At 38.5% G+C, this 139,711-nt stretch overlaps 1 protein-coding gene and 1 pseudogene across 4 annotated transcripts; both read left to right on the forward strand.

The window, feature by feature from the left end:
- Nucleotides 1-7,652: 7,652 nt before the first annotated feature.
- LOC148119367 (protein S-Myc-like) lies at nt 7,653-9,134 on the forward strand (annotated as a pseudogene).
- An 18,055-nt stretch (nt 9,135-27,189) lies between these two features.
- Nucleotides 27,190-88,657, forward strand: Ptbp2 (polypyrimidine tract binding protein 2). 4 transcript variants are annotated; one of them, XM_085677777.2, is made up of 14 exons: nt 27,190-27,362; nt 29,026-29,056; nt 46,439-46,514; nt 53,496-53,668; nt 54,592-54,735; nt 60,275-60,439; nt 60,527-60,637; nt 68,415-68,610; nt 81,890-82,041; nt 83,475-83,508; nt 83,925-84,017; nt 86,541-86,757; nt 86,864-86,941; nt 87,091-88,657. In XM_085677777.2, the coding sequence occupies exons 1-14, from the start codon at nt 27,355-27,357 to the stop codon at nt 87,221-87,223; spliced, it is 1,611 nt and encodes a 536-aa protein (XP_085533903.1). In that variant the 5' UTR covers nt 27,190-27,354; the 3' UTR covers nt 87,224-88,657. The 4 variants fall into 4 exon arrangements, with proteins under 4 accessions (XP_085533903.1, XP_085533904.1, XP_085533905.1 ...); XM_085677778.2 differs by having other exon boundaries at nt 87,094-88,657; XM_085677779.2 differs by having other exon boundaries at nt 27,193-27,362; nt 81,905-82,041.
- Nucleotides 88,658-139,711: the final 51,054 nt, after the last annotated feature.

The raw sequence follows: 139,711 nt of genomic DNA on the forward strand, positions 1-139,711 counted from the left end.
TCCCGAAGCATCCTTCCCAACACTTCTGGGATAATTGGCTATTGTGATATATTCACTAAGCATTAACATGTTGAGATTTGCTAAGAGGATTGGAATTCTTTATTATTTGAAAACACTTGTAGTCACTGAAGCATCGCTGGTCACTTTGAAGAATGCTTGATAATCGCACATGTAATTCCACGGTGACAAAAAACACTCTCTGTGAATATGTTTATATGATAATATTTTGAAATGGCTGAGATATTTAATTTCCAGCTCCATTAAATCAGTTTTGTACCATTCTCTATATACCTGAGACGGTTGCTAAGGAACTATTCAATGTAAATATCAAGTAATTCAGATTTGGGCTTCAAAGGGCAAAATGATAAATCTGAGAGATCAGAGAGAGAGATAATGGTGCTTTGTTTTCTTTTTCTCTTTTCTCCACTTGCAAATGCACAGAGATATTCTGAAGTCTCCTTTGTTCCTGTGTTAGGGGCCCCTACACCTTGCCTGTCACTACACTCATCCCTATTAGGATGCTATCAGGCCTCGGGGAGAATGTCCATGGTCGCCTAAGTACCGCATGAAGTCTGTCTTGTGCTTTTTTTTTCATGTTTCTTTCTATTTTGTCATTTAAATTGAAGCTTGACAACAAGCTTAGGCCTATTGTGGATTCTCAAATATCTATTTTAAAATGAATAGATGCCTGACTAGACCAATGGAGTCCATTATTTCTTCCTTTCCTAGCTTTGCCTCCCTTTCTCTTACAGAAGTAACAACTGGGTGTGCAGGTAACCTCGTTCTGGGAAGACCATACAAGTCCTTTGTCTAGGTTCCACTCTACCAGCAATTAGCTTGAGTAGCAATGTGGTTCAAGTCTGACCAGGTCAAAATCAATACTTGGTTTTTCTTGGAGTTTGTGGGAAAGGAGAGAATCTTCTTATAGAGTGGCTGAATTAAGAGACTATACCTCAGAACCGAACAGAGCCAAACAGAAAGGAAAAGAGCTGGCAGCTAAATGGAATGTCTTGGGTTCCCAGATAGATTTAGGATCTCTGAAGTCATGTCTTTCTGACCTTTCCTATGTGCTATCAATTCTGCGAGCCAATGTATAGCCTTTCTATTAGCACAATAGTGGAAATCTGCTGTCATGTACAAATTAGATCTTGCTTGTGATAACAGCGAGCTTTAAAGTAGATGGTACATTTTGAAAATCCGTAGTAATTATGAGTAAAACACGTCAATGTAAAGATAACTGTAATTGTTAAGGCATTGTTGTTGTTAACTTTCGTGAGCACTGTTGTTCTACACAGCAAATACTGCAGGGTTTTATTCTGTGGGTTGACTACATGTGAGCAACAGCCTCTCACTGTTCTGCTCCTTGGAACCTCCCAACTGTTCCCATTCTTTTGTGGAAGCACATAATATACCTTAGTTCTCATGATTTGCTGGACGATGAATGCAGTACCTTAGCAGATGCCATCCATCCTACGAAAGAAATAGTACTTTTCCTCAATGGTCTTAACCACATTCCTGAGATCACAAAGAACAAAGTGAGGGAAAGAGTACTCCCCCTGAGAAGTGTGGTGATGGGGGCATGCTAGTAATTAGTCCCCTGTTACATTTTTTTCTAGTTACCTATGATTGTTCAATACTAGACAATGCTTAGGATGCACACATACTGACAAGTAATAATATTCACCTTAAATTAAATTTAAATACTGACATATGACTAATAGGTAAGATACTAAATAGCATAGCTCTGAACTGAAAATCTCTATGCGGTTCCTTCCTAGCCGAATGATTATAGTTAAGTGCATGAAACTTTGGTCTCAGGTCTCTTGCCTTTAAGACAAAGTACTTAAGAATCTTCCTTCCCTTAAAACCATTTCAAGCTGTCCGGTAGTTTTTGCTAAAAGTTTAGTAAATTTTGTAGGAAGTTTGATATTTTGTAAGGCTGTACAGATGGTATGAAAGTTTCTATATTCCTTTTTAAAGTAACATTTATAGTAATTTTTTTCTGACTTCTGAGTAGAGAGCACACTATATGTTGAATACACCTTCCCTAGATTACTATGTTGATCTTAACTCCCAACATGATAGTAGTTGAAACTTTGGCCTGTGGTAGGTTAGGAAGCCATGAACATGAAGCCTTCGTAAATCACATTTTTACCTTTAGAGGCTTTGTGAGAGACTTTCCTGGGCGCGCACGACACACACACACACACACACACACACACACACACAGTGAGAGACAGAGACAGAGAGACAGAGCTGGGGGAGACAGAGGGAGAGAGTCCATTTACTTCAGAAAGAGAATCCATGACAAGCCAGGTTACAGCCTGGTGAAACAATGAGTTTTTATGGGGTTACCATCAGGAATATGCATGAGGATATACATGAGCATGGGTGGCTTAACATCAGTTGTAAAACTGAAAAGCCTACCTCAGCAAGGGTTAGGACTCAAGAAAGCTACAACCTGGAGCACCCTACACAGCTTGTAGACAGCTCCATGGGTCTCAGCATTTCCTCTCTGCTGGTTAACTGGCCAGAGTCCTCCCAATCAGTTGTTTACTTCCGTTGACTCTCAGGAAGAGCTTAGAGAATTTTCCCAGTCTCTCCTTCCCCAAACATGCGATGTTTTGCTTCCTGCCTTCATTTCTGGAGTCTCCCTCACCCTCCTAGCTGGAACTTTCCAGTACAGAACAAGTAGCTCTTCCAAAGAAATGTCAAGGTTCCTTTACCCTGCACCTGTGTGAAGACATGGTTAGAGGGCACCATCCCAAGAATCTGAAAGCAGGTTCTCACACACTGACTGTAGCAATGCCTTCGTCTTCCAAGTAGACTACTGCTGTTTCTCAGAACCTGAACCTGTGGTGTTTCAATACATAAACCTCAACAGGTTAACACGGAACACGGAAGAGAGGTGATTATGTAGGAAAGAAGAAAAACATGTAGGGAAGAGAAACACATTTATAACTAGGATGGCCATAGAATTTGGACAAATGGACAAAATCATGACACCTTTGACATAGAGGACACTAAGGATAATTCCAGCGGGATGGCATCTGGGAGTTAGAACTGTCCCGAAGAAACTAGAGTGTGTAGTCACTCTATGAATAACTCATCAAGGCATTTGAAAGTAAACCACCAGCACGCAAGAAGGTCAACATGACTTGGTTTGTAGACGGGTGCCGTCAGATGTCACAGCACAAGGATAGGTTTTGTAGCATGCAAGGAAATAGATGAGATTGCTTTCAGCCAGTTCTTCAAAAAAAATGCCTTTCCCCCAGCCAGACCTTTGAAAGACACTGAATAACAATGCACTCAAGATTAGGTACTACGCAAACGCATCTCTCAAAAATTGCAGGTTAAAGACAGACCTGTGCATTTTGCCAGTCAAAGGAAAGGTCAGAACAGCGTCTCGTATTATTAAAATTAGCAGTGGCATATGGGAATGTTTACTCTCACTTTAATTCTAGAAAAATGGAAAAAGTTCTTATTTCTGTGAACAATAATTTGCTTACACATGAAAAGGTGATTGAACTGCGACTTATTACTGATGATGCTTTACAGTTTCATTTCGCTTGGAAAATAAGATAGATTTTGTAAAAGATGGCATTATTATTTTTAGGTCTAGAGATAGGCTCAGTGGTAGAGCACCTGCTGAGCACATGCAAGGCTCTGTCATTGAATCCTACATCACAAAATAACCAAATAAATAAAATACTATCATTTTGCTGCCAATTCAACAGCTACATGCCCTTCTTCTACTTCCATTGTATTTAAGCAGTGTTTCTAAGTGGACGTCATGGGGTTGGTTCTGCTTTTTCCTCCAGCATCAGGATATGCTTGTCTCCATCCTTCCAGTGCTAGGAACATAGGCGTACACAACAATGTACAACTTTTACAAGGGTGCTAAATATTCAAAGTCCAGTCCTCAATGCTCTCAGAACTCGAGCTCTTATCCACTGGGTTGCCTCCCTATTATAATTTTTAATAGATTACTTTTTAACACTTCTACATTCCACTATGCCCACCTAGCAACTTTTACAAGTCAGGTAAATTTAAAATTCTAAACTCTGGAAGCTCCGTGTTATTTAAAAAAGCAAACCCAACTGTATATTTGATCTTATGTAATAAAATGGTAAAAGAAAATTATCTTCTTTTCACAGAGGTTGGTTTCCAATCCAGGGCTTCATCCACTCTAGGCAAAAGCTCTCCCACTGAAGTCATTCACCGGGCCTGTAATAATGCTTTCTGTTTTCTATTCCTGATATCAGGCTTGTTAATGCTTCAGGATCTTTATACTGTTTTTTTCATTAAAAGTTTTGAGCATATTATAATATCTAAAGTATCTGCTAAGCTCCGTCGTCTCAGGCTTGGGTTATAGCTCAGCTGGGGGAGTGCTTGCCTGACATGCACAGAATTGTGGGTTCAACTGCACGCACCTGGTTGTGATAGTGTAGGTCTCTAATTTCAGCACTAAGAGCATGGGGGAAGGAAGATCAGAAGTTTAAGGTCATTCCTGGCTCCATAGTGAGTTTGAGGCCAGTTTGTACTATGAGATCCTGTTTCAAAAATAAACCAAAACCGTCACCTCAATAATTGATGCATAGAATTCTATTGATTGATAGCTCTCTGATATGAGACTCTTTTTTTTTGCTTGTTTGGATGGCTTTCAGTTTTATATTGAATTCTGGACGTGGCAGTTTTTACATTGTGTACGTTTGTATTCTTTCTCCCTCTCTCCTTCTCTTCTTTCCTCCTGTCCTCTTTTGTCGGTGCTGAGGGGTTAATCAAGAACTTCAACCATGCTAAGAGTTGCTCTACCACGGAGCCACTCCCCCTGCTCTCGTGTTTTTTGGTGGATGTTGACATTTGTTTGGCAGACATTTTAGGTGCTTTTGGATGGGACTGAAACTTTCAAGATTCTTTTTATAGCTTGGATATGGATGATCATGAAGAATCTTAACACCAATTCAGGCTTGTAACTCATCTGTGGCCTTTCATGGATCTCTCCTGAATACCCAGGGGGTACAGACTCCAGTTTGCAGGGCTTCTAGTCTCTCTCAGCCTTGTGTGGCACTGGGGTGTCTCAGCTGACACCTCCTCAGTCACTTTTACTGCTCTGATTTCCCCCTCTTTATTGAAAATACATTATTTTCTTGTATAATGTATCTTGACTACAGTTTCCCCTCTCTCTATTTCTTTCCCATCTCCCATCCCAACCGAATCCACTCCCTTTCGGTCTCTCATTAGAAAAGAACAGGCTTCTAAGAGACAACAACACAGTCACAAAATAAAACACAGTAAGATAAAAGAAAACCACCACATCGAAGTTGGACAAGGCACACCAAACAGAAGGAAAAGAGCCCAAGGGAAGACACAAGAATCAAAGACCCACTTGTTAGGCCCTCAAGAGTCCCATACTAAGCTGGAAGTTATAATACATGCGCAGAGGGCCTGGGGCAGAGCTGTGTAGGCCTTGTGCATGTTGCTTCCGTCTCTGTTCTTTTGAGTCTCTTGAGTTCTTACGAGCTTTGCTCAGTTGATTCACAGGGCCTTGTTCTCTTGGTATGCTTCATCCCCTCTGGCTTTTATTCTCTTTCTGCCTTCTCTTCCGAGGGGTTCCCTGAGCTCTGAGGGGAGAGATTTGATGGAGACCTCGCATTTATAGCTGTGTGTTCCAAAGTCTCTCTCTATATAATGCCTGGTTGTGGGTCTCTGTATTCGTTCCCATCTACTGGTCTTGTAAAGTTTCCCTGGGTACAGGTGCAGCTCACTTGGCCCCAGCAGAATCGGAGATCACTGCTTCTGATAGCTGGAGCTTTCTTATGTTCCTTTAGCTTCCAGTCCTCAGCACTTCATACCTGAGGCGCCTTAGCTTTGCCCAGATCTGAACGCCGTGATATTGTCTCTGCTTTGCCTGACTGTCACCTCACAACAGTCCCATAGCCACCTTAAGGTACAAGGGTTCCCAGGTCTTGCCTCAATGTTTCCCTTTTCTCGCTTCTGCACCACTTGTCCAATATGTGAAAACACTGTTCTTTGCATTTTACGAAGTTCCCCCACTGCTTCCGATTTTAAATTTTAAGGTGTGTTAAAGAATCAGCCATTATTCTCTAATGGGAAAAAAATCCAACTTTTTTTTTAAAGAAGAAAAACTTCTTTGTGATATTCTTATAGAAGAAGGAAACAGCGTCTATCAGAGCGTCTCAGGGAAGTGCAGCATCATTTGAGAGCATTATTTCTTGGAGTTGATGCTAAAGGCTCCCAACACCACGTGTCACTGAAATGATACCGTAAGAGATAGGTGGGCTAGAACATGAAAGGAGACCTATCACTCAGAGACACTGGCTCAGTGCCTTCTTATTGTGGTCAATTTGTTTTATTTAGCAATGAATTTTCTATTTTCCATTCCAGCCACTGAAGCTGGGTTAGGGGGTTAGCTGAGAACCCAGATATTCTCACAGGAAAATGTGTTCAGTTTGGGAGTCACAGATTGAAGACAGTCATCTTGGGTGGGGAGAAAGGGAAAGAGAACGGCTCCCTGCGGCCATCATCACTATGGCTCATGAACCTTGTCCCCATTCCAATTAGGCCAAATGCCCAGACTGTGGTGAACCTTATTGCTACCAGAGATTCACGCAAGATCTTGGTCATTATTTCTTACCCAGCTGGTGCAATGTAATTAATATTTTTAAACTTTTAGTACTGTAAATACTCACATGCTATGTTATGTACTTACATTAAATGTTATGAAATATTTCATAAAGCACATGCTTACAGTGAGATAAACTTTGTAAATATGAAATTCATAATTTGCATTTTAGGTTTTTTTTTGAGTTGGCTGTTCCTATAAATACTTTGTTACCAAATAAACAACAAGCAAAACAAACATAGGTTGGGGCAAGGGAGATAACAATCTTCTTTCCAATGGAAAGAATCTCATTTAAATCAAATTTAAAGATAAGATATACAGAAGACATGATGAATTGTTATGTTAAATATACTTTAAACATATGTTGGTTAAATATACTTCAGCACTATAGTACAGGTAAAGAGATTGGTTTATCAAGGTGGATGCAATAAAGTTTCCACCCTTGAGATACTACAAAGTGTGTAGCAATGAAGGACCTGAAACACAGATTTAGGGAGGTAATTAGAACATTGTCGATGAGAATGGATCATGGAGAGCCAAGGGATACTACTCCAGCCCAAAGAGAAAGGCCCTTGTGTAGAAGTGACATATTGACTCCAGTGAAGCAGGCAGATATTAGTTAGGTGAAGGGTAGTGTAACACGATGTGGCATAGTTGAGCATGGGAAAGCTGGAAGATGTTAGATAAGGGCACTGAAGCAAGAGATGGTGTGGAGGACGCTAGTATCCGTGCTTTATTTGTACCGTAAAGTGGGAGGCTGGAGTACCTGGGAATGAGGCTTACCACTATGATGGTTTCGTCCCCGTGCTAACAAGATTAGACTTCATCTACAGTGGAGGAGAGCCATCAAAGGATTCTAAAAGACATAGTCCTATAAAGAGATCTAGACTTTACATAGAGTGGAGTGTGGAGCTAATTTAGATAATGATAACTTTAACTATCCCAAAGTTACTCTAGCAAATGAATAAAGAGGTGAGGATGCCTGCCCCCCAACAGGGGACAGAGTATGACGGAAATGAGAACCCAGCACAGAGGGTACATCATCACGGAACCGAAAGCTGTGCTCTTCACCCTCAAGACGAGAGCTAAAGGTTTGGGTGCATTAGTCAGCATGAGGTCTGCTAGCTGAGAAAGGTTTAACCTCATGATTGCATTTTCAATCCGAAGAGTCTGCATGAGAGCAGATGCATGACTAAGATGTAAGCAGGTTTAGGGGGGCGGTCTCAGTGCAGATCAAAGGGTTGGTAGGAGAAACGATTCTGATCAGTGTTATTATCGAGTTGAAGGTTTGGAAATAGCAGGTTCTGGTGGAGCAGCCCTCGGCTGGGACACTTTCCACTAGTGGCACACACATGGCTGAGCGTAGGAAGGAAGACTACCAGTGGGAATCTGGTTGGGGTTTGTGCTGATGGAGGTGGGAGCACGAGGTTTCAGAGTTTCCCTGGGCAGCAGTCAAAGCTTCTTGAGGTTATCAAAATCAACATTTTCCTCATAACAAAAAATAAAAAGCAAAAAAACTCTATTTTAATAGAAGCATGTCTGTAATATTCCCATAACGGAAGGGAATGTTACCTATGAGAAGTCCTCACGAAAGAAACAAGGTACAGTATTATTTGAAAGAATTATTTCTTGGAGTGGATTCTAAAAGCTCCCCAAACTATGTCTCACTAAAATGATTTGCAAGAGAAAGGTGAGAAATTCCATTTTGTTCAACAGGGAGAGGAGAGGGCGTACAAATCAGAAAGAGGGAAAGAAAGACGGCAGAAGTCAAACACTGCTCCAGAGACCTCTTCATTGTCATCCTTAAGTGTGTGAGGACAGGGTGTGGGGGAGAGGCTTCAGTGGATAACAGGGCTTGAAGTGCAAGCAAGACCTGAGTTCCGATCCTTTGTACTCACATAAAAACACAGTGCGTGGCTTGGCACAACCAGCACTAGAGGAAAGATGCATAGATAAGAGGACCAGCGGGCGCTCACTGTCCAGCGAGCTACTTCTCAAGCGCTACGTGTACGTCCTCATTCATGAGCAGCACAACCCTGCTGAGCCACCGTAGCCCTACGTGCACAGCAAGGACTCCCCACATCACAAGAAGCTCCAGAGTGAGGCTTCACTAGGGCCCCTCAAGTGCGTTTTCCGACTGAAGCCTACAAGACTGGGTCCCCGCATCTCAGACCTGGAGGACATCGAGCGTCGCGACCACAACATGATGGAGCGCCAACACCACGAGAGTACACGCTCCAGTTTCCTGATTCTCAGGGACCTTGTGCCTGAGCTGGTGCACAGTGAGAAGGTGGTCATCCTGAAAAGGGTCATGGAGTACATTCGCATGCTGCAGGCTAAGTACAAGCTCCTGATGGAACGGGAGAGACAGCAGTTGCTGAGGAATATCAAACACTCCGAGATGTACTAAAGGCTTCTTAAATGGACAGTCACCGCTACTTTGCACATGTTGACTTGAAAAAAAAAACTATTGTGTTGACATTATGAATGTTGGTATACCTTCATATTGGTCCCTTGTGGAGTCTGGAGCTGGATAGGGGCAAGTCATGGAGTTCTAGTGGGGCCTTGGAAGTCTAGGAGCAGGATGCTAAGTGACTTCTTTTTTTCCTCCAACCGCAATGATGACCATGAAGATTCAGGACAGTTGAGAACCTTGGAAGGTGATTGAAGTCATGTTTACTCCAAGTTCCCAGAGTCACTTCTCCTTTTTACAGGAGTAATTACACCCCAATAGATGCCACAGAAAGGGAATCCTCATTTGATGTCCCTGGAGGAACATTTCTGTAATTGCTGTAGACTCGCCCACCAAGAGATCAGTAATACACTGGAAGTTTACAACTTAGTATTGTAGTAACACCTCAATGTTTGAGGAGCATGTTTTGTGTACAGATATGTCAATCTCTGCTATGTATACTGTCTGTGGTGTACTTTAGTATGATGTTGACACATAACTAAATTTGATATTTATGTTTACATATGAAAATGAAGAGTGAAAGTTTTTGGTGTGACTTTATCACTTTTTTTAATTGAGAAACTTTTAAAAGAAATTATATATATATATACATATATATGTATATTCTTTTTTCTCCAAGTCTATGTCTTTCTGTTAGTGTATTTGTTCATGTGTGATGTGTACAAATGAGTGAGTGCAAAGTTGTGTGCTCAATTTCTACAAAACATGTGGCCTTTGAAATACCTCATGCTATTATGAAATAAATAGCAATGAAATGATTTTTGAAAGGGAAAAAAAAGACCACCAGGATTCCAGCCAGCCAGCCTTGCTGAAAAATCAGCAAGCTCCAGGATCAATGTCCTATCCACAAAGGAAAAGAGAAAGAGTGACAGATTAGAACACCTAAGATCCTCCTTCTCTGGTCTCTTTGGGTGTGTATGCGAGTACAGGCACCTGCACGTGTGTGTGTGCACGCACACACACACACACACACACACACACACGACAGCCCCACAAATACCTAGAGAATATTGCTTTATTTGTGTAAATAGACAAGGAACTGAACTGAACTTGCACATCAGGACCAACTGTAAGGATGCAGGAGACAGACTCACGAACTGTAGCCAGCATTGATCAGATAGAAAAGAGCCCTTAGGCCCAGGCAGGGATGCTTCACATAAAGTGTACCTCAAAATTAGGGTGATGCCCTGCCCCCTGCAGCTTCGGGTTGACACAATTCAAAGATTCCGCTCTGTGTCTCCTGACCTCCTTACATAGGCCTTATACCCCCAAGGATGCTTACTTGATAGACACCATTTCGAGTCATCTTTCTCAAGGGCATCCGCTACCTTTTCTAAGAGCCGCTGAAGAGAAAGTGACTGGATCCCTGACCTTTTATTGCTTCTAAGTAAACAACTTGAAGCACAGCACAGTACTGTCATTTTCATATAACACGGCCATGACATTTCCAAACAGCAGAGCACTGTGAGAACGTATGAGCACTTTCTGAGAGAGGCTGTACGAGCAGAACAATTCATGCATCCTGAGCCACTATAAACTGTTGGCACTGGACTAGCCGAGAAAGCCACACTCATAACGACCCTTTGCTCACAGATCCAGGCATTGGCCCTCACAGGCATATGCTGGCTGTCAGGTCGATGTTGGTGGCCCAGGACATTGTCTGGAGAAGGCTCATCAAGTCTGTCACTATCATAACTAGACTGGACTAACCTGGGATGAAGCTAAATGTGTGCTCAGGATGTCACAAAGCAGGGTCATCATATTTTTCTTTTTTAAAGAAACAGTTCTAAACTCTGACTGAAGGAAAAATGTGTTGGGCATGGTTTAGAGTTTGGGGGATCTGGGAACCTATCAGAGGTTACAGAGAGAAGCTGTGCTTTTGTGAACAATTATAACTTCAAGACTTATCACTTGTATCTTTGGATGGATTATCAGCACACGTGGTAGCATTGGGTGATGAAGGAGTGGATTAACTAAGCAGGTTAAGGAAACTACAATGTGATTCAAATTTCTGCTACTCTGAAAAGTACCCAAAATAAACAAATTAGGTGGAAGAAATGCTTACTTTGATGCATGATTGCTTGGTTTGGTAGCTTTGGGGAAATGGAAAGACAAAACATGTAAGAGACATGTGGTGATACAGACATGTTTAGCTCGTGATAGCTAGAGAGGAGAGAAGGAAGAAAGGACCCCATTCTTCCTAGCCCGTGAAGGGCACGCCCAATGACTTAACGACCTTGCATGAGGCCCTACTTCAACCACCTCCCAAGCGCTGCACCCAGGAGACCAAGCTTCCAACCTCTCAGAGATACTCTGGATCCAAACTCCAGCCATCATTGAAAAGGAAAAAGAAAAATGCCCTAGTGCATTTGATAAAAATAAAAGGCAGAAAGTAGTTCATAATTTCAGCTTCATCAGTTAAGTCTTAAGTAACTTAAACTCTTACAGCTAACAAACAACATATTAGTGAATACAAATCCTTAGGGGAATGATTTAATGGATAGAAAATAATTATTCATAAATTAATCATAATTAGTAAATCAATTGTATTTAAATTTCCTACTTGTGAAGTACTTGAAGTTGTTGAAAGTACTTAGAAACAGTTTCTGTCCTGTACTGTTCTGAACACCCTGTTTAGAAATAAATTGTACTAACTGTAAGCAATGTGGCAAAAATTAAATTTTACTCAAGTCTAGTTCTGCCTCAGAAATCTTGAATTATTATAAAATCTGAATGTTGTGGAATTTTAAAGGTAATTTGATTTTAACTTTTTTTTAAAAAAAAAAATGGGCATCATGGTTTGAGTGTTGAAATATGTTTTAGCTCCTCTCTTCTAGTTGTGAGAAAATATCCTAACCTAAGCAACTTAAGAGGAAAGGGTTTATTTTGACTCGCAGTTCCTAAGGCTATGCTGAGCATGGATGGGAAGGCATAGCAGCAGGTAGAGAAAGCTTGGAGGCCGGAGCAGGAAGCTGGCTAGCCACACCACACCCACACTCAAAGAAGAGTCAGTAGGTGGAACTCAGCTATAAAGCTTCAAAGCCTGGGGGCAGTGGCCCCCTTCTTCCAGTGAGGCTCCACTTCCTGAGGGCAACACCACTTTCCATTCTAACTCCATGAGGTCTACAGAAGTTAACTCAAGAAAACAGCCGCAACACAACTTGAGATAGCCAGCAATCTCAAGTGATTAAAAGTCTCTGTAAAGACAATCTGCAGGATGGATGGATGCACTACTGAATTCTAGCAAACTTTTAAGGAAAAATCAAATTTTGAAGGAGTAATACCAATACTTCCTCAGAAAGTATTTGTTGTTCTTCTAACAAATAGAGAGGGATGGAACCTTTACAAACTCGTTCTGCAAAGCTAGCAATAGTCAGCTAACAAAGCTGACGTAGACACAACAAAAAAGCAAACAACGTGCCAATTCCCCTAGTGAACACAAATGAGAATGTTCTCAACAAAATTCTTGCAACTGAAGTCAAGAACACAGAAGATCATGCAACATGACCTTGTGGGTGTAATCCCAAGGACGCAAGTTTGCTTCGGCATACACAAATCGATAAACGTGATACATCATGTAAATAGGATGAAGGACAGAAATTATGTAGTCACTTCGATAGACTCAGAAGGGCATTTGACAGAGCTCAACATCCCATCATGACACATACACTAAAGAAATTAGGGTTAGAAAGAACAAACCTCAACAGAATAATGGCTAAATACAACAACCGTGTAATAGACAGCACTATACTAAACGCAGGAAAACTGAGAGCATTTCTTTCAAATTTAGAATAATATTTGGATGCCTCCTGGTGCGGGAGAATTATCGGTATTCTGTCAACCATGTATTTTAATAAAACGCTGATTGGCCAGGCAGGAAGTATAGGCAGGTCAACCAGACAGGAAGTAGAGGCGGGGCAATGAGAAAAGGATAAGGCTAGGGAGGAGGAAGCCTCCTCTGCCACTTCTGCCCAGATCACCGAAGAGGCAGCATGTAACTTGCCCAGCTGAGAAAAAAGGTACGGAGCCGTATGGCTAACATAGGTTAGAATAATGGGTTAAGATAAGTCATAAGAACTAATAAGTAGCCTGACCTAATAGGCCAATCAGCTTTATAACTTAAAGAGATCTCTGTGTGATTGATTTTCTCTTTGGGATTTGCCGGCTGTGGGGTACTGGGCGGGTCGGAAAACCCAACAAGCCGGCCCCTCATGTTGCAGCCTCCTCTCTTCACTCCTAGTTGGCAGAATGCCCAATGTCTTATCTCTAAGAAAAGATAAATAAATTAAAGGAATACAAATAAGGACAGGAAAATATCCCTGTGGTAGATGACATAATTCTATACCTGAAAGGTCCTAATAGCTCCACTATAAAACTCTAAATTCTTATAATGTCTACAAAACCAATGTATAAAAATCAATAACTCTGCTACATATCAATATTGAACTCGGTAAGAAAGCAGAAAAAAGCACTCCATTAACAGTAGCTTTTAAAAACTACCTTAGAATAAGCCTAACGTGCAGGGTGAAAGAACTCTATAAAGACAATTTGAAGACACTGAAAAAATAAATTGTAGAAGATACTAGAAAAACCACAAGGTCTCCCAAGCTCAGGGGTTGGACAGATTAATACCATGGAAATGGCTATGTTATTGAAAGATGTGCACAAATTAAATGCAACCCCTCATACACACATTCCAATTAATTCTTCACAGAATTAGGAAAAAGCGATAAAAATTTGTGTGCAAACACACAGGACTCCAAATATCCAAAACAGGGCTAAGCAAAAAGAGCAATACTAGGGCTATCATAATATCGGACTATACTCCAGAGTTGTAGTGACAAGGACAGCATACTTTTGGAACAAACACAGAAGACCAATGGAATAGAAGAGAGGAAATAAACCCACACAGCTACAGCCATCTATTTTGTGACCAAGGTGTCAAGAACACACATTGGAAACAAGTCAGCCTGTTTGACAAAGTAGTTTTGGGGAAATTGGATATACACACAGATGCACGTTTCTCAATGTGCACAAAAATCAATTCAAAGTGATTCAAAGACATTAATATCAGAACAGCAATGTTGAAATTGCCAGAGGAAAAAAATTGCTAGGTAAAAAAAAATCTTTAAGTTATAGGCGTCGGCACAAACTTCCTTTCAAGGGTAGAAATAACCCCAGTAGCAGTAAGTATTATTACATTAAACCAGATACTTAGCACAGGGAGCAAACAAAAATATCACCAGAGGGAAGAGGTTCGTGTATTGTTGTTATGACAACACAGCCTGCCAGAGGCTACTTAGTGGAGAAAGGGTTTGTTTCAGCTCACTATTCTGTGTTACTGTCTGCCAGAGTAGGGGCTCGTATGAGCACAGCATGGAGGAGCTGATCACATCACACCCAGGATCACAAAGGGAGAAGAAGGAATGCATATATGCGCAGGGATATTTCATTTGTCATCTAACAAATAAAGCTTGTCTGAAGATCAGAATGTAGAGCTAAACCATTAGTTAGCCATAGAGGCCAGGCAGTGGTAGCACACACCTTTAATCCCAGCACTCAGGAGACAGAGGCAGACAGATCTCTGTGAGTTCAAGGCCAGGAGATTGGTCCAGTCTAAAAGAGAAACAGAGCCAGTCGGTGATTACTGATAGCTTTAGTTCTAGGATTAAAGTACTTGGGAATCACAAGCCTTTAATCCCAGCACTAGGGAGGTGGAGACAGGAGTGATATGGCTGGGTGGAGAGAGGAATATGAGGAAGGAAGATACAGGAGCTCAGATTATTTAGTCTGGGGTTTCAGTCTGAGGATTCATGGAGACAGGGTCTTGCCCCCTTTGGGTCTGAGGATTCGGAAGAGGTAAAAAGTCTCTCTAGCGGCTGGATCCTTCATTTCCCTGATCTTTCACCCTGATATCTGACTCTGGATATTTTTTTTTTGTTATTAAGACCAATAAGAATTTGCCATACATGCATGTTTGTGCTGGGTTCCCTTTTTTCTTTTTTGTTCGGAACAAGTCCCTACCAGATGGAATGGAGCCACAGTTGTCTGTAAGTTCAGATCCAGGGAAGTAAATGTCCTCTTCTGGTCTCCATGGGCTCCTGCATGTATGTACAAATACTTATGCAAAAAAAAAATTTCCATGTCTGTACAAATACAGACACAGACGCAGACAGAGACACAGACATGCAGAAAGAAAAGTAAATAGATATTAAATCTTTTTTTAGAGACAGCTAGAAAGGGGATGATGGGGAGAAGAAAAACTCTTCTGTGGGCGAGAGTGGGGATAAAGTCCATGTGACTGAATGAGCTCAGAAGAGGGGCTGTGGGGCGGGGGAGAGGGATTAGCAGAAAGCAGTTAGGGAGGTCAGAGAGAAGGGAGTAGGGAGGTAAACTAGTGACGCGAAGGAAGCACACGTGAAGATGCCACGATAAAACCCATTACTTTGTACACTAATTGAGAAGTCCAGTTGTTTTTCTGACTGGGCCTCCTCGCTATGAAGCCCTGACTCTCTTGGAACTTGGAATGTCAATCATGCTCCCAGAGCCCCACCCAAGCGCTTAGGTTAAAGACTTGCAGTACCACAGCTGATTTAAGAAAGTCTCTGATCCCTAACACCTGTTTTTATCACTACTAGTAGTACCTAAACCTGAAAAGACAAAAGGGCCAGGGAACGGGGAGGACCAACCACAATGAACAAATGTCACCCCTCAGAGTGAGTAGGATGTAATAACTGCCTTAGGAAAAATGAGAGTGCACGGCACAATGATGATATCCCCAAATATGTAATTGTAGAACTTTGCTTTCTGTACATGGTGATGATGGGCAAGCCAATGATACATTTTGAGAGATGTTATGTAACTTACTTTACAATTTATAGTCTCTAATTCCAATTAGTGCAGAGAAAGGACTGTTGTTTTACTATTTTTACATAAATGATGGAAGATTTTGTGGATTCAGTCAGTTAAATACAAATAAGGAGAGGTGAAAATCAAAATAAAATGTTTATGGTTTAAGACTCTTAGACTGTACCCAGCAGAAGTAATTAGTTAGCTTTAAAAAAAAAATAGAAGACCAGAAGGAGGTGAAAAGGGAGCGAGAAAAATGCTGGGTGTGGAGGATGAGAAAGTGAGTCAGGAAAGGAAGAAGAAAGCAAAAGACTCCAGGTACCAGTATCAGATGGGCCTTGGAAAGTCCCAGAATTCAGGTGTGACAATCCAGGACATAAGTATCCTCTGTCCCTCAAGTCCCTTCTACCATGTTCTCACCTCTCCACACTGGCTTCATGCTTTTGCTCCTTCTGAAGCAGTATCTGCCTCTCAGCATACATTAGAAAATGGCTGTTCACTACTCCTGTGTTAGGATGCTTACAGCCAGAGCACTGGAGTCTTTCTCTCTGAATCTGTAGGCTGTAATTTATGACTAGACAAGCTGCCTGTTCATGATCGAATCAGCTATGGCCAAGAGGATTCTGCTCAGAGAGTGCAAGTACTGGAAGTCCCTTTGTGCGAAGAGGGTTTAGGAACAAGGAAGGGCACGGCGAAGAGAGAGGTTTTGTTTACGGAGCACCTACAGAGTTCACATTGAAATGCTTCGTAACACATTCTAGAGTAAAAATCACTAGGTCCAACCAAGGGTTTGCCCAGTGCAGGGGTGCCTTCTGCCCTCAATGGCAGACACACTCAGCTCCTTTCTTGTGCACCGTGCTAGCTGAATTGACTAAAGAGGGAGACAGTTCATTCCAGTGTGAGGCAGCTTCATTGTTAGAAGTCAGTTTTTATGCTGAGCTGAAATTTGCCTTTCTATAACTTTAATCCACTCCGCTCTGTCGAACAAAAGCTACAATATGCCTAATCCCCCCTTTTGTATCTGGCAACCCGGTATTTGTCTGAAGATAAGTGTTGTGTTCTTCTCTGGTTTTCCCCAGGGTAAACATCACTAACTCCTTCAAACCTTCTCTGGATGTCATGGATGGCTTATTCTTCATTATTTTAATAGGTAGGTGACTTTCAAATGTCTACAAACATATTCTGATGTAAACACATAAAGCGTAAAAGAATTACGTTGGCTCCCACCAGATTCAGTGTTCAGAAGATATGTGAGGCATTATTCCTTCATGCCTCTCTCAAGGTGTAGGAAAACATCTACTATTCATCAGGTGTCTTACATTCCAGGGGAGGGAAGCAGAAATCAAGCAATGGATATTTATAAAAAAAATACTATATAGCATGCTCTAATATTAACATGCACTTTAAGAAGTCAATACTACAAGGGCAGTGTATTTTCAGGTGATTATTAGGTAGCTAATCAGATATTAGCAGGTTAAAAGGTCCATCGACATTAGCAGCTGATAAAACCAGAAACGGAAAGTGCAGGACTTTGATTACTAGTCAAAGAAGAGATCCTGAATAACATCTCTGGCCTTTCTGAGGAACATGGCAAGTTCTAAATTGCCTCCAAAGAATATAAAATTGCTATCTAGCTGGATGCTTTCCGATAATGAACAACAACAAAAAAAACCCATACCATTTGTCCCTCCCCTTAAGAGTTAATTCACAAGGTCCTGTCAATCACCTGGGCAGGAAAACAGTTTCAGAAAAGCGCTATGTGCTGGAGACTTAAGGAAAACGTTTAAAGCCTACCCTAAAAATGTAGGTTGATGCAATGGTCTCTTGGGCCATTGCCCACTCTCATGCCCCACTTTACTAAAAATAACCTCTATCTTTTACTCTATGCTCTGTGTCTCATCTGAATTCTTTTGATAGAAACGTAAAGAGGACAAGGGAGTTGAACAAAGGCCAGCATGGGATCCTGATAGCATGATTAGGGTAACCCTCTGAGATGACGGAGAGGGAGAGTGAATAAGAACTGAGAAATGAAGGCATTATTTGTTAGGGAGACAAGAAATACTGAAGAAGAACAGAACAGCTTATACTAAAACCCTAAAAGGAGATGGGATCTTGCATGCCAACCACATCAGGGACTGTAGAGGAGGCTGAAGCTCTGGTCAGGAATGAACAAACAAGAGAGTTGTGAGGAATGAGGTCAGAGAGAGGACAGCGGAGCAGGGCTTACTGGCTTCTAAACCTCAGTTAGGATATTAGTTTCTACCCACAGGAGAGAAAGTTTCACCTCAGAGGAGTCAAAGCAGAGAACTGCGATGGCCATGCATCCTAAAATGATCTCCTCAGTTGTTAGGAAGAACAGGTGGCTAAGCACAGCACTGTTTTCCTTCTCTCTGCAGGCTTTACATTTAGGTAAGTTTCCGGTGTGCACTGTGTGCTTTCTGGTGTCCATCAGAGCTCTGAGTTCCCAATGAATGCATTTGCCCCCCCCCCCATCAAGCATCAATTTCAGGGTCATTGATTTACCTCTGAAGCGATCTCTGCTTCAGCTTACTTTGACTTTGGGTCTTACCAGAGCTATCATGGTAGCTGGGAAACTTTACCTTGATTAGCTTATCCCAGAGCTGGAAAAGAAGGGCAAATGCACCCAAATTGTTGGCTACTCCTTAAGGGAAGGAGAGAATGAAAGTAAATCTGCCCATCACAATACTTTCCATAGTCACCTTGGAAATAGAATAGAGAGAATAAATAGTATTCGCTTTCTTAATGCTTATTCTAATTCAAGACAGTCAGCAACATCTGAGTAGACGCCAATGGGACTATGGTGCCCTTAGTTGAGTACATTAATTTCATTAATAAGATCTAACACTTTAATTGCTTCAGGTCAGTGTCTCATGGTTTCTTTATGGGAATTGTTATAAAGGCACGAATCTCCTGATATGTCGAGCACTAAGCATAGCAGTTATTTTATTTTTAATGAAATGTATTTGTGTGTGTGTGTGTATGTGTGTGTGTGTGTACATCTGGGAATGTGCATAGTATGGCACATGTGTAATTTCAGAGGACAACTATTGCACCAGTAGGATCATCTTGTCATGCAGGTCAGCACCGTCTCATTTTGAGTCTAGTGCTGGGTGGAACCATGGATGTCTTTTTCCTCCAGAAGCCAGAATCATACAAAATAACATAGGCTACTGCCATTACTCTTGATTTTCTGTTGTAGGGAGCCTGCTTGTTCGTCCTGGGTGCCTGTATAGCTCAGCCCCAAAATAATCACACAGAAACTGTATTAATTAAATCATTGCTTGGCCCTTTAGCTCTAGATTCTTATTGGCTAATTCTTATATTAATTTAACCCATTTCTGTTTATCTGTGTATTGCCACGTGTCAGTGGCTTACCAGGTAAAATTCCCAGCATCTGTCTCTGGCGGATCCACGGTGTCTCTCTGACTCTGCCCTTCTTTCTCCCAGCATTCAGTCCATTCCTTCTTGCCTACCTAAGTTTTGCCCTATCAACAGGCCAAGGCAGTTTCTTTATTAACCAGTGAAAGCACCACATAGACAGAAGGACCTCCTACTAAGTGATAAAACCCTATTGCTGAAGACATCCTTTACTTTGGATGCAAGACTTAAAAAAAAGCAAGCTCAACTAACCATGAAAAGTTTCCTGCTGGATAGCTTACATAGTGATGAAAGCTTTCTTTGTAAAGTTATAAAAGAATTGAATCTGTAAGCCTTACTCTTTCCTGGTATGACCTAAAAATCTGTATACTCACAAATCACTATGCTTAACTCCATTTATGTGCGTGTTTGCACACAGACACATATATTACAATATGGATTTCAGATTTCATTTGATGGCTTATAGTATTCCAAAGTGAGGTGGTGTTGTTTCCTTTGTAGCTCATTTTCCCGTGTCTCTTTCACTTTTCTGTGCGCTCTTTATTTTCTGTCTCCCCCTTAGTTTGAGTCTTTATGTGGTATCATTCTGAAAAATGCTGATCCAATCACAGGTATTGTATGCTCTTCTAGGAATAATGTTTATCATGTGCACAATATAGGAAAGACAGCCAGCTCTGCTCAACGTTCCTTCAGTAAACATGCAGACAAGCAATACTGCTGCTGAATGCAAAAACGGCAGCACTGCCTTAAAATCGTACTTTGCTCCCTATGGCCGAATCCCCTTTCCTTTATTTCTTTCTTTTTAAATAATTTATTTATTTTATAAGCATTGGTGTTTTGCCTGCGTGTATGTCTGTGTGAGGATGTCAGGTCCCCTGGAACTGGAGTTACAGACAGTCGTGAGCTGCCATGTGGGTGCTAGGTATTGCACCCATGTCTACTGGAAGAACAGTCAGGGTTCTTAACCACTGAGCCATCTCTCCAGTCCCCAGCCCAACCCCGTATGTTTCTCTTTTTCTGTATAAAACTTAGTTTCTATCAAAGTAAAACATTCACATAACTTTTTAAAACAAATAGTTCTGCATAATACATCAGGAGATAAACTGAACCCAAACTGCACCTTAATGACCCAGGTAAGAGTGACCATTTTCAAGTTTCCCACATTCCCTTGACCTAGTGACCTCCTATTCCTCAGCTCTGGTGTGCATGCTTGTCTGCCATTTCTCAGCTGTGGATTGTATACAAACTATCTGTCGATTTTCTGCTTCGGAAGATGTGGTGTGGGAGAATTATCTGTATTCTGTCGATCATATTTTAATAAAACGCTGATTGGCCAGGCAGGCAGTATAGGCGGGAAAGACAGACAGGAAGTAGGGGTGGAGCAAAGAGACTGAGAGTATTCGGGAAGCAGAAGCTCCCTCCGCCACTCCTGCGCAGACCACTGAAGAGGCAGCATGTAACTTGCCCCACTGAAAAAGGTACCAAGCCATATGGCTAACATAGATGAGAATAATGGGTTAATATAAGCTATAAGAGTTAACAAGAAACCTGAGCTAATGGGCCAATCAGCTTTATAACTTATAGAGATCTCTGTGTGATTGATTTTCTCTGGGACTTGCCGGTTGTGGGGTACTGGGCGGGAACAGATACCCCAACAAGCCGGCCCTCATGTTACAAAGATGAAATATTTTAACCCTAACACATTGGAGTATACATGCACACACATGTTTACACACACATGCATACGTGCGCACACCTACACTTCTCTACTATTGTCTGCAAAATTACTTTACAATCTTAATTTTGAGTGTACTATGATATTTCATTGCTTTTTAGTTATTCTGGAATTTTATGGCTTTAAAATCTGGAAAGATGGCTCATCCGGTAGAGGCACTTGCCCCTCAGCCTAATAACCTGAGTGGATCCCCGAACCTACATGGTGAATGTAGAGAACCTGACTCTTAGAAGCTGCCCCTCTATGTTCACACACATGCTGTGTACTTGCTCCCATGCTTGCACACATGCAACACAGGATAAATGCACCCATGTTAAACTTTTTTAAAAAATTCCATATATTTTTGCTTCTTTTCCTATGTCAAGAACCACAAGTCTCTTTTTAATGGATCTATATATTTAGCACCTCTGTACTCCATGTTTTTCCTGGAGACTTTCCTGCAGCGTTTGCTCTCTGTTCCTTCCACAGGAACATAGGGGCAGATTATAGTTAGGGCCCGGGACTTTTCTCGCCCACATCTGATGTCCTCTCGGATCACATATGGGATGTCAGCTTTTCTGGAAGCTGCATTTCCTTCTTTCCTGAGCACTGAAAGACCCATCACAGCAAAAGAGTTTGGGTATGTGGAAGAGCTGTGTGGTTGTTAGTTCTGGTTTGTTTTACCTTTAAGGCATTGAGAAGGAGTATAATAATTAATTATATTAAATTAATATAAATATTAATTATTAAATTAATAATATTAAATTATTAAATTAATAATAATTTAAAATAAAATAATTAAAGAATTTTTAAATTATTTTATTTTAATCTATGTGAATGTGTGTGGGTATGGGCACATGAGTGCAGGTGCCCCTGGAGGCCAGAGGTGTCAGCTTCCCAGAAGCTGGAGCTACAGGCATTATGAGCCATTGTACACGGCGCTGGGGCCCAAACTCAGGTGGTCATGTCAGGTGCTCCAAAGGAGTGGTACAGGCTGAGCTTTCCTGTCGGGCCATCTTTCCAGCCCTGAAGCAATTTCATTCTGTCTTCACATGTTGATGACAGCACAGAAGACACTCTTTTCCCCCCTGGATTCAGTTTTGTTTGTCTGTTCTGAGGGATTAAGACAAAGCAATCTAATGCAGTATTCCCAGGACTTTGTTAAGTAACGCCAAGGCTATTGGTTCTCATTTCTGTGTAAACTTTAAATATCCCATTCAAGTGCTTTGCTCATTTTTCTGTTTGATTGTTGGTTTGATTTGTTTACCTTTAGACTGCATTTTTATTTCTTTTCTGTGTGTGTGGTATGTATGTATTATGTATGTATGTATGTATGTGGATGTATACATGCCATGACCATCTGACAACTTGTAGGAATCGGTTCTCTCCTTCTTCCGTATGGTCCTGCCAGATATGTGGGCTCTTAGACTTGGTGGCAGACTCCCTTTTCCTGCTGAGACATCTCTTCTTGGCTTTTGACAATTACTTAATTACAACAGCAAATTCTAATCTTCCCCAAAGGTCTCCAGTACCATGTAGGGTAATTTAGTAGCATCTTTCACAATTAAGAAAAAAAACAACAACCCTTTAGCTTTTAGTTTTTATTTATGGTAGTCACCTAGTAGATGTATTCAGGTATGAAAAGTGACTAAGGAACAATGGAATTAATTGTATTAATTATTGCATTAAGATTGTTGACAAAAATTAATATAAAGGCCACCTAAGGCCTCACTGATGACTAGTTAAATAAAGCATGATTTACTTGCGGAATACATAGCCATGTGGAAAGAGCAAGATTCTTCTAAACTCCATAATGTATTTTTATCTCTTAGATCTCAAGGACACATATCTTTAATTTACAAAATAATACCAGATACATAATGATTATCACCTTTGTGTAAAAGAACAAATATTTTTGTCCTAGTTTAGGTTCCAATTGCAGTGATAAAATAACTGACAGAAGCGACTTGAAGGGAGGAAGGGCCATCTTCCTCTTACAATTCAGGTGACACTTTGAGTCACTGTTCCATTGCTGTGAAGAGACACCACAACCAACTTATAAAAGGCAGCATTTAATTGTTGGCTGGCTTACAGTTTCAAGAGGGCGAGCCCATAGCTATCGTGACGGGGAGGGTGAAGGCAGGCAGGCAGTGCACTGGAGTAATAGCTGATCCACAAACAGGAGGCAGAGAGTAAGGCTGGACCCCAAAGCCCACTTCCAGGGACACACCTCCTCCCACAAGTCCACACTTCCTCCCACAAGTCCACACCTCCTCCCACAAGTCCACGCTTCCTAATCCCTCCCCATAGGTCTACCAGATGGGGAACAGGTACTCAGATATGCGACCCTAGAGGGGCATTCTCATTCAGACCACTGCAGTCCATCAGTGGTGGGAAGTCAAGGCAACAGAAATTTGAAGCCACTAATTACATCCACAGTCGGAGCAGAGAGCGAATGGGATCTCGCATGTTAATTACATCTATCTTACACCCCCATCCCCGGTGCGGAGTAACCTAGTACCTGCCTTCTGTTTTTAATTGTTTTCCATTTCCGGGGAGTTTGCATACATTTTTATAGCTTTTGAATTTCCTTTCCTCTACTTTGAATTTATACTAGCTATTTAAAAATAAAGCATTATCTAATCAGCATTATTATTCTTTCTCTTGTGAAAAGTTAAATGATTCTCTTCTGTACTCTAAGCAGACCATAGTGGGGCTAAGAATAAAATCCTCATCTTGTGAACACGGTCCCATTTCCTATTTTTACTGCATCAATAGTAGACCTCATTTTGGCTTAGCCTGTGCTGAAATTTAGATTTAATCATTGTTCACATAAGAGAAAAATCTCTGTAAAAGGTCAAAACACTTACCATTCAGATGGGAAAGAACAAATCACTATACTGAAAGAAGATATGGGTATGAAAATACCACTGTCCAGACACTTCATCTTTTTATAGCCTTATTCTGCTAGGGGTCCATAAAATGAATAGAATCTTGTCAGAAATTACAAAGGTTGGCTACCTTCTACTGTTGAGATTCATAATCCAGGCCATAGTTTACCCATAAAATCCAACAGATTGAGATTTTGGTGGGACTTTACAAATTCACCTGTGACATTTCCCTTGGTTTATCCATCTGCACACAAGTTTCATTAGTGACACGTTTAACCTCTGTGAAGTGTCTATACAGATATACCTATATGGACATGGGCTGATGCGAAAATTCTAAAAGCCAAACATATGGCCTGCTTCTTGCCCAGAGATAGACCGGTAAGGACATTAAGAACAACAATCAGGGTGACAGTAGCATCTCTTGCAGCTAGTCAGACCATTGGGGCTTCACAGCCACTGAGGACGAAGGCATCACCTTTACTCTCATTTCCTCAAAAGACTACGTCATCCCTGGGTTATAATGAACATGTCTAATGTCACATAGCTAATAAATCGAACATTTCAAATGTGAAGCCAGGTTTTCATGGGTATGTTCCTGCGGTATATATATAGCACATAGTGAATATAATCTTATCCCACCACCAGGAGCCTATAATTGCTGATGGCACCAAACTCCACATCTGTTATTTCTTTCTGTACATCCATCTTCTTTATACAACTTATGATAAGTTAGCTTCACACTGCTAATATATTAGACACAACCAGAGATTAACAATAACTAATAAAAACAGAGGGATGTAAGAATATACTAATGAAAGCCAAGGGAATGTGGTTTTCTGAGTGCGTCTTCGAATATCTTGTTGCATTTCCACCTCTAAGGAAGCATTTCACAACTTCTTGGCATATGTGAACTGCCAGGATGACTAACCTTGTGTTTTCGGACCACTGTTGAGTAAAATAAGAAGCTCTTGCACACACAAACCCTGAGCTACTAGGACAGTTAAAATGACGAGAGATACCTGTCCAGTGACTAACCTGAAGATAGCATACACAGCCCTGATACACTGGACATGGAGATGATTCAGGTCCCGATTGGAAAGAGAGGAGATTTCATTATGCTTTACTCGAATGGTGCATAATTTACAACTTCTACATTATTTCTTCCTAGAATTTGCACCAAATATTTCCAACCATGGTTTACCACTGAACAAATGGCTGGAACTGAAACCTTAGGCAGATGTCCAAGGGAGCCTACTGCTGTGTGCTGACTGCATTACTATCATCTCCAACTTACAATATAGTTAATATATTTAAAAAACACTCTTATTTCCTTTTCCCTTTCTATTTTTGTTGATTTGTTTATTTGTTTGTTTTTTGGTTTGTCGAGACAGGGTTCCTCTGTTTAACAGTCCTAGCTGTCCTGGAACTCGCTTTGTAGACTAGGCCGACCTCAAACTCACTGAGATCCCCCTGCCTCTGCCTCCCAAGTGCTGGGATCAAAGGCTCACACCATCATGGCTTGTCTACACTTTCATTTCTTTACTACGCTTTAAAGTCTAGTACTTGATGTATCATAACTTGTGAACTCCCTCAAATATTTTCTACAAAGTACTGATTTAAATAAGCCAGCATATTGATTATGTTGAATGTTTGCTCTTCTATACTTTATTAGGAAGAAAACCAAAGAATGTATTTCAACAAATACTTGACACTTGACAGAGAAATTCTGTCCCTCATGACACAGTTTGTCTTCCCCAGGATAAAGCAAGAACCAATTAATCAATATTGATTGAACCAGTGTGAGATATATAGAGAATGAATGCTGTATTCCTCCCCCCTTTGAGAGTATACAAATTTAATTGTTGAGTGAAACTGCGTGAACAAAACCACAAAACATGAAAAACTATTATTAATGTAAATTATGATGCATCCTTTATGTATCATAAGTCAATAGCGTAGTCAAAAGAAAGACATTATAGAAAATTTTAAAAAACAATTGACAGTCCCTGAGGCAAATCAAGAATATTTGACCATGTGGTAGCTTTGAAAAGTTCTTATAGCAACGGAGTGTGTGTGTGTGTGTGTGTGTGTGTGTGTGTGTGTGTAGTTTTGGCTTTTGAAATAGGCTCTAAGTTGTCTCATCCTCTGGAGTAGATGGGGCCTGGTTCTGATGTACTATTTTTAAAAAGTCTATCCACAACCTACCCTTTAGTGAAGTGAAATTCCAGCTGGTAAGGGTATGGGGATTTCCTGAAGGAGACATGGGCAGATCTAGAGGGGACATTGAGAACAATTGGAGGAGCAAGGTTGGTTGAGTGTTGAAAAGTAGGAAGTGACCAGTGAACGAAAGAGGGTGCTGGCATTAGTGTCACCCAGGGAGCATTCTCCCAAACCAAAACCTTGTTGATGCTATGCTACAGATACATTAAAGAAAAACGGAAAACGTGCACTATACTATTAAATTTAAGGCCTTGAGTACTACGGGAAAAAGAGCGACTTTGTCTAGGTCATTTTAACATTTTCACCCTCTCTGACCAATGCTAACTTAAGTGTCTTCACCCCCATTCTCATTTTTTCCATATCCCCAAGAGTGCTGGAATAACGTACAAACACTGACCATTCCCATTTAGGGAACTGGGAGATACATACGGTTTTTTGTTTTATTTATTGATTTTGAACAGATACACGGTAATTACTAACCGAAATGAGGATCACGTTTTCATCCACTTGGCTGGGTTGACTCCAGGTTTGGAAGCAACCGCCAATCTGATGAGCTCTCCCTGTTGAGAAGTTTTGTTTTTACTAAGCAGTGGGTCTTGTTCAGTGGGGTAAGACTTTGGAGGACGGAGAGTGTCTACACACCGTAGAGGAAGCTAATTGTTAAGTATTTTCCCTGGGGCTGAGAGGGTGGAGAGGGTCACCACACTGGGGCTGGCATTGACCTGTGTGGGTGGAATGAACCGAGCTCGGGTTTGGAAGGAACTTGGACGCCTGGGAGCCATCCTGCAGCCCGGGCCAGCCTGAGGCATAAGGGTGCATGCAGGCTGGAGGCTGTCCTACTCACACCGCCCACAGAAGGGAACCCAGGACGCCCAGCCAGCCACTGCAGCAGGTACGTCGCAGAGGGCGGGAGCAGGCGCGCGGGCAGGCGGAGGCAGCCAACGGCGGAGGCGCCCACTCCCCCCGGTCCCTGTGCCCCGCCGCTCGTCTCCCGCCGCCGGGCGCCCGAGCGCTCGGCTCTTTCCGCCGCCGCGCGCTGCCCCGTGCGCTCTGGCACCTTCGGCAATTTCCGTCGGGCCCTGGCCGCCATTTTCTCGCCGCTTGTGTGGCTCGCTGGCTGCGTGGCTCGGTTCTTGGGAGCGAAGCTTTGTCCGGTTCGGCAATGGACGGGTAGGTACCGGGGCCCGTGAGGAGATGCGGGAGGGAGAGGAGGGTGTCCGGGCCGCGGCTGGGATCCCGGTCGGGTCGGGGAGCGGGGCTCGGGCGGCCCCTCCCAGGCCGCGCCGCCGTTACCCAACCCCCGCCCCATCACACACACCCCTCCCCGGGCTTCCCTCAGCGGTTCGGGCGGCGAGCGCGAACCGCAGCCGGGCCCGGGAGGCCGGGGAGGCCTCGGGGCTCCTGCGGGGACGCGGTGGGGGCCGGGCGGCGGGGGATGGGGCGGGAAGCCCGGTGCGGCCCTGCCCCCTCGGGAGCCATGTCGACGCCGCGGGGAGACCCGAACCCTGGGGTGGCGGCGGCCGCGGCGGCGGTGACGGCGGCCGCGCGGGCGCGACTTGGGAACGCCGAGGAGGCCTGTGCGGAAGCCCGTAGCCAGAGGCCCGCCATCCCCGGCCTCGCCCGAACCACCGCGGCGGGAGAGCCGAATGGGGAGCTGCGGGGAAAGGGAGGGCGCGTGGCGGCGGGAGGGAGGAGGGCACATGTCACACTCCTTTGTTTTCATCCGAGTCTGGGAGCGGGGGCGGGAGGCCATCGAGATGCCTTTACAACAACAAAAAAATTTGAAGGCTCGGCCCACAGGGCCCAGAAATTAAACCATAAACAAAACAAAACCCTGTGAAGTGTTTGAGGTAGCATCAATCACATGGGCAAAGGCCACCGAGCCGTGGCAGAGACAAGAACAAATATTCCACACAGGTTTGTTTTTTTTTTCCTTTTCTTTTTCTTTTAAAGCTACTTTGGTTAGTTTCTGGGGGAAAAAACTTAAACGAAAACCCAATCAAATATGGAAGAGTCGTGATGCATCTTTGCGAGCCTGGGCGTGAAGATAGGATGCAAAGTGAGAAAAGAGCTGTGAGAAAAGATGAGGACCAGAGTCGCGCCCCTGTTAACACCACATCTCTAAGGACTCAGTTCAACTCATTGTTAAGAGAAGGGGGCATAGGTTTGGATAAAAATATGACACTACTCACGGCTCATTTAGGGGAATGGGGTTTAAAAGAGACTCAGGTAACATGAACATTTATTAAAATGAGTGTCAGGAATTGAAGACTCTAAAATCAAATCTGAGTTTATTAAGTTGGTTACCAATCTAGCGTTTTCTGATCTTTTTTTTTTTTTAGAGAGATAATGAAAAGTAACAACAGACAGTGGAAATCGTCCACAGATTACCTTAATGGGATATAATTTTCCACATGAAATGTAGATTCAGACATGGTCTGAATTCCCTCCAAACAATTGGTGGCAAAACTTGAGCAGAAATTCGTGTTTTCCAAGTCCCAGCTTCTATCCAGATTACCAAAGAACTTGAGTTATGCTGCTTACGTCCGTATTCAAGCACTGTAGGAATGGTGCAGTGTTCTGGATTTTTATCTTGCTGCTGAAGGTTCTGCAAAATTAGCCTAAACTGACTGAAACAGCTCATGTTTCAAGGTGTTTCTGAAAACTCCAGGTCGATAATACCTTTAAAAAAATATCCCTGAACATCTCTGTATTTGTTCTCTAACTTTATTGCCAGTGTCTGGAGGATTTATGAAAGACCTTGAAAGTTTTAAAGTTAAGCAGTGGTCGTGAGAAGAATAAGAGGTTGACACTGTTCTTTTTTCCTTTACAGAATTGTCACTGAGGTTGCTGTTGGTGTGAAGGTAGGAGATGGTGTTTGGAAGTGAAGTGGAAACTAGACATGTTGAATATGCTATCATTACAAAGAATTGAGAATTTCAGTTACCTTTGACAACAAAACCCAGTTAAAATCGTTTCCTTTAATTTGTAAAGTCAGTTTATCGACAACTATGCAGTTGGATAGTGTAAATGACTGTAGGCTTTCATAATAAGTTTTTTTTTGAACTCTTTAAGTAGTGTTAACTTTGTTAGTGTAAAATAGTGTGACTCTGAGTAAAGTGAAATGTGCATGTTAGGAATGAATCCCATTGGAAATTGGTTGCCCTGACACCAAAAAGGAAGAGTTGCCCAAGTACTTTGAGCTGTCCTGTCTGTAGGAGGTTTTTATTCGCTTCTTGGATAGGACAAATGCTCAACCCTTACAGTTGACTCCATGCTTGCTTACCATCTAGCGCTTCCTGGAAGACATATATTCTGCCCGGTTAGGGCATATTCCTTGTCTTTTAGCTTTGGCCCAAGCCTGGAATAAGGACATTTCTCCTCCCCCTCAACCATAATTATCAGCATAAATATAAAACCCCTCATATATAAGTACCTGTAGGAAAATGTTAATATTCCTGGTTTACTGAGGTTGACCCTCAATATTTTTCTTGGATCTTAAAAAATTGAGTTTGTGATGGCTTAATTTTCATAACAGACTAGTAGATGTTGCTGTGTTTTCTGTTTGATTATTTCTTGAGTTCACATTGTATAGAACATTTAGTTTTATTGTCAGTCATTTTCCAAGTGGAGATAGTTAAGAGCTTTGCAGTCAGTAATAGCTCAAGAGTACAAAATGTGTTGATGTAGTTTTTATCCAAATAGATGACTTCTGTGAATTTCATAAAAGAATAAATGATACAAGGTATTTTGTAAAAGTGACTATAAGTTTGTGGTGTTATTAGCAGTTAAGTTTACACACAAAACCTCAATAGTCAGGAAAAAAGGGAGGAGATTTAGTCTAGACTGCCTAAACATATCCTTATGTTGGCTTTACCAGTTTTTAGTATTCATGTTTAAGGAGAAACTATTAGAAACTTCAATAAAAATACTTTCCATTTTAAAAGGTTGTTTTATATAGAAGTTTGCAAAGTTAAAATTAATTTTATATACTTTCCTAGAACATTGGTTAAATAAATATTTCGGTATATGATCTAATTGCCTGTATTTAAAGTATGCAATGTTTTGCTTATTACCCACCACTACAATCGAGATAGAAATTCCTGTTACTCCTAGAAATGCCATCCTGCCCCTTTGTAGTCAGTCCTCTCTACTCTCCCACAGAAGCCAGGGATCTGCTGGCATTACAGAGTCATTTGCATTTTTAGAATTTTAAACAAATGGGGCCCAAAGGGGAAGTCTTCTGGCCTATTACACGCAACAGAAAATTTTAAGTTATTTACACATGTGTATTGATTGTTCCCTCCCCCACTCCTTCCTTAGTATTATTATACTATCTGGTAATTAAAAACTTTGGTGGGCATTTGTGTTTGGGGGTATTAAAAGGTTGCTGTGAACATTTCTGCACATTTTTGTGTAGACATACGCTTTTATTTCTCTTGGGGCCCATTGTTAAGAATGGCTGAATCATATGTTTGGCATATGCTTAACTAATTGAGAAACTGCAGTCTCTTTTCCACAGTGGTTGTACCATCTTGCCATCAACAGGGTATGAAGATTTCAGTTCCTCCAGAGACTTCTCAGTGCTTTTTAGTGTTTAGTGGGTGTGAAGTGATAATTTAATTGTGGTTTTAATTTGTACTTCTGTGTGGAATCTTCTGTGAGCATTTTCAGTGTGCCTTTTGCCAGCTGTTGTTGATTCCTCCTCTTCCTCCTCTTGGTTTTTTTGAGACAAGGTTTTACTATGTGCACCAGGCTGGCCTCCCAGCTAGACTAGAGATATGCCTGATTCTGCTTCTTTGCCTCCTGAGTGCTGAGATTAAAAGGGTTGCATTACTGTGACTGGTATATTGTAGTCAGGGTTCTAGTCTAGAAGAATAGAACTGATAGAATGAATCAGTCTCTTTCTTTCTCATCCGTGTGTGTGTGTGTGTGTGTGTGTGTGTGTGTGTGTGTGTGCGTGCACAGACTCACACACATGGAATTTATTAGGATAGTTTATAGCTTGTTGTCTTAGTGTTTCTATTGCTGTGAAGAGACACCATGACCATGGCAACTCTTACAAAAGAAAGCATTTAATTGGGGCTGGCTTACAGGTTAAGATGTGTAGTTCATTATCATCATGTGGAATAGTGTGGCCTGCAGGCAGTCATGGTGCTAGAGAAGGAGCTGAGAGTTCTACATCTGGATTGGCAGGCATCAGAAAGAGAGGGAGAGAGACACACACACACTGGGCCTGGCTTGAGTGCCTGAAACCTTAAAGCCTGCCCCCAGTGGCACAGTCCTCCAACAGGGCCACTCCCTCCCCAACAGGACCTCACCCCTAATCCTTTCAAATAATGCCATTCATTATCAGCCTGTGGGAACTATTTTCATTCAGACCACCACAGCTGTGGTTCAGCTAATCTAACAGTGGCAGTCTCCCAGTGGAAAATCCAAGAAACCAATGGTTGTTAGTTCACCAGGCTGGCTTTCCCAGCTGGTCTTGTGTAAATGTGTGAATCCTGAAGAAGCAGGCTCTAATATCAGTGAAGGAATGCCTCCAGATATATAAACTTGCCATTGAGATTGAGGGCAAGTAGACAAAAAGCAAAAGCTGCTTTCCTCCATGTCTTTCTGATAGGCTACCACCAGAAGGTGTGGGTCTTTAAGGTGGATCTTTCACCTCTAATGAATTAACCAAGAAAAATCCCTTAGAGTGTGGCCAGCAGCTTGGGTGTGTTGGTTAATTTCAGGTGTAGTCAAGTTGACAACTAATAGCTATCACACCTGGCTTGTATCTGTTGAAGTCTTTTGTTCATATTTTACTTTTGGATTTTGAGAGGCTTCATTCTGGACATGTTCTTTATTAATAGCCTGTACATTTATTTTCATCTTGTTGCAGTCTTTGCACAATGCATTGAAAAGTAGTAGCTATGGTGAACTCCATTATAGTTCACCAACTCTTTCATTTACGAATGGTGCTGCTTGTCCTATCTAAGCCTTTTCTAACCTAAAGGAAAATGACTTCTTTGTTTTCTAAGAGTTTTCATTTTAGTTTACTACTTAAATCTTGTCTGTGTTTGGGATGAAATTATTTTTTTTAAGTGCCTTTCCATATTAGAATAAAAACAAAACGAAACCCTAGAAGGAAGTAGGGGAAAAGATGGTGAAGAAAGTATAGACTATACCATGAGAATCAGGAAGAAGGGAGAAAAAAGTCAAGAGCCCCACAAATCAGAAGTTAAAACTTTTTTAGAAGGATACAAAGCATGGATTGAAAATTTCAATTTATATGTGGACATCAGTTTTTCTAGCACATTTGCTAAAAATAATGTTTTCTTTATTAATTAACCTTGTTGCTTTGTCAGAAACAAGTGCCTTACAAAAAGTTGCCTGTATGCTGGCACACGCATTTAATCCCAGTACTTGGGAGGCGGAGGCAGGTGGATCTCACTGAGTCCAAGGCCTACTTGGTCTGTAAAATGAGTTCCAGGACAGCCAGGACTGTTACACAAAGAAACCCTGTCTTGAAAAACAAAACAACAACAACAAAATATTTGCCTATATATGGTTTTATTTTTATTTTTTTAAATATTTTTTATGGTTTATTTAACTTTATTTTATGTGCATTGGTGTGAAGGTGTCAGACCCCCTGCAACTGGATCTTCAGATAGTTGTGAGCTGCCATGTGGGTGCTGGGAATTGAATTGAACCTGGGTCCTCTGGAAGAGCAGTCAGTACTCTTAACCACTGAGCCATCTCTCCAGCCCCTGGTTTTATTTTTATACTCTTTCCTGTTGACCGTTTTTTACCTATCTAGTTGCCAACAGCACTGTTGTAATTACTAGTTACATACATACTGACTCTTAAAATCATGTTGCCTTGGTTCGCCAACTTTCTTTTTCAAGAAAGTCTTGAAAAGTCTTGTCCCTAACTCATAGAATACATACTAGAATTTTACTCTATTTGACTTGAATGTACTAAGTAATTTGAGGAAAACTGACAGTTTAATACTGAATTTTCCTGTTGTGACAAAATACAGTTTATTTCTTCATTCACAGAGGCCTTTTAATTTTTTTGCATTGTTCTTTATTATTTCACTGTAAAGTTTTATACATTATTAATTTTGGGGGGAGATTGGATTCATCCCTAAGTATTCACAGCTTCTGTTGTTATAAATCATTAGTTCTCAATCTGTGGGCCATGACCCCAGGGGTCACCTAAGATTATTGGAAACAGAGATATTTATATTATGATTCATGACAGCAAAATCAGGAAGTAGTAGTGAAAATTGTTTTAGTAATTTAATCCACCTTGTAAATCTGATGTGTTTGTTTTAGATTCTAACAGAATTTTTACGTTTACCTTTGATGTCCAGTTGTACTTAGACAGTTTTACCTTTTGGCTGGTTGGGGCTCCATTTTTTCTTTTCTTGCCTATGACAGCCTGTAAGTATTAAGTTGGTAAGAGTTGTCAGTTTTACCGTGTTCTTCCCAAATTATGAATTGTAAGCTGTACAGAACAAATAGTGGAAGGAAGTCATTGCAAAGCGAAGCTCGGTAGGTCTTGGGTTTGTTTTCTCTATGAAGAAGTTTTAAGCTGCAAATTTAATAGAGTAGGGCTGTTTAGGCTACCTATTTCTTCTTGGGTAACTGTTATAGTTTGATCTTCGTAGACTTGGTGAATTGTTTGTTGTACTCTGTCACACTTTATATTGTTTCTTTCTTTTTGAGGTAAGGTCTCACTGTTATTTTGGTGGGCCTAAAGTGCTATGTAGGCCAGACCTGTCTTAAGGTCACAGAGCTGCCACCTAATGAGGCTGGATTAAAGTTATTGTCCACTGTGCCCCAGTCCCTTCGTATTTTGATAGTTTAGTACAGTGGTTCTCAACCTGTGAGTTAGGGCCTCTTTGGTGGGTTTTCACAGAGGTCACCTAAGACCTTTGGAAAACACAGATATTTACATTATGATTCATAAGTAGCAAAATTACAGTTATGAAGTAGCCACGAAATAATTTTATGGTTGGGGGTCACTACAACATGATGAAGTGTATTAAAGTATTGCATTAATAGGAAGGTTGAGAACCACTGGTTTAGAACCTGTAATCACTTGAACTCTCTGCTCTCTAATATTGGTTATTCATGTTTTGTTCTACTTTGTTTTGATTGTCGATTATTAATGCTCTCAAAGTGTTCAACTTCATGAAGTTTTTGTCACGTTTTTGTCCTTTTCATTGATTATTTTTTTCCCTTCTGCCTTTGTCTCATATTAACTTATACTTTCCCTTCCTTTTTATTGAAACAGGTTCTGTGTAGAACCCTGGGTGTCTCAGAATTCACTATGTAGACCAGGCTGGCCTAGAACTCACAGTCATGCCCCCCCACTTTTGTTCATCAAATCCTGGGATTAAAGGCATGTGCTTTTTCTGCTAGGTGGTTTTATTTGCTTCTCCATTTCTGCGACTGAATTCCATGACTGAAAAAAGCATCTTGGGGATGTTTACAAGTTTTAGTCTCTGCCAGGGCAGGAGCTCAAGACAGGAACTGAAGCAGAGACCATACAGAAGTACTGCTTACTGTCTGGTTTTCCATTGCTTGCTCTGTCAGCTTTCTGTTACATTCTGGGACCACCTTTTTAGATGTGCCGCGACCCATAGTGGCTGGGTGGGCCCTTCAATGTCAGTCATCAAAGAAAAAGCCCCATAGGTTTGCTTGTAGGCCAGTTAGATAGAGCAGTTCTTCAGTTAAAGCTCCCCCTCCTTGGTGTCTCTGGTTTGTGTCAAATTGACAAAACCTTAGCACACGTGAACCTTTTTGAAACATGGTTTTGCTGCTATATATCTCTCTTAGTGATGCTTTTATGGCGTCCTCTTAAGTTTTCATTGTTGCTTTTCATTGAATTGTCTTAAGTGTTTCATTTGTTTGTAGCTATAATACAGCAACTTTGGATGCAGACTTGTATGGCCAGATTCATAGAAGTTGTTTTTTTTAGTGAGTTAACTAAAAACCAGGATGTAATTATAACTGGAGTGCTAGTGCTGATAAAGTGTTGTTAAAAGTAGCTTGTTTTTAATAAAATTGGATTTTTCTCTAAAAGTATTATAAATTATATATTCCTAACTCAAAAGTTTAGGTTCTACTATGAGTATTGAATTTCTCATGATTGGATTGATTTAACGAGTTATTAAGTAATGTTAAGCATATCTTTTTTGATAATAGTTGAATATAGTTGATTTTTAATAAGGTATGTGTTTCAAAAAGTTGTTTGCTTATTTTTAGATTTTGATTATTATTTTAATGTAATACTATAGTGTGTACTTTGCTAGAATTATTTTTCTTAAAATTTCAATTTGTTGCATAATCTCTATTAAATGACAGCTCTGTTGAGTATAGGCTTTTAAAATAGTTTGATTGTTCTTCCGTTATTAAGTGTGCATATTAAGTCGTAGATAACTCGGTTAATACTTAATGATTGTGGAAGTGTCTTGAGCTTTACTATGTTTATAATCCATGAACAATTTAGCATTAAAAAGATAAATACTAATTTTATTTCACTACATTCCTATTTGTTGGAGACCCAAAAGATTAGTCTTTAGATGGATCACATCTCCTGGGATTGTTTTGAGTAAGTGCCATACTGATAGGATCACAGTATGCTCCCAGGAAATCGTAAGCTGTTCTTTGTAGTAGATGGGTTGAGAGACAGGAAGAACACAGAGCAGTACACATTGAAGCAGTGACAAATCCATGTGTTGATGGACAGAAATTCGGTTTTAGCACTAAGTTTAATAGTTTTAGTGGTGGTTGTCTTTTCTTTTTTTTTATTGTAAAAGTACTTACTGATCAATAGACATTTCTCTCAGTCTAGGAAAATTAAGTGAATCAAACATAAAGGAATATTCTTGGTTATAAGCATACACACATTTGTTAAATGCACCTTATTTTAGTAGAAAAAAAATCATGCTACTTAGTCATCCCCCAACCCCCAAACTCTATGTCAGTCTCTGTGCACTACCACCCAGTTAACCAAAAGTTCAGAGAACAGAATACAGCAATTAAATGCAGGCTCTGTGCAGTTCTGTAAATTCTATAAGTGTGCTTCAGTTCTCTATAGCAGTTGAGATGTAATAATTAAAAAAAGATAGAGAACTTCTGGGTAAAAAGATGTTTTAAGAGGTAATATCAACTCGTTCACTGTGACTTTTGATAATTTGTGATCCTCCTTCTCACTTAATAAACCCTATGAATTAGGATAACACTTAAGAAAAGTTGCAAATTATAACACAGTTTTAACTTTGACAATACAAAGCAGTTACAAACTTTTGGATGTCCCAATAAGTTTTATAGCTGTTGGTTGGTTTTTGAGAGTTCATGTTTTGAAAGGAAAACACTGAAACATTTACTTAGGAAATATCATAAGTATATGGAAGTTGTCACAGTAACTGGAGAAAAGTTGGTTGTGCTGAGTCTCATACTTTAGCTATGGGTTGAAACTTAAAGGAGGAACTGCTTGTTCAGAACTTTAAGAATGTTGTTAAAATTTTGCCACACAAATAGACCCTATTTTGTCTGTATTAAATTGATCTTGAATTCTTTTGTAGTTTTCTTTAAAAATAAATAAAAAGTGAAGAATGATATATTGATTACATTGACACTGTTCTTTTCATACAATAAAATTTACAGTAACTTTTAATATCATGGGTAGTTTTCCTTTGATGTTAAGGACAAAAAATAAGCCAACATGTTGATTAATGTCTCTTAGGGCTCTTTTTATCAATAAATCTCTTTTCCTAACACCTTCTTCTTATAACTTATTGTTAGAGAATCTGAGTCATCTGGACAATTTCTACTCTTCATTATTCTGCTGATTATATACCTTGTTTTGTCTGTTCCTCATATTTTCTGTATTAATTGTGAATATATAAATTAGATGAGACTTGATCAAATACAGGTTTAATTTTTAGCAAGAATATCTTGTATATATGATCCCTATCATTTCTATCATTAACACTTATCAATAGGGTGAGGTGTTATATACTCATTACAGAATGCTCCTATCATTCACTTTTAGTCATGAATATGTAATTTTATTGGTATAGTGAAAATAATACATTTTTCCTCTTCATTTATAAAATGTTGACTGAGGTTTCTGTCCCATCTAGTCCTGCAGCCATTAAGTCCCAAAGAATCACACAGAGGTCTACATTAATTGTAAACTTATTGGCCTATTAGTTCAGGCTTCTTATTAACACTTATAACTTATATTAGCCCCATAATTCTTATCTGTGCTAGCCACGTGGCTTGGTACCTTTTTCATTGAGGCAGTCACATCTTTCTTGCTCTGTGGCTTCTTCCTATGTGACAAGGTGACAGTTATAGTCTGAAACTTCCCTCTTCCCAGAATTCTCATTGCCCCACCTCTACTTCCTGTCTGGCTACTGTTCCATCAGTGTTTATTTAAAATATAAGTGACAGGGTACAGACCATTGTCTCACAGCAGTAAAAATTCCGTTATGAACTTTGCCCATGAATTTTTAGCCACACACCATTTTAAAACTGGAAGTAGGCTGAATTTAATTCTTGGATAATCTCATGGTTGTATGAAATGCATCATAGTTCTCATTCCCATTTTTTTCTCATTCCCTCTCCACTTCCCTCTTCTGCTGTAACCCTCCTTTTATTTTTGGTGTGTGTGTGTGTGTGTGTGTGTGTGTGTAACCCACTGGTTTACCTGGGATTTCTTGAATGAGCCTGGGTGGGAGGTTATTTACTGGAATATGGACAATTTTTCAGTGACTATACCACTGTAGAAACTGAGTCCTTTCCCAGCAACCATTAACTGCTAATACTCCCTTGGGGAGGGAGGGATTGGGTCTAATAAGCTTCTCCCCCGTTCCAGTTTTTCTGATGATTGACCTCCAGTATAGTTAGTGTGAGTTCCGTCTTTTTAGTTGTTATTACCATTATGAAATTAAGCATTTTAATGTTAATCTTCTAGTCCCTTGTGGCGACTATTTTAAAAATGCTATTGTGAATAGGGCGTTGGTGGTGTGTGCCTTTAATCCCAACACTCGGGAGGCAGAGGCAGGTGGATCTCTGTGAGTTTGAGGCCAGCCTGGTCTACAAGAGCTAGCCAGGACAGCTAGGGACTGTTAACACAGAGAAACCCTGTCTCGAAAAATCAAAAAAAAAAAAAAAGAAAAGAAAAGAAATGCTATTGCACCTTGAGCAGGTGGAGCTTCAAATACCAGTAACTTTGGTAATCTGTTTTAAAATTTACCATGCTTTTTAAAAAGTCTCTGTTCCATGATGTGGAAAATGTTCTTTAGAAACTGCAATAATGGGACAAGGGGATATTTGCTCTAAGATTGTTACTTCTTCAGTGGACAGTTAGCATTTTTTGATAGAAATATATTACGAGCTCTTTTATTTTCTCGTTTGTATTTAAAGTTATATAGTTTTTGCTTATTTGATTTTTTTTAGATTTATTTATGTGTGTCAGTGTTTTACTCACATGTATTTTTGTGTATCTTGTGCACGCATCCTCAAACTGGAATTATGGACAGTTGTGAACTGACCCTTGTGCTGGAAATCAAACCCCAGACCTCTACCAAAAAATGTGCTCTTAAACATTGTGCCATTACTCCAGCCCCCTGATTTATGGTTGTATCTCTTGTCCCTGAAAAACTTCGTTTGCTAATACTAACCTTGGTATACCACACATAGCACTTTAAAAAAAATAGCTTTTTAAAACTTTTTTAAAGCAATATTAATATTTACTAACATTTAATATAATTTATTATTTTTGTAGTCATGTTTTGTCTCTAGGAAGCAAAAAGGCATAGTATAATCATTGAATTTTAAAGTTTATGGAAATTACTCTTTTTGTTCTACCACTAAATTAATGGTAGATTTGTTTTTATTTGTAAAAATTTTTAACTAAATTTTCTTTGAAACAAGCTATAAAGAAATGACCTATGCAGCAACCTACATTCAGAGAAGTTTAGCTAGCCTACTGTGTTGTATTCCTTCTTAAATTTAATTTATTTTCATTAATTGATGGTTTTATTCAACTCATCCATTATACTTGAGGTTATATATTCATTTTCCTTCCCACAGTATGTAGAAAGTAGCACAGTGTGCATAATGTTTATATCTTGACATTTTACTAAATGATATATAGTAAATATATATGTATATAGATAGATATCCTTAGAGGACATGTCTGTAATAATGAAACATTCTCATTGCCTTCTGTGTAGTCTTTCACTGTTTTTACTCTTGTTAGTATAAAAAAATTGCTGTTATTTCTTTAGAGTAGCTCCTAGATATGAATTGTTTGGTCAATGTGTAATACAAACACAGTTTTACTAGATATTCTTAAATGTTTTTGTGTGGGGGTTTGTTGGCTATCTAGAAATATGAATGCCAGTGTCTCTTAGCAAGAACAGATCTTATAGTCTGTGCCTGTAGCTTCAAGTGGGTGGTGGGGGAGGCAGTAGGATCCCAAGGGCTTGCTGGTTAGCCCTTGTGGAATATAGGAGAGCCTCAGGTCCCAGTCTCAGTATTGCTAGTCTCGTGGGTGAGAAAGTATTCAAATACAGAATTAATTTGGATTTGTTTTACCGTGAGGAAGATTAAACAGATTTTCAGCTTGTGATTTCTACTTCCTATGCCAAAAACTTTCAAGTTTCTAAGTTTGTGTTTGAAGTTTAGATTTCCTTTATGATTCATTTAAAATCTATTTCAAAATTTTATCTGGTTAAACCAATTGAACTTGACTGCATTTTTCTTTTTCACTATGCTTTTCATTAAAAATATCTTACTGTGTTTGGCTAAACAGGGATGTATTTTAGAATTCATATTACAGTGGATTTCATGAACATTTAAATCAGTATTAGGATGATGTTGAAGGAATGAAACAGATTTTCAGTCTACTGTATGAAGTTTTCCTTTGGCCAGAAAGAGTATGTTCTCATGTTTTCTTCCTTTGCATATTCCTGTTTTTAAATATTGTGTATTTAAAATATTGTCTTTCGAAAACAAATCTTAGACCTGGATTGATGAAGTTAAGGACACTTGCTTCTCTTCAGAGTACTCAAGTCTACTTCCCAAGACTCTTGTCAGGCTATAACTCCAGTTCCAGGGATGTGTCCTGCTAGTATTACTTTAGGATGACTATCGTTATCCTAAAAGAGGGAACCTTAATTGAGATAAATGCCTCTATAAGATCCAGTTGTAGGACATTTTTTTAGTGACTGATGGGAAAGGACTTACCGATGGGGGAGGACTCAGCCCATGGCAGTGGTTCCAAACCTTAGCTGATTGTCTTGGGCTCTATAAGGAAGCAGGCAGAGCAAGCCATGATGAGTAAGCCAGTAAGCATCACCCCTCCATGGCCATCCATCACCTTCTGCCTGCAGGTTCCTCCTCCCCTGTTTGAGGAACTAAGACAAGATTCAGCATCTTTTTCTATAATCTGTGGGCACCTTTGTACTTATGTGCCATAAATGCATATAGACACATACCCATAAAATAGTATAAATGAATTTATAAATAAGTCTTACTTGATGAGTAGGAGAAATGACCAGAGGCAAATTTTATGTAGTGTCAAGTTGTATCTATTACTTATGAAATAATTTTGTGACAGCTTTAAAAATACTTATTTATGGGGGGGTCACATGTATCAGGTTGTGCATGTGGAGGTCAGTGGACAGCTTCTGGGAATTTCTTACCTTCCACTTTGTGTCTCTCTTGTTTCTATTTTATTTCAGCCTAGCTGACTTAGGAGTTTGAGGATCACTCCAGTCTAGAGCTTCCATCTTGCTGTAGCAGCACTGGGATTGCAGATTAGGGGTTCCACACATCCACCTTTAATTATGGGTTCTAGGGATCTGAACTCTGGTCATCAGACTTGCACTATTAGCCAGTTTACCTGTGATCCCTATACCTGGCCTTGTATGATATGATACCTTAATCTACAGTATTGATTGTAGTTTGTTCTGATTCTTTTTCTTATCATTTGATTATTTCACGGAAGTGGCTTGTTGGGGTTATTAAAATGTATTGTTCTTACTGTTTTCTTCCTGGAACCTTTAATATAATTTGTGAAAATATAATTAGACCCTTATCTGCCACTTAAAAAATATGAATGTTACCATATAATATATACATATGCCTGTATCAACTTTTACTTCCCTCTGTATCTTAACATAGGTGTGCTCTGAAGATTTTTTTTACTCTTTCCAATATGATTTTTGTCATGTAAATGCAAAAGATTAACATATGGTCTCCCATGTTCATTGACTTATGTTCTGCCTGCAGGTATCCTTGGATTGAAAATACTGCTTCCCAATTGTTTATGTAAAGACTTTCTTAATGTAAACAATGCATTATCTCTGCTGTTTACATTGCCTTATGTATTTTTATCTATATTACATATTTTAAGTAATTTAGAGACTTAATGTATATGTGGAGATGTGTACAGGTTGTCAGCAGTTAATGCCACATCATACACAGGCTATGAGCATTCACCTAAGGATCGAAAAGCTAATTCTCCTAGATACTTAAGAACTTAGGAACACAAGTGCGCAAATGTAATGCATTTTATGAAAATAGTGTGTCCATATGTTTTCTATAATTTGTCTTTTTTCGTGGGGGAGGGGAGCAGGGTCTAGCATTGCAGTCTAGGCTGGCTTAGAAGTCCCTATGTAGCCCAGGTTGGCCTTCAACCTGTGGCTGTCCTTCTGCAACAGCCCCTGGCTGCTGAGATTACCAGTGTGAGCCATTACACCTGACTGTGGCTGTGACTTCTGTTTTCATTCAGTGATGATTTCAGTAATTAGCTAAATTATATGTGCAGTTGCATAATACTGTGGAGAGCTCTTCTGTGAAAATGTTCAAATTATCTCATTTGGTAGATATTTGGGATAAGGATTATGAAGTTGAACAGTGCTAGTATATGTATGACCGTTTTTTGAAAAGTGTGCACTGAGACTTGAGTATGTTAACTTTGCCCAGTGGTAGTAGACTATTTCCCAGCATTTCATTCCGATTTATGTCTCAGATTAACATAGAAGGGTTACATGTCAAGTTCTTACTGGTACTTTATGTAGTCTTAGTTTCTGCTAGTCTGGTGTTTGTTACTGTTTTCTCCTCATTAATGGAATGTACATTGTTTTTGGTTTTTATTTTTAATGTGGAGCTTCACATTAACTTTTCACTTTTAGTGTCAAATATATTTCATACACTTACCTTCTACCAAGAACAAAAAATTCATGACAGAATTAGAACTAGAAAAACAATTGTTTTATATTTATCTTCTTTCATAACTCATGTTCATTGCCTGCTTTCAGTCCTCCCTCATTCCCTTATGTTTAGCCTTTTTTCTCTATAGCATGTTACTTTCACCACATGTACATTTGTTTACACATAAGCATGTATTAACTACATTTCACATATGAGAGAGAACATGCAGGTTTTTTTCCTTACTGAGATTGTGTGATCCTGCTTAATACTGTGCATTTCAAGTCCATTTTTTCTACAGATTTTTTTTTAGTTTTTTTCTTTATAACTTAGTATTCTATTTTACTTGTAAATATTTGTTTTTGTTATCCATTCATCTGTTGATAAGTAGCTAGCTTAATCCCTATTCTTTGTTATAGTGAACAAAGCAGCAGTAAACAGGGGTGCAGATTCTCTGGGTATATATAATGAGAAGTGAAAGAGTTGGGTCATTTGGTAGTTCTTTGTTAACTGTTTGAGAAATCTCCAAACTGTTTCTAAACAATAGCTGTATTAGTTTGCATCCCTACCAAAAGTAAAAAGAGAGATTTGGTGATGGTGGTCAATTTTACCGGTGTGAGGTGGTATTCAAAGTAGTTTTAATTTGTGTTTCTTTGGTTGCTAGGGATATTGAATACTTTTAAAGATGGTTATTGGACATATTTATTAATTTTTAATGCAGTTTATTCTTTGTTATGTGTTGATTGGTTGTTTTTATTTCCTTGGTATATAATTTCTGCACTTTGTAAATTCTAGATATAGACACTTTCTGATGTATAGTTGGTAAAGATTTTCTCCTGTTTTGTGGGCTTCTAATTCTGTACGCAAAATACAATCAAGTCTTCAAATTTCTCTCCATTTTGGTATGCCTGTCAGAAGCCCCTAGTTGTGTGCCATTGCTTGAAATGTGTAGTTCCCACAGTTATCTTCTTGGGTTCACTTAATTTACTGAAGACAGCTTTATTTAAAGCTTTATTAATGGTAAGGTGAAGAGGTGTTCAAGGTGAGGGAGAAGGGCTGTAGAAATTTTAGGTTTTTTGTGTCTGGGAATTTCTACATGCTAAACTTAGAAACCGGACTAGTCCTTTGAGTGTTTTCTGGAGACTTCATTACATAGTCATGTTCGATCAGACCATTGACTGTTGGTGATCAACTTAACCTTTATCTCCTCCTCTCTTGATCCTTGGTCTTCCTCCAGTGACCAGCTGCTATCCTGAGCCTGCCTAGAGCCCTCCAGCTGTCAGTAATCTCATTAGTATTATTTTTGTAAGGACTTTTCAGAGTTTTCTGCTAGAAAATGAAAATGAAGACCATAAATGTGTATAATGTGCATATACATGTATTTGCAATTTTATATGGACTTTAAGCATTTTTAATTACTTTAATAGTTTTTCCAGTGGGGATTTTGTTACTACATAGTTCTAGTCTTATTTCCTTTCAGATTTAATTTCTTTTTAGGGATTCCTGAAATAAAAATAATTTTTTAAATAAGTTTCTGATGGGATAAGAAAATGATTTCAACAAGCCAGATTTCTTCCATCTTGCATTTATGATCCCTATGCTTTTTGTTCTTGGCTAATTGGTCTGATACTGTGTAACTACTAATTTTTCTTTTTTCTTGCTATTATTCCTGTAGGTTTATCTGTATTGTTAATAGTTCTTCAAATGTAACTTTTGATTGTGATAGTTCTGTTTAGTGTGTCATTGTTTTGTGTATTTTTATGGGTAGTGTGATGTGCTTTTCCAGCATTTAATGAGAGGTTAACACTCATACCTGTTCATCTTTTTCTGTCGAAGGATGAGTAACATCATTTTCTGAAAGTCTAGTTTTTCTCCGGAACTTGATATTTTTTAATTTTTGCAGGTCATGATTTCTTAGACTGGCATCTTTAGACTAGAAGGTGCTTGGCTAGAGGTCAGTCTTCCACCTAGCAGGGCCCATGTACATCCCAACTTCCGCAGCTTCTGCTTGTTACAATTGGCAGCCCTCAGAACTCTCTGCAGGAAGCAGTAGATGGTAGTTACTTTCAATTGTGATAAGCAGAAGACAGTTTAATAACAGAAGAAAAACCCATTCATACCTTTCAAACTAATGACAAATGAGTTGCATTTTTTTAAAAATCATATTCATTCCTCTGACAAAAACTTTAATTCGATGAGATATTTTTTTGAAATGATCATTTGTACTATATTAGATGTCTTAGTTTTTCTAATCATACTTATTTACCAAGAGACATTCAAACTCATTTTGATATGTAAATTTTTAAGTGGAGTGTAAAACACGTTGACATTTTAGATGAATGAACAGTTTTGGAGATTACAGATTACATATTAGGATAGGTTTTGATTCTGAATTTAAATATTAAGTTTGATTTGTTTTTAGCAGCCACTCCAATGAAACAGCCATCACTTATCATTACGTGATTTTTTTATAGCATCAAAGTTAAATGACTAGGTTGAGTAAGAGTTCTTGTAAAATTCCATTAGTTAATGTAATTTTAACATCAATATTGTAGAAAAGTTTCCACCATATGAAAATTTTTAAAAACTCAACAATTTTTCCATACGTTGTGAAGGTTTGTGGTAGGGAAGAGAGAAGCCTTATGTATGCAGTGAGTCAGTTAGAGGCTTTGCGTTAACTCAGAACAGGGATTTGCTACCCATCACTTTGTAGTTAGTTACCATCTGGTAGAGTGGAAAGAAAGGATACAGTGATAATACACATCTGAAAGGATGTTGTGTTTACTTTTGGAAACTAGTGTATTTATTTGTAAGGATGGCGGTGAATGCTTCAACATCACGCTCTGACCCTTCTGAAGGGTTGTGTGGCTTCTTTGGCTAAGTAAAGCACTAAGACTTGCCCCTTTTATTTCCTCCCTCCTTTTACTTTTAGAATCAGATATGGAATGATTTAGATAAGTGCTGATTTTATTCACGGTAGGAAACCCTCATCCTGTAGTTGGAAGCCAACTTTGTGTATATAACAATTTGATTTGTCTTTTTATATTTTGTAATATAAAATTATTTTATACTTCATCATCTTTATTTTTGTGTTCAATTTATTCTGATAAGTTCTTTAAGTCAGTCACTATTATTTAGTTATTTTAAATATTAATGTTCATCTAGTAAATAGACAAAACAGTTGATTAATTTTCAACGTTAGTCTAGTAAAGTATATTTTTATAAAATTCAGGTATTTTCAAATACCTAAAACATTAATGAGTAATTTGAACATATAAGTAATTTGACATACCTTTCCCTAAAGAATTTAAAGATGAGTCAATTTCTCTCTTATATTTTGTGCAGTGAACTTTCTCATTCTTTAGATGTTGCTTTTGTTTTCAGTGTTCTCATTGATATTTATATCTGGGGTTTTTTTGGGATTATGGTAACTAATAGCTCCCCATTTTGAATTTTGAATTTCCTAAAGACCTGATTTATCTGAATGAGTAAAACTGGTAGAATGAAAGATTCAAATAATGCTTTTGAGAAAGGCTATCTCCTTTGTCCTATTTCCTTTTTGGCAAGCAGTTGAGTAGCCTTTTAAAGAATTGATTATAAAACTTTAACATTTCCTTTCTTGAACTTTGGGTAAAAAGAAGAAAATGAACACTTTCTCTTGGTGCAGGCGGAAAAGAAAAATAAAAAAGAATGAAATTATCCTTTGTTTTAGGGCATCAGTTTGAATCTGTGGGTCACAATCTTGACAGGGGCCACATATCAGATATCTTGTATATTAGGTATTTATATTATGATCCATAATAGTAGCAATATTAGTTAAGAAGTAGCAGTGAAATAATTTTATGGTTGAAGATCACCACATTGTGAGTGCTGTAAAGGATTGCAGCATTAGGAAGGTTGAGAACCATTGTCTTAGGGATTTGTCATGTGTAGTAGTTGAATAATTAGAAATAAAAGATAAGCTTTTGCATTGTTTTTTAAGTACAGTGTCTTATGGTAATTTGTTTTTCTTTTTTATAGAGAGGATCTGACGAGCTACTCTCAGGCAGTGTTCTCAGTAGTCCCAACTCTAATATGAGCGGCATGGTAGTTACAGGTAAGTGTTGCTGTCTTAGCAGCCCTCATTTACTGTTTGCCAGGTCAGAACTTCGGTCAGAACAGCTTTTGTTTTGAAACCTGAAATTGATGATTTTGTGAGCAAGCAGAGTTTAAATCTAATTCAATTTATTTATTATTGTGATGCTAGGGACTGAAGCAAGCACTTGTAGACAGACTTCTCTGTCCCGTCAGCCACTCCCCAAATAACCACGGCCAATAGCTTAGACTTGTGTTTAACTAGCTCTTCTAACTTAAATGAACCCATTTCTATTAACCTGTGTGCTGCCCCAGGACTCCTTTACCTTATATCCTTACTTCCCATCCTGCTCACTTTGCTGCTCATGGTGGCTTCTCAGATTCCTCCTCCTCCTTCCCAGCATTTTCTTAGTCTGATTCTCCCACCTAACCTTATCCTGTCTAGCTGTTGAGCAGTCAGCTCTTTAGTAACCAATGAGAATAATATATCTTTATAGTGCACAGCAAGTGCTTACACCTGCCAGGGAAATGCTCAGCGACTGGTCCTACCCAGTCTTGAAACTTTCCCCTTATCTTACTGTTGTTAACTATGGTAAATTTTTTATTTATATATAAGATTCTATATACTTGTTTACAGTTTGACCTTAAACACACTGTAATGATCAAATCTGGTGGTAGACAATATTTTCAAAAGCCATAATTTCCTTTTCTTCCATTTCTCCTTCCTTCCTGTCTTTTTTTTTTTTTTTTCCTTTTCTGTGACAGTTTTTCATTGTTGTCCAGGTTGACCTTCACCTCCTGGGCTCAAGTGGGCAAGTAGTCCCTCTTTGTTGGTCTCTGATTTAGTTGGGACTATAGGCACCTCATGCTAACTCAGTTTTAATAATTGTCTTTTTAATTAAAAAAAAGAGCCCATTCTCACGGGCCTCATATTCTGCCTTTTATTTTCTGTGTATATTTCTTTATTTATACTCAAAACCCTGTTGCCTGTACTGTAAATAAAAAACCAAAATTGACCAACACAATTATTTTCTATGTAGTTTCATCTTTTCTTTGCTCTAATAATATTTTAATGAATTTCCATTTTGTTGTCTACTTATAAATCTAAGGGAATTCATTTAATCTGCACAGAGCTCTTCTTGGGTAAATCTGAAATAATATTTTAATATCTTTTTCATTATTGTTATTGTTGATGGAGACTGTTTCCCGGCCGTCTAGACTCGAAATAATCACACGAAAACTGTTAATTACCATACTGTTTGGCCTATTAGCTTATGCGTATTTCTAGCTGGCTCTTATATCTTAAATTAACCCTTTTCTATTAATCTGTGCATCACCATGAGCTCGTGGCCTACTGGCAAAACGCAAGCATCCTTCTCCTTTGGCAACTACATGACTTCTCTTTGACTCCTCCTACCTTCTCTTCCTCTGTCTGCTTGGAATTTCCACCTTGCCCTATTCTGCGCTGCAGTATGCCCAAAGCAGCTTCTTTAACCAGTGGTATTCACAGCATCCAGAGGGGACTCCCACATCATATTATTAGATTAATTTATTTTAAAACTCTACATTTTCTACCTGTTTTCCTGAAGCCAGTTTTCTTTTTTCTATAAACAAAAATTATATTTCAGTTAATTGTTTTGATACACTTTGATATACACATAAACAATCCTAATGTTTCAATTTGCTAAAAATAGTAAGATTATATTTGCTAACTGCAATATGCTGATGTAAAGGTGAATTTCTAGTATATATTATTTTTCTGCATAGCAATTATGAAACTATCGTTGTGCCATGATTCTGATAATGAACATGCAAGTTCACATATCTGCAGTTCTGCCTTGTCAAGTTTTTTTATTTATAATAAATAGTAATTGGTACTAGGAATATTTTAAAAATTAATATCTACAACTATACACGAGTAACTGTAGTAGCCTTGATCCCTTTTCCAGTCATCTTCCAAATCAAAGTTTATTGTTGGAGTTGATGAACAAAAAGTATAAGGTTAACTGAATGGAAACCCCTGCAGTGAGCCTCCTCCTCCTTCTGCTTCTCTGCAGAGAAGCTTCCCTGAACAAGAAACTCATTGGCATTATAAACATGTGGGACTTGGGGGCCTGAATCCTGAAGAGAAGGAAATTGTACAAATTTAGGCAGACAGAATTGGTGTAGGTGTCATAAGCAGAATTTTGATACTAGCTAGGTTGCATTTTTATTATAGGCTTTATTATGTAGATGAGATTATGACAACAGCCCAAAAGTGAAAACAAATGGGATTACTTTGACAAAGTTCTTAATATTTTACATAAAGTGATATTATGTTGACTTTAACATAAAAATATTCTGAAATTGAGCTTATATGCTAAAATCTTAGTGATATCTGTAAGAAAAGATAAAAATGTAGCTAGTACATAATGGTGAAAAGCTGGAAGATTGACTGATTTTGATAGTGACTAAACAAGGTATGCATCTCTGATGGGTTGACCCCTAAAGTATGCGCTAAACTCTGACATAATTCTGCAGTACGTAGCATACTGTTTTGGGTTAAAGATAATTGGGTTTGTCAGTTGACCATAGTAGAGAGAATTCAAAAGTAAGTCCACAGATTTATGAACAACAGGTTTATGGGAGGTACAAAGTCTTGTGAGGAGAAAAGAGATTTAAAGGAATACTATGTAGCTTTTTATCTTCCTTTTGTATTGTAAGTGATTTTTGGATTTATGTCTTCTGATATAGGTGGAAATGAACTCTGTGTTGTAAATGTAAGTCTGAAAGTTACAAAAATTTTAGAAGAAAACAGAAATTTTGTAGGTAATGACTCAAACAGTCGTTGAAAAACAAAAGAAATATGTTTGCCCTTCAGAGACAAAGGCAAGCCGTGTGTAGCCAAATATTTTTTTTTTTAAAGAGTATAGCTATAAAAGCTAATATTAAAAGCTGGGAGGTGGTAGAACATGCCTCCTGGCACTTAGGAGGCAGAGGGAGGTGGCTCTCAGTGAGTTTGAAGCCATGCTGGTCTACAAAGGGAGTTCCAGGACAGCCAGGACTGTTTTGTAGAGAAACCCTGTCTCTGAAAACCAAAAGAACAAAAATCAAAACAAAAAACCAATATCAAGATTGTGTATAAACTTATAAATATGCAAACTCCTGTTTAACAATAAGATTATAGATTATGAACAACCCAGTTTTAGAAATTGATCAAAATACTTGAACAGATACTAGGCAAAAATGATTATCACATGAAGTATTGGAAAGAGTGTGAGAGTTTTGATAGTTATACTATTGTAAAATTCTATAACTACTTTAGAAAATAATTTCACAGTTTCTCTTTCAAATATATTTAATTTACTCATAAAGTCCATATATATTATATGTTGATGATATCTATCCACCATTCCCTCCCTCCTGTTTGTTGCCTGTTATCCTGTCCTCTTCTCAGCTTAGTGATTCCTTTTGTTGTTACTAACAACTCCTTTAGTTAGTGCTGTCCATATTGGCTTGACTGTGTGGCCATCCTCTGGGGCACTGGTAATTTGCCAGCATACATGTCTCCAAAAGAGACTTTCATTAGCCATTCATCATCAGCATGAGCAGTTTGTGGCTCCTCCACATGCCATGTTGGAATTTTGCTTGGCTTAATCTTACGTCGGTAACCATATCTGCTGTGAATTAATGTGTCCAACAGCCTTGGTCATATCCAGATATCTGTATTTCACAACTTTCACCCTTTTTCATCATCTCTTATCTTTCTGTCCATGTTTCTATACATACTGAGCCTTGGATAGGGGAAGGTTAATAAGATGATTTATCCACAAGAAGACATTAATGTGCTTATTACTTTGATAAGCTGTGAGTCTGCTACCATTGCAAAAAGAAGCTTCTCTGACTAGACTTGAGATCTGTATCTGTGCATATGAACAGATATTTAGAAGGTAGTTTGACAACATGAGTGTTTAGCCAAGTAATAGTGACTTTTCCCCAGGACCTATGGTCTCCCCAGTTACAGACTTTTGAACAGGTTGTGTAACAGACATAGAATTCCTACAGTAGAGCAGGCTTCAGAGAAGCAGAAAGAGAGTGGTTATTGCTATAGCTGTTGAGTTACTATTGCATCAGTGGGCAGCCACATCTTTCTAAACAGGCTGGTATTGCAGCATGTGGGTCTGTTGCCCAATGAGACCATTGATCTTTTCTCCGCCAGCAGCCTGCATAGTTCCTTCTAGCACTTTGTAAGTAGGGAAACAATTTTGGTCAATCAACATTGGTTTCTCTATTTGGCAGGATCTGATCTTAAAGCAGTTCACTTAATATAGGATTCTGCTGTTTTCTCTCCTAGAAATTGTTTTACTTATAATAAGTCAAGTTCACATTCACTGAATCATATTCACTAATCTAGAATATACCCTAGTATATATACCATATGTGTTTCCATGATAATTCTAAATCCAGTCAGATAGAAGCTTAACCATAACACTGTAAATAAAAGACTACAGTGGCTCTGTCACTTTGGTTTAACCCATATTTGTGAAACTATATTGTGTAACTACAGAACTATATATATGATGTTCATCATGATACAGTATGTTCTCGATCATAAAATAGCAGTAAATTTCAAGTGATTGAAAGAGATCCAGTAAGGGAAGGTTAATAGTCCTCAGTTTGGCTCAAGGAGAGTGGATCTCCTGGGTGAAGACTGGGGGTAGGTAGTGATGGGAACATGAGGGATCAGGTGGAGGGTTGAATAGAGAAGGAGAGTACTGAAAGAGACGACTAGAAATTTCGGGGTCAGGGAGAAACCTGGTGCAAAATGAAACTTCCAAAAATCTCAAAGGATGACCCCAGCTAAGTCTCCTAACAGTAGTGGATACGTATCCAGAACTGACCATCTCCTGCTATCAGATTGCTGACTGATCTGTTGTCAGTCATCTCTGAAGACCACCCCAGTTGTCTTGAGAGAGTCTTCATCCAGTAACTGGTGGAGACAGATGCAGAGACCCACAGCTAAACATTAGGCTGAGCTCAGGGAATCCTGCTGAAGAGGGCCAGAGGTGTCAAGGACATCACAAGAAAATCCACAGAAATAACTAACCTGGCTCATAGAAACTCACAGAGTCTGAACCAACAACCAGGGAGCCTGCCTGGGACCAACATAGGCCCTCTACATATAGTGACAGTTGTGTAGCTTGATCTTCTTGGGGAACTCCTAATGATGGGAAGAGGGGCTCTCCCTAATGCTTTGGCTTTTGAAATATATTCTTCATACTGGGTGCCTTGCCCAGCCTAAAAACAAGGGGAGGTGTTTAGTCTTACTCCAACTTGATACTGTCATGCTTTGTTGATACTCATGGAAGGCCTACCCCTTTCTGAACAGAAACAGAGGAGAGGAGTGGATTGGGGTGGGAGGCAGAGGGAAGGCGAGAATGGGAGAAGAGGAGTAAGGGGAAACTATAGTCGGGATATAAAATAAATTAATTAAATAAAAGAGAAATAATCCTCAGTCAATGGTAGTCCCTAAAGGCTGGTCCAGAAAAGTAAAAGACTTAAAGATGAAGAAGGTGCATGCTTATTTCATTTTTTATCATTGTTTTTAGCCAGAGTGCTCTGTATTAATGTGAAGGTAATTTGTAGTGAATTATAGGAGATCTTAAGAATATTTTGAACAAACAACAATATAAGGTAGGCAGTTGTGAGGAAGATAATTACAAAAGAAGCCAAAGCAACATGATTCTTTCACAGGGTCCAGTATGAGATTGCTCTCTTTACTCATTAAGATGTTGATTTAGATTAAAATAGGAAACAGGATTTGATTTAAGAGAAGAGTAGAAATAGTTTTAAAGTTTCATTTGTTTGAATTTTAAAGTAGAAACTGTCTTTAAAGTGCTTCAGAACTGAATACTGTATGATAAATGGTATGCTTAGAGGCTTCTGGGCTCCTAGGAGTCTCAGCAGGCATTGGCTGCCAACCTTAGTAACCTCCATGTGATTCCTGGGGCCCACATGGTGCAGAGCACTGACTCAGGCTGGTTGTCCTCTGACTTCATGTGTACACTGTGGTATCATAAAGTATTTAAATTTTATTTTAAAAAGTATCTGTGAATATATTAGCATGTATAAGAATTTTTCCTGTCAATTGAAGTCTTTGAAATACACTTGAATATGTAGTAAATTACAACCAACTGATTAGATATAGAGATGCCTTACACACAGTTCCATATGAAATATTATCTAATCTATAGGCATCTGCAATCACAGAGAGTTTTTCTTTTTTGGTGAAACTTTGTAATGAATGCAGATTTGTTTATTGAAATAGATACTGCCAGTCTACTTTAATGATTCAAAAGTACGTACTTTTACTTCATTATGTTGTTGTTTCATTCTGTTTTATTATTTGTTCTTAGTAAGCTCTTACTGTGCCCAATGTAAATTAAACCTTGCCATATGCTTGTAACATAGGAAAACCATCTGTAGAGCTTTTCCTAGCTGTTTATAGATATAGAGTGGGGCTTTGCAATGCATCTCTTTGGGTTAAGGGAGTTCATTGTTATCTGTTAGTCTGTAAAACAAATTAAATGGTGATATACTTATGTACTTTAGCCATTGGACAGTTTTTGTATGAAATTGAATCTTATCTGGACAATAGTGGCGTGTGCCTTTAATCCCAGCACTCTGGAGGCGGGGCAGGGGCATCTCTGTAAGTTCAAGGCCATTCTGGTCTATAAGAAATAGTTCCAGGACAAGCTGAAAAGCTGCAGAGAAACCCTGTCTCGAAAAACAAACAAACAAACAAAAAATTGAATTTTAATATTTTTGCTGATTATTCTCTCTACATAGACTGTGCACATGGCTAAAATTCTTCCATTCTTTTAAAAGCCTAATTTTAATTTTTCAAAAATTCATATTTACTCACCTGTGTTCTAAGATTATTTTTGGCTTTTCATAAAAATAAGGAAAATTCGTGTACTTTTGTTTTACTAAAATATAAAGAGTGTTTTTGAATATCTTTCAGCCAACGGTAATGATAGTAAGAAGTTTAAAGGAGAAGATAAAATGGATGGGGCGCCCTCTCGTGTACTTCATATTCGAAAGTTACCTGGTGAAGTGACTGAGACGGAAGTCATTGCTTTAGGTTTACCTTTTGGTAAGGTTACTAACATCCTGATGCTGAAAGGAAAAAACCAGGTACAGTTCTTCAAACATTGCTGACATGCTAAACCTCACACAGAATGAGAATTGTCTGTTACCTCATTAAAAAGAAGTCTTGTTTTTCTTTTCTAAATAGCAGAAACAAGGGACACTGGTAGCATCTCTTGTTTATTGGTAGCTTTAGTAGAAATCAGTCTTGAATGTTAGATACTCGTTCAGTACATGTAAGAGTAGCAGTAAGATCCAGATATATTAAACATGAAATTTTGTTTAAAAATATTTAATGATTCTATTTAGAAGAATTTATAAAACTTAACATTCTCTAAAATATAGCTAATGTTAAAATTATGGTGACCATTTTAAATTTTTCCCTTTATATTTTTTAAATTAGACCTCTAGGGTAGTAATAGTAAAATTCTGGTACTAGAAAATGTTTAATTTTTTTTCTAGTTTTTGTTTGAAACAGATTTATGGTGTAGAGCATATCATGTAAGTCATAGATGGAACACAGACGTAGTTCTCAAAGGGTATTGCTTGAATTAGCTCTATTTGTATGTTTAAAATTAAAATATTTCCAAGATGTGTTATTTTCAAATTATTTATATGTGTGTGGGTATATATGCATGTGAGTGGAGGTACCTACAGAAGCCAAAGGTGTCACGTCCCTAGAATTGTAGCTTAAGGCACTTGTGAGGCACTATATACATGGATGTTGGGATGTAAACTTGGGTCCAAAAAGATAAGTTCTAAACAGCCACCTCTTTCAGCCTTTCAATAAGATACTAAATTCTCTTCATTAAAATACTGAAATGTAAATTGAGGGTTATAGTCTAGGCAATGTTTAATTAGCAAACTGGATTACACAGATACTTGAGTTTGGGTTAAAATTTGTGATTGTTATTTAAAAATTTAATTCATAGTTTTTTGGTTTTGTGCTTTTTTTTAAAACTCATTTTCAGGCATTTTTGGAACTGGCAACAGAGGAAGCAGCTATTACCATGGTTAATTACTATTCTGCTGTGACACCTCATCTTCGTAACCAACCAATTTACATCCAGTACTCCAATCACAAAGAACTAAAGACAGATAATACATTAAACCAAGTGAGTGTATTTAGGTACATAAATAATAGAGCTGATAGCATCTTACGAATCTCATAATAGTATATATGAATAGAAAATAAATTGCTTCTGTATGCATTTTCTTGTCTTTAGAATATTTTATTTTATATGTGTACATATTAAGTATTTATAAAAATATGTGACTTTCTGATACTCATTTTATAGTCTAAATTAATATTAGATTAGTTTTACTATTTAAACACTTTGTTAGAAATTTCTATTTCTTGTTACATTTTAAAGTTTTTAATATGGAAACTAGAACTGAGGGTTGGTTGAACATGTTTGAGGTCTGGGTTTATTTAGTTCCTAGTACCAAACAGCAAAACAAATAAACACTGACAAGCATCTGTAGTCACAGCTGGAGCTAGAAGTTAGATGCAGGAGGGGAGCCGGAGAGGTTGGAGAGACCCTTGATGAGATTGAACTTGTTACTATAAATTGTACTACTCTGTTGCTTAAGCTTAAGTTAGGACATGCAGTGTCTGCGATGTCTGTGATTGATTCTTAGTATTCTTCCATTATCAAAGTTTTTTGCTTTTATTTTTTACCCTAAAGATATATTTTCTTGAAAAAAACTAAGAGTTAAAATTGTATGAATTTGTCTTTTAAAAATATAGTACAGAAGATATTTTAAATTAATGTTAAAATAGATAAGAATATTATTAGACCCAAACATGTTGAATTGCTGTAATAGTCTAAGAACTTTCATTTTCTTTAATATAGTGCTTTTAAAGTTTACTATATGTATTTGCTTCAGTAAGATAGGGATGTATCTGGCTATTTGTTACATCAAAAACTTAGTTTCTTGTAGATTTTCTTCACTTTGTGAAAAGGGACTTGAAATTATTTTTAATAGCTTAGGAAAAATAAGCTATAAAACTTTTTCTTAAGGGATAGGGTTAACATGCCATATGCTTTTATTGTTTTAATTTGTACTAAAGATTTCATTCACTTTCAGTTGAAAAAGTTAGAAAGTATGCCAAAAGAAGTATCTGTTCTGTACCTCTTATTCAGATTATTTTGCTTTTATTCAATATCTGTTGGCAAATCATGAATGTACGTATTTAAGGAGTACAGTGTGATATTTTTATATTTGTCCTTTGTGTGGTAATCAGATTAGCTTCTCTACCACCTGAATTACATAATTTCTTAATGATGAGAATGTTTAAAATATTTTGAAATGTACAAGTAGCTGTAATTTTCATGATTTGTCATAGACCACTCAGCCCTATCCTGTTCAAAGAGCATCCATCCTTCAAGGATCCCTTTTGCCCTGGAAGCCAGTCTTCTTGCTACTTTTGTAGCAAGTTCTCGATGTGAGGTCATGTACAGCATTTTATTACACTTAGTAAACTGTCTCCTTAAAAAGAAGCTTATCCCAGTTTTATTTATTGTTTTAATTTTTAGATTTTTGAATACATTATCATTCATTCTGTGTAGTGCTATGGATAAATTAAATCCAGTGTCTTGAACGTGGTAGTTGAATACTCTCACTGGACTGTGCCTTCCATCATCAGTTTTAGAAAATTGGAAAGAAAGAAATATAAAAGAAAGGGAACAAAAATAGGGAATCCCTAGATAGATAATTTAAATAGTAGTGGTTACTTAAAGCTCCAAATAGAGGGGACTTTAGCATAATGAACTTCAAAGTGATTAGGAAATCACTTAGTCTAGTCTGTTTGATTACACACAGAAGGAATGTTCAAATTAAGTCAAATTTTTAATTTTCAAAAGCCCTTTAGTGTTTTTGTTTGTTTTTACATTGTAGTTGAGCACAGAGAATACTTTTCAGTTCTAAGTACAGTTTTGCAGAGTTTGAGTGGTATCTCCTTCAGTTTTACCTTTTAGTTTAGTTTATCTTGTTCTTATTTTCCTTTTTTGCTCTTTATTTTTATTCAAGTTAGAATGCACAGTTAGAATTTTCTGAGACTACATGTTTTTCTCCAGACTAAAGTAATGAGGAATTGGATGTCATGATAGAGCTGCTCTGCTCCACCATCCCCGTAACAGAGCCCTTTATTTTTAACTAGCAAACATGCCTTTTAGGACCTTTGATTCTTTTAAGGGATATTTTGTTGTTTTTAGTCTTGAGGTGATGAGTCAGAAGCAAGAATTGTGTTGCTTATTCATCTTCTAGACTTTTCCATTAATCTGTGTTTGTGCTCCCTATCTTGTCATCCTGCCAGTTGTTGCTCTGCTACCTTTTTTGCTGTTTTTGTTCCCAGTTCAATTCCCAGCTTGCTGTGTGTTCACTGTCCTCAGTCTGTCTGTTTCCATTCATTTTCTTTGTTCTGGAAATTTGATAAAAATCATTCTCAGCCTATTAGTATTTGGTGCATTGCATTGCACCATTGGTGCACTCATAGGCATTTTGGTATTTCATAATAGAAGAGAGGCAAGTAAATATGTGTTACCATAAAATACTCTAAAAATATCTTTCAGAATGTATCTGGAAATTTTTTCAACAGTTATACCAGAAACCACCTTAATTTATTTTTATTTTTAATTTTTTAATTTTTCGATTTCTTTTATATTTGAGCTTTAGCCTCTCCCCATCCTCCCAGTCTTTTTCCACCATTTCCCTTCACCTCTCCCCCATTCCCCAGTCCCCTCCTCTTCAGTCTACATCCAGGAGGGCTAGTTTCCCATGAGTATCAATAAAAACATGGCTTATGAAGTTGCAGTAATACTAAGCACCTCCCCGTGTATTAAGACTGGACTAGGTGACCCAATATGAGAAATAGGATCCCAAAAGCCAATAAAAGAGTTGGGGGCAGCCCCTGTTCTAGCTGTCAGGAGTCTCACAAGAAGACCAACTACACAACTGTAACACATGTGCAGAGTGTAGGTCAGTCCCAGACTTCCGAGTTGTCCGTTCAGTTCTGTGAGCTCAGGTTAGTTGATTATGTGACCCTTCATGTGGTCCTTTGTCTCCTCTGATTCCTACAGTCCTTTCTTCTCCTCCACAGGATTCTGAACTCTGCTGCCTATTGTTTGGCTGTGGTTCTGTGCATCTGCCTCCATCAATTGCTAGATGGAGCCTTTTTGATGACAGTTGGGCCAGGCTCCAATCTGGTCACAGGAGATGGCCAACTCAGGCTACTTATCTGCTATTGCAAGGAGTCTAAGCTGGAGTCATCCACTTAGTCTCCTGGGAGATTCCCGTGCCAGGCTTCTACCTGACCCGGAAATGTCCCCTAGCAGTCGTCCCCCCACCCCCCAGCACTCTCCCTCTCCACTCATTCCCCTCCATCCTGATCACTCATGTTCTCATCCCCTCTCGCCCTCAGTCCACTCATGAAATCTCTTCTTTTTCCCTTCCCAGCGAGATCTGGGTTGCCCTCCTTCCCCCCCTCACCACCACCCCTTTCTTGTTCCTAATCTCTCTGGCTTTGTGAATTGTAGCATAGTTAGCCTTTATTTTACAGCTGATATCCACTCACTGATATGAGTGATTACATACCATGTTTGTCTCTATCGGTCTGGGTTACCTCTCTCAGGATAATTTTTTCTAGTTCTGTCCATTTGCTGTTTTTCTGGTATCCTTGAGTAATACTCCATCATCTAAATATACCACATTTTCTTTAACCATTTCTAGATTGAGGAAGATCTAGATTGTTTTCAGGTTCTGGCTATTAGAAATAAAGCTGCTGTGAACATACTTGAGCAGTTGTCATTGTAGTATGAATGAGCATCTTTTGGGTATATGCCCAAGAGTGATAGAGCCAGGTCTTGAGGTAAGTTGATTCCCAGTTTTCTGAGAATCAGACTTCCTGACTCCCAAAGTGACTGTACCAGTTTGCCCTTCAACCAGCAGTGGAGAGATGTTCCCTTACTCCACATCCTCTCTAGCATGAGCTGTATCTTGTGTTTTTGATCTTAGCCATTCTGACAGGCGGTTTCTCAGATTCATGTTGATTTGCATTTCTTTGGCTAAGGATGTTGTGCATCTCCTCAAGTGTTTCTTGACCATTTGAGATTCTTCGGTTGAGAATTCTGTTTAGATTAATATCCCATTTTATAGTCAGATTATTTGGTTTATTGATACCTAGTTTCTTGAGTTTATTATGTATTTTGGAAATCAGTCCTCTATCGGATGTGGGGTTGGTGAAGATTTTTTTCCCATTCTGTAGCCTGCCATTTTGTCCTATTGACAGTATCCTTTGCCTTACAGAAACTCCATTTTCATGAAGTCCCATTTATTAATTGTCAATCTTAGTGCCTTTGCTCTTGGTGTTCTGTTCAGAAAGCTGCCTCCTGTGCCAGTGTGTTGGGGATTATTTCCTACTTTTCTACTTTTCTATTGGTTTCAGTGTAACTTGATTTATGTTGAGGTCTTTGATCCACTTGGACTTGAATTTTGTATGGGATGATGAATATGGTTCGATTTGAATGCTTCAGAATGCTGATATCCAGTTAGATCAGCACCATCTGTTGAAGATGTTTTCTTTTTTTCCATTGTACAGTTTTGGCTTTCTTGTTGAAAATCAGGTGTCCATTAGGTGTGTGGATTTATGTCAGGGTCTTTGATTCGATTCCATTGATTTGCCTGTCTCTTTTTATGCCAATACCATGTGGTTTTTATTACTATAAGAACTATAATAACTGTGGGTGGCAATACCTCCTGAAGTTCTTTTATTGCACAGGATTATTTTCACTATCCTGGATTTTTATTTTTTTCTACGAAGTTGAGTGTTGTTCTTCCAAGGTCTGTAAGAATTGTGGTGAGATATTGATGGGGATTGGATTGAATTTGTTATTGATTACTGCATGTAGGCATCTGAATTTGGGATGAATTTAAAACTAGGTGTTAATTCCTGTATTTGTGTTTGTTAGATGGGTGATTTGTTCCTTGACATCTCTTTTCTCTCTGGTCTTCTGGCATAAATGACCAAGGGTTTGGTAGCTAGCGTGTCTTCAGGTTCAGTAGGATGTCCTCTGTTTTTTGGGGTCCTATATGTCCTTTCTGGCCTGGCCTCTTGTCAGGCCAAAGCCCTCTTTCAGAATTGTAGATCAGGATAATGGAGGCCAGGGGAGGGTGGTTCAGACTGAGGTTCCTAGATCTGGCCTAACCTCTGGGAGACCACATTAATTTCTGCTCAGAAAATTTTAGTGTTAGTATGAAAAATACTTGTTTTTAATCCAGTGTCCAGTTGCTAAGATTATATTAGAAATAATGTTAAAGGTAATTTTAGTGAAAGATCACTTATAGTCCCTTCCTGCAGTATACCTGTTTCATAGAGTGAATAATTTGAAGTTAAGTTTTGTAAATTCAGTGAGTTTCTTTTTGAATGGTTTCTGGGTGTAAATATCTGTCCGGGTACGTTTTTTATTTGTTTTTGTTTTAAATAAATGGCATTGCCTATCTGTGTTAGCGTTGGTACCAAAGTACTTAGGTAACTGTTTTGAAACAAATACAGTAGAATATTTGAACTATAAAGACACAGTAGTATAATATGCAACAAAATGTAAGTGTAAATAATGGCTGAGCTACTAAGCTTTTTGTCTTGTCAAATTCCAGCGTGCTCAAGCAGTTCTTCAAGCTGTGACAGCTGTCCAGACAGCGAACACACCTCTCAGTGGCACCACAGTCAGTGAGAGTGCAGTGACTCCAGCCCAGAGTCCAGTACTTAGAATAATTATTGACAATATGTACTACCCTGTAACACTTGATGTCCTTCACCAAGTAAGTGTAATATAATTTGCATACTTGTTTATAACTTGAAGAAATAATATAGTAGGTAATAATGCCTTTATTTAAATGTTTTCACAGATATTTTCTAAGTTTGGTGCTGTATTGAAGATAATCACATTTACAAAAAATAACCAGTTTCAGGCTTTGCTCCAGTATGGTGATCCAGTAAATGCTCAACAAGCAAAACTAGTAAGTTTGAACCTCTTGGGATAGTGATGTGTTTTTCATTGACTTCTGGTATTAATTTAATGTAGAGTTTATTTTTAGAAATCATTTGTAACATAGGCTTGTGTTATATATTTGTTCATTTGGTACAAAACTTTCTGATCGTGATAAGATGGTGGGATTGCGTTGTATATGCAAACAGTTTTATGTAGCTTTTGATAGGTGTTTGAGAGTAACTTCAAGGTAATTTGGTTCAGATACTTCAATATAGATGTAGTGCAGATATTCTGATCAGCTCTAGTTACATTGTTTCTTAAGCCGTTTTTAAAGAATTCTTAAGAGTTTATTTTTGGATTTTTAGTCTGTGTTATAGTATATCATTTTTTGTTTTTAGATATGGAAGGTGAGACTATAGAGAAATAAAATTACCTCTTGTCGTGATGCCATTGGAAACTCAGATTCTTTCTGTGTAATTTATTCAATGATGTTTTTACTGTTTTACTTCTTTTGTCATGCCATCTCATTTAATTATTAAACCCTTAAAATTCATATTAATGTGAATGTTTTGAAACTATTAAGTCAGCTCTTTATCTTAGTCTCAGCCTAATTTTTTTTTACTTTTTATTCTTTTATTTTTGTACTAATCATGTTCCTTACTACCTCATTGATTCCTTCAGATCAAAATTATCGGTGTGAAAGTTGGACCAATTTTTTATTGTTTTCATTTGCTTTCACTTACAGTGTCATATTTGGCTAGTAAAAAATGCTTCAGATGGCAAAAGGCTATAGTAATAATGGCATAATTGTAATATAGCACTTTTCACTTTCTTAATATAAAACAGTATTAAGATTTAAAGAGCTTTATTATTTCTGAACTTTTCAAGGATTTCAGTCTAAACTGCTTGTTCTCAAGTTATATAATCTTATTTTACTATGCTTTTCTTTTCAGATACCGGTTAACTATTAAAATTCTTTCTTGCCCAAAATAATTATTCTTCACATGCCTTGCCTCCCAACTATGGACAGTTTTTATATTTATCGAGTTGCCAAAATTAATGTGGTATGAAATTATACTATTGGAAATGACTAGACCCTGTGAGTTTATAGCATTTTCCACAATGTCAGACATATTTGTAACTCGTATACATTTTCTTGATGTGTATTATATATTTGTTTGTTTGTGTCCGTGTATCTCTTATCTGCCTAATCCAGAGGAAAATATTGACAGAATCAGTAAACCAGAGTGATTTGAATTTATGCTACATTTATTACAGAGAAAACAGCTATTCTGTGTATCTTGTCTGAAACAATCTATAGTTAATGTTGGGAAAGAACCAGAATTGTTATATATATTCTTTTGTACAGATAAGCATCCAACCATACACATTTGTGATTATTTATATATACTCACTAACATTCTTTATGATAGAAGCCTAAAAATGTGATAATTTTAAGAGTAGTACACTTGGGAGACAGGGTTTCTCTGTGTAGCCCTAGCTATCATGGAACTCACTCTGTAGAGCAGACTCACCTCGAACTCACAGAGATCCACTTGCCTGTGCCTCCCAAGTGCTGGGATTAAAGATGTGCACCACCGCCACACATCTCAGTAATACACTTTCTTAAGTACACATTATGGCGGCTCAGCCTATTAGAGAAGCAAAGGGGTGTTTACTTTCCACATTTAACTTGCCCTGTTTTTTTTTGCCATATAAATGACATGGGAATCCCTTTGATGATTATTACATACAATAATATTATCTAGTACTTAAAATGCTTTCCGTTTTGTTAGTGTGGTCAGAAAGTAGTTATTCTTGGAGCAATCTTTGTACAATCTTTTAGTTGGTAGCACTATTTTACACAGTGTCAGATTACACTTTGTTGTGTCTCTCCTTTTAATTTGTCTGATTTTTAGAACATCAGATGGAAACTCTAGTAGTTTCTAGCAAAATCTGATACTTAACCTGACTTTCTGATAAAAGGCATATCTCATTACCTGTTTAAAATCAGTAAAAAACAGACTCAGACTTCATTCTTTGCTGCCTTGGACTGTGTTAGTAATAATTGTCTCATCTACTTTGATTTTTGTCTTCCAATTTCAACTGCTTATCTCCAGGATCTCAAATATGCCCAGTTCTAGTGAATTTGCTTCAGATCTTGCTGATTCTACTGCCCTACATGTTTCTCATTCCCCATCCTTTCTTCATTTTCATTTATAATCAGACTTCTTAAAAAAGCTGTTTGCTGCTCATCTTTTATATTCTCATTTCTCTGTCTACTGTAATTTGGTTTTATTCATGTTTACTAAAACTCCCCTTCAACTGTTAGCCGTGATCATTACAGTAGTTCAGTTTAATTAGTAGTTTCCAGTCCTTATCTTGCTTAATCTATAGATAATATTTGACACTGAGAATCCCACATCTATCTGTCTGTCTGTCTGTCTGTCTGTCTGTCTGTCTGTCTGTCTATCTATCTATCTATCTATCTATCTATCTATCTATCTTATCTATATATCTATCTATCTAATCTTTCAAGACAGGGTTTCGCTGTAGTTTTAGAGTCTGTTCTGAAACTAGCTCATGTAAACCAGGCTGGCCTCAGTCTGCCTGCCTCTGCTTTCCAAGTGCTGGGATTAAAGGCATGTGCCACCACTGCCCGGCTTGAGAATCCCACTTTTTTATTTCTTGTTTTGTTTTGTTTTTTGTTTTTGCCTTGTTTTTTTTTTTTCCCTTCTTGTCTCTCACAATTTTTACCTAGATTTCTCCTTCCTCTGCAGTGGTTCTTTCCCCCTCTCCACACCCTGCTTCTATTGGGTAGACTTCTATTCACACAGCGTAGTTAGAATAGTGCTTACGCTAACTTGTGTAGCTCAGAACTTTACTAAAAGACCCAGACTAGGATTCTAGCCAATCATTGTACACTTTCAAATATAGAATGTTCACTGCAACTTCTGGTTTCTTGTTTTCCCTTTCTCAGCACAAGATGCCAACATTGTTCTCATTAACAAGCCAGAAAACATGGAGTTATTATTCTTTCTTGCCATCCTATTTCCAGATACTCATTATGATTCCTGAATTCCTGTTTGGTGTGTTCCTCAACTCTGTTTTCATCCTAGTTTAAACAGGTGTTGCTCAAAATGCTTTCTTCTGTTTTTTTTTTTTTAAACTTATGCCAGTGTGCAAAATCACATATTTGTAGCTGTAGTTTACTTAGTGCTTATGCTGGTAGAATTTTTTGTGTGTTTAAAATCAAGTAAAGCTGTGTATTTTCTGTCTTGTTTTAATAATGCATATAACCTTCATTATAGCATTCATACCTATATAGAAAATATTTTAATCAAACTCATTTATTATTACCTTTTCTTGTTCCCCTGCCATTTCTGTTGATCTCTTTCCTCTTCCATACTAGTTCCTTTTCTATTTCATGTCAGCTGCTTATGTGCATGTCTGTGTGTATACTTATGCACCATGTATGAGTGTCATAAGGATTACTTACAGGAGTGTGTGTCAAGGATTATTTACAGAAACAGGGGTCTTAGTTTTGTTTCTGTTGTGAACAGACACTGTGACCAGGGCAACTTAAAGAAGACTTTATTGAAGACTTAGAGTTCCAGAGGATTAGAATAGAGTCTGTGACTATCATCATGGCAGGGAGCATGTAACAAAGAATGGTCCTGAGGGAGTAGCTGAAGTTTGCATTTGATTCATAAACACAAAGCAGAGACATTTAACTGGGAATGGCATGTGCTTTGAAAGAAACCCCACTCCCAGTGACATGCCTCTGACAAGATCACACCCCTAAAACTTTACACTTTCCAACAACTAGAAACCAAGTATTCAAACATGAGCCTGTGAGGCCATTCTCACTCAAATCACCACCGGGAACAGCTTAACCTTGCCTACACTACTGAAGAAAATGCCTGTTCTTAGTAATCATAAATGCCTGCAGATTCTCACTGCCTTCTCTTTTCTCTCTGATAGAATACTGGCAGGTGCAGTCTTAAACACATCTTGTGCAAACAATTGCAGTTGCTGAGGGCTCAATAATGCAAGTCCATGTCATGCCCAGAAGACAGTTTTTATAAAACTCCACCCCTTCAGCTATCTCTTATATCCTGTGTCTTGGAGGGAATGATATAGTTTTGTTATTTAGTGCTGAGCACTTAATGTGTGCAGTAACTGCTGCTTACTGCCGAAATAAGCTTCTCTAAGCCACAGGTAACAATAATACTTATGTGGTCATTAAAAATATACTTAAAAGGCAGTTACAGAATATCAAAATTTTTGTCACAAACTCATTTTATGCACTATGACCTGAGCTTCTGATCCTTCACCAAAAGTATGAGTAGCATTGGTCTAAGTCATCAAGACATCATCCTTTTGCAAATCTCTGCTTTAGCATCTGTGGTATTCTTTTGAAATCCACCAGTTCAAGATCTTTTTGTTCCCAGTATTTTTCCACAGACTACATACATGATGACATCAATTTAGTCTGATTACTTACATTCCTAATGTTCTTCAGTGACTACATTTTTGTCCTTAGAATAAAGTCTGTAGTCATTAGCATGACTTAGGGAATTGTTTCTCAAGTCTCATTTCCTTCTTTTTCATCCATGTTAAATGTCTTTAAATGCTGTGTAGTTGTACATTCTCTGATCTTGGAGACTTAGTTGCCATTTCATTTGCTAATACGGCTTTTCTCTTCATCTCTTACACAATTCAGCTGGGTTTTGTTTGTTTGTTTTAACCAAATTCCAGCGTAGAAATTTCGTTATGTAGAACTCTTTCCATATTGTACTTTCAATTATGTTCTCTTTCAATTATTTCTTACAGGGAGAACTGTTTTTTTTTTTCTGTTAGAATGAGTAAATAACTATGTCTACTTTGTTCTTTGCTTCATTTATTGAGCTCTGACATTTAAGGTGATAAACTGAAGCCATAACAATTCTTAAGCATTATCACAAAGTATATGGTCTTCATAATTTTGTAAGAAAACTCATGAAGTATAATGAGAAACAAAGGTATTCTTTCCATTGCCTTCCTAGTAACATTTTTAAAACTGGAATGAATAAAACTAATTGCATTTACATACCCCAGTTCTAAATAGCAAGATATGTGGTAGAATTTAGGTTATTTTTTGCAGCAAAGTTATAACACAATGTGTGAGTACCAACAATTTTTTTGTTTTTATTAGAAACAGTTTCTCATGAATATGTCTTCCTTATAAATACTAGAGTTGGTGCTGCATCTTCTAGAGTCTTTTGCACACTTGTGGGTTACTCGTCAGCTTTTATTAAGACAGCAACAGTAAAGCCAAGATGGTTGTACACTATGATCATGTCCCTCAGTCCTTCTTACAAAGAACTCAGTTTTATGCAGATGTTTTTAAGAGACATAATGAGATCATGCTTTGTGGATGGTTTACTTAAATTTGCTTAATAATACTACCTTTAATTTTTAACTTTCCACCTTCATAAGAATTTATAATGGTTTAGTTTTAAAGAATTGTGCATGATCTAGTGTAGAGTTTTGTTGCAGTTAGTTGATTTGAACTACTTTATTACTGTTAAAAGCCCTATTTTATATTTTTGATGTAACTTTTTTTCTCACTTGCTAACTACTGGACAGGATAGTAATATATTCAGAGAACTTGGAGTTAACTTAGAGCTCCCTAAAGCGTCAGCTAAGTCTTACGCCCAACAGTCTCTCACTATAACAATTATATACATTTAGTGCACATGGGCGTATCTGCAAATTTCACTGTACACTTATTATTGTATACTCTGTTTTAACATTTTAACTTTATTTTGATGCTTGTGTTTGGTCTATAAATTTTAATTTTCTATGGCAAATTTTTTTCAGTTATTTTTGCTTAGTGTCTAAACTTTTATTGAAAGAAGGAGCATTTGAGAAGTTTCCTTGCTACGCATTATCTTGAGCTTTAATTGCCAGTAATCTTTGCTCAAGCCAGATCATTGCATTCCTAATGGTTCCTGCACAGGATGGGTTTGTGTATCACTTCCTCTTTAGCGTTACAAGCACAGCTTGAAATGAAGCTTGGATAAAATTTTTTAGGCATTAATTTTCCTTCTCCCTTTCTTCAGAAACCTTTTGAAAATGTCTGGATTTCTGCTTTGCTCTCCTTTGTTCCACCTGATTATAATTTCAATTTCGTCTGGGTGTTTCTCCAGCTCGTACCAGTCTGTGTGTAACTGTGTATCTTTCATCTGCATGCAGATCTTTTCTAAAAGTTAAAATTGAAAATATCAAAGGGTATTGTAACAATTGCTACATTGACTGTGGATAATTTGGAATTCTACCTTAATATTGCTTTAATTTAAAGTAATGCTTTCAGAAATTTGTTGTAGATTGGGTAATTTATGTCAGTACTGTTAGCATTAACCTAGGGATTGTGATCCAAGCCATCTCTTCTCAGATGTTATTTTATGATAGTAATCAAATAATTAGTATGCTCCCTGATGATATTTAAATGTTTACCTAGGAGTAAAATTTGTCTACTCATCAACTGGTAGACATTTGCAACACTGATACTAACAGTTCCATTCAGACTGCATAGAAATCGCAGATTCTGTCTCCTGGCTCACATTCTCCCTACAGTAATGCCTTTACTTACTGTAAAGAGACACCTATTTTTGGTGCGTTATTTGCCTCCATAGGAGGATGTTGGATTACTTTACCTTAAATTGTTGATGAAGTTAATGCATTTGGTGACTACTTTTACGTGATATAGATTATTTTATGTGATGATTTGCTTGATCCAAATGTCATTTATCATAATGTGTATGAAATGCCTTTAGTTTTCACCATCCCTGTCATCTTCTGATGATGATTTTTTTTTCTGCTCTATAGTAAATACTCCTAACATTTTTGTAGATCAAGGGGAAAGGATTATTGTTCAGAGAGTATGAATATTTTAATGTTGTGAATGAATTCCAAACTGTATTACTTTAAACACCTAACCAACTATAGAAGTTTACTTTTTTGATAGACATTTTCTCTCTTCTAATTAAAATTAACTCATTATTCCCATTTATAGTTTGTTTCTATATTATATCTTGTTAGACTAGAAATGATTGATATACAGTATCAGCAAGTCATAATAATAGTAACATAGTTAATAATTCATGATAAACTTTCACATGTGGCATCCTTAATTTATTCTTAACAATAGCCCTGTAAGGAAACTTAGTGGCCCCTTACATTTTTATTTTCTATATTACTATACTGATACTCAGTGTTAAATAGTGGTTTAAGTCTAGGCCTTTTAACTCTAGACTTGACGCCCTTTTATTCCAGAATTTCTTGGAATGACATTGATCTTTCTAATTTCATCAGGATATTCTGATTCAGGTCAAACAGTTCATCTTAAGTGCTTGTTTTTATTTCATTTCATGAAAGTTTTACAAATCTTGGGGCTGCATTTCTTTGGTATGAGGCAACTTCATACAGTGTGGCATCCGGTAGTAGTTGTATCAACTCATTAGTGTTATCCTTAATAAGATGTGTGTAAACTTATTGTTAAAATGAATAAATGTTATTAGGGATGACTGTATGTGTAACTATTACGTGTTTTTTTTTTTTTTAAGCTCTTAGAAAGTGATGATGAAATGTTGTATTTTAGAGTTAGATAGCATTTCCTATCTAATGAAGGCAGTGAATGGTAAAAACTAACACACTTAGAATGAAAGTAGCCTGGCTTGATGTATGAAATTGTAATCTCTTTCCTGTTTATGCTGATTTTCAAATTTAAAATGGCTGATTCATTTTATTCACTTCCACAGGCCCTAGATGGTCAAAATATTTATAATGCTTGCTGTACCCTAAGGATTGATTTTTCCAAACTTGTGAATTTGAATGTAAAATACAACAATGATAAAAGTAGGGATTATACACGACCCGATCTTCCATCTGGAGATGGCCAGCCTGCATTAGACCCAGCTATTGCTGCAGCATTTGCCAAGGAGACATCCCTTTTAGGTATGATTTTTACTGTCTATACCACCTTTCTTCCATTGTTCGGTGGAAAAGTACCTGTTAAACTCCTGTAAGTATAATTAATTTTACATATTAAACCTTAAAAAATTTTGTTCATATTTTATAAGTTTTTGTTTTGTCTGTTCAGAAGAGTATATGAATTCCATTATAAGAAAAGCTTTAACTTGCTAAGTATAATTAAAAGTATTCATTTATCCCCTTTTTGTCACTTCATTTTGTCCTTATAACTCTCCTAAAACAAAAGGAGAAAAATTGGAATGAAAAAGAATGTTACTTATCAAAATATGTATGCTTCAGATTTGATATTTAAGCCTAAGGCCTTTATGCCTACTTCTTAGGGTTAATCTGATTGCTTTAGCAGTGTGCAGAAACAGCAAAAGTATTAACACAGTTAAAAATGGGAGTGTGGGTCAGTCGGGTATTTAAAAGCATAATGTACCATAAATCTTGAAAATTTGTAATTGAGGATTTTTCCATAAAATGTGTATTGCTCTTCCTTTGGACTTTGTTATTTATATCTTACCTTGCCCTGCAGTGCATTTGTGTTAATTATGTAAAATGCAGTGTAAAATAAGCACCTATTGTTGATTGACTGAGATTGGAGAAAAATTAGTTAGAATAAGCAAACTTATTTATAGTGTCAGAATTTAATAGTTTTCATGAATTTAATTTTTTTGGGGGGATTTTCATTTTGGTATTTGTAGTATTTTCATTTTTATTTATGTGTCTTTTCTCTGTATGTATGTTTGTATACCATGTGTGTGCACTGCCTGTAAAGGGCATCAAATCCTCCGGAACTGGAGTTTGCAGACAGTTGTTAGCTGCCATGTGAATTCCAGATTCCAAACCCTGGTCCTCTGCAAGAGCAACAGGCACTCTTAACCACTGGACAGTCTCCATCCCCAACTAATACTACTTTTAATTCAAGATTATTATCTAAACAAAATTCAAGATTTATGGTTGAGAGAGCATAAATAGCTCTTAAAATTTTAGTTTTTGTTTATGCCCATCATTTTAAAAATCAGACAAACGTTGACAATACAATAAATCTGTAGCTATTACATCTACTTGCAAATAGGTAAAATGGTTGGTATATGTATGTGATATGAGTTTAATGTTTGCTGTTATTTGAAGTCTGTTCTAACGAACACAAAAACTGACCCCCTTATAGTAATATTTGGTATCTCTAGTCCAACCACTACATCTTATTATGACTGAAATAGTACATGTTTTAGGTTACTAGGAGTGTTCTTGACAGAATCTTATTTGCTATGTGGGTCTTGTTGAAGCCTTATGAATTCATAGTTTAATGACCAAGTCAAGATTGAGGCCATAACAAATGATAGCTTTTGCTTTTAATTCTTGTCAGAACTTGTACAAAGAAGAATAAAGATTTGTAATTGAGTGACTTGTGGGTCTTAGGCATTCTCTAAAGTACTTGATAGGTATATTAGTGAAACTGAAATAGCCAAATAAAGTAGGTAGTGGTGTAAAGATTTTACAATCACTGGGAAAGGTAAAAAATCATGTACCATTTCTTAAAAAAAAAATTGAGGGTAAAATACAAAAAAAATCCATTAAAACATTGTTTATATATAACATTATAGGATTCTAAGTAGCTATGTATGTGCTTAGGTCCTGAGTAGAGGCATATTTTCTGTGCAATGTGTAACTTGTATATATTTTTGTGGTGATCTCAAGGCTTTGGTGAAAAACATTTTTTACACACACAAATCTTTCATGAATCTAGATATGACTCAGTTGGTAAAGTGCTTTTTCTGTTGGCATGAGATCCTACGTTTGAATCCCAAAAAGCCTTATAAGAAGCACAATGATGGCCATTTTTAACTAGGTGTAGAGTAGGGGCAGGAGGAAATGGAGAATCCTAATGCTTATTGGCCAGCCTTATTAGTGAGCTCCAGGTTAAATGTGGGGACTTACACTTGCTTTACTAAATTCTGTCATCTTTTACTTGTTTTAATTGTTCTACATCTGTAAGTGGGCTTTTTACTTTAACCATGCTCAAACAGTTTTAAAAGTAGGTGAGTTTAACTTTCAAAACTCCACTAATTCTGTAAGTTGTGGTATTCATAAGAGATAACATTTGTATGTTTTTGTTCTATCTCTCTTCTATTAGTACATTTTGGTATGAAATTAAAACCATTTTTAGCTTTTGAATTTTACTGTAGTTGTCATTTAACCAAGAACTTTTAAATAAAAATGATAATTTTGGTAGTTTATAGTAATGGATATATATCGTCATTGTTACTATGTTTTACTTCTGCAGTACATTAAATCTTTGAAAATGGACATTAAAGTATATTTTTTTATTAAAAGTGTTACCTTAAATTATTTCCTAAGACTATATTCCTAGAACTATTGACAATAATGTTAAAGATATTGATAGTTTGGAATTTTTCTTCCTGGAAGATATGTATTAATTTGAAATAACATAAAGGGTGAAGAAGGCAGTATTTTTTTCCTGTCAGTACAGCTATATTGGTTGAGACAATGCTATTGTATAGTTCAGAGTTGCTGGAAATGTGCTATTTTCCGTGGTTGGCCCTGCAGTTTTGAGTTTTCTCATTTAGCTTTGCCAGTGTTGAGATTATTGGTTTGATCCACTATTTCTGGCCTCATTTCTTGACTTCAAAGCATTTTCATGTACTACAGGAATGTCGATTGTGGTGAATTAGTTTGCAAGTTTTAAATACTTGGTGTTTATAGTTTTCAGGCATCTGGAGTTTTTCAGATGATGTGTTAGGTAGTTCTTCAAAATATTTACTTGAGACTTTTATTTCTTTAAGGGTAGGAGCTGAGTCTACAACTGTTACATTTCAGAAGGACCAGTGAATAAATAGTCTCACTGGTTTTTTGTTTTTTGTTTTTGTTTTAATAAATTTGGTGCCTTTTTCACTTTAGGGACAGGTCTTGATCTTGCTTAACTCCTGTTAGTCTTCGAGGTGCTGAGATTATAGTTGTATGTCTACGTCCAACTCAGTGTTGTATCCTTTCCACTTTGTGGGGACATCCAGTGTTTCTTTAGGGATGCCAGTGCCTTTTGAAATGATCAATCTTCACCTCTTAAGGTATTTAATCAGGTGACTTCAGAATATAACCAAAGTAATAGTGACAAGATTCCTTTCTTAGTCTTTCTGAGAACTTCCAAAACAATTGCTACAGTACTCCGAAATATTCTGTCGAATATTTTGGGGTGTTTACTTTTTACTTTCATTTTTATGTTTAGTTGCCTCAATGAATGTCATTACTTTTTAAAATCAGTATTACAAGTTTCATTTTAAGCAGTAACTACTTCTAAACTTATTGCTTGTACCTGGTTTCCCTACTTCTTTTTCTAGGAATCAGACTGTTTTGGAAAATGAGTTTATTCAGAGAAGGGAGACACGTGCTTTGTAGTTGGAAATGTAACATCTGAATGCATACTTATTAGCTTGCCACTCCATTTATTTACTCATATACTTTTTTCTGAGGTGGAGGTGGTCAAAAAATACTGATTATAAATTAAGACATAATCATTCTTGTCAAGGTAAATGTTAGTGTATTAAGAGGTGAATAGCTTTTAGAAAATTGCTAATTTTTCATGATCATGAAAAATTTTATGTTGCCACTTAAAAATATTAGAGCAACTAATTCATTAAAAGAATAGAACTTTTTGATATATTTCAAGATGAATAAAATAACACCCATTCTTAGAATAACAGCAGAGGCGGAACAGTTGATGATTATGAGATTAAACATTTTTATCTAGGTTAATTTGTATTCCTTGTGTGCTGACACTTTCTAAACTTGTTAGCTCTTGAAATTCCCACTGAAAATCAGTGGGAGTGGGTTCAAGGCATTCATAGAGTTTTTAATATCCCAAAATATTTTAATAAAGCAAGAGTTGAAAATTAACTGCTATTGGAATTTTTATACACTAAATTTTGGGATTTTAGTATTTATGAATGATGTCCTCATAAAAAGGCATGCTTCATAACCATTGCACTGTATTTTAATATTTTTATTTATGTCATAATTTACCTTGGCACAGTTCTGATGATAAAATATTACTTTATTGTTAAACTTGATTTACTGTGTTTCTTCTTTTGTATGCATAACTCTAAAATTCCCAAGTAAGCTTTTTTCAAAACTCTAAAGCTTTTTTCTGTTGCTTTTTAAGGGGTCATTCACATGGTGATGCTTTACAGTTTGCATTTGTATTTCAATCACTGTCTGTCTTAGAGTGAATCCTGCATTTCTGTAATCACATCAGTTATGATAACCATGGGTTTACTTGGGCTTTTTTTTCCTATTGTGTTCTAAAGCAAAGCATTGATACCATGTGTCACATCTCAACTATCACCACAGTATTCCCAGATGTTTTTTCCAAAACATAGTGTATCTCTACCAAATCAAGAATCATCTGGTTAATTTAATAGAAACAAGGGTCTCACTATGTCTATAGTTTGGCCTTGGGAATTTTTGTAGTACAGACTGCCCTCAATCTTAAAATGTTTTTCAGCCTCCTGCATGCTTACATAGCCAGACAGGCAGTGGATTTTTGTTCTTTTTTAAAATTATTTTTTCATTTATTGAAAATAGATTTGTTTTTATTACATAATATATCTTGATTATGGTTTCCCCTCCTTCTACTTATTTCAGCTCCTCTCCCCCAATCTGGATCCACTTCCTTTCTGTCTCTCAGTAGAAAGTACACAGGTTTAAAGAATAATAATAAAATAAAGTAGATGACAAAGCAAACAACCCCAAAAAGAGACATAAATAACAGAAGCACAGAAACTCACTTGTTTACACTCAGGAATCCCATGAAAACACAAAACTGGAAGCTTCAACAGGACTTGTAGTGTTATAAAAGACAAAAATAAAGAAGAGGAAAACAAAAGGCCTTGAAGTGATATTATAAAACAGAGAACCTATAGAGATACTGTTGAGTTCATTTTGGCCATTTGTTGTCCATCTACTGCTGAGCACGAGTCCTACCCTTATGAGCAGTTTGTTTCCATAGTAAGGCTCCCTAGGAGAAAGCTTAATTTTCATTTGCAAGAAGGTATCTATTGGAGATTGCTTCTGGGTTATGGATAGGAACATGTATGGGGCATGTGTCCACTTTGAATTTTAGTTCTAGGACCCCTTCTGGTGCAGACACATGCTGACACTGTGCTTGCTGCCTTTTTCTACATATGCTGATCCTCTTTATTTAGAGGGCCTTGTTTCCTTGGTACCCCCTTTTCTCCTCCAGCTCTTAAATTCTTTGCACCTGTCTTCTACTGAGTTTCCTGACCGCTGAGTGGGGTGGAATTTGATTGAGACATCCCTTTTATGATCAAATGTTCCAAGGTCTCTCACTCTGTATGTAGGTCTCTGTTCACATCTGCCAGGCAGCAGTTTTGTAATGTGACCAAATGTCTAGCCTGCATTAAATTTTATTTTTTAAAAATATTTATTTATGTTTGATATTTTAGGCAGAGTTTTATGTAGCTAAGGCTGAATTGCTCTGCCAGTCCCTGCATTTAAAAAAAAAAAAAAGCCTTTTTTTTTTTAAAGATAGCTTTGTGCAGAGCATGATCCTAAAAAAGATCTTGGTGTTGGTTGTTGCTCTGTCTCCCTAATTCCTTTTCATTATGTGACAGTCCCTTCTCCTGTTTGCCCCAACATCAGTTTCTTTGGCTTGATAAACCTTAAACTTTAAGATGTTGCTAGTTTTTTGTTGCTCTGATTATTTCCTTGTGTATCATAATTTGTTCCTCTATTCTCTGCATTTGGGCTTATCTTGGAAAAAGACCTGTAACATCTGGTTCAATCCATGTTTACTAACTTAGTTATGCTGGAGATTTATTGTGACTTAATGTGTTAATATGAAGCCTTCATTCTCTTCTTCAGCTAATGGGTTTAGTAATGAGTCCTGCCTTAGTGTCTTTCATAAAAGTGAGCGAGCATTTATAAAGATTGCCCTCCCTTCACATATTTTTTTTCCATTAGTTAGTAAAATCTAGATTTTTTTTCCTCTTTAATAAACTAGACCTATACTTTATATAATAAAGTGTGTGCAGAACAATTCTGGTTTTCCTTTCCACTGACTTTCAGGGCTGAAGGTGGTATGGGAGATTAAATCCAAGACCTCAGTCCTTTTTAGAGGTACGCTGCATCTCATCTGCATCCCTAGGCTTCTATAGAGCAATAAATTCCTCACTCTTTGGTAAAGAAAATAGTTGCTAGACAGCTTTTGCTGTAAATAGTTGTATTTTTACAACAATTTATGAATGGATTGATACAAGTATTCTTGCCAAGTTTATGTATTGGTTTTTAATAAATAGCAGAGGAATTTATATCACATCTCTTTTACCATGAATTGTGGGAACAAAAGACCCAGATGTGACTGTAAAATGATAAAAGTTTGTAATGTCATTTACTTATTTGACCCTCTATTTCTCTTGTTTGCGCCTCCTTCCCCGTCCCTACTTTCACGTCTCTTTTTAGAGTCTAAATCCATATATGACAGAACAGAGGGGATGAAATCTTTCATAGAGGATGTTAATCGTTTTGATGAAGTCTTAATTTACTGGCTGCTGTCTCTGTGGTTTGTGGTGCTAAATTGTGAAGGTGTTCTTCAGTTATATAGTTTAATTTCATTATCCATTTTGAATTATTTTTGTATGAGGCTTGGGACAGTTTGTTGTTTTGTGTGTGTGTGTGTGTGTGTGTGTGTGTGTGTGTGTGTTGTTTTTAAACTAGCAGATTCTCCTAGACCAACCAAGACTAAATGTCTGTTGTTGAATTACATTTTTTCTTTTTCAAATAATAATTAGAAATATGGTTTGGATTTAGTTTTGGTTGTATATTTGTGTATGTGTGTATGATCAGTTCATGCTTCCATTTTTTGTCAGTACCAGATTGCTTTGGTTACTTTAGCTCCATATTAAGTATTAATATAAAAAGGTTTCCATCATTTTGTCATTTTCTTTTTCAGGATTACTTTGGATGTGTTAGTGCCTTGCTGTGAATCTTCTCTTTTTTAACAAAGCATTTCCTGAAATTACATTTGCCCACTGGCCTGCTTTTTTGTGATTCTGTGACATACACAGAAAAGTTTAAACAACCTTTATGAGACATTATATGTATTATATTTATTTTATAACAGTCACAGGAGAAAAACTGCAAAAGCAGACAGTAGCAAATGAGCATTGGAGCAGTAAGGAATAGCACTATTCTCATTGTTTCAGATGTATGTACTAGTGCAACCAATTTAAACCTAAACTGATCATCCTTTTTCAATTGTTCCGACTTCTAACAGAAGGTTCTTAACCAATTATTTTGATTAACTGTATCTTATCTTAATGAGATAGTTACAGAATACTTGTAAACTTATCTCTTTTGACATTAAGAGGCTAATAATTCCAATATAAAATTCATATTTCACAGAAAACATCATTCCTAAGATCTTGCTCTGTAAACTCTTGTGGCACTATTTCATTCATATTCTTTCAGTTATTACATATGTCATTCAAAATATTCGCCGCTCATAAAATACAGAAGCTTTATAGTGTATTTGTTTATACCAGGTCCTTGGTGCATAAAACCTTCCCAAAGGAAGAATCACTCAATTCACTGTACTCAAAACCACACTATGTGTATTTGTTTACCTCCAATTGCAACCAGTCTTGTTAATCTCTTTCCACTTGAATACAAAATCTGTGAGATCAGAAACCTTCACAGTAACATGAAGAAAAAAATATGCTTAAAAATCAAGAATCTAATTGAAATGTTTTTTTGCATCTTCTGATTTCTAGTTAGTGAAACTCCCTGTATAATCTTCACCTCAAACCACAGACAGACTTTATACCATGTCATCTTCAACAGCATAGAGAGGTCACGCACATCTTTAGAGACATTTCTCTATTTACTCATTATTATCTGTAGCTGTCCATTTTTAAAACTACAAATTTCTGCTTTTACTCTTAATAGAGTCTAAAATTGGAGCATGAGATGAAGAAATGTGGGAAATTAAGTGCTAAAGTATTACATCTTAATGATGAATACTTACAAAGAATGAAATACGAAGATCTTTATCAGACAATAGGAGATTTAGTGTAGAATTTTGTTTTGAAGCAGGGTCTCACTGTGTTACGCTGGCTGATTTAGAACTTACTATATAGATCAGGCTGGCTTCCAATGCACAAAAACCCATCTACCTCTGTCTTCCAGTGCTGGGATTAAAAGTATGTACTACCATGCCAAGTATAAAGTAGAATTTTGAGTTTTAATGTAAATTTTGGCAAGATTTGTGAGTTTAGAAGCCAGAGATTAATACATAAACTTCATCTTACAATTTTCCAAATATAAGAGAATAAGGTAAATGCTGAAATTAAATTTTGGAAGTATACAACATATTGTGTGTCAAAATAAGACTGAGGCTGGGAAAATAGTGGTAAAATTTCTTCCTTACCAAGTGCAAGGCCGTGGTTTCAATTTCCAGTACTCAAAATGAAAATTGATGGCTGTAATAGTTAGGATTAAAATTAGAAGTGACTCTTAAATGCAGTATGTGCCATAAGATTATTCACAAAAAATAAAAAGTGTATTAGGAAGAAGTAGATGATATAAAAAGACAACATTAAATTAATACCCAGAAGATGTGTGTCAAATGAAGGAGTAATGGCATTACACAAAAAGTAAAGTAAAGCATTACCCAAGGGAGAATATTTGCTGTGGCAGAATTCACTTGGGAGTTGAACTCCAGCATTCCTACATTGAAAATCTGACTTAACTTTAGTGTCTGGCTCAATACATTTGCAATGACCATAATGGTGATAATCCAGAATTAAATACAATGATGCATATGAAGGGTTTTACTCAGTGTTTAGCATGTAGCAAATGTCTGTTACATGTTGGCAGGTATTTTTCAGGTTAAAATGGCAGGTACTTCTTTTTTCAGGCTAAAGTTAATAGAATTGGTTGTATATTGGATCAAGAAATAATGAAGATAATTGAGGCTTAGAAAATACACCTTTTAAATAGGACCATTATGAGACTTATAAGGAATTTTTTTCATGTTCATACTGGAAAGTTAGTTCCCAAACTGACAATAGCTAATGATAGTTTACATATTGTTTCAACAAAGGTTTGTGGTTTAGAGATTTGATCAAAGCCTTTGTGGAAGTATTAAGAGGTGATGAGACTTTTAAGTGGAGTCTGGTAGGAGATTCTTAGGGGATGTACTATAAAAGAATTGTTTTAGTGGTTCTCTTGAGATAAGGTTTCTGGAAAACAGTGGGACCTGCCCCTCCCACATACCTCCCCTTGCCATCTCTTTTCACAGGTACTTCTTGGTACTTAAAGTCGCTCTTACCATATGTGACTGCCAGAAAGCCAAATAAACTTGTTTTTACAGTACCTGGTTTCAAGTAGCTTGTTGCAATAAAGGAAGATATGTTAATGTATTTAGCTTAAAGAGTTTCTAAATCATTAAAATTATAGTTTATCCTTCATGTTTATGACGTGTTTAAGTTTTACAAAGGATCAGTTATCTTGTAAAATAATTCATTTGGCATTTATATAGAAGTTGCAATTTTATTGGTAAAGATAATGCACCGTGAAACATTTTTTAAGTTTTTTTTATAGCCACAAGTACTTAGGTAAAATCTAAAAAATGTCTGTTTTAGTCAAAGATAATTTCTCAGAGAAAATTATTTGGGAAGAAAAACTGAAGTCTGTCCACAGAGGCTTTAATGTTTGATAAGATCTTAAGCTTTGTCTATGGTTTGGAAGTGGAAGTAGTTTTCCTGTTGCCCACCTAGGGGAAGAAACTATAGAAGAGAAAAGCATAGCATGTTATTAAGAAAAAGTAGTGGTTGCCACAAATCTTAAACCACTGGTTCCATACAGCAAGTTGCTTGTGACATAACTGTCCATGTCCTTTGACATAATTTGATTAACCTACTTTGTAGCTTGATAACCAAGGAGTAGTGATAATAAATAGATTATGAATTATCATTTAAATAGATAAAAATAGTAATGGAGTCTTCAAAACTTAAATTTTACATTTTGATAATATTTTTATTGTCTCCTTTCTTGCTAAGAGGGAGGTAAGTTGCTTCTGTTTTGAACCCAAACTTTTCTTTCATGAAAGTTTTCTTTTTATTAATGCATAATATGTATTGAAAACTGTCTCTAGAGTCTATAACAATTAACATTTGCCTTTTAATTCTCAATTATTTTAGGTTCATTTAGATAATTTTTTTAGTTTTATGGCATTTCCTGTCCTAAAGCTTTATCTAAATATTTTACCATTAAGTTTGCTTCCTTATAAAACCTAAAAACCCAAATTTAAAAGTCAAGTATTTTTTAAAACTATTAGGCTTAAGTAGTTAGAGTTTTGAATAAATTTTAATTAGTTTTAAATTTTTGATAATTTTGTTAGATTATTGAATCTCTGTCATGGTAGAAATGTATCTTAAAAGAAGTTTTTTGTTTCTTTCTGCCAAAAGTAAAGTAGGAAGTATATTCAGAAAACTTAAATAGATTGTGTTTATATTTTAAGAATAATTTTTTTGAGAACTCAGCAGGTAAATGAGTAAGAAGTGATTTAGAACTGTCTTAGTAGTAATTCTAACCATATAGCCTGGTATTCCTTTACAGGTGTCACTACAGCATTTTCTTATCTTTGCAATGAGTTGTTTGTCTTTTAAATTCCTTGTATTTTTAATATAAAGTATAATGTTTACAAAGTGTTACTGAAGATTGTGGGCAGTCTCCTAATGCTTGTTGGGGTCCACAAAGTCAAAATTTCTGACATTAATACTAAAAGAAATTTTGCCTTTTTGACTTTGACTTTCTTACTGGTATGTTTAGGGGTTTTGTTTTCTGTATCACCTTTAAGGCTAATAGAGTACATAATTGTTTGTTCTCTTAGTTTTAATTTTATTGTAGCAAATGTCAGTAGATATAATTCAGGTAAATAGGTAAACAAAAGCTTGTTTTTCTCAGTAATTTTTAAGTGTAAAGGGGGATATGAAACCGAAAGGTTTCAAAATTTCTTTAGCTTAGGTATAAAGGTCAGGAGCACTCTAGCATATAAACAGAAATTGCTAAGTTAAGAGGCCAGATGTGCAGAGAAAATACTAGGGGGTTGGGGATTATTGATGCTATTTTATTTTTGTGTTATGGTTGGTTTTTCAGGGAAAATTTTCTGGGTTAATGGCTCTGAGAGCTTTTCCTTGCCTGTTTGAATTGAAAGTAGCCCATAAATGAAGTTGACTTTATGTATTATTGTGGGAAAGAACTTACCAAACAACTGTTTTTGAATTTTGAAATCCTTGTATTAAAATGTGTTGCTTAACATGGAGCACTTGTTTTTCTATTACACTCAGTATATTGCAGTTGGTAGCTTTGTTTTTGTTTGTTTAATTTTGCCACGACTAATTCTGCGTCTCATAAAGACCATGGAATTTAACAGAATTTTAAATTAGCTTTTCTTCCAAGAGGTAGTCAATTAAAGCCACTAAAACAAAGAAATGATTTGACAATATAATTACTACATCTGATATTTCCACTATTATTAAATAATTGTATTGTCAACCTAAGTTGAATGCTTTGTACATTCAGCCAAACTGCCTGAAAATACTGGGTGTTTTCCTAATGTTGTTACTTTTTTTTTCTAATCATGCAAAGGTCAGTTACCACGAGCATATAAGAAAAAACTTACTGAGTACAAGTATCTGTAGTTAATAAGTATATATACATATATACATACCTTGACAAAAAATACAATTTTACTTTGTTAAATGGACATAACCTGTGAGATGTCATGAGAAGTATTATATTTAATAAGTCAGGGACAAGGAGATGGCTTTGTGGGTAAAGTGCCTGCCATGTCAAGCCCAAAGAACAGAACCCTCAGAAAAAACCTGGAGTGGCAGTACTCCTGTAACCCTAGTGCTAGGGTTCAGGGGCTGTGGAAGCTTATCTGCCAGCCAACCTAGCTAGCTGGGTAGTGAGCTTCAGGTTCTGAGAGAAACTACCTTAAACCATGAAGCCAAAGAGCAACACAAAATATTGGGGCCGCACCCAAGTACACTTCCATTATCAAGTACACATACCACATACAAGAATGAATAAAATAGCTTAGTAGCCAACAAAAGGTTGGGCCAGGATTACAGAACACATATGATGGTACTTGGTGGTTTGTTACTGTATTCTTACTTTTCTTTAAGCTGGAACATTCTGAAACAAAATGTAACAAGCAAGGAAAGTGGGCAAAAAGCTGAAAAATACCCCCACCCAGAACAACTTCATAAATGAGAATCTTCATTCTAGTTAGTGATTGAGTACTCACAGGAAAGGAAGAAAAGCTGAATGAAGAATTGGAGGAGGTGACCATGTCAGAGACTTAGGAATTTTGTCTTTAACTCTAGAGACTTTCAGTGGAAGGTTGGAGCAGTCAATGTAAAGCCCACCTCAACCTTGCTAAGAAAGTATAAGTCTCTGGCTCTGAAGGTAGCTGCAGCCTCACAGGAGCACATAAGAACACTGCAAAGAGAGAGTGAATTTACACAGCCACAGCAAAGGGCTCTTTCTAAGCAAGTATGTCATGAGATCTGTGTGTGTAAATTCTGTGTTGTTAGCATTGTACTTAATGAGAAATAGGTGAATAAGAATTTAAGGGTTGAAGTAGTTGGGCTTCATTGTGTGTTTACTTGAGTAAAAATTAAGACAAATTGTCCTTTGATTTTCTTTAATATTTCTATGTGAATTGTTTAATAGGATTTGTCTGCAGTAGCTGAATTTTATAGGAAAACATTTATAGGAACTGAACTATATATTTTTAAGTACAGAATAGTTTCAAAATTAGGTTATAAAAGAGACAACACTTGTGGAAATGGGATGGTGGGTACCCTTGTCTTGAAGGTTTTCTTGTATTTACCTCTTACTGTAAAATCATGGAAGTGAAAATTGACTTCATACTTTGTTAGCTTTTCCATAGGGAAGATACAGAACTATCATGTCTGTAATATGCTAACATTTTACAGGTATGTACCTTAGTTCAAATAGTAAATGACTGTTGAAATCAGTTATTTTTCTATAACTGCTCCACACCAACAAAATATTTTTCTAAACATCTTAAAAATTAACTTACAGGAACCATTTGGACCGGCCAGCCATAAGCCATGCAGCCATCGTGCTTAAATTGGTTTTGTAAACGACTTGTGTGTGTTTCGTAAAATATGCTTTATTTTAAAATTAGGGCTTCCTGTTGCAGCTGTTCCAGGAGCTCTCAGTCCTTTGGCTATTCCCAATGCTGCTGCAGCCGCTGCCGCTGCCGCCGGCCGAGTGGGTATGCCTGGAGTCTCAGCTGGCGGCAATACAGTCCTGTTGGTTAGCAATTTAAATGAAGAGGTTAGTGAAATAATTTTTAATGCTTTTTCATCTCCATTTCATTTGTGAAAGTTTTCATATTTATTTCATTTTGCACTTGCCTTTCCTTTTATGTATATTCATTAGCCAAAATATCTTTTGTATTTCTGCTTCTGAATAAAATTTACATACTTGTTTAGGTAGTACTGTTTTTTTAGACAGTCATATATCTTTATATATGTTTATATATTTTAATATAGCTGCCTATTTTTCCTAAGAAAAATATGGTGAAGTACCGTAGTTTGGCTTTTTATTTTTCTGTTATTCTCAAAGGCAAATATGATCTAATTTTGCAAATGTAACTCGAAAACAATTTTGCCCTTTGCCTTTTCTAATGATTTGCTTGTTCATTTCATGCTTATGTGTCATTGCATTTTTTTTAATCTTATTTTGTGTGAACTACTCTAATACATTTTTCTTTGAAGGTTCTTCCAAAGATCTTGACGAGGCACTCTTCCAGTCTTTCTTAGTAATTTTTTCTTTGCAGTTTTTAGTCATTGTCTTCTACAAATATATTTCAACTTTACCCTGCTCCCTTCTTGTTAAATGAAGTTGCTGTTATTTTCTTCAGTTGTACATTTTATGTCTGGTATATTTTATTTTGATTGCTATGAAAGCTGGTATGAAATGTGGGACCCTCAAATGTATCAGTTTATGGTGTCTAATTTGAGTATTTGTCTCATTTATGATTGGCCTCTGTTAATAATGGATATAACTAATTTTATCGTTTAATACTGTTACTATTCACAGTTCTCTGCATGCTAAAGTGTTTGAATCAGAGTGCCTTTGTTTTAAGACTTTTGCCTGCATTTCATAACCAGCCATGCTTATGCAGTTAAAGTTCAAAGTTTAAAATTCCTATGCATGCATTCCTTCCCTATGTTGAGATGAAATGCTGTAATTTACTCTTTGATATAGATGTACTTTACCCATATTTGTCTTGGATGACTACATTTTGCTCAGTTTTTCTTGTACAGTACATAAACCAACCATTTTCTGACCAAATTCCTGCATTTCCTATGTACTGACCTATATTTTATTTTTTTTTGTTCCCCGATTCCTTATTTTTTTCTTCTGCATTGCTGTTTCCCTTCCCCATTTCATCCTTTTCCCTGTGTGTTCACCTCCCCTTTCCTTGTCTTTTCCCAAATGCCCATTCCCTTCCCTGTCTTATCCTTTATTTTCCTTGTCCTTGTCTTCATTCCCTGTCTCCATTCCCTATGTTCATGCTTCTGTGCTTGAACAAATGTTCCTCGGACCAACTTGCCCCAATTAACCGCCTTGAACCATGATCCATGACCACCTCACCATTCTGCGGGAACCACCCTTCGTTATGGATGATCTGTTCATCTCCGCTCTTCCTCGACTCTTCTCTCTTCTTGTCTTACGCTGCTTGCTCTTCTCTCCTTCTAAAGATGGTTACGCCCCAAAGTCTGTTTACCCTCTTCGGTATGTTATTGTTAGCACTATACTTTTATTATTGATTTGATTTTTTTGTTTCACCTTAATTCTTATTTGTAGCTAGCACTTTGGCTTAAAGTTGAATAGTAAATCTTTTGCTATTTTTCTTTGCTATTTAAAACTCTCCATAGACACAAAGTTTGTTTTAATGCATGCTGATTTATTTTGCATGGTTTTTAATTTAATATCATTCACATAGCTTTGAGGGTTTATCAAAAATTATTCTTTTCAAAATTCACTGTTCAAAATCTTGTCCTTCTTTATTCATTTGTGCAAATGGTGAGATTGAGTGAGTGATCATGTTGATGTCTGAGTGTTTCATTGATTTGTCAGATAATCTTTAGTTGGCTTGCATATAAAATTAATTCCATTTCTGGATTACCTCTTTGTGGCTCCACAAAAAGGTGTTTATGGAGATGTGCAGCGTGTGAAGATTTTATACAATAAGAAAGACAGTGCTCTGATACAGATGGCTGATGGGAACCAGTCACAGCTTGGTAAGAGGAACATTCTGAATTTATTTTAAGATTTCTATTCCTGTTTACAATTAGAAAAGAATTGTTCAAATAGGTCATAAAACCCTGGTTAATGTCCTTGTATTCTAAAATCATTTATAAGAATCGATTCAACTTAGCAATGAAAAGGAAAATTCCTTAGAGATGTTAAGTTTTACAAAATGAAAACTCTTTATCAGTGGTTAATAGTAAAATGTAGTCAGTCAAGTTACATGTATATTGTTGTTTTTTACATGCTTCAATCTAGAATACAGCTGTATACTTAGCATGTAATAATCTGTAATCTGTATTCACATCACCGAACTAATTAAATTAACAATTTAATTCATTAAAATTTAAGTGATACTACCTTATTCTGATTGCATTCACATTTTTTTAAGCTTTGAAATTTACTACTTTTAATGGGATTAATATTTTTTGATGTTATAACTATCTGAAACTGTTAACTTAGCTCAGTTAAAATAGAAAACTGTCTGAGTTTCTGATTTAAAATTATAATACCCATGTTAAATATGCTACTGCTTTCTCCTTGGTTTGTGTGCATATCTCTTTTTGTGGTGACTTATTGACATTATTTTGTTATAACTGAGTCGTTTTTGTGAGGTTTTGGTTGTTCTGGGAATCAAATCCAGAAATGCAGAGATCTTGCATATGCTAGGCAGGCCGTCTGAGCTATAGACCCGTCTCACTGTTGTTTTTGTACAGTAACTTTTTTGGGGGTGGGGGGATTCAGGACAGGGTTTCTCTGAAACAGTCCTGGCTGTCCTGGAATTCATTCTGTAGACCAGTCTGATCTCAAATTGAGAGATCCACCTTCCTTTGCCTTCCAAATGCTGGGATTAAAGGTATATACCAGCACTGCCCGGCTACAGTAACTACTAAGACTTACTTTAAACAGGTGATATTTTAGTCTTTATTGTGCTTAGTTGATATAACACAATGCTCAAAGTATGAATGATTGAGTTCCAGACCATGGAGGGCTGTCTTGTTGAGCTTGGATAGAGCCACCCTTACTTGTACTATTAATGTTTTTACCCATTATGAGCATATTGAATATATCCGCTTCTTTCTTTGCTTCAATAGACTATCTGACCAGAGAAACTTAAGGGAGAAAGGGTTTATTTTGGTTTACAGTTTAAAGGTATTTATTCATCACAGTGAGATACATCAGTAAGAGTTTGAGGCAGCTGGCAACATGGAATTCTTAGCTAGGAAGCAGAGAGTGATGAATGTTAGCTGGAGTTCGACTTGCTTTATATAACCTTGTCTAGTCCAGGATGCAAGCCCATGGCATGTTGCTGTCCATAGTTATTGTGGGTCTTCCCATCTGAGTTCATCTTGATCAATGTTATGACCCTTTAATACACTTCATGGCGTGGGGACTCCCACCATAAAATTCTTTTTGTCGCTACTTTATAACTATAATTTTGCTACTGTTATGATTCATAAAGTAAGCAACTGATACGTATGTTATCTGTTATGTGGCCCCTGTGAAAAGGTCATTTGACTCCTAAAATGGGTCACAACCTACAGGTTGAGAACCCCTGATCTAGATAATCCTTCAGAAGCTTGTCCCCTAGATACGGTCGCTCCTGTCATGTTTACTATCAGTATTAACCATTGTGTTGTTTAGAAAGTGAAGAAACCTACTAAAAACAACCCCACTTCTAATACTAGGCAAGTTCTCTTCTTTGAATGACAACCTGACAGGTACATCAAGAAGCCCTGTGATGTCCTATTTTTCACTACTGTGTAGGCACAATTGTTTTGTCTTTATGTATATCATAATTTGAAGGGAGAAAATAATGATTTTGATAAATTTTAGTGAATTTAAAGGTATAGGATATCCATAAAGGATATTTAGTGCAATCTGAACTTTTACAACTTTTACATACCACCAGTAAATATCTGCAAAGAAGTCAGAAAGTAAATGAGGCGTAGACTTGGAAGTATAACTATGTTAAAAAGTAAGCTTAGACTTTGTTCCTAGGTATTTGTGCTAAGTATTAACAAGATCAGGTTCATAACCGGTGAAAGTCTTTTTCTGCTCGTGTATAGATTGGGTGGGCGGGGTGGATAGAAGATTCAACAGTAAGGCAGATAAAGAATTGAGTTATCCAGACCTTTAAAAAATGCCAGTGGCCAATGAGAAATAGAGGGAACGTAAATTTGATAGGGAACTGAGAGGAATTATTGCAAAACCCTGCTGACCAGGAGAGAGAACTCAGTAGGAAGAGAGCAGCAGAAGGGTGGGAGTGTTAGCAGTGACCTAACCCAGTTTGTCGTTAGTGTTCTCGCAGAAGACCGGTTTGTAGAGCTTCTTTTTCTATGAAAGAAGCTCTTTGCTACAATACCTTGTCTAGTAGAAACTGAAAATGAAGTTTAAGTTTTAGCTACCAGTTCTTATGCAAAATTCATGGTTTATTTTTAAATTGTAAGGAAATACAAATTTTTCAAATTAGAAATATTACTTTCATATTTTAATAGATAGTCTTTATTTTCTAGCCATGAATCATCTTAATGGGCAGAAAATGTATGGAAAAATTATTCGTGTTACTCTCTCTAAACATCAGACTGTGCAACTACCTCGAGAGGGACTTGATGATCAAGGGCTAACAAAAGATTTTGGTAATTCCCCATTGCACCGTTTTAAAAAACCTGGATCCAAAAACTTTCAAAACATTTTTCCTCCTTCTGCCACCCTTCACCTGTCTAATATCCCGTGAGTATTCCAGCTGACTTACTGAGGATATTCATCTTCTTTAGCAAAGCATAATTCTTATTATTGGTTTCTATTAATTTTTGCTCTTTCTGCCTATCTTTTTTAGTCCTTCTGTAGCAGAAGAGGATCTGCGAACTCTGTTTGCTAACACCGGGGGCACTGTGAAAGCATTTAAGTTTTTTCAGTAAGCATGCTTCTTTGTCTTTAAATTTGTGACTTGATAGAAATTAAAATTTTCTTCAAACATTTTTGTATTCTTTGTTTAACCTCAGATGAGTAAAAATCAAATGTTTAAACTCTTATGAAGTATCTAATTTCATAATTTTGTTTCAGAAGAGATCACAAAATGGCTCTTCTTCAGATGGCAACAGTGGAGGAAGCTATTCAGGCTTTGATCGACCTTCATAATTATAACCTTGGTGAAAACCATCATCTGAGAGTGTCTTTCTCCAAGTCAACAATTTAAGGAAGGGAAGCTGAAGATTGTGGGCAAATCACACTGTTTGGTGTCATCACCTATTGACTGTTCAGAAAAGTGGGGACCAGAGTTTGATTTTTTTTTTCATGCTGTTACCATTCCTTGGTTATAAAATGAAATGGCATATGTAAAGGCAGAGTTACTAACTGCTATGTTTCATCTGTTCTATAGGGAAGCCATTTTTCTTGTCTGTTTAAATTTTTAGTTTAAGTTTGCTTTTCTTTTCTTTTTTTCTACTTAGTTGACATACGTGCCTTACAAAGGAAAACTAGTGTTGCTGTTGTGCATTTACTAGGAAAAAAGAATTGGTTGTTTAGGGCACATCGTTATATGGGAATTAAAATATGTTTAGGCAGGGGTGTGTCAAAAGGTTAAGTTTTTGTTTCTCCTGCTTGGAACTTATTTTGAATTATTGGCTTATCACATTTCTTTATATTTACTCTAATAAGATACTTGATACTGAAAGAATAAAGCAGCATTTTTAGTTTCTACTATCTTAGGCTTTATTGCTTTGGAAAACATTGGCCTTTTGTATCTCACAAATCTGGTCTAGATTCAGTTATGAATGTAGGCATTAGTTAAATTAACAAGATGCAGAGTATTAATTTCTTAAGACAGCAAGTGATTTCTGTAAGTTTGAGCCCTATGTGGAAAGCGTTGTGGAACCTTAACCTTTTTGTACACACTCTTGTGGGACGTATCATATAAATGTCAGCACTAAGTAATGTCTTGTTTGTGGCTGAATATTTTTCGTAGATGTTTTTGAAGTTGACATGACTTATGTGCATTTCAATATATATTGCCATCCTTAGTTTGTAATTAAGATTTGGAAAATGGTTGTGGATTTCTGAGCATGTGCAGACTGGTCTAGCTAGTTCAGGAACTGGTGCATGTATTTTTCAAAGACAAAGAAAGTGTACTGCGAAAACTTGCAGGAAGATTAATTTTGTGGCAGTTTTCTAAAACTGACAACCAGGTGGGACCAAAGTTTATGTGCCTTTAGTCTTAATTTACCTTGCATTGTAATATTCAGTTTTAATAAATCTTCAAAATATTTTGTATTTAGGAATAGATCTGACTTTAATAAAAACATGGCTCAGAATCTACAGGTCAAATTTATTTGAACAGTTCGTCAATCTGAATTGTTGATTCTGTTAAATGACCAATACTTTTTGAAATTAATGTACTTAGTTTCAAGATTCATAGATTCTGTTATCTATGTAGACAGAATGGTCATGTATATTTTCTATTAGTTGAGTTTTTACATCCTTAGAAATGTAAAATTCAGTATAGTTTGAAAGCGGCACAATTAAAAATTAATTTTCTAACAAAGTTGGGAGGTTTGATGGTTGTTTAATTTCATTTTGTGTGTACTCTGCTTACCTCTGTAGCATGCTCAATAAACACTTCTGTAGCTCTGTATTCACCTTTCTGTCTTTCTCTGCTGCCTTTTCTCTCTCTCCTTTGTTTTCACTCCACTGTGCTTCTGAATTCATGTTTACTCTCTGCCAGGGTGGGAAAGGAGTAATAATATTACAATCCTATGGCTTTATACCATAAATAAATCTAGATGCTGTGAAAATGCACCAGCTGTTCCTTTTTTTAATGCAAAAGACGGTAACTGCTTTTTCAGGAGGACACATATTAAACATTTCCCACCCTGTTTATAATCTGCTTTAAAGACATAACTTCTATTGTAGCTCGTTAATTCTCTCTATCTCTTCTGTTGTTGTTGTTGTTTTCCTGTAGATTTATGCACTAATAGATCTTTTGGATTTGCCATGCTCTCTTGCTGCAGTTTCATCTTTCATCTTTGTGTCTGCTCAAGATTTCCTACTAATTTTAGACTACCTTCTGAGCTACAACAAAGGGCTCTGGTGTGGCTGGAAAGAAAGGAGTGTGTAACCTGCCTTTAGTTGGGTGGGGGATATGTACATTCAGGTTATTCGGGCAGACGGTATTTAAGTGCCGGCACAGCAGTGCTCACTCTTTCTACCGATGCTGTCAGGTGCTAGTTAAGTTACTTCTTTTGTTACTTTTTATATATAAATATTGATATTGATTCACTTGGGAGTTACACATGTATACCTCAAAGTCACACAATGTCGACATTAAGATGATTTTTTTAAAATGAAGAGCATGTTTAAAAGTACTGCTCTAGTGCAAGAGTTCTCTCAGCCCCAAGAAATAAATAACAGTAAAAAATGATTCTGTTTTAGAGTTAAGAATTTGAGTGTTTCCTGGAAGCCGTGAGTGGCCATTCATGTTTATTCCTAAAGTGGTGTGGCAATACAGTGCCATGGTATGGGAGATCACCCGTGCCTTAATTCTGTTAGTTTACAACCAGTGTTTTCCTCAGTATTACATGATTGTTCCAGGACTTGAAAAGGGGTTTTTATCTCCATTCCAGTTAATGACCTTGAAGGATTTGCTGATCTCTTTATGAGGATGACCCGAGACCAAGTTTTCCCACTCGAGGATGTGGTGGCTAGTTTTTACCCTTTTTTTTAATAGTTCCGCTAACATAGTCTTACTTTAAAAGTATTAAGACACTGAAGTGGGAATTTTGATACTCTGGAATTCTTTAAGTTCAATGCATTAGATTAAAATAGCCCACTTTGACAAGAAAATTTTAAGTAAAAGTACTATCAATTTTATATTATCACTGCCTCAACCTTCCCTTTCCCAGTAGCTAACATTAAAATATTGGTAGAGATAAGTGTTCTGTTAGAAGATTTGCCTTGGGAATTTAGAAACAAATAACTTGACTTTTCAAATACATAGTTGAGAAAAACTTTCTTTTCATATTAGATAAGATTTCATTTGAAAATGTGTTTCAAATCACCTTCTTAAGTAGGGGGTTCATATTGCTTACATTCAGTGTTGGAAACCTAGTTTTGTGTGTGAAAGCAGCTAAAGACCTTTGCCAGGAAGATTGTAACAAATGTCTGTAAATTATTAAAAGTTATACTAACTAACAATATTGAGGATTTAAAGTTAGGTTAGAAAAGTATTAATTAACTTAATTAGTTCATGTAGATCTATTTGGACCACCAGGTAGATAGTCGGGAGAAGAATACTTTTCTTAAGCCTGTAAGTAAAATTGAGTCTGTACATTTGTTGCTTCCTTCCAACATTTGTTGCTTCCTTCCAATGACTTTTGTGAAGTTCAGGTAGGATATGTGCTATGCATTTGGTCAACTTTTAAGTTTATTTTATAAGGTTACATCCTAGCACTCAGGAGGCTGAAACAAAGGATTGCTAGCCTGGGATAAGTGAGACACTGTCTCTAAAACAAACAAAAATATTAAAATGCTAGCATTCCCAGCCTGCCAGGTTTGCCTGAAGTAAACCTAGTTACCAGCAATCCACCTCATCCCAGTGTCTTTCTTACTATTGTAAATAAATGTTTGTTTAATGTTTTAAGATCGTTTAAATGTTATTTATTTAAGAAAAGGGTGTAGCATGCACTTACAGAATACATTTCACTGTCCAAGAAAAAGACTCTTTGGATATAGCTTCAGATTTCCATCTCTACTATCTGATAGTTGAGTAATAAAGTATAGCTATTTCTTGTTCCAGACTACCCATAAAAAGGAGATTGTATATAAACCTTTAAAATTTGCCATGAAATTTGAAGGTAATTCTAACATTACTTAATAAAGATTTTTCAGTGTAAGATGGAAAAAACAGCATATTTTTGTGAGTAACCCAGGAGATTTAACGGGGGCATCAGTCTCCATTTAGAAGATGAGAATATAGAATTGTTTGATGAAATTGAGCACACATAGGATCCTCTTTTAACTGAACACTTGTTTTGAGAAAGTCTGAAAAGAAATGAGAAAAATTATTAAACTGATACTAGTTTGTTAGTTGTCAGTCTTCATTACATAATCATTTCAGAATCTTGAATAACTAACCCTTAAATCTGATTTTATTTCCCTTAAATTATCTTCTTAGTTTGGTTTTATAAGTAATATATATTTTATAGATTATCAATTACTCAAAGTGAAAACAAGTCTGTAAAGATGAAGAGAGAAAACATAATGGATAGAAACCTGTCCACTCAGCCCTGTTGAACCTTGCAGACTGACTTGCCTGCTCTTTTACGTACCTCTTTTCTTAGTACCTACCTCATTTTGCCACTGAAGATAATCATTCCAATGAATTTAATATTTTATTCAGTAATTCCTTTTCAAAGAGTTTGTTCCATATTCTGTCATTGTGTATGAGCCTTTTCTTAGTGAACAAAAGTACTGGAACAGCCAAGCTATTCGGTGTAATCTCTTTGTGCATCACAGTTCATAATTGTGACGATTGCAATATTAAGACACTGATACTTTTCTAAGGAAGTTTTATTCTTTTCAGTGAATAATAGTTTGCTTGACCCTCAAGTGTTTCTGAAGATACATGTATATATCTGAAAATAAATAAGTGGTCATAACTAATGAAGAACTGCTATATTTAAAGTCTACATATAAACTTATCCATCAGCTACACAAAGGTATCTTGCAACCTCATTCCTTTAGGACATTGCTTTTTCTCTTCCTGCTTTGCTTTTTTAGCTTACAGAACATTTTTTTCTTTTTGTCCCCTTTATCTGATATTAGTGTTGTGTACCATTTTTGTTTTTAAATCATGAAAATTAGAATTTTTTATTAAAAGAAATTGAAAGTAATACAACATCCTTATATAACCTTGGTTTTGCTTCAGCCTTCCCCCATTTTAATGCGTAGCCCAAGAACCTTTTTCAGGACTGTATTTCACAGTATTTTCTCCCTTGTCTCAGATGTCTCTCCTTTTATATCTGAACTCATTTAACTTGGCAGCCTTGCATTTTTCTCCCTTGCTACCTAACATAAAACCACAAACCAAGGACAGTTAATACCTGTTATCATAAGGAACCTCTCACCAGCTGAGGCAGCATGTGGGCAGGATTTCTGGACACAACATGAGGTACACTGTAAAACAGGAGTGGATATGGTTTTGTTTCCGGTTTTCTTTCCTTAGGAAATGTTACATTTCATAGTAATTTTCAGTTAGAGTAGATAGTTCTGGTGAGACGAGAAGAATAAATAGCAAGCCACATGTGTTAGTAACGACTTGATTGTAATGAAAATTCAGGTTCTGGATTTTTAGTCCACTTTTGCATTGTACCGATTGAAGGAAATGCAGAGTTGATAGGTCAGTATGATTGAAATCGTGACTCTATATTTAATACTTAGTGTTAGCATAGAAGGGAGGGAAATTTCCACTAGAACTGACTTAAAAGTTAGTGCAACCTAACTCTTGGTCAACGAATTAAGAGGGAAGGTAGCCTTGGATCTTTTTTTTAAATAAATAATCTTTTTCTTCTCACTTTGCACCCTTTAAATGCCCCTTTCACGTCCCTTGGAAGCATAGATACCTAAGGCCTTAGCTGATGAGTTCTGTGCCAGCAGGGGCAGCTCCCCCACACCTACTGTACAGCAGATATCTGTTCTGTCCTGCCTTGCCATTGCCTGTTACCTTCCTCATTGCTGTGTCAACCTGGTACTGCTTCAGCAGCCTATTCCTGCCCTCTATTTTTCCATTTGTGTCACCATCCTCTTTGAAGTGAACTTTTCTCTTGCTCCTCTGGTTTATAATTTAAAACTGTAATCAATTAGATTATAAAAAGTTTCTAACAAGTGACAATGCATTATATGTTTGTAATAAGGTGTTTTACTTTGTCTTGTTTGGCTCAATAGCTTTCTTGTGTGCACACACACAAGATGGTGATGGTTCACGCCTCCTGAAGCTAAATTTCAAGGTGTTTTGTTCCTAATGTATTCAGTCTTAATGGAGAGAAGTTGGTCAGGTTGGCTAAAGAAGTCAACAGTTCTAAGAAGCCTCAAGTTTGTAACATCAGTAGAACTTGCCTCAGGGAGAATATGTAATACTGCTGTGGTTTTAGCCCCTTTCTAAATCTGGAATGTTCTAATGTGAAAGTATACTTAATTATAGTGGCATCTTCTAAAGTGTAAGCACTGATGACGCTAAGTGATACTGCTCTGGGACCTTCATGAGCCCGAATTAGTCTACGACAGAGATGACCACTCTCTGCGGCTGCCTGTGAAGGTTATGTAAAATAGTTAAATTTCATTGTCAGTTTTATTTTTCCCATGTTACAGACGTTTGACATTACATTTAGGAAGGGGGCTCTGCTTCACCTCAACTGATTTTTGGCTTATCTTAAATCTTCAAGAGATACTTGATGTATGTTCTCAATTGTCGGGAATACAAAGACCAAAAAAGTCCCAGTATACATAGTTTCTCAGGACGTCTTGAAAATAAAAATGTTTGACCTATCCGGGAACAGCGTAAATAGATGTGAATTTCATGTTTGCTTATATGTGAGTCTTTTGAGACGCTATGAATGGAGACAGGAAACCACCCAGTTGAACTAAGCTGGGTAGGAATATAAAGATGCCATGTATACTTCATCAGGTATGCGCAGCTTCTGAGTTCTGCATGTGTTAAGATGCACTCGTCTTTGTTGCTAACGTCTTATTTCAGACAAGCCTCCTTCCAACACTTCACATCAGGCTACAACCCTCCTGTGCCCTCTTCGTCAAATACATCCCTAGGCCTTTTCAGAATAGAGTGTCAATAGTAGTAAACATTTCTTAGGCCACTTAACATGGAACATTATGCTATTGTTTTAAGTTTTCGTGTCATTGAGGAAGATTTTGAGTGTTTTATTGCAACCTTACCATTTTTCCTTATGTTGTATTTTTGCCTGTTGTGATAAGAAATAGGGATACTATTTAAAAAAAAAGTGACCACTCAAGGTGTTGTAGCATATAGCAAAAATATGTTAAGTTGGATGTTGGAAAACATGATTGAGTTTGTTTCCAGTGTAGCTCGGACCAAACAGATCAGCCACCCAAGCCCCTTCCTCATCAATGAGATGAAGCTGATGCTAATCTGTCTTTACTAGGTGTAATTTTTAAAGGGTAGGCTTAGTAAAGCCACTCTAAATTACCAAGTGCTGTGGAAATAAAAGTTTGGTAGTGATTTTTGCACTAACTTTTAGATGACATTACAATTTTCTAAGTGAGCAGATTTTCATCCTCAAAACACCTATTTTCTTTCTATATTGTAGATGAATAACTGTTCATTGCAAGAGAGTGGAAGAGGCAAAATTTAGCCTTAAGGATTGTATGTCATTTAATCCGGTGGTATGTTTTCAAGTCAAATAGCCCCTTTTAAAAATTAGAATTTCTGCCACCACAAACGTCGTAGTGTTTTGTTTCGGTGAGAGTGGGTAGGGGTACACACATGCATGCACATGCCCAAACAGGTGTCCACGTTTGAATTCATGTAAACCTGAGGCTATTGCCCTATACACTAGTTTGCTTAGCTAGTTTGCTCTGGAAATTTCATCTCTCCGTCCCTTCTGCTGAGATCACAGGCTTAATTGCCACGAATACTTGACTTCTGCATGGGACCTCTTCCTGTCTCCCATGTCATCATTTTAAAAATAGATAGCAGAAATCCTTTGCTAACAACCTTTAGCCAATTGAGGATCATCCCTTCATCCAACAATACTACCTAGTAACATGTAGGCATAGACAACTGGTGGTGAATGGACACTGAGATACATTGTTGTCCTATAATGGGGCCTTCAGCCCAGTGGATAAAAAAACTAGACTCTGCTACAGACACTCAGCTTTTAGAAATTAGGATTCTTGGGAGTGAATTACCCAGGTTTTGGAAATGGGCACAAATATGGATAGAATAGTTAAGGAAAAAAATCAAGATACATCTTTTAGAAACTAAAAATTTATCCTTCAAAATTGGATAATTAACATTCAAAATATTAACATTGTATCATTTCCCAGCAGTGTTTTAGTAGATTAGTCTTCTTCACCCAGTGGTTCTGCTGATTGTAAAATTCCCATCCAGTCTGTCTTTATATTCCATATGTCATTTCGCACCACCACCCGCACCCCCCCTCTATAGTTTCTCAATTAGTCTTACCCTCTCATGGTCTCCTTTCTAGTTTTTTAGACTTTTCCACACTCAGCACCTGTATATAGTACATTATATGCATAAATTACAGACTTGTCTGCATATTCAAGAATGTGGATTTTGCTGGGTTTGGGTCACCTGCTCAATAATGCTTTCCACATCCATTCATCTTCCTGTTAATTTCCTAATTTCCCTTTTTATCAAAGATGTAATATGTGGTGGGGGTGTGTGAATGATTTCAGGTTCCTACTGAGAGCAGAAAACCATATGGGCTCCCTGGACCTGAAGTTATTGTTAGTTGAAACTGAAACCAAACTACACAAGAGCTGTGCATGTAATTTCCCGCTGAACCATTTCTGGTCCGCATAATTTTATTGTCTTTGCAGCAAAGTGCCATTGTGTATCTGTGCCACATTTCCTTTTCTGTCATAGTCTGATGGAAGTTTAGGCTAGTTCCATATTCTTGCTATGATAAAGACCAAAAAAGTGAGCAGAAATAGGGCACTACTGAAGTGGTTAGTGTTCTAAGACCAGTGATCATACTAGAGATTTTTACCATAAAACTGCTGCTTTAAATTCTTGTCTATGAGCACGTGTGTTGATCATCTAAAGTTTTTGACCTGGCTTTTCCTCTTTTAAATTTTATTTTAACTTTGTGAAGCAAAGTGTGTGTAGCCCAAACTGGTCTTGAACTTAACCCTGATTGTGTAGCTGAGGATGACCTATGTCCAAGCCAGGGCGTGGTTGCTTTGTTCATAGACAAAGAGTCTTGATAATTGGCTCCAACTCAGCAGTGTTCTTCCTCTGTTTCTTGAGTGGCACAATTAGAGATATGCCTTAGGATTTCTATTGCTGAGATTAAACCCAATCACCAAAAGCGGGAGGAAAGAGGTTATTTCAGTCCACATGTCCCAGTCACAGCCCATCATGAAGAGAAGGAACTCAAGACAGGAACCTGGAGGAAGAAACTGAAACAGACCGTGGAGAAATACTTAGAGGCTTCTCAGTACCACATCCATCATCAATCAAGAAAATGTGCCACAGATTTGCCTACCAGCTAATCTTACAAAGGTGTTTTCTCAGTTGAGAGTCTACCTGTGCCAGGTTGACAAAATATAGCCAGTGCAAGATAAGAGCCACATAACCTTACCTCCTCAACTTTTTTTTTTAAATAATTGAATGTTGTCTTGGGGGGGTAGATGTATGAATATTTAATTATTTGAGACAAATGAAAGGGATAATTCAAATGAAAAACAAGACACTAGAGAGTATCATGTAATGTGTTGATATTTCTGAAAGGTAACAGATGAGCCTTTTTTAATGAGCCTACTCCAACAATCAACTCCTCATGCATTAGGGTCTAGAATTACAGTGACTCCTTATCTGTTCCCAAAGAATAAGACTTTTTTTTTTTTTTAGGAGCTTATAGCAGCTGTTGACAACTTGTAGAAATTACAGTATCTGTATTAGATACTAAACTTTTACTTGCTATGATGAAGACACAAAATCAATTTGGTGTCTGTCCAGGGATCTGTGCTATGTTAGATTTTTCACTACAAAAGAACAAACCTCTTTAGGTTGTATATTAAACCCAACACTGGAAAGTCAAGCATTTGATTGGTTCCTTCAGTGAAAGATGAACTTCCTCAATCTTACCCTTGGCTCTCTACTGTGTCATCTCTGCCATTATTTGATACTGTTGTCTGCTAGCTCTCCTTGAAGGAAAGAATTTCAGAACAAGAAGTCTGCAGTTCACCATGTCTAAGATCAATTGTAGCCAGTATTACACATAAGTACAAAGACAGAGCCCCCTGCATAATGTGAGGAGGAGCCCAGATAGAGCACTGTCTGAATTTATATGCTTATTTGTTGTTACTTTGAGACAGGGTTTCTCTCTACCTCTGACTGTCCTGGAACTTGGCTAAGTAGACCAGGCTGGCCTTGAACTCACAGAGATCCACCTATCTCTACCTCTGCCATACTGGTATTAAGGCATGCAACAACACCACCTGGCCTTATATACGTCTTTGGTTTTTCAAGATAGGGTTTCTCTGTGTAACAGCCCTGACTATCGTGGAACTGATATGACTGAATGATGCACAGTCAACTAGGGACCTTTGAGGGAAGCAAGCCCATGGAGCATATCTGTTGTTCATATCACTGGCCCACAGGGCAGCAGGAAGGGAGAGGAAGGGAGCCTAATCAAGTTCACCGTGTGGGTCATCTGTGACCCTCAGAGGAGTAGGGAAGGAAGTTGGCTTACTGGCTGAGAAGAGTCCAGCAATCTACTACAGGGGGAAAAGGCTCAGTAATCAGGAAGTTTTTGTTGGACAAGAACCCAGGAGTAAAGTCGTCTAGGATCTAACATGGAAGTGCTCAGAGATCAGTCAGACTGGACTTAGGTAGGACCTCTCTTCCTAGACATCTGCCTATTTAGGAATTAACTGCCTGCCTCCCCCCTCAATACTGACATTTCTTCTGTCCTTTGTATATATCCTGTACATCTTATTCATGGGTAGGTATACAGTTTACATATGGATTATACAACCAGTCTATAACTGAATATTTTTGTGTAAAAGTCGGACTTTTTTTCTCAGCTGTCTCCTATCTGTGTTACAGAATCAAACAGGAAAATTATCAATATTCCCTTTTTAATAAAGCTATAGGAAATAACAGTGAAGCAGTGACGACAGGAAAAATACTTGATGTCCTGCAGGTGTTGATTGATCTATCTGCTCTGTAGCTTCTTTAATGGAAGAAATATATAGCGTATTTTTATTATCACAGGCTGCCCTCTATCTGCATTAGCTCACTTGAAACCTGTGACAAGTGTGAGGCTCATCTTGGGGCAGAATGAGGCTCAGTAAACAGAGCAAATGGCAAAGCCTGGCTATGTTTTTAACAAGATTTTCCCCATCACCGTAACCCAGACCTTTAATGGTAATACTTTGTCATGTTTATAGAAATACGTTTTGACACCTTTTCGAAAATCTAGTTTTATTTCGGGGTCTACCTGATGCTCTGGTATTCAAAGTCAGGCAATAGGACAAATAACGGTGCCAGGCTCACTTCCTAGTGGATCTGAGTTTCAATTACTGTTGAACCTACAAGTTGGGTAAATACATCAAAAGTGCAACCTTGCTGTCTAGTAGGGATGTGTTGTGTGCACAGATTAATCGCGGTCCACTTCAGACTAGTTGCTATCTCTATGTGCATTTTTTTTTTCTTTTGAGTTCCATTTTTCTCTCCTAAACTTGCTTTCTCTAGCTTACATCCTTTTAGTACCAACTGTCGCCTTTGCAATATCTTCTCTGATGTCAAACCACACATTTTTTTCTCTTCATAATATTTACTTGATCACCTCACTCAAAATAGACCTTTTATTGCACATGTCTAACTGCCAGGAATGCATCTACATTCAGATGTATCCTTGTGGTGCTCTTCACTGTAGCCTCCCAAAGCCAGCATTAGCTTTACCCTATGTTCATTGAATAAGAATCCCAAAGGATTCAGAATCTGTTTTTTGTTTTGTTTTGTTTTGTTTTTACCAAGCTCTCTAGATGTCTGATGAACACTAATGTTCAAGTTACATTGGCCTAAACACCAAGCCACTACCCCAGCATCCATATCTATGCAGGCTGCCAGACCTGCTCACTTGCTGTGTTCTGATTTTTAAGGACTTCAGGACAGGGAGACCTCCATACATTCTGAGTTTCTTAATGTCCTAGTCACCGTTTTCATTGGGAACCTACCCTTTAAAAAAAAACTATAAAAGTAATGTTTTATTAGAATTCTGAGAAGACAGCAATTTTGTACAAATGCAATAACTATGAGAAAAAAGTATTGAAAATCTTGCTACAGAGTTGTAGCTTTTATTTTTTTATTTTTTGTCTTTAATTTTCCTTTACATATTCTGGTAAAAATTCAGGAAGTTTCATTAAGTCTTGCTGTTCAGAGTAAGAAAATAACCACTAGTGTCAGCTAAACAGCACAGATCTAATAATTACATCCTGACTGACTGCTTTTCAAACCAGTTCTTCGAATTCCAAAAGTTCTGTCACCTACTCACCCGTGTTGGCAGAAATTTTTTTGACAATTACCTCAATGATATTTTTAATTCCACTATAATTCATACATCCTTTTTAACTTTTTTAACAAAATAAAATATAAAACCTCTACTTTTGAAAAACAAAACAACAAAACCAAAACAATGACTACAGTGAAGTATTTGCATCTGGCCACATCCTAACCATGCCCCCTTTTCTACGATTATCATCTCACCAACCTTGTTAATTCCTTTGTATGCACTTTTTTTTTCATAGCCAACTCTTGCTGTCCCATTATCTTCTTTCTTCTTTTTGATTTGTAAACAGTCTATTTTAGCCTTGGAGTTTCTTGTTCTCCTTAACTCAGAGGATTCAGATCCCCACTACAGTTTTCCTCTCCTCATGACAGTGTAAGTAAGGTCATGTATTTCCAAAACTGCTTTACTTCTAGAAACATGAATTTTATCTTGTGATTTTCCCCTCTCCACTGAATCTCCAGAACCTAAAAGTTATTTGACCCATGGAAATTGTTTTCTAAGTACTGCATCCATGAATTAAAACTTACAGTATCTCAATTCTAGTATATCTGCCTTTTGAAAATAGCTTATTTTCCTGGCCCTACATAATCTGGAACCAAAAGAGCCATTTAACCCACACTCAATAAAATCTTCACTTCTGTTGCCATATGTATGTTTGCAACTTTACCTCTAGTAGGTGCTTTTACATCACAGAAACGAGTGTCTGTCATTCTGCCTGGAATGCTCCGTTGTTTCTAGCTGTCTCATTTGCACTTTTCTCCAGGATTGAATTGTGAAGTTGTTTCCTTTTTTTTCTTTTCCCCTCCTTGGTGGCCCACCACCCAGCTATCCACTAAATACATGGAGACATACGGAGACTTATTCTGACTTATGAATGCCCGGCCTTAGCTTGGTTGGTTTCTAGCTAGCTTTTCTAACTTAAATTAACCCATTTTTCTTTTTGTCTCTGGGCTTTTTACCTTTCTTTATTCTATATGACTTTCTTCCCTTTTGGCTCCGTGGCTGGTTATGTGGTTGGGTAGCTGGCCCCTGGCATCATCTTCTTCTTTTCTTCCTCCTTGCTCTTCACTCTTCTTCAAGCCTAGATTTCTTTTCCTATTTATTCACTCTGCCCAGCAGCCTCGCCTGTTCCTCTCTTCTGCCTAGCTACTGGCCGTTCTGCTCTTTATAGGTATGTTAAACAGACAAAGTAACACAGCTTTACAGAATTAAAGAAACGCAACATAAACGAATGCAGCACATCTTTGCATCATTAAGAAAATTTCTACAGCATAAAGAAATACAACATATCTCAAACTAATATTCCGCAGTAGAATTGTATCATGGCATACATCAGTAGGCAGAAATTATAAAGATAATAATAATAATAATAAGGTCAAACAAAGAAAGTAAAAAAATCTGTATTGCACACGGTCATAAAACACACACACACATACACACATTGATGCATGCACACTATGTGTGTGCGTGTGAGTTATTAGAACAGATAAGAAGGATAACTCATAAGAGGAAGTGATATTAACTTTTGAAGAGTCACTAGACATTTATCAGGAGGAGAAGACAGCTAATACCAGGAGGATGCCATCTTGGGTACAGTGAAAGATTCTTCTTGTAAGTAGTTGAATCTAACAGGTGAAACCTGGCAAGAGGGAAGACTGCAAAAGTTGGTCATCTCATCTCTATGCAGACAGAAGAGTTTGTCTTTCCAATACATAGGAATAGCAGATAATTTAGATAGGGGCTCTGTATGGTCAGATTTCAAAAGGTTATAAGAAAGATGACTGATGGAGATGAGGATGGATTGCAGTGAATTAATTAACTGAAATCAATTGGAGAAGTTTATGGACCACTGCAAAGCAAAGATAATGCTATATGCTACGGCAATGTCATTTTGAGGAAAATATCACAGATGAGCTGGGGATGGACTGAGAAGATGTGAAGAAGAGGAAAGAGTTTGCCAGAGGGTTAAGCTGCTATCTGTGTTAGGAAAAGTAGCTCTTGCTGTATGGTACAGAAGAGGAGATGATGACTACATGTTAGTTTGAGGACTTTTGTTAGAACATCTACTTTAGAAAAGTATACATGAAAAGGAGGCAGGAGCACAGTCCAATATCTGCAGGGTCTTTGGACTCCACCATAGGAATCATCGCTTTAATAGAATGGAGAAGACTACTATAGAAAGGGATAGATGGTGGCATATTTATCTGTTTACCTTATTATCAATGCTTTCTGCTGAAATTAGATTGAGTTCACCGAGGGCTGGTGAACTCAGCCATACGGCTTATTCCTCCAAAAATTGAACATCACAAAATGATACTTTCCAATGAAAGGGTACCTGGTTAAGCAATATGCTCTTTTGTGTTGTCTTGTTCTTTGCTTTTGCACCCTGCTCAATTCAACACGGGGTAATTTAGAAAGTAATTTCTGGTGAAGTATACAATGTAAAGAAATACACCTTGGGAAAGGTCTTGGGTACTCTATAGACTCACTACGTAATTGTAGACAACTTTTCAAGAACATGGAAAAGTGTTTGTTGCTGTTGTTTGGCAAAATGATGTTGACATTATATCTTAACTTGTAGTTTAACTTTGAAGTTTAAGTTTGATGCTAATCTGGAAAACTACAACGTACAAATCAGTTTGAGTACTGAGTGACTTTTACCATGTATATGAAAACATACATAGGCCGTTACTATTTATTCTGTGACAAAAATTGTGGAGATACTATTAGAGGAATTATATAATTCTATGCTTGTAAATATACTCTGAATAGGTTGAATCTAAATTTATAGACACATTAAAATTTTTGTGTTTTTCTCTTTATATTTTCCTTTATTTTGATTGGATGAGTGTTCTATCTTGCTCTCATTCTCTTTTTCTCTCTCCACACTCACACTCTCCTTGTTCCATTAAGACCCAAGTTAAATAAGCAATTTCCTAAGATGTCCTTGTCAAGTGGCATTATGGAAATTATTTGAATATCATTGCTAAGCCAGGTGAGCCATTTAAAAATGTAAATAGCTTGCAATACCATGAATCCAGCTGATGAAGAGCAACCTTAATGCTGATTGATTTATTAGAATCTTTTCCTGATTAGTAATTGCTTCAAAATCTCTTTTCTGTGGTTCAGTTTATCATTCCAGTGTCAGCTCTTAATATATAACTGTGTAACTATCAAGTCTGCAATAAGCCTTTTCCATTGTTAGTTCCCCCTGCATCTCCAGCCAATGATCGAGGTCAGAAACTGTATCCCTTCTAGCTATTGACTGCACACCCTTAGTGCCTCGAGTGCCCGGCTGGTCATATTAATTATCTGATTTATAAATATATAAGAACCCTGCACTGGTCCTCCTCAGCACTGTTTTTTCCAGACTTGTCTACTTTTAAAGTTACTATGGCAGCGAAAAAACATTCAGGTTATGAATGAACTTTTGGATTTTCATTTATTCCTCAAAATTACTCTGAAAGAGAAAAAAGTATAATCATGACCTTGAGACATTTGAACTTGAGCTTCGCTGAAAATTCACAAACTTGATTATAATTTTACACAGCAGTGTCTTAGAGTTGCCTTAGTGCTGTAATGAAACTGCCAGGAGTTTTCACTTATTCTCAAGTTAAATCTTAGGAAAGCTATCTCATCACAGAAAAACAGCCAGAGCTAAAATACTGCTTTGACTCTGGAGTTCAAATTTATTTGTAGAACTCCTGAGAAATGCCTATCAGTCAATCACAGGCATTTTATTGCCTATCATATTTATTTTTAATATAAATTTCAATTTAGCAGTCTCTGATGGTAAGTACTCTGTGTATTGCTACTTTATCATGGGTGTATCACCATTCATTTATCTTTAGGTATGTTGGGAAGTTTGCCAAAGTCTTCATGTCATTGACTTTGGTGGAATTGTGAGAACTGGATTGAGTGAAATACACGTGCATTTTAAATTCTATGATTATGACAAATTTTCTGTGTTCTAGTTAAAAGAAATAAAAGACAGAGTGCACACCTGTAATTGGGCTGACAAGATGGCTCAGCAGATAAAGGCACTTGCCACTAACCTGGTGACCTTAGTTTTAGCCCTATGACTTCTACAGATACACATCCAAATAAATAAATAAATAAATAATGAATGTAGCTTTTAAAAAGTTGTGATGAGTATTGCACATGCCTAGTGCACATAATCCCAGGGCTTAGAAGCCTGAGGCAAGAAGAATGACAGGTTTGAGTCCAGCCTGGCATACATAGAGACCCTATCTCAAAGACAAACAACTGCAGTACATGGGTGGCAATTGGAAAGAAAGAAAGAAAGAAAGAAAGAAAGAAAGAAAGAAAGAAAGAAGGAAGGAAGGAAGGAAGGAAGGAAGGAAGGAAGGAAGGAAAGAAAGAAAGAAAAGAAAGAAAGAAGAGAGAGAGAGAGAGGAGACTATAAGAATGTCTGACAATTTGGAATGAAGATTGTTGTGAAGTTGTTTTGATAGCTGTGATGATCATAAAAGTCAAAATAAACCCAAGGCACATCTACATTTATTATATCCCTGAAAATGAGAACAAATCATTTACTATCATAAAAGCAAGTTTATACCTCTTTTATTTGTTCACCAGTACTCAAATACTTAATATATTAGCACTGTTTATTCCAAAAGTATCCTCCTATGACAAACATAAATCCTTGCAGCTAAAGAGATGGTTCACAGGTTAAGGACATTTGTTCTTGCAGAGGACACAGTTTCTGCTCCCAACACAGATACAGGGCAGTTGACACCCACCTGCAGCTCTAGTTCCAGAGGTGTAAATGGCATACATACGTGCATACGGTGCTCACTCATGCTCTTCTTGCGGTTTTCTGTTGGTGTGATAAACATCATGACAGAATGCAACTAGGAAAGGACATGGTTAGTTTATTCAATCTTACAGCATACAGTCTATCATGAAGAGAAGTCAGGGCAGGAACCTGGAGGCAGAGGATGATGCAGAAGCCATGGAGGGGTGCTTTTATGGGCTTCCTCCCCATAGCTTCCTCAGTCTGCTTTCTTAAATCACCCAGGACTTACTCCTTATCTGCTATACTTTGGAGAGGCACAGAAGCACAATCCAAAATTAATTCTATGTTTTTGAAGAAACTGAAGTCATTAGTCAATCATAAGCACTCAGAAATCTCCTCACATACCATTCTTGAACCATGTTCTAACAGGACACAAATTCTCAAATTTTATTAAAAAGAACTAAAAGCAACAATTATATAAATGATGGGCCAGTATTTATTACTTTTACAGTGCTTATTATTAATGCAAGTAAGGCAATGTTTCAAAGACCATAAAATTATGATCTACAAATAAGATATGATTTCTCTTTGTGTGTTCATCTAAATGTTAAGTAATTTGGGCAGCTGCAATTTTGTGTGTGTGTGTGTGTGTGTGTGTGTGTGTGTGTGTGTTTCATAAGTTCTATGCCCTTTTCTTATGAAATATAGGCTAATTCAATTCCTTTTATGTTTGGCTAGTCAGGAATTTGTGAGGGGTAAATAGGCCACTTGTTAGAAACCACATACTATTATAATTTACAAGAACCATACTATTTATGAAGTCAGTGAATGACTGACAAGCTAGAAGGATCCTAGCAAAGTACATCAAAGACCTTAATGTAAGATCTGAAACTTAGAAACCACTACAAGAAAATGCAGGTAAAAGCCTATAAGAAGATAAAAGTATGGAGAGGGACTTCAGGACTCCAGTCTAGGACAAGTAATAATAATAATAATGATTATGATGATAATATAATGTAATTAAAAATGACACTGCAGGAAATGAAAAAGCTTCTGCATAGTAAAGACAGCAATAGAGTAAAGAGATCACAGAATGGGAGAGAAGTTTTTGAAAAGCTATTCATCTGATGGTATTAATATCCAGAATTTACAAAGAGCTCCTGATCAGTAGATGGGGAGATAATCTGAACTGACAGTTCCCTCAATGAGAAGTAGAAATAGCCAATAAATATACAGGGCAATATTCACTATCCTTAACCAAGGAAATGAAAATCAAAACTACCTCGAGATTCCATCTCATCTCAACCAGAATGGCCATCCTCCAGAAAAGAAACAACAGGTGGTTAGTATACAAAAGTCAAAGGAACAGCACAGGCAAGTAATGCTTGTGTGAATGTCAATGTAACCCCCCCCCCGAAAAAAAAACAGTCAATGTGTAATTTTCTCAAAAACCAAGAATAGAACTCTATAATTTAGGGATAATGCTTCTGGCTGTAAATCCAAAGAATCAACACATGCAATAGAGATATCTGGATATCTGTATTTATTGCTGCACTAGTCACAAGAACAAAGTTATGAAATGAGTCTAGATGTCTAACAAGTGAATGTGTAAAATATGCATGCACATATGTGCTCATAGGCATATAATGAAATTTTATGAATCATTTAATAGAATGCAATTACATCATTTTCAAGAAAATGAAAGGATCTGGAGATCATCATGTTAGGCAAGTAAGACTCAGGAAGACAAATACTGCATGCATGCATCCTTTCGTACAGAATTCACTCTCTCTCTCTCACTGTGTGCATGCGTACATGTAGTGCATAGAACATTATTTAAGATAAATGGAGGGAGGGATCAGCATAAGGGGGGGTGGCAAGATAGAATAATGGTAGTGGTGAATATGATCAAAATGTATGATATACATGTGTGAAAATATAATCTCTTGGTTTTAATGTCATCTTTGATTGCAAAGAATGGCCCCTATAGGCTCATGTATTTGAATCAGATAATGTCATTATTTGAAAGGATTATAAGGATTAGGTGTTATAAGGAGGTATGGCCTTGTTGGGGTTTTAAAAGTGCATGTCAGGCCCAATCTCTCTCTTAGCCTACAGATTTGGATATAACTATCAGCTATTTTTTTCAGCACCATACCTACTATTCCTGTTGCCATGCTGTCTGCCATTGTGATCATGAACTAAGCCTCTGAAACTGTAAAAAAAAAAAAAAAAAAGCCCCCAATTAAATTTTATAAGAGTTTCTGTGGTCATGGTGTCTCTCTTCACAGTAATAGAATAGTGACTAAGACATGTCAAAATGAAACCTATTATTTTATAGAATGAATGTATGAAAATAACAAAAGATTCATGGACCATTGAGATGGCTCATCAGGTAAGGATACTTTCTAGCAAGCTGACATCTGAGTTTAATCTATGGACACCATATGGTGGAAGGAGAGAATTGTATCCTGGAAGTTTTCATCATACATCCATGCTTATGATGTGCGTGCTTTTGTATACACATAAAACACATATACAAATTAACAAAATTATTAAAAAGTTAACAAATTTATGGTGCATTTATTTCCCAGCTAATTTTATTAAATCTCTCTTTTTGTTCCCAAAACAAGAGATAGTTCAAAATACTTAGTTGAAGCTTTAAGTATTAAAATAAAAATAAAATATTTGTTTGTAATATGGTGAAACCCACTTGTAGAACCTAGACACCTGATAACCTCAGATTATACATATATTTAGTTCAATTATACTTTTAACCTAGAAAATTTGTATTCTATCATGAATTTTTTTTACAATTAAAACAATATATAAAAGAACACGTTAAAAACTCTGAAAGAGTGATCCAGTCCTGGCTCTGATTGATTTAAATCTAACCTTAAATAAATCATTTATCCATTTAGTAGATACTTTGTCTCATAAATAGATTTAATTTGATTAATGATTGCAATTTCAGAGAAACTAAGTATCTTTCCATCTAGAATAAATGCATTTCCACCTCTCCATTTCCATAAGTCATGGTGCCATTTCTAAAGTGCTGAGGAGGATACTCCCCTCTGCAAAGTGATTGGAGACTTGATCTCTAGGAAGACAAATCATTAAACAAATTCAGTACAGGGAGCAAAACACTCATGGTAGTTTGAAAAAAACATGGATCTAGATTATAAGAACTGGATCCCTAGACTAGCTCTGACTTAGTACTAACTCCCTTTGTGGTGATCCTGTCAGGTCTCTGTGGGATTGATGTCTGCTGAGGAGCCATAATCATATCGGGTAACTACAGGAGGAACATGCCGTCCATTGGCCTTGTCTACTTTCTCGGTTCAAGGCGAGTTGCAGACTATACTCACGCTCAGAGTTGAGGACAATATACTGGTATGATAGTAGAAGGAAGAAAATGGATGTATCTTCCACATCTGCGCTTTACTTTCTCTCACCAATATTCTTTTTGGATGTGTCTCCCTGGGTATTAAGAGTGGATTTGTGGAACTGATAAAAGGGAAGGCTACTACCAGGCAGGTTGTCATATGAGTGGAGCTTTTAAAAATGCTGTGGTAACTGACGATCTGGAGGTTGATTTTCTTAAGAGCATCTTGAAATGTCTTGGCCACTGCAACTGTTCCCAGCCATGTTTGTGTCTCATCACTCTAGTTAAACCCTTGTAGACTAATGGACCTGGCTTCACAGTTTGTCCTTTCTCTTTCATAGAGCTGCAAGGGATTCAGAAAACTCACGGAATTCACCCGCAGATGGCTGTTAGAGTGACTTTGATTAGACATAACCTTTACCCAGAATTCTATAGGTTCTTAGGACTCTGTCTGTCTATCTATCTATCTATCTATCTATCTATCTATCTATCTATCTATCTATCTATCTATTTATCTCCATGCGTTATGTCTTGTAATAACAGAAAGTTAATTGCCCTTTAGTAGAAGACAGATTCTGTTTTGCTGCATGTCCTAAAGTCATTAGTCAAAGTCAGAATTTCTTGGGCCCAAGATTTTATCTAGAAAGAAATAAATGATTGCAGAAAAAGTAAAGATTAGAATGTTGGAAGAATTGAGGAGAGGTTATATATTCTCTGTTCATATTGGGCTATGTCTTGAGAATTGATCTTCGATAAATTTGTGGAGCCAAGAATAGAGAATTCTGTATTTTCTTTTTTTTTTTTTAACCAGGGAAGGACCGAGGGAGGATACAAACCTTGGCTGGTCCATAGGCTATATTCCTGCTCTCCGAAATCCATGCCCACTGTTGGGTCACAATGGCAGAGTTCATGCAGTTGGGACAGGCACCTTATGACCTTCAGAAGCCCATATAGAAAAAAACTGTTAACCTTTAGCCCAGGATGCTGGCAAATTCTAATACCCTAAGTTTATCATTGTGTGGGAGTAGGAGAAATGGCTATTACACTTGAAATCAGCATAGCACATGAAGGCCAAAGATTCCCAATGTACTCAACATGACAAGATAGACTAAGACTGTCTGGGGAGTTTTCAGGAGTTCTGTAGGCATGGAGTCAGCAGAATGGTAAGTGTGCAGGTATGACCAAGAAAGCCATCAGCTATTGGAGAAGCCAGCACAGATAACAAAAAAGGCATGGACAGCATTCTATGATCCAATGGCCACAGCACCAAAGGATGACAGATAGTAGACACCAGACAGGTATCATCTATCTATCTATCATCTATCTATCTATCTATCTATCTATCTATCTATCTATCTATCTATCTATCTATCTATCTATCTATCGTAGTTTGTATGTAATTGCCCCATAAAACAGTGGCATTATTAGGAGATATGGCTTTGTTGGAGCAGGTATGACTTTTTGGAAGAAGTTTGTCACTGTGGAGGTGGGCTTTGAGGTCTCATATATGATCAAGTTACACCCAGTGTTTCAGTTCATTTCCTGTTGCCTGCCGATCAAGACTCTCATCTACAGCACCATGTCTGCCTGCATGCCTCCATGTTCCACCATGATGGTAATGGACTAAACCTCTGAAACTGTAAGCCGCCACCTCAATTAAATGTTTTCTTTGTAAGAGTTGCCATGGTCATGGTGTCTCTTCACAGTAATAGAAATCTTAACTGTCATCTATCAGTCCATCCATCCATCCATCCATCCATCCTTCTATCTATTATCAATCTATCTATCTATCTATCTATCTATCTATCTATCTATCCATCTATCAATCAATCATCTATCTCTCTCTATATCATCTTTAACCACCTGTCATCCATCATCTCACATGGCAACCAATGCTATGAAGAAAAACAAACAAGCTAAACAAGGAAGAAGTAGATTAGAATGGAGGGTATGCTTAAAGAATGTGATTAGAAAAGCTTTATTGATTAGGAGACATTTGAGTGTCCTGCAGGGTGTGTAAGAGAGCTTCAAAGAATGGTCTCAGAACAGCCTGAGGGTTCCTCCACCACTTTAGAAATTAGGGATCTGTAATTAGTTCAGTCTGAGAAAAGTGGAGTCCCTTTTCTTTCTCACCTGAGACTGAAATTTATTACCTGTGCACTAATAAAACAGGCAGCTACCACTTTTCTCGTTTCCTATCCTTCCTGCTTTAGTCTCTACTGTCCTGTATCATCTGTTGATAATTTCCAGTTTCCTATCAAACCTCCCAGATGTCTGCCCTGGGACAACAGCTTTGTCCCGAAGTTCTTCTGATGTCTGTCCTGGGACAACAGTTTTGCCCAAAGTTCTCCTGGCTCACCAAACCCTTCAAAATTGTCTTCTTTCTGCACATCCCATGGGCTTTGCAGATCAGACAATGCACATAGACATACAGATACACAGACACAGACACAGACAGACAGACACACACACACACACACACACACACACACACACACACACCAGTGTGCAGGAAACAGAACATTCTAGGCACCAACTAAGGGAACCAGAGAAGCCAGGATACTCTTGAGACTTTTTCTGGGAGGAAGCTGAGGCACAGATTGTGAAAGGATTTCACTAGCAGACAGCACTGGAGACGTAAGTGGCTTGGTGCTCTCCTGATTTCTTGCTCTGATTTGCTGACCAAAGCAGGTTCTCTCATGCACTACATGGAATGTGCCGCCTTCATTTGGAAGCGGTGTGTTAGCTTTTTACCTTACCTGACATAGCTCAGACTCTTAGAGCCGAACTTATTTAACATACTTATCCTCCATGCTACACTTACCCAACATTTGCTTGCCATGTCTCTATGTTCATTGACTATTGACATTACGTTCTCTAATGTATTCTAAGCAGCCATGGTGATGAAGATCACAATGACAATGACAGTAACTTACCTTTTCCACATCCTATCTATGGGTCCCTATCAGTTCTAGAAGATTTCTATACATCACCATTTCGCTATCACAAAATCTCATGGGATTCCCAGTCTTCCTTTTCTGGATAGCAGAGAATAAAAATACAAACAGTCATTTACTGTCAATCTCAGTAAGGAAGATTCAGGCCCCAGGACTGATCTACCCCTTTCACCCACCCATAAGCTAAGTAATGAGTACTTGGTCGTAGGTTAACATATGAACTGAAATTCTCTTGAGAAAAGCATTTTTCATGAAGTCTTATTATATACTCAACATGAACAGCCATGTTCCCTCCCCCAGACTGTTTATTCCATGATACCAGATTGGGGGGGGGGGCTCAGAGTGCCTGCTATCCATGTGTGAGAACTTGAGTTCAGATCTGCAGCTGCTACAAGACAGCCAGGTTTGACAGTGTACTTCTGTAACCCCAAAACTGAAGGGTCTGGGATGAGAAACAAAGGCAGTTAGGTTTCTGGAGCTTTCTTGGCCATTCAGCAAATACACAAACTCCAGAAACAATGAGAGACCAGGTCTAAAAAACAGAGATGGAATCTAGGAAAATACACAAAACTGACCCCTGACCTCCATATGCATGCATACCTAACTACAGATACACTTGCACATGTGTACACCCCCGGCCACCACACACACACAACAGACAAAACCAACAAACCCTAGCATCCTGACTTGAACGCAGTGGCTGCTCTAAGTTAATGCCGAGGAAGATCCCGACTGGAGATGGGAAAGAGATTCTTCTGGGAATCAGCTGCAGCTCGAGAGAGATTAGCAGCTCCTTGGTGAACATTTGCATCCTTAGAGTATTCCAGCTTGTTCCCATAAACACCGTGCTGCTTGCCACAGTCTCTTGTGTGTGTGTATGCCATAGGCAGCACCTCCTCAGTGAAGCAGAACGGATGCAAAGTATACAAAAAGGTTTCCAACGCAGTTCCACGCCTCTTCTTGTGCCCAATCTGTTGAGTCCCACAGCGCACATTTTCTATCATTTTTGACCATTTTCATCTCCAGAAAAGTTTTTTGGTTGTTGTTGCTTTGTTCTGTTTTTCTCATTCCCAATGGTCAGTCTTTTAGTCAGCTTTCTGTCACTTTGACATTGTACATGGGCTATATCAGAGGGAATCAAGGAGGACAATTAAGGAAGCAAGGCTTGTTTTAGCTCAGGGTTTCAGAGGTGTCTGTCTGTGTCAGGCTGACTGTATTGTTTGGGGCCTGTGGTGGGGCAGAGCATCATGATGGAGAGTAGGAAGTACCAATACCCGGAAAGGGAGGGAGGGGGAGGAGAAACAGCGACAGGGATAGAGAGAGGGATGGATGGATAGCTAGGGAGACCCTGAGACAGATGAACGATGGGCCAGGCTTTCAATTTCCCTTGAAAAGCCACACCCCCCAGCTTTAAAATTTTCCTTCCTCTAGTCCCACCTTTTAAAGGTCCACAACCTCCCTCAAAAGCAGGACAGACTGAGCCTTTGACACCCTTGCAGCCTTCTCTGGAACTTCATCATCTGTTTCTTAGAAATGCAGAAGCTGAGGTAGGAAAGTCAGGAAGTTAGGAGATTTCCAAAGAGCTAAGGAGGTATTTTGCAAAAGCTGAGATTAAGATGAAGCCAGATCCTTGCCTGAGGTTCTGCGCTCACAGACTTCTCTTGCTCCATGAAAAATACATGCCATTTAAATATTTACATTTTGCTAACAGTAGCAGATATAATGCCAACAAATGTTAATTAAGCAGCCAGAAGACGATGCTCACACTGGCACCGGCCTCCCCAGCAAGTGTAAATCTATTAACATTTCCTATTGACTCAGATGTCTCACTGTGATGTCTCCATGAGCTGAAACAAAACCAGTTTTTTTTTTTTTTTTTTTTTGATCAAAGAGATTTTTCTCAGGGGGGAATAAACTTCGAAAAGCGGCGCTGGCACATGGCTGGTGGGGAGCGGATGTTTATCTGAGGGCAGCTGGAAATGGCAGCCTGCCCCTTAACAAGGATTTGTCATTAAAAAGAGTTACTTTCTGGGGGCGAGGCTTGAACCAGCACTACCCAGCGCCTGCTGTTACTGGCTTTCGCCATTTCTTGAACAAAAGGATGTCCCTGCTTGTTACTCTGACACACAGGGTCCTAACAGCGGCAAGGAGAGTCCTCTCTCACCCCAGGTACTGTAAGCCTGGAGAGGCTGTGTGTCAGGAAGCATGCTTGTCTCCTCATCTAGCAAGCTCTTTTTTTACTAAATTGGGGGCTGGATTCACCATTAGCCTGGCTCACACACACACACACACACACACACACACACACACACTTCTAAGTTTTACTTCTTTCTTTTTTTTTTCTTTACAATTAAGGCCTAGTCTCTGCCCCTCCAGACAGACAGCCTCCAGTATCCATGCCAAGACTTGCCTCACATGTTGCAAGCAGCATGCCTAAGCTTTGACCCTACCACTGAGCTCTACTTCCACCTCAGATTTCCTTTGAATGCCTTCCTAGGTAGAATGCTGGCCTCTGTGATGGGCCAATGGAATAGGACAGTCAGAGAAGACAAGCTTATTTTGGGTTCCTTTGAGCTGTCTGCAGCCCGACAGTGAAGATGGCATTCAAGTTCCCTTGTTTCACAGTGTCATCCGTAGGCACAAACCAACAAATGTTTTGTCAGGCCCTAGTAGAGCAATTCTCAACTAGCAAGGAGTCAGCATCTTTTCAACAGCAGAAACCTTTTGTAAGTTCTTTATGGATGCATAGACTTAGGACCAGAAGCCACCTTAGAGGACAGAACTGGCTGTGTGTCGAACACCTGCCTAACCATTACCACAAGCCTTGGACACCAATGGAAGAAATGTGTTGCTGTTGGCTGTTGCAGGGAGGATGAATGACCAAAGGAGTTCTCTTCTCTAACACAGAACCACGGGAAATGAAGAAGCCCTTCTGTGCATAAATACTAAGTCTACAATGTTTGGTGTGAAGAAGAATCCTGAAAATGGGTATGCACTGAACCATGCTGCAGTTAGATAACCTCATCCAAGCAAAAGAGATTCTTCTCTCCCTACAAAACTCTTGAGTCACAGGTCCTTCAAAAACCTAGAACAAGATTTGCCTGACAGAGAGTTGGAGTCAGAATCTGATTGAAAAGTTCATTCTACCTTGGCATTTCCTCCTCACACTTCACGCCATAAAGCAGGATAATCTAATATTTATTGAATTTTATAATGCGTTGTTGAGTACCATGAACTGGAGACAGAAAGAAGAGTTAAGATGTGAACTCCATCTTCAAATTGCGCAAACCGGCAAAATAAACAAATGAAGCATTGCAACATTCGTTCTGTGAGCGAGTGTGAGTGTTACAGGTCTGGAGCTGCAAAGATATCCTGACATGGGGAAACCAGGCTCTACTTAGCGCCACAGTAGGACAGCTCTGCAGGGTAGAGAAGCTGAAGCTGCAGTAGGACAGCTCAGCCCCAAGGGAGAAGTGTTCTGACTTGTCGGGAAGCCAGGATACCTGAAGCTGGGGTGGTGGGGGATGGTCTCCCCACAGGATATAGCAGTCCTGCTCTTCTCCTTGAGAGAGCCACTACACAGCTGAGCTCTGCTCTGCTCCGCTAAGGGAACGTCCTAGCAGAGCTATCTGCTTCTTCCGCAGTCCAAGATGGTACTTCTTCTGCTAGGCTCTGCTAAAGGGGAAGCCCCTGCAGAAGTGTAGCGATCTCCCGCCTCTGCTGAAAAGTTGTTACTTTTTCTGCTCAGCCTTGCTCAGCCCTCCTACGGGAATATCTCAGCATGGTTTTTCTGCTCAGTCCCATAAGGGATGCCTCAGCAGGGTTCTTCTATTCTAAACTGGCGAATGATTTTTTTGGGAAGGAGGAGACAAGGAGAGTGACTGCCTCTGCCAGGGTGGTGAAGGGCAGCCACCAACTGAACAGGCAGAGGAGCTTAGATAGGGCGTATCCTGGGGAGGGGGAGAAAATTTTCTGCTCAGGGATTGGTTAGTTTTCCTGAGCAGGGATTGGTTACTTTAGTTGGTCAGGAGGCTCTGATTCTAGGGCCAAACTGTGTTTCTTTCACTGGTCCTTTTTAGCTTTTTGGCTCTAATCTTAGGGCCAGGGCATATTTCTTTCACTGATTCTGATTCTAGGGACAAAGTGTGTTTCCTTGGCACTGGTTTCAGAGTCAGAACATGTTTCTTTGGTTCTGGGTTAGGAATAAAGTGTTTCTCTCCCTGGCTTAGGTCTCAGATCCAGGGTGTATTTCTTTCACTGGCCTTGGCTCAGGGCCAGGGTGCTAGATTTCTTGCTCAGGGATTGGTTGGTTTCTTTGGCTGTCGTTATTACCTTACAAATTCTTCACTTGTTCTTTTGACAGATTTTTTTTTTCCTCAAAAATTTAGGGATGCTATCACCCACTGATACAAGGGGACTGATCTAATGAGAGCTTACCAAGGCCATTTGGACTGGGATTGAACGAGGACATGATCCAACCAGATTCTCTGAATGTGGCCGGATTCTCTGAATGTGGCTGGCCCGGAGTCTTTCTGAAAAGCCATCGACAATGACACTGAGACTTGTTTCCTCTTCATATACTGGATTTTGGGGATCCAGTCTGTTTGGATACTCACCTTCCTGGTCCTGGAGGGAGGGGGGAGGAACTTGAACTTTCCACAGGGCAGGAAACCCTGACTGCCCTTAGGGACGAAGAGGGAGGAGGAGAGGGAGTGGGGGGAGTGGGAGGGTGTTGGGAGGAGGGGCGGAAATGGAAACTTTTATAATTTAATAAAATTACTTAAAAAAAATTTAGGTAAGAGTGATATGGATTAGCAAGGTGAGGGGACTTCTGATGACTGAGGACCTGAATTAGACCCTTGCAACTCGCAAGTTGTCCTCTGTCATTTCACCTGCCCCCCAACACACACACACACACACACACACACACACACACACACACGTATGCTGGCATGCATGCCAGACGTGTAAAGTAAAAGTAAACTAAAAATTTTAAGAAGTGCTGAAAAAGTAGCTCAGCAGTTAAGAGCACTTGCGGCTCATGCGAAGAAGACTGAGGTTTGTCTACGAAAAGTGGCTCACACCAGTTCTAACTGCAATTCCAGCAAATCTGATGCTCTCTCCTGGTTTCTGTGGGCACCTACACTTGTGATTCTCTCTCTCTCTCTCTTTCTCTCTCTCTCTCTTCCCTTCCCTTCCCTCCCTCCTCTCTTTCTCTGTCGTCTCTCTAAAATTAATGTTTCTTTAAAAAGTTTAAATCTTAAAAAAAACAACATGTTTAAGAAAGCAGCAAGAGGGGCCATACTTCGACTCTGTTGTGCTTTGAAGGTGAGATGCCCCACATAGACACTGCCGAGATATGAAGGAGCAGGGTTACGTCCATGCGACCATGCCTTCCCTGAATCTGTGAGTTGAAATAAGTCCTTTCTCCTGAAGTTGCTTTGAGTCAGGTATTTAGTCACAGATGAGAAAAGGAAACGATAGAGCTCGCCTCTGGAGACCTATGGGAAAGCATCATCTAGTTTTTATTCATTTTTTTTTAGGGGACTTCAGGCCGTGGAGGTATTTAAGTTCTAGTGTGGGTGATGTTCATTCTAGGCCATGATCAGAACTTCCAGTCTGGTTCTCAGTGCTACTTGGTTGTTCACTTTTCCCTTCTTATTGACTTTTATTTATTCTTTGTGCCTTTCATATCATGCATCTCCATCCTATTCATCTCCCCTACCTTCATATCCACTCTCTGCCCATGTGAACTAACCCCCAAGTAAGATAAAATAAAATCCAAGAGAAAAGAAAACCAGAAAAGAAGAATCTCCTCGTCGAAGCTGTAGTGTGACACAGTGAGTCACGCCGTACACCCTTTTATCCGTGTATCTTTACTTGCAAGTATTAACTGCAAAGAGTCTTTGGTCTTTCGAGGTCTCTGGTTTCTGCTATGCTATGAATGCTGGATTCCTCTTGCATATCGCTGTTGCTTTCCTATGTTATGGAAATCCCGCAGCTTTGGGTCTGCAGGACCAAGCTCTTCATGTGCTTCAGCAGATCATAGATGGGGTGGATGCTGGGGAGGGCCAACACATAACCCTCATTCTGGGCCTAGGTAGTTGTAGGATTGGTCAGCCTGCCACCTCTCCCCTATCCTCACCACCAGGGTGAGCTCTGCAGCATTGCCCTGACTTACTCACCTTATGCAGCAAGAAAGGAGAAGCTGGGCTGGTTCTCCTGCTTTCATGCCCGAGGGTCGGCTCTCCCACACCTACACCACCAGGGCCAGCTCTACCGTGCTGCTCAGGCAAGGTGCAGGGACCACTGTCCTGAGTGCTGCAACTGGTGAGGGGTAGGGACAACTCTCCTGCTTTCATGCCCTCAGGGCCAGCTCTCTTACCTGCCATGGGCAGTGAGGGGTGAGAGAAAAGGGCATCTTTCCCTCATCCAAACCACACGTGGCAATTGAGGAGGGCAGGGCCACCTCTCCCACTCTCATGACCTCAGGACCAATTCGCAACTCCCCCTCTCCCCGAGAACAGGGTCACCTTTATATGTACTGTCCAGGTGAGATGCAGGACCAGCTGTCTCAAAAACGGCAGCTGACGAAGGGCAGGGCCAATTCTCCCTAGTGTTGCCGCCAGTGAAGGGCGGAGCCAACTTTGTGCAGCCTTTGGTGGTAACAGGAGTCACGGACATCAACACAGACCATGGCTACAGCAGGGCCACAGACCGAGCCATGGGCCTTGGCAGCAGCCCAGGCCTGGACAACACCATGGCCTTAGGTGGCCAGCACACCTGCCCCCCCCCATGTCGGTTCTCTCCTCACTGCCTTCACCTCTTCAGATCTGCCTTTCTGCACAGGACATGAACCATTCCCTCTGTCTTCTCTCCCCCATATATCTGCTCACCATAATAATGCCCCACGTCGCGGTGCCTTGCTGGGCCAGGCGGCTCATGTTTTCTTCTAGTTGTCAGGCCCATTGGGCGACTTCTCCTGCTCAGTCATCGTGGCCTTGGTTTTCTTTTAATTACATTAATTTATTTGTGTGTAGGTGGCATATGGCACTCTACCAACTTGTGATAGCCAGTTCTCGCCTTCTACCATGGAGATCCCATGGACCAGAAACTCAGTTCTTCAGGCTTGGAGGCAGACACCTTTACCTCCTGGGCCACCTTGCTATGGCCATCCATAGCAACTTCTTTAGGTGTTAAATTTTAGCCAAGAACTTCAAACTGAAAAAAAAAAATCCTACCCCTTCCATTTTTTTGTTTGTTTTAAAGAAAAAAGAAAAGGCCCCCCATGTTCAAATTCAAAGATGAGTTTAACAAAAACATGGTTCAGTGTTCAAAACTGGATTTATTTTAAAGGGGAGGGGGAAACCAAAAAAAAAAAACACTTAGAAAAGAAAGCATAATTAGTATGTGTCAATCTTACTGAGAGTGAATCAGCCAACTTCAGTTCTCTCCAGACGGCCAGTGCACTGAAGGGACATGAAAACACAGTTGACATTATGTCTTCAATTTATTTGGGTATAACACATGTGGTTTGAGGGTCGTGGTTTCAAAGGCATTGTGAGAACATTAAGAATTCTCTGAATTCAGCCATTCCTATGCGCCAGGTGTACTTTGATGGCCGTGTGTTTGCCTTTTCCGGCTGTTCCATCGCACTGAGAGCCTTCACTCAGTCCAGGAGGCGCCGTAAAGAGAACGCAACACTTGGATTTTAGTTCTTTACTCAGTTTGTCTCATGCTACCCCCTCTCAACTCCTTAACAGTCCCATTAATCTGTTAGCCTCTCTTTGGATGTTGTTTGCTTTAGGTTGCTTTTCTCTGGCCCTGGGACTTGATTAAGGAAACTATACCATTCATCAAAGCCAGGGGAAAAGCAAGCAGTCTCTCCTTTCAAGTTGAATGCAATTTTTGCTTCACTCCCATTTTACGGGTTAGGTCAAGGAGCCGACGTGGGTCCCTGAAGGTCTCTGTTTGACCTGGATGTAGGGCCTGCTGCTTTGAGGAAACAACAGTGGACTTGACTGTCGATTGTTCCTGATCTTGCAGGTATTAGATCCAGTTTCTCGGGTTTATTTCTGCCGCAACTCGTATTACGGACGATGTTCATGAGTGCAGCACAATTCACAGTTACACCCGGATCATAGAGTGAGCCTAAGATCGCACTGAGCTCAGTTTAGCAGAAATTTCTTGTGGCCTGGCTCTAAGTCCCCTTTCCATTTTTACTGAGGAGCACATGCTAAACTGTGAGTAAGAGTCCTGTCATCACGGTGGCCTCATCTGGATTTGGGTCCAGTGTTTACGGAAAACTGTGTGTCCCCATAGCCTGGCATTTAGAGGAGGTGACGAGTTACAGTATTTCATAACCCAAGGGAGAGTCCGTGGATTGAAATGTCCATACCAGGGTTTAGACTGGATGGGGCGGATGAGCCAAAGTCTTGACCCTTCCGCACTGATTATTTGCTTGAAGAAAACTATTGTATGTAAAGTTCTCTGTGTTTCTAATAACTGGGAATTGTCCAGATAGGTCAGTCTTTGTTTCTCATGTTGTATCTAGTTATTTATTAGTTTACAGCACATGCGTGTGCACACACACACTCACATACATGCACACCCACTCGCACGCACACAATGCAAGCACACACATGCACACACAAATGGTGTGCATTTTGCTAGACTTTGCCTACTTTGAGCATCCAATGTTGTGGTTCCCTTTCGTTTTTATCATGAGACTGCCATGCTACCTAAAAACCTAAGGAGGCCTTTCCATTTTTTCCTGTCAAAATCAACAGTGACTGAGAGATCTGAAATCAATCTTTAGTCCTATAGTACATGTTGAAGTTCATGTACTTCGCGTGCCCATGGAAGGTATGTCATTTGCATTGTTTGCGGTCTTATTTCAGCTGTCGAATAGGAAGTATTTGTAGCTATGGATGCTTTAGAGCCAGACAGTTTGACAGTGAAACCTGGTGGTAAGATGACTTACTCTTTTCTGAGATCCTAAAGCAAGGCTCTCGACAGGGAGGCCTTGTGGGCTCCCTGCCTCCTCTGTGGGGAGCTGGAAGAAGTTGCAAGCTGACATTGGCAACTTCTTGTCCCTACTGGGGCAGGAAGAGACCTATTTCACCAAGCTTCAGAATTGCCCTTCTTCCTAAACACCATTGGCTACAGTTCCTTTTCACAAGTTATCTTTGTAGATACAAGCTCTAGATTTCTGACAAGAGTTTTATAAATTAGATAAAGGAAATCAAATGTCAAAAAGAAAGAAAAACCAAGGCTCAGAAAGCATCACAGTAGAGGGGGCAGAAAGAACATACCAGCTGGAGGGTAAGGGGGAACTGTGAATGCTATCTTCTTGACACACATGCCATTGTACTCATGGCCTTAGAGCAAATGTGGTTTTGTACAAAATTAAGCCTATTAGCATTCCATCATGGACGGGGAAGGGGCACAGCCTCCCCCCGCCCCCCATTAGCAGAGTAGCCACTGGTAGTTAATGGCTACCTCAGAAGGGGGTTATTCACTTCTGTAGTATAGTCATTAGCTAGTTGACCATACTTCAGTAAATAATTGCACGCCTATGCTCAAGCAACACTAACTTACCTTAAAGGATTGGGTCAGTGAAAGAGATGTGGGGCTGAAAAGGTGGCTGGGTGGTTAAGAATGCTTGCTCTTCTTGCAGAGGATTGGAGTTTGATTTTCATCATCCACGTGCGGCTCACAGTGACTGTAACTCCAGCTCCAGGGAACCCAACACCCCCTTCTGGGTGCACACACACACACACACACACACACACACACACACATGAATGCATTATTTAAAATAATAACAAACTTGTAAAAGCAGTTTTAAAATCATACATTAAAAAAGGAAGAAGACTCGTTGGGAAGCAAAGGAGGACTGAGGGTGTAGGCAGGTGATAAGACTGAATAGTTAGGGATGATTATGATCAAAATACGTCATATACACGCAATAAAATTATAAAGAAAAAATATATTTAAAAAATAACATAATGGCTTTACAACCACCAGAAGCACCACATAGTCATATTCTCATTCCTTAGAAATTTATTTATAATTCTGTCTACACCCTTTCTGAGTTACTTAAGAACACATGATAGGCAACTAATCAGGGTTTTGTTTTTTAATTAAAAATTAGGACTCAATACTGGGGGAAATTCCATTGACTAATCTAAGTGCTAGGCATTTAAATTCAGTTTAAAACAAACCATACCCCTGATTAGGTATTTGCTACATTTCAATTCCTTTAATTTAAAAAGTCAAATTGCAGATAATAAGTACTATTTAAAATAAAAGAGTCTAAAGTATACCGCAAATATTAGTGAAGAAGGCAAACATTCATGGAATTCCAGGACGTGTGTACCACAGGTCCTCTTCTGGCCTGTGATGCACAGACAAGGCCTTCTGACATTTTAGAAGCAAGTTAAAGTAAGGAATTGTCCCCTTTGAGTTCTGACCTGCAAGTTCCCTGTCTTCAAATGTTTTCACAGAGTACCTCTGTCCTTCAGAGCTGTGACTGTGGGGAGTTCCATCGAGCCTGCTGGCGGTGTGGATTCTGTCACCGAGCCTGCTGGTGGTGTGTGCTTCTTACAACATAGATACTCAATGCCTCTGTTCTGGTCAGTTCTGATGACAAAAGCAATAGCACAAATGAAGAGTCTTCCATCGAGACAGGTCAATTCTAGGAATCCAGAGAACGGAGTAGGAAATCAGTTGGGATCCAGCCCCAACATAAATTATTTCTCGAATCCGAGTGGAGGTGTGGGAATAAAGACACAATTCACAAGACTTTTTTGGGAGGGACTTTTCAGGGACCCTTCAAGAAGTCCTGAATTCACATCTTGAAAATCACCACGTTTATTCTCTTGCTGTGGGAGCATAGTCTGCTCCTTCAGCCAATAGCCTTTAAGATACCAGCCCACTGGGGCATGGTCTCTTTTGCTTTAAAAAGCAGCGATAGCTGTGTGCTTGCTCTCTTGCTTCTGGCTTCCGCATCCGGCTGTTAGACTCTGTTCCTGGTCATGCAAGGGCTGTTGTCTAGGACAGACAGTGATCTGTTTTTCCCCTTAAACAAATAACCCTTTTATTAATCATAATTCCAAACTGGTGTGGGATTGTTTTGTGACTTATGCCTTCATTCTCCGGACAGCTTTTATGCTAAAACGTAAACTGAGGGGGGAAATTCATTAACATTCTGTTACCTAAGTAGCTGGGAGAATGACTTTGGTTATGTCTACATCTCTCTATGCCCATTTTGTCATGTCTTCCTATCGATGCCTGCTCTGTATGCCTGTTCTGCCACATTGACCAAAAACCACCTCTTCCCTAGGCGACCTTCTAAATTACAATAGAAGGAGCAGAACAACATTAGCTTATCCTAACACTTGCTTTGGATGGTATCAGTTTGTCTCACTATCAAAGGGCGAGGCGACCACCTCCGGTATGGCAGGTGCAAATTGTGCCTTGAAAGTCGCCCAGAATTCAGGCCACCATGCAATGTTGGAATACGGGCCTGTACAATATGGCCCCTACAGAAATTAGAGGCTGCCAGCATGGCAAGGGCTCGTCAGTGCTGCTTCTTGGTTTGTAGGTGGCCACCTGTCCTCTGTGTCCTCTGTGTCCTCTGTGTCATAGACAGCTCATCTTCTCTTCCCATCATAGCTTCACGTCCATGACTGAGTAGCTCTAAAGGCTTCCCAGAGCCCTCCCTCCATACACCATCACATTCAGTGTGAGAATACTGAATTGTCACAGACAGCCAACCAGTGACAACCTCATCATTTACAGGCCTTTCAAATTCTTCCACGTTGAGAAAGCTTTTGTCACACTCCTTTCCACCTCCAATACGTCACCCTTCTGTTCTAAGCCATGTATCCTGTGTTTTCTGATAGCCTAGAAACAGATTATTTTAATCGTATCTATGGTCTGTGTGTGTCTGTATGTGAGTATGTGCACATGAGTGCAAGTGCCCATGGAAGCCAGAAGAGAGAGCGAGAGTCCCTGGAACTGAAATTATGTGCGGTTGTGAGTCACCAGATAGCGAAGTTAGGTCCTAAACCAGGGACCTCTGCAGGAGCAGCTCAGCTCTCAAATGCAGAGTCATCCTTCCAGCATCCTCTGATGAGTTTTTAACACACCAGATCCCACTGTTGTTGAATCCCTTCCTTAACTTGTCTTCCTGAATAATTTCACTCTCTCCACCAGAGCCAACACAGCCTCCTGCCTCCACCCAATCTGTCCCACTGGCTTCTCTGCATCCAGCCAATGAGGGCTTTTGTTCTCTTATTTAATTTCTCAGGAAAGACAGAAAGCAAATGGTGAAGAAGCCCATCCCTGATGTTTGATTTGAGAAGCTTTCCATCCTCAGGAAAAGACAGACTGCGGGTTGGAGAAAATAATGAACCAGAGAATAGTTTTTCCTCCATCCACAGATGCAAGCAGCAAAGATGAGCTCTACCTGTGAGGAGAGGAGGTGTTGGGGCGGGGAGACTGAAGAATGCTAGGTGGTGTGTGGCCAGACTGGCAGGGAGAGGTACCCTGGAGAGTCACACTTGATGCCTGAACCTTAGAGGCTGCACCTCCTCCTGGGAGTCCCAGAGGAGAGCTGTCTGGTGGCTTCTTTATGCAGCAGCCTCTGGAACTGAGTCCTGGGTTTAGGCGACTGACACATCCTAGAATGCTCCTAAGAGGGGAGAAGCGTAGTATGATTATTAGCTCTGTGTTCAACAATGGGCGTCCGTGGAAGAAAGTTCTCTAAAGGCCTTGTCAGGTTTGTCTTGCCTTTGGCTCATATGAGGAATGATGGACAGGGAACTTCAGGGACCCTCCTGAGGAGTGAGTGGGATGATTGATGTGGTTGGAGATGATAGTGGAGGTAGGGAAACCGTGGCAGGGATGTAATGTATGAGAGAAGAATAAATTTTAAAAAGTTTAACACATCATTTATCCAGATTTTTAGACTATTTGGTTCCACTTAGTCCTGTCTTATCTTAGACATCATTGCAATCTTATCCCCCTTGTGAAAGTGAGAGGTGTCCTCCTTTTAAAAGGGAGGGCAAAAACTTTCTTTATAAGTTTAATAGGAACATCAGTGATAGCGTTTTTATAAAAGGCACAGCGCTGTGCCTGGCTTGGAGGAAGCTCTCAGACGAATGTGGCTTCTATTCTCTGGACTACTGCAGAGGCTGGCTGTGCATCTGACTTAAAGGATGCAGGATCACACCTGAACCTGAACCCCCATTCCGAACTCATCGTGGCATTTGGTTAGATTTGAAAACAGTATTAGAGAGAACATTAAGTGAGCTATTAAAGAGGACATTAAGTGAGCCACGAGAGACTGCAGCACCATGGGACCCGCCAGAGGCTATGACAAGGTGACAGGAAGCAAAAGTTGTAAGGGAAGAGAAGACCGGGGCTCATGGAGGAGGAAGCAGGCAGCGCAGTTCTTGGCTCAGAGCCCCAGGATGCCCATCTCAGTCACTATGCAGGTGCTGGGTGTCTTGCTGAGTGTCTGCACCTTGGCAACATTAAGGAAGTCGAGACTGGCATTGCTAATCAGACACCTGGTAAGTGTCTTAATCTGCACGAGGTAGAAAATTAATTGGAGAACAGACCTACCATGAAGGTGTGAGACACCAGGAGAGTGACTTGATATAGTGCCATGCTTGCCAGGATGGAAAGAAATTCTGTAAATTAGTCGCCAGGTAAGAACAAAATAAAGTGTTGTGTGAGTTCCAGTGGCACCATGCTTCCTTTTGTCCTCATCCATGCTTCCCCTCCCCCTTTTGTTGTCCTCAAACCCTCTTCCACCTCTCACGAGGTCAGTGATTCTCAATCTTCCTAATGCTGTGATTCCTTAATGCAATTCCTCATGTTGTGGTGATCCCCAGCCATAAAATTTTTATTGCCATTTCACAACTGTGATATTGCTATTATGAATTGTAAGTATCTGGTATTTCTGATGGTCTTAGGTGACTCCCATGAAAAGGTCATTGGACACAAAGGGGTCATGGCCCACAGGTTGAGGACCGCTGTGCCAGACATTCATTTGGGGAAATAGCCTTAGGGCAACCACAGTAAAGAGAACATTCTGCCCCTCCCTACAAACATTCACAAGGAATATATAAAAACCCCAGAGCTTCAAAGGGACCTGGAAGGAGGAAAAACAATGTAGTTATTTTTGTAAGAACTTCTACACTAAGAGGAATGGAAACAGAGAGAAACCCAGTGAAGCTCTGCTGTTGGGGAGGTTGAGCATATGCAGAAGGCAGCTTGTGTGTTCTCTCACTGAGGAGTTCACAGGCGGATTAGCATAGGGACCATAACCAAGTACTGGGGAGAATACTTAAGCTTATGGTGCTGAGACCGGCAGGGTTCAGGTGCATTGAGTCAGTTGACTTACTGGGCTCACCCCACCCCCACCCACTGCCCACCTCTGTGTGTGTGTGCGCATGTGTGTATATGTATGCGAAATTAAAGCAACTTTTCTCATTAGTGGTGTCGGTGACATTTTGAGGCTGAGGGCTGAGGCAGTCTTGTTGCAGAATCCATGACCTCTGTCCAAGAGTCCGGTGGCATACTGACTCCCAAGCTATGATAACCGTAAGGCTTCCGGACACACAGTCGCTGCCAACTGAGGCAGTGCAGTGGTGAGGAGATGACTCCATAATGTTCGCTGGTGTTTGCAGTGTCTGATGTAGGGCAGAAGCCCTCTCCACAGTGAATTGATGATTCCAAGCTGATCCAAGTTTGGGAGTGAAGGGAACCAGGGAACCAGGTATGACAAGCACACCTATTTGGGAATGAGTTTCTATCTAAAACACTTAAAACCCTCAGGGTGGGGCTGTCAAGATGGCGTAGGTGGATATTAAAGAAAGTCTAAAGCTAGAAATCAAGAGCACTTCACAGCCACTGTCCTTGAGAGGGGGTCTCTAATGTATTTCTGGCTGACCCCAAGCTTGCTGTGTAGACTACCCCGGCCTTAACTCACAGAGCTCTGTCTGCCTCTGTCTCGCTACTGGGATTCAAGTCATGCCACCACACCCAGCTCTCTTTTTCTATTTTTACTTTATGTGTATTAGTGTTTTGCCTGGATGTAAGTGAGCTCACCATGCATGTGCCTGGTGTCCTCAGAAGCCAGAGGAAGGTGTTCGATACCCTGAAACTGCAAATACACACCATTGTGAGGCATCATGTGAGTCCTGGGAGTAGAACCTGAGTTCTCAGCAGGGACAGCATGAGCTCTTGACCGCTTAGCCAACTCTCCAGCCGTGTTGTCCAAAATTTAAACTTAACCCTCAGAGCTAAAGCAACACTACCAAAACTCTAGGAAATCTACCGAAATAACACTTTACACCAAACACCTTCGTGAAATTCTGTAAGAACAAGGAGGAGGAATTAAGTGGGCTACAGCAATACCTGGTTATTACCCCTTATCTTTACTCAACCAGACAGTTGTCCAGGACAGCTCAGCTTCCCACGGAAGGAATTCAGACTTGCAGCTTAACTGCTGGGAATGAGTTAAATGCGGCCTTCCCTGAAGTTCACACACACAGGGTGAGTGTATTTGAAATGGTTTGAAAAATCTTAACAAACATTTGTCGTATGCCTTTGGCAAAGAGATGATCTAGACAGATGTGCAGGCACATCTGGGGAGTGGCACACATACAAGGCTTCGGCTGTAAGACGTTTCCATGAAGGACTCTAAGAGGGAAAAAGACAAACACTGGGTTACAAAAGCAGAGAGCCGGGCCACCCAACACACAAAGAGCCCCAGGCTTTTAACTCCGACTGTATGTGTTCTTCTAATACCTGCATTTGAGAGGTTAAGCAAGTTTGGACATTATATTCTACTTTGCCCTTTTCTACCCTGGCGCTTACAATAATCCTGGCTCTTTTCTGCTTTTCCCAGGGGACTTGACCCTTGGTCAGACACAACTCACCGAGAGATTAGAGGAGTATTGTCCAGAGAATAATGAGAGTTGAGGAATAAACCAGGATAGCTAACAAAAAGGATTCAAAAAGTGGTTCTAATGGGTGTAGCACAGGCCTGGGCTGTGGGTCTTGTGAGCACCGTCAGTGCTGGGCCTCAATCACCACTCCTATCTAAGCACTTTCACCTTGAAAAGAAGGTTAATGTGATATTGACCAAATTTGCAAATAGCATGAAGCTTGTAGGTAAGGGAGATAAAGAAGATGACATATTACAATCACAGCAGGATGTAGATAATTCAGAGCACTGGTTGAACAAAAAAGTGAGATGAGGTTTAATATAAAGACATGCAAGATAATATATGCACCTGAAAGAAAATAACTCTCCACACCGATTCAAATTATGGGGGTATTACTCAGGAAGCTGTCGTGCTGAGTGAGATTTGGGGAGGTTGGTGGCTAACAAATTGAATAGGAGTTCACAGTGCAATGCCACAGCCAAGAAGACAGCGCTATTTTGAGCTATATGGACAGTATAAAGTGATCTTTGAAAACACAGGAGAGGCTGCAGCGCTGCTGGGCACCGTGTGGGCGACATCTCACCTTGAACTCCCTGGTGCCCCGACTTTAACAAAGATGCAATGAGATGGAAGATTTAGCAAAGAGTCATTTAAATGCTATTCAACATGATGCACGGGTCTCCCTAGGAGACACATGATTGTGTCCCTTTGCCAGGCAGGCATATCTATAAAAAAAAAATAAGTTTTCTCATGACAAGGTGCTCTTGCTATTACATTTCCTTTAATGCCTTTTTGACTTTCAGGAAGGGGAAATAATTGCTTAGACGGGAGGAGACAACCATATACATTCTTTCAGGGGACAGAAAAATGAACATTTCATATATTCAGCAATATTTATAGACTCTAAATTCCTGTTCACTAAAAATCTTGGATTATAATGAGAGAAGAGAGGGTAAAATTATCATCCAAAGACAAGCATAGCAAGAAGAAGGCTGGTTTCTGGAGAACCAAGACTATGAACTTTCAAAGAGAGTTTGTTGTGTGTACTGGTTAAGGGATTTTGTGAACACTGTTTCCCACTTGTGAGTGCGTGCGTGCGTGTGTGTGTGTGTGTGTGTGTGTGTGTGTACATGTCAATGTTAATGATGTCTGGTGCCAGCGGAAGTCAGAAGAGGGTGTTGGATCTCCTGGAACTAGAGGTACAGACATTTGAAAACAACCCAATGTAGGAATAGAATAGAATGGTGGCCCTCTGCAAGAGCAGTAAATGTTCTTAATGGTGGAGCCCTGTAACTTGAAGGGGCCTGCTTGTTGGGGTTTCTTTCCCACTCAGTACCCCATAGCCAGCAAGTCCCAAAGAAAATCACACAGAGTCTACATTAGGTTATAAACTGATTGGCCCATTAGCTCAGTCTTTTTATTAATTAATTCTTACATCTTATGGTGACCCATAATTCCTGTCTGTGTGAGCCATGTGGCTCAGTACCTTCTCCAGCGGGGCAGGTTACATCTTGCTTCTCTGTGGTCTGGGCAGGAATGGAGGATGGACTTCCTCCTTCCTAGCCTTCTCCTGTTCTCCTCGCCCCGTCTCTATTCCTGTCTGGTTGACCCACCTATACTTCCTGCCTGGCCAATCAGCATTTTATTAAAATATATGATTGACAGCGTACAGATAATTCTCCCACACCAGAGCCTTCTCTCAAGCTCTTCCCATTTACACCATTCAAAGAGTAGCAAGATGAGACTGGGCAGATGAGCTAATGGGGGACCCGAGAGCCACATGGTGTGAGACTTCCAGCTCTGTGTAGGACCCTGGATGGAGTTGAGAAAGGCTAGGGAAGTTTGGGTGAAGAAAAAAAATCTGCACTACCAATGCTTTAGAATCAGTTGCTATGTTTTAGTTCAACCTTAGAAATTGTAGATATGTGAGTATGGTTCATTTAATCTGTCCAAAAGTCAAGTTTTTAGTTTTTCATCAATTAACTACTTTTCAATATTTCCTTGAGAACTGGAAATCACATGTATGAAGCACTTACAAGTTCAGGCTCTTGGCGGATTTGGTTGGCCACTGATTAGCCATTGAAACCTGGGAGAAAAAGAGTTAAAAGCTACAAGCTTCATCCCAGCAATGGATTTGAGACTATTGTAGAGACACAGAGACAGGTGAAGAGTCATCAGCTCAGCAAGGTGTTTGACCTGAATTTTATCCACGTTGAGTCTGAGGAGAAATGAATCATTCTGGTTTTTCATTTTCATTTTTCTTCTCCAAACGACAGTATTTAATATGGTAAGAATGAAGACATTACCAGTGGTCAGGGTCTTGGATGGGAGGATTCCTGGTTCTTGATATAGTATTTAAAAATGAAATACAGGAGCACAGAGATGGCAGAATAAGCAAAATACCTTATCCAAAGTAAGTAAAACACCGACTAGAAAGGAATACACTGTCCAGATTGACCCTAGTCAAGGTACCCAAGTTCTAATTAGTGTAGTGATGTGGGAGTCCCCTCTGTATGCTGTGATTGCCATTGATTAATAAAGAAACTATTTTGGATCTATACCAGGGAAGAACAGAGGTAGGAGGGGAAAACTAAACTGAATGCTGGGAGGAAGAAGGTGGAGTCAGAAGCCATGGAACCGCCACCAGAGATAGACATGCCGAAACGTTACCGGTAATCCACAGTCATGTGACAATACACAGATTAATAGAAATGGGTTAAATTAAGATATAAGAGTTAGCCAATAAGAACCTAAACCTAATGGGCCAAGCAGTGATTTAAATAATATAGTTTTTGTGTGATTCTTTTGGGGATTCTGGGCAGCCAGGAAACAAACAAGTGGCTTCCTACTACACTGTTGGAGGATTCCTTTTAAGTTTAGGATCAAGAAGAGAGATTTTATTGTTAAGGGGCATATTTTGGGTAGTTGTCTGTTTTGGTTGACGTTCTTAACTGATGTAGTTTTCCTCTACTATGCATGTCCATTCCTTCAATGTACCTTTCTTTTTTTGTTATATGCATATCTATAAGAATAAAGTGACAGATGGGAGTATCCCTAAGAGTCCACTTAATTGAATCAGAGAGTGAGATTGGCTACTTTTGTGCCACAACTGGACTGTGACAGAATCTAAGTCTGATGATTGTTAAGGGGAGGAGATACTTAGTCCATTGTTTAGACTGGGCTGAGCATGCAGTTCTAAGCAGGTAGGGGTTCTAGGCTGTTAAGAAGCTGTGTACTATCTGAGGAGACAGAGAGAGAGAGAGAGAGAGAGAGAGAGAGAGAGAGAGAGAGTTTGTAACCAGTATGTGTGAATAAGAGTCTCAGACTTCCAAGTAAATTATTAGAAAAGGAATGTGTGCATAAACACCACACAAGTGGGGTCCCAGATTCCTAAACTATTTCCTGTGCTTGTCTGCTTCACAGTAACTTTAGTAGAGTAGTGTTATAAGAATTGTAAGCCCGGTTTTCAACACTTAGACAAATGATTCTGTATTAGCATTTTTGCAGTTTTTGTGTGTATGCATGTGTGAGTGAACGTTTGTGTGCATGCAGATATGTCTCACACGTGATGGTGTGTACCTGTGCATATGGAGGCCAGAGATCGACTTTGGGTGTCTTCCTTTATTACCCCCACCTTCTTTGTCACAGGCAGTGTTTCTCACTGTACCTGGTATTTGTCCCCTCAGCTAGACTGGCTAGCTAACGAGCCTGTTCGAGAGATCCCCTTTTCTTTGCTTCTAGTGTCAGGATTATGGATGTTGGCTGACATATCTGACTTTTTTAAGTCTTTATTTTAATTTTAAGGTTTTTATTGCCTGCATAGATGTCTGTACAGCACGTTGGTACAGGGCCCATACAGTCCCGAGAGGTGGGGGATCACGTTGAATTGGATTTACAGATGGTTGTGAGCCACCATGTGGGTGCTGGGATTTAAACCTGGGTCCCCTAGAAGAGCAGCAAGTTGTCTTAGCTGCTGAGCCATCTCTCCAGCCCCATATGACTTTTTATGTGAGTGCTGGGAGTCAAACTGAGGCCCTTACACTTGAACAGCAAACACTTGCCGTCTGAGTCATCACCAAGGTCCTCGTAGTGTAGATTTTTTTTGTTTTTTTTTTTTTTACATTTTGAAGGGATAATGATATATTGAAAAATGACCTATGTCTAAGAATTCTCAGTTCATGGGATGACACCTGTGTTTTCTAAAGTCATAAATATCTAGGTTAAAGTTATAGGAACTACGCTCAATTCTCTTTTCTTATTTATTTTCACAAAAAAATAATTGGCAGTGTTTTACATGAAAGTCAAGAGTGTTCAAAGATGGACTTTCTATATGAGCACATCCAGGATTAATGAAGAAGTAAAGCAATAACATAGTTCTCAAGACATTAGGTGTAGAATATTGGTCAAGGTCTGCAGCACCCTGCACTAGAGCTGACCTTATCATTCCTTTCTGCATCCACAGAACACTACCACTTGTCAGGCTCCTATCCATGGCCATAGAACAAAAATACACATATCTAATTAAAATATACACACTACAGGAGGCCTATTTGTACACATGTTTATTTTGTTTCTCTTCACAGATAATTTCATTTCTGCTCTTCCACCAAATGCTACTTCTTAAGCATAAAATAACATACTAAAATTTAAAGTACAGGCCATTAGGACTGAACACGAGGAGATCTACACACCAGCCACGGCAGCTAGGAGAAAATAGGACTCTGGCCAGCAAAACACAGAACCGCCCAGCATTGTGCCCCTGACAGTGGGACACTATTATGGAGAGCAAATATATGGAAAGGGGCATGGGAGAGAGAAGGTGGGGGGGGGGGAGACAGAATGAGCAGTTCATGACCTGTGGAAAGTAGCAGATGTGAACTGGTGAAGGCAGCGAGGCAGTGAGGGACGGGCTGAGACGGCCATGGTGATGTCTGGGCCTACGCTGGGGCCAAGGCTCATGTCTGGGTCTGGGGTTCTGCTGCAGCCATGGCCTGTGTTGATGTCTGTGACTCCCGTTACCACTGAAGGCAGAGAGGATTGGGCTGCACAGATTTGGCCCCATCCCTCACTGGCTGCAACACTAGGGAGAACTTGCCCTCCCCTAACTCGGGAGAGTGGGTCCTACACTTCACCTGGGCAGCACAAGAGAGCTGACCCTGTTGTTGGGGGGCGGGTAATGGGTGAGCTGGCCCTGAGGTCTTGGTCATGTGAGAGCTGTCCCCACCCCTCACCAGCTGCAGCACTCTGGAGAAGGGCCCCTGCACCTCGCCTGGGCTATTCAGTACAGCTGGCCCTGGTTGTGTAGGTGTGGGAGAGCCGACCCTGAGGGTAAGAAGGCAGGAGAATGCCCAGTCCCTTACTCCTGGCTACATCAGGTGAACTAGTCAGGGCAATGCTGGAGAGCTCACCCTGGTCGTGAAGATGCGGGAGAGTAGGAGGGTTGACCAACGTTCCAACTACCCAGGCCCAGAACCAGAGCTATGTGGTGGTCCACATCCACCCCACTTCTGATCTGCTGGAGCATGTGAAGGGACCGGTCCTGCAGATCCAAAGCCGCAGGATCTCCACCACCCAGGACAACAGCACAGTGTCCAAGCGGCATCCCAGTAAGGGTACAGCATGGAGAGTGTAGCAGAAACCAGAGGCCTCGAACCAGACCAATGACTCTTTACAGTGAACACTCGCATGTAAAGATGTATAGATTAAAGGGTATACTGTGGCTCACTGTGTCACATTGCAGCTTCTCCGATGAGATTTTTTTTCTTTTTTTCCTTTTCCTTAAATTTTATTTTATTTTGGGGGGTAGATTGCACAGGCAGAGGGCAGGTAAGAAGGGACAGGGAAATGAATGGGATCGAGATGCATGATGTGGAAACCACAAAAAAAAAACAAATAGAAAGTTAAAATATAAATTATCATCATGATGGCTGATGTAATCCAGTTTTACTGATAACTTGATAATAAAGAGAGACAGGTCCGTCTTACTGGCTATGGTCGTTTTTACAATCACCCAAATTCATTTTTACACTCTAAAATTCTGCTTTTAAAATAAGATCTTTATTAGTTCTTTGAGAGTTTCAGCCAACACATTTTTATCAGATCTGCCCACCATCGTTTGTCCCCCAAGCTCCACCCCTCTCCACTCCAGTCTCCAAGTCCTCTGCACTCCCTCTGTAGACACAGTGGTCCTTTGGCTCTCTCGTCTTCATAGTCTCTCTTCCTTGACATTCCCTGCCATACTCTAACATTCTTAAGCAGGGGGCAGTACATGTTTTTCTGGAAAGGACCAAATAGTGTCTTGTGCTTTTTCGTTCTACAGGTAGAAGCAAAGTTATAGCATGGGTACCTATATTCAAGATAGGAAACAACCCTCTATAATTTGAGAATGTGCACATTTTCTCTCTCTCTCTCTCTCTCTCTCTCTCTCTCTCTCTCTCTTTCTGTGTGTGTGTGTGTGTGTGTGTGCAGAATACAGAAGTAGAGATGAGTGTCTTCCTTGATCACTCTCCACAGTCTCTCACTGAACCTAGAGTTTACTGATTCAACCAGACTGGCTTGTTATAGAGTCCCAAGAATACTTCTGTCTCTGCTTCCCTAATTCTGGGTGCACACAACTCTACTGTGCCAATGAATTTACTGACTGAATCTGCTCCACAGCCCCAAATTTCAAGTTATAGTAATTATTAATCAGTGTAAACCATACATGAGATTAATTTTGTAATAAAAGTCTACTACTGAGAAAACCAGGCTTATTTAGGGGGGGAGGACGATTGGATTTCATTGAGGTCCATCATTGTGATTGATGAGCTCTTCTTTTCCAACAGAGCCATCGCTTGTTTCTCTGAAATGCAGCATTGTGTTTCCAGGGAACACACAGGTGTGTGTTGTGGCTGACTTTTGGCCTTTCTGTGCAACCCTGACACTGTAGGTTCCTTTTCAGTGGGGAGGAGGGTTAAGAGCCCCGGCCCTGGGCTAATCTGCCTGGCAGAATTCCAGTAGAATGGCTCTCCAGAAGTTGTGTGAGTTTGACTCTCACTTCAGGTTCTTCATCCGTGAAATGAATAAGGACTGCAAAGGCCATTACAAATATCAGATAAATCACACAGTATAAATGATAGTCTTCATTTCATTTTTAATATAACAATGTAAAACTATCCTTAGTTCATGCTTGGTATATGAGACGATGGTGGGCTGGATACGGGTCATAGATGATAGTTTACTAAAATTTCCTTTTCCGTTTGAATGGTCATTATCAGCACTTCAGTTCTAGCATGGACTCCCAGCTATCTCTGTCTTGTGGACACTATTTCAAGTAATTACCTTAGCTGGGTGATGGTGGCGCATGCCTTTAATCCCAGCACTCAGGAGCCTGAGGCTGGTGGATCTCTGTGAGTTCGAGACCAGCCTGGTCTACAAGAGCTAGTTCCAGGACAGGTTCCAAAACCACAAAGAAACACTGTCTCTAAAAAACAAACAATCAAAAACACCAAAAACAAACAAACAAAAAAAGAAATCAAGTAATTTTCTTGGATTTATTTATCTTATGTTACATGTATGAGGTTTTGTTAGGATGTATGTATATGCATACCTGGTAGCCACCGAAGTTAGAAAATGATGTCAAATTCCCTGAAACTGGAGTTACAAACAGTTATGAGCTCCCATATAGGTGTTGGGAATTGAACTCAGGTCCTCTGGAAAAGCAGCAAATGCTCTTAACCTCTGAGCCATCTCTTCAGTTCCCCAAACTATCTTTCTTCCCTTTCTTCTTCTTCTTCTTCTTCTTCTTCTTCTTCTTCTTCTTCTTCTTCTTCTTCTTCTTCTTCTTCTTCTTCTTCTTCTTCTTCTTCTTCTTCTTCTTCTTCTTCTCCTCCTCCTCCTCCTCCTCCTCCTCCTCCTCCTCCTTCATCTTCTTCTTCTTCTTCTTCTTCTTCTTCTTCTTCTTCTTCTTCTTCTTCTTCTTCTTCTTCTTCTTCTTCTTCTTCTTCTTCTTTTAAATCTTAAAAGTTTTAAAGACAAATACGTGCATATCCTTGGAATGCTGTTTTGTGATACATAATATTCTCTGTGTTAAAAAACATAGTCATAGATTATAAAAAGAATAACTACAGAATTGTGAACTATGCCTGTTACAAGTTTTAGGACATTGATTATAGTCAAATATTAAAAAAGACTTTTAAAGAAAGAAAATAAGTAGTGGAAATGAGTATGTGTCGAACAAGCTCAAGGATGTCGCAGTTATAGAGTGGATTTCATTCTTTCCTTCATCTTGCAGGTGAGAAACTCAGGTTCAGAGAGATGAAACTTTCTTATTGAAGGCTCCTTAGCTTGGGAGGAGCAAACATGGGATTATATGCAGAGCCTTGTTTTTTTTTTTTTTCTTTTCTTTTTTTTTCTGCTGTGTGGGAATGCCTTGAACTTCAGTATCAAAATACATTCTTCCACAGAGGCCAGAACTGTTCCCTGGGCCATTATGGTTGAAAGAGGTGATGCTGAGTGAATGTCACTGAAACTCAGAATCTAAAGGAGCTTTGAACGGAAGGTGATTCAGTCAGCCTCTTATTTTTATATTCTTCCCCTGGGAACCTAGTGCTGACTTTAGGTCCCCCTTGGGGAGCCTTTAAGCTCTCCCCATCCTCTGGGAGCACCGACTCCCCTCCCTTTCATTGCCACTGAGTATTATTTTACACAGATTATTCTCTGTCTTAGAAGCCAGAGTTAAAAAATAAGCAAAAGGAAAACAGAATTAAAAAAAAAACTCTTATTTTCTTCTTGACCCGAGACCAGGCAAACAATTCCCTTCAATCACATAGCCTATAACTGCATGGAACTAGTGAAGCCACAACCTCCGCCCTCCTAAGTTCTATCCTAGGGCTCTTCCACCTTTCCATGATAAATGCTGCCTTCCTGAAGGGAAAAGCCATTTAAAGGTCCATTACAGAAATGACAAACTGGGAGCCAGAAAGAAAATCTTAAGGAAAAGCGGAGATTGGCAGCTGTAGTGGGGCCGAGAAGGCCCTTTCATCAGCCAGGGCACTGACTCGATGTTAGACCTTGGCATGATTTCAGCTTTCTTCTGTGTCTCATCCAGGTACAACTCTTTATTTTGTAAAACTCACTGTGGACAATTATCTGCTCAAGGGAAATAAATGAGACTTTACAAAGAATAGCGCTTCTTTCTCTACCGTGAAAAAAGACAGTTTGGAATGTATCCCCCCGAACAACTTCACAAAGACATAAAAATGTGTTTTAACCTTCACACATAGCCCTGAAGAAGTGAATTTAAACCACACATAACGTAGGTATGGAAAATACAAATGATCAATTTTTTTCAAAGGTAATCCAATAAAACACCTAATTTATGAGCACTTCAGTAATGGAATGGACATACATACACAATTCTTCACTGAAGTATAACAACAAAAAGGGATTATTTTAATCCTCAGCAATGCTTATGTGCATTTTTTCAGTATTAAAAATAACTAATATTCTTAATGTGGATTATTTGATCATTTCTAATATTACAGTGCTTTTGGACAAACACTCTGAGTGTGAATTCTTATGGAGTTCTGTAATATGAAGGAAACTGGATTTAATGATGCTGCACAACTAAAGACTTTTTAAGAGTCTTACTTTTTTTCTTAAAAGATTTGTTTTATTTGTGTGTGTGTGTGTGTGTGTGTGCGTGTGTGAAAGAGAGGGTTGGGTGGGGAGAGAGAGTGCCCACAGAACCCAGTAGGGGGCCCTGGATACCTTGGTGCTGGAGTTTTATGCATTTACAAGTTACCCCATGTAGGTGCTCAGATCCAAACACTGATCCTCTGATAAAACAGTACTAGTAACTGTTAAAATATTTTCCTATCTTTCAAACTCTCAAATCTTCTTAAACTTTCAATTGTTTCTGTGCCTGGAAATGACAGAATAATTGGCACTTAGACTGTTCCACCTCACACATCACAGCAGACAACAAGAACTCGGGATAAACTATTGAATGACTCTGTTCATTAGTTGATAGCTGGCAGAGCGTTAACTATGAACCATGCGAAAAGAAAGATAAAAGAAACCAGCCTTGTATTATACTAGAATTTGTCTAGAGGCACTTTTCCAAACTGTGACCCAAAGAAAGTCAACCCAGGCCACAGCAGCATCACAGATTATGGGGTCGGAGGTGAGAGTTCATGGAGACAGAGTTCAAGCAGTTGGAATTTTGGGCATCAGGGTACTAAAGAGGGAAGGGTCCCAGGATTTTACATAGAAGCCAACCGTGCCTTTGAATAGTAGCCAGAAAGCACATGTGGCATTATTACAGCAGAATAGGGAAGGTGCTGTTCTCAGATTTCAGACAGGGCTGAGAAATACTGTGCTTCTGGTCGTCTCAATGACGGCCATTGTACACCTGAAGCATTTAGTAGAGAACCCAGAAGAATGAGTCTAGTAGAGAGACTATTGGGGTAGCCAACCAGACCAAGTGTAGTGCTGGGCTAGGCCTATCCTACCAGGACCCAAACAGAAAGTTCTAGAGTTGATTGATGTTAGTAAACTGCCTATTTAATGATGTTAATTCAACACTCTATAAAACAGCCAAGTCCAGTCATTTGACAAGTACCATTTATGATGTCCAGCATCAATCAAAGTTTGTCTTCCATTCAGAGAACCTAAAAAACTGCAACCCTTCACTAGAAGTAATATATTGATGTGTACTGAAATGGAAGCAGAAGTGAGAAAGATGCTGCAGTTAGTGAACGAGGAGTTTTAAGTCACTCTTATGAGTATCCTCACAGAATTAAGGGGGACAGAATATAAACATAAAGGGATGAGAAATGCGAAATCTGAGAAAAACATTGCCCTTATTAGCAAAAAGTCTACTGGAGAACCTTGCTGGAAACTTTAGCACTGTAGAGTTCAATCAGAACATAAAGACTGAAATGATGTAAAGTGAATTATGTATAGAGAAAAAAGGCATTGAAAAGGTTTGAGTGGAACCTCATGAGTCCCCGGGTAATGCCTAGGTATCAACAAGGAAAGTATTCCAGAAACAACCTGGTGTCTGTAAAAAGAAGTGGATGGCCCCAAAGCTTACGAATATGATGAAATTCATGTTCACAGACCCCAGAGGTTCCAGTAAGTCTCCAATACAATAATTGCAAAGAATCACCCAGCAAGACATTCAGTACAGATTATGAAAAATTAGTAGTGTACATATCCATTAAAACAAAAAAGATTGCATATTCCAATATTCTCAGATTTTATTAAAAAATAACGAAAGCCAGAAGATGATGAACATCTTTAATAACGTTCTGATAGAGAAAACCAGTCCATCTAGAAGTAAAAATAGCTTACAGTAAAAATAGCCATCATAAATGAAGGTGAAATGTATCTCAGATGGAAGGCTGGAGAGAGCTCAGTGGTTAGAGCATTGGCTACTTTTCTAGAGGTCCTGAGTTCAGTTCCCAGCAACCATATGGTGGCTCATAACCATCTGCAATGAGATCTGGTGCCTCTTCTGGCATGCAGGCAGAACACTGTATACATAATAAATAAATCTCAGATAAAATCTCAAAGTTGGATATGGTGACTCATGCCAATAATTCCAGCGCCTGGGAGGCGGAGATAGGTGAATCAACAGTTCAAGTCAGCTTGATTTGTAGAGTGAGCTCAAGGCCAGCCAAAACTACCTGAGAGCCTGTCTCAAAAAACAACAAAAATTAAGTATTCATCAATATATACATAGAAGATGTACAGTATAGTGATATGGGAAAAGAGAGCTTTATCGTGGTCTAGCTTTTTAAGAGAGACTGAGACATGGGACGCTCTTGTAGACAAGGGAACTTTATAAAAGTATATATTGAAGATATGAAAGAATTGTCTGGGTTTGAATATTGTTGCCTATATCTATTACTTTTTAACTTTGTAAAATGGAAGTGGCTGCCAGCTGACTTAAGTGCTACAAGAGCAGGAATTGTCTGGCTCGATATTTAGTTAAGCCTGAAAAATTACTGAAGTCTATGTCTAGAATAAGGCTATGCAGGTTTGGGAAGATGTATCTGGGGAAGCATAAAGGGAACAATGGGGCTTTCATAATGATCACTATATATTTTTTAAACTATGATGCATTTCTTAAAGTTAAAAATAGAAGCCAATAATAAAGCTGTTCATGTAAAATATTTTCTATTTGCTATATTACACAAATATATTGCTGCACTTATATAATAGATATATCGATGGATATGTAATTGTGCAGTTTAAAATTTATATATATAGTTATAAATTATATTATATATAATTTTATATATTTTATATTAATATTTATATATTATATATAATTTATAATTATAAATAACATAATTTATATACAATAATTTATAATTATGTATTGTATATAATTTATAATTATAAATATAAAGTAGTTTACAAATATATAAGAAACTAAATGTTTATATAAGAAACAAAATATTGTTTAACATACCCAGACATAGTGGTGCTTGCCTATAATTCAGGCTGAGATAAGAGAAGCACTACAAGTTCAAAGCCAGCCAAGCTAGAAGAAAATTGTTTAGGTCGGCCTGTTAATGTTTTCCAAAATGGAATTTGGAGTCCTAGACCTGTAGACGGTTTGAAGAAAGAAAGATTACTTCTGTTTTCTTGTTAATTAAAAAACGAATTGACTGGATAGAGCAAGACTGCACGTTGTATATTTATAGTATGTGTAAAAGCAAAATGCATGGCACTAAAACAAAGACCCAGAGCTCACGTGCATCACAGAGCTGGTGAGCAAATGGCACAGCTGCTTTGGCTGTTCAGTTTAACAAACATTTCTCACATGACTTAGGAGTTGCGCTCATTCTTAGTCAAGGAAAATAAAAGCCTATGCCTTACGAAACCTTAGCATAGTTGTTCACAGAAGCCTTCACGTTTACATTTTCTTCATTCTTCAAAATTTCATAGAGGGATATGGTGAACTCTAATCATATCTATACCTTATTTTCCCCTACCCATGCCTTCCCTCAGATCCCCCAACATGTCTCTCTCATAAATCCATTTCTTTGTTTTTGATAACTCACTAAGTCCAGTCAGTCATGCCCGTATGTGCTTGGAAGTAGGGTCATCCATTGGAACACGGAAAACGTACCAGTGGCCACATCTTCCAAACAAATGACTCTCCCTCCTCCAGCAATGACCAATTGCCAATAGCTTCTCAGTAAGTGGTGGGCCTAAAGACCACTGTCCCCATCTATACGGCTACTGTGACTCTGTGAGTGTGATAGTCGCGTCATGACCAGAAGAGAGCACTTCACTGTTCTCCTCCTCACCCTCTGGCTCCTGTGTGCTTC

Source organism: Myodes glareolus, chromosome 17, assembly GCF_982192425.1.
Source record: "Myodes glareolus chromosome 17, mMyoGla1.1, whole genome shotgun sequence".
In the NCBI taxonomy this organism is placed as follows: Eukaryota; Metazoa; Chordata; class Mammalia; order Rodentia; family Cricetidae; genus Myodes; species Myodes glareolus.

Bases quoted from the DNA above. Each gene is read 5' to 3' on its own strand.
- Ptbp2 (XM_085677777.2), top strand. The intron at 54,736-60,274 runs GTGAGTGTATTT...GTCAAATTCCAG, and splicing joins CAGATAATACATTAAACCAA to CGTGCTCAAGCAGTTCTTCA. The intron at 82,042-83,474 runs GTTAGTGAAATA...CTCCTTCTAAAG, and splicing joins TTAGCAATTTAAATGAAGAG to ATGGTTACGCCCCAAAGTCT.